At 38.8% G+C, this 144,179-nt stretch overlaps 4 protein-coding genes across 11 annotated transcripts; all 4 read right to left on the bottom strand.

Annotated features, from left to right (window-relative positions):
• Positions 1–57,050: 57,050 nt before the first annotated feature.
• Positions 57,051–61,658, bottom strand: isl2b (ISL LIM homeobox 2b). 5 transcript variants are annotated; one of them, XM_063463890.1, is made up of 6 exons: positions 61,507–61,658; positions 60,965–61,154; positions 60,308–60,570; positions 58,961–59,259; positions 58,115–58,282; positions 57,056–57,821 (listed from the first exon to the last, which is right to left on the bottom strand). In XM_063463890.1, exons 1-6 carry the CDS (start codon positions 61,562–61,564, stop codon positions 57,705–57,707), a joined length of 1,095 nt encoding a protein of 364 aa, XP_063319960.1. In that variant the 5' UTR covers positions 61,565–61,658; the 3' UTR covers positions 57,056–57,704. The 5 variants fall into 5 exon arrangements, with proteins under 5 accessions (XP_063320283.1, XP_063319960.1, XP_063320124.1 ...); XM_063464054.1 differs by having other exon boundaries at positions 57,058–57,821; positions 58,973–59,259; XM_063463970.1 differs by having other exon boundaries at positions 57,058–57,821; positions 58,961–59,256.
• An 11,983-nt stretch (positions 61,659–73,641) lies between these two features.
• Positions 73,642–124,350, bottom strand: LOC134630572 (transmembrane protein 266-like). Its single transcript, XM_063477973.1, has 11 exons — positions 123,550–124,350; positions 122,656–122,793; positions 111,412–111,603; positions 89,821–89,975; positions 88,351–88,424; positions 87,152–87,208; positions 84,018–84,156; positions 80,857–80,972; positions 79,807–80,002; positions 75,366–75,428; positions 73,642–75,279 (listed from the first exon to the last, which is right to left on the bottom strand). The coding sequence occupies exons 2-11, from the start codon at positions 122,667–122,669 to the stop codon at positions 74,639–74,641; spliced, it is 1,647 nt and encodes a 548-aa protein (XP_063334043.1). The 5' UTR covers positions 122,670–122,793; positions 123,550–124,350; the 3' UTR covers positions 73,642–74,638.
• Positions 124,351–126,384: 2,034 nt separating this feature from the next.
• fbxo22 (F-box protein 22) lies at positions 126,385–133,551 on the bottom strand. Its single transcript, XM_063477959.1, has 7 exons — positions 133,371–133,551; positions 132,979–133,111; positions 131,876–131,963; positions 129,827–129,919; positions 127,711–127,863; positions 127,465–127,630; positions 126,385–127,080 (listed from the first exon to the last, which is right to left on the bottom strand). Exons 1-7 carry the CDS (start codon positions 133,499–133,501, stop codon positions 126,687–126,689), a joined length of 1,158 nt encoding a protein of 385 aa, XP_063334029.1. The 5' UTR covers positions 133,502–133,551; the 3' UTR covers positions 126,385–126,686.
• A 610-nt stretch (positions 133,552–134,161) lies between these two features.
• Positions 134,162–142,939, bottom strand: LOC134630552 (tropomyosin alpha-1 chain-like). 4 transcript variants are annotated; one of them, XM_063477918.1, is made up of 9 exons: positions 142,678–142,935; positions 141,793–141,926; positions 140,623–140,740; positions 140,404–140,474; positions 140,248–140,323; positions 140,064–140,126; positions 139,754–139,823; positions 139,059–139,137; positions 138,567–138,684 (listed from the first exon to the last, which is right to left on the bottom strand). In XM_063477918.1, exons 1-9 carry the CDS (start codon positions 142,807–142,809, stop codon positions 138,681–138,683), a joined length of 747 nt encoding a protein of 248 aa, XP_063333988.1. In that variant the 5' UTR covers positions 142,810–142,935; the 3' UTR covers positions 138,567–138,680. The 4 variants fall into 4 exon arrangements, with proteins under 4 accessions (XP_063333996.1, XP_063334006.1, XP_063334017.1 ...); XM_063477926.1 differs by lacking the exons at positions 138,567–138,684; positions 139,059–139,137 and adding an exon at positions 134,162–136,961 and having other exon boundaries at positions 142,678–142,937; XM_063477936.1 differs by lacking the exons at positions 138,567–138,684; positions 139,059–139,137 and adding an exon at positions 134,162–134,832 and having other exon boundaries at positions 142,678–142,937.
• Positions 142,940–144,179: the final 1,240 nt, after the last annotated feature.

The raw sequence follows: 144,179 nt of genomic DNA, 5'->3' as shown, positions 1-144,179 counted from the left end.
CAGCATCTTGTTGATTAAAATGATCGTGTAGACAGAGGAGCAAGAGGGGAGACAAAGACTGGACTGGACTGGAGACATAAACTGGACAGAAAAGAGTCCAAGTGTGTGTATAGTAAAAACCAAGAGCAACAAAAGCTGACAGTGACATATTGTTACTGGAGACAGGACAAGTAGAAAGGATAAAATGAACGAAGCGAGGAAAGTGCACAGAGGATCAAATCTTGTTAACGCTGTGGCGTGACCTTGGCCAGCAGCTGACACCAGCGATCATCTTTAGGTCATAGTCACTAAGCCACTCTGTTTAATTGACATTAGCCATGGTTTCACAGGGATTCAGGGAGAAACTACACAATTCATGCTTCTCTCATGGTGATGCCGACCACAAGTTTTACCAGTAAAATGACAATGAACCGATGAACAATCTCAATTATTCTAGCAGTTATTAAATGTAATAGTCAGAATTTTACAGCATTACAAGCAAAAAAGCAAAGTTAGCATGTGCAACTACTAATCACTTATTTATCATTATTTAAAGAATAGCAGGTTAGCTCAATAATTGCTTAGTGATATATGATGTTTTTGTGTCTTCGTTTTTAGTTCTATTGTCATGAGATGTTAATCGTTTACTCATTTAAAATCACTAAAGAGAAAAAAGATTCATTTAAAAAAATATTCAAAAGACAGATCAGGTTACTGTCTTCAGAGGCCCGTGTATAAGACTTTTTGAGCTCTATTGACAAAGAAGATGGGTGTGTATAAACAACATAAACAGATCAGGAATTCAGGTGTTTTTTACTGGTTTAAAACTAATTTTTGTAGCTTGGCTATTTTCGTTCTCCTTTTTTCCTCCTTCCTTTGTGTTTAAAAGACATTTTCAGGATATGGCTTGCTGCTCTTCACCAAGATTCATTTTGCTTGCAGAATGGATGCATGTGTCATTTGACATGAATCAGGCAGTGGAGATTTTTCAGGGTTCAAATTTCATAAAAATGTCCATATATGATCAAATTGAATACCATTAACTGATAGTTTTTCATATTTCATAATTATTTATGTATAGCATTTAGATGTCACAAAATGGATAGCTATAAAAAAAATACCATGCCTTACTAAATATTAAGAGAAAGTGCTTGTATCCCCACAGTCAGCTGATCCCGGCAAAGATGGCTGCACTGCCGATATGTAAACTCTTATAAGAAACAGGCCATTCCCAGTTTAGTATCTAACTTAAACATCAGTGAGGAAAACTGTATCAGCCGCAGATGTATCAAAGCAGTTTATACACTGTTGCTTTGTGTACTTACATTTTTCCTAAACAGGGTTTGCCTTTTACCACGCCACCATTGTAAATAACTGTCAGATATGTCAAATGATGAGCAGAAAACACAACATCACTTCTCGTCATTGCCGCAAGGAAAGACATCACAACAAGATCTACTGACCTTTGAAGATTACTTAGATTCCAACATCTGGGGCTTGTCGTCATTTATGACATCGTCAGTATGTCTGGCTTTTCTGTGTAATGTTTCACCGTAAGAATAACAAAATGATGTATCAGAGGAACCAAGTCCCGAAGCTGGACAGTTGAGGAGAGTTTGTTATTGACGATCTCTGTGTGAGTCAGGCTTGGTGACTGACCCCTCTGTCTCTCAGATCAGAGTCTGTGGTTACGAGTCTTGGAAGCAGAACTTCTTTGATGACCACCAGATTTATTGGGATGCTTTACTTATCGCACCTATGAGGGCAGGCAGGCAGGGAAAGAGAATTAGGTCTTTTCTCACAGAGCATTGCACAATTTATACCTCGTCAGGGTTTTCAGAGTGCTTCTTTACATTCGAAAGGGGAAGGATCAGCTGTACAAAGCAATGAATCCTGCATTAATTTACTTTCAAAGGTTGACTTAGAGTTAGATGTGCATATGAAATTTAAAAAAATGACCATTGACAGTATTGCTAAAAGTAATAGAAATAAAATAAATTTAAAAAACAACAATAAAAAAATAAATTATAAATAAAAACTCCAAAACAATTAGGATGCCTAGTCTTATGGAATATGGAAAAGAAAGGAACCACTGGCACTTTCTGGAAAAAAAGTACATTAAATTAAATTAAAAGTTACCAAGGAAATTAAAAGTTCGATTTAAAACCCGATTAAAAGTAGCCATGCTGGGGCACAATAACAAGCCGATAAACTTGTGAGATGTCAGGCAGTTTTATTGCCAAATCTTTCTTATTGGCCTCAGCAAATAATACATGACTTTCAATTTTTCAATTTTACAGGCAAATAATGTTAATTTTTCACTGTTACTGATCTTACTTTGAGACTGAGCTTCACAACTTGAAATCTTTCTTGCATTGCGGTAAAAGAGTCTGTTTACTTAATAGCACAATAACTCGACCTACGACACACGCTGGGATTGTTTGACAAATCTTGGCATATACCTAACCCTTGACCCTGCAGTTGCTCCTCACTTGAGCCCTCTCTACTACCTAATCTCTAATGCCTTCCCAGCTCCACTCTAATTCATTACTTCCTTTTCCACTGCCCTGCAAGGGTCATGACATTAAAGGGTTAATAACATGCACCACACTGGACCCTATTATGACTGGGGCCTGTTTGATCTTTAGTGCATCTCTCTGATATCTGATATTTGTTTTTATGAAGGCAGAACTGAGACAGTGTGTTCACGACTGAAGAAACGTACTGTATTAATGTAAGTAAAATTTATGCGATCAAAAATGTAAACTTACACATGAAAGACGTTTGACTCTTTATCCCTGCAGCAGAAGTCCTGCTGTAGTGATATAGCGAAGAGAACAATAGCTTCAGGAGAGATGTGTGTGTGAGTTATGGTGTCACTGAGAGGACCCGAGTCTATTAAGGAGTAGTGGCGAGTTGGATAGAGGTCTTTCGAGAGTGAACTTGAATAAATATGACAGACTTTGGAATTGTGGAGAGTGAAATTTGTTTTGCATAATAAAAATCGGATAATAACCAACTATAAAAAATGACCTTCCTTTTTACATTCTCATGCAGAACAGACACATTTTAAGGTGTAATTGTTAGAAGACTCATAAGGTCAGTGAGTTATGTCTCATTCATTGGTATTTAAAATGATTTGCAAATGTGGCCCCCACATACATAGTCATTAAACACAGGTGTCTCGGATTACTGCCACAGTCGATATATTGTAGCTATAGCATGTAGTCTTTTTTTTTATATTCATTGGTTTGCACAGACATGACATAATAACCAATGAGATCAGAACTAATTTGTTTTGTGATGAACAATGTCATGTGTCTGCTATGCCAGCAGTGTTAATTGTATTTGTTATTATTATTACTTTGGCAGCAAAGTTGTTCCTATAATCCAGTATCTGTTTGAAATATATCTTATTCATAAGCCCAGTAGAGTGTACTCTGTCTTTTTTTCAATTTAGCATAAAAAATAACTTTTTAAAACAAGCATTATGTTTGCACGTTTTCATTATGCTTATGTCCTCTCTGGTTAAAAATCACAGTTAAAAATCAAATATGAGTAAGTAAACAGTGTACAATTACCTCTAATGTTAACGAGAGATATGATGAATAAAATAATTATCTAAAATTAATTATTTTAACTGAAATTCTGACTGACATAGCCTCTCTATTCATAACATTTAAGTTCGCTACTTCAAAGTACATGAAAAAGAAAGAAAAATGAAAGGCATGGAAACACTGTGACATCAGAAACATTTATTTAATGCATCATAATAAAAATTCACAGGCTTTTAGTGCCGGCACCAAAACTTAGTTGCTCTTTAAGGTAATACTTCTAATATATATTTGACTACATGTATCAGGTTGAATAAAAGTCAAGATATGTAACAGGCATCTATTATAGTCCTGCCAAAGTCAAACAGCACTGCAGTAAAGTTATCGGTAATGCAATGTGCTCAGGTTAATGATAGCAGGTCCTATAATATCATATAAAGTTTCATAGTTTCAATAAAGTTGTCTAGCATCACTGGACACTGGCTGCCTCGGATATGGCCCCTTTTTGGGAAATCGCATCCTCCGTCTCATTCGATTGATGTAGCTGTTGCTTACTATATTCACACACACAATTTGTTATGTGGTATTTCATTCAGGCGGCTGCCAGGAGCCCTCGCTGCACCTTCCATAACTCTTATACCCGTGAAAGATTTTTAATTAAAATGAAGACAGCTGGCTGAACTGTGGAGATGTCACAAATAGTTTCTGCACCCGAGGAAGCCCATCAAGACCTTCAAGCGTCAGATTGCAGGCAATTCCAGCTTTTTTGAAGAACTTGTTAATCACGTCTCCTTCTTAATTCAATTATCAACAGCTGCAGATTGATGCATCCAGAGATAGCGAGATAGGGAGAAACAGAGAATTCAATTGCTTTCCATCGGCTTATGGGTTGTCATCTGTCCCTTTTCTGTATTATATATTGATATGCCGGTGACCCTCTTCATTTACTGTATTGGATTTTTTTATTACTCACCTTTGAGCCTGCGCTAAAGAATAAGCACTGACCCCTCAAAGTGAACGCAGGGGGCCCAGTCTTGTGCGCAAGTGTGTGGTTTTGCGCCTGCATTGAATACATACATAATGCACATGTGCTTTTGCATGTAGCAGTAGGTTTTTCCTGTCAAGATGGGCTATGTGTAGTGGGTCAGAGTGTCAGAGGTGCACTGGGGGCTGGTTTGATGTTGTTGGGGGGTTGGAGAGGTTGGCTCCCAGAGCTGAGTGTGGGAGCTGGAAAGTTGGAAGGTCATGTTCATAAATTGTTAGCAGTATGCTGGGGCTTAATTGAAAAGGCTGGAAAAGGAACAGGACCCCTGATCTGTAGCCCCCAACCCCTCCCTTGTGACCCTCAGGTCTTCACTCATTCAACTGTGCATGTGTCTCTTTATGTCTTTCAGAATAAAGACTAAGTTTAAATGAGGATTCAGACATTAAAAATACTTTGAAGTATCTGCAGTCTTCTGATGTGTGTTTATATTCCTGTTATTTGTTTGTCATTTGAAACATTATAAATGCATCTTAATGATAGCTTCTGTAGAGTGGACAGGTCTCATTAAAGTTATTTGGATTGATTTGGATCTGCTGTATTGGTGTTGCTTTTATTCAAAATTCTAACTATCAGTTGTGAAGAAAACATAAACTGGTCTATTTAGTTTATAAATAAAATTTTAATTTAAAATAACCCGAATTAACTTGTAATCAATAAAATTAACTAAAATTAAAATGCTTTATTGTTTTCCATTCTCCCTTTCCATTCATTCATATCATCAATTGATCTCTTCGTTAAGATATACAATTCAAGAAGAAATTCAGATGAATTTTTACATTTCAGTAAAATACATAATGTTAATATCTTTCTCTTCTATACAAAATGTAAAGAAAAAATAGTGACGTGAACATAGAGCAGTGTTATTTAACTCAGTGGTGTAGTTAATGGATAGTAACTGTTAAAAAAAAAAAGTAACAACGTGCTTAAACCAGGCAAAAACTAACGTCTGAACACAAAATGTTTGACAAAATTAAACAAATTCAATACAGTTTTAAAGCATACTCACAAGCAGTTTTTATCCTCTTGACCTGTTGCCTTCTCATGAATGAGTCAGTAATGGATGTCATTAGCATGAAGTAATTAGCCAACATATCCGATTCCCACATTCACAAACCACACATTATTCAGTCCGCAGCATATATGTCAAAAGAAATGAAAAGAAGCATGAACCTCTAAATTTTGCATTTTGCAAACTTTGTTTCAATTTCATTATCAGAATAGCTGCAGATTAATTTTCTGTTGAGAAACTATCAACTAGTAACTGATTGGAGCTCTGATTTCAATTTATTCCGTCCACACTGGAAAAGTGATAGAATTACTGAGTTGTAATTCTTTATTCTTTTATCTTCGATGCATACAGTAGCCTTATGGCCCAATAGCCATACCGGTGTCTCCCAGATAATCATCTCCCTCTATCACTCTTTCAGCTCCTGCTTGAGATAACCCCACTCCTGTGTTGACAAAGCAACGGCTCATTTATAAAGCAGAGGTCCCACCTTCTCATCCCCTATGGATACTGAAATCTCTCCACCAAACAAAGCAATCATAAGCATGAATAGAGGTCTGCTGTGAAATTCTATCTAACGTGTCTTTGCATTCTACACAGGTGACACATAGTCGCGGTCTTTTGAAGAGAAGCGGTGAGCCGAGTGGGCATTCGGCAAGAAAGAAGAAGAATCTGTCATTTCACACTGGGAGGAAATCCATCCTGAGCAACTATTGTCCTGCATAATAGGTAGGAGATGGTTAAACATATCATTTTGACACGCTGGGCGTTATGACACGGACAGTTTTACTGCTGCCAGAGGTGGAAGGAAGGAAACCACTTCTCATGTTACTCACATACAGATAAATATGCTGTTGCCTCGTTCTATATTTTTTATGTATCTGCTCTTTTCTTTGATCCAGTCTCTCTCTGTCTTCTCTTTGCTGTTCATGTCTCTGTCCCAGGCCGTGCATCTGCGTGACAATAATGATTAAAAGACGTATTTCAGTAAAGTTTTATTGTGTTTATCAAAGTCATTTTCACCCCCACATCTATTAAGCAGAATAATAATAAACTTTGTATATAATGACCAGACCTGAATAATGAATAAGGCAGCCCCGGGGCAAACAGTTGGTGTTTGGCCCCTGCTGACCCCACTGGTTTCAAACTGTGTCTTTTAGCCACAATTTATTGATCACAAATTACCATTAGGAAAGGATCTGATTAGTCTCGTATTTATATGGCAATACAGGATGAGAACTGATACTGTTTTGTGCGTAAGAGATAAAAAGGAATTTACAGCTTTTTAAAGCATCTGATGTCATAAATAGGTTACTGTATAATGCAGATATTGTACTTTGGCACAGAACTGGGTTTGATGGTGAAGAAAGTGTAGTAGGCCTAACTGCTAAATATGTATAAGTCCTAAATTTGACATGTGGACCTAAATTGTACAATAAACATAGGCCAGATACAGCCCAACAGAACCTAGTAAATAATACCACATAAGCTCATCTGCATAAAACCAACCTGTTCTTTTTTCCAGGGTGTTATTATGGACAAAGTGTCCTGGATTTTTGCCATGATGTGCCCGGTTTGAACATCAAAAAGACAGTCTCTTGGCATTTTAATTGAGCTCGATGAGTAAGTCCCATTTTAACAAGCAGAGTTAATCCATTAAGGGTCTTATTTAGTTGTGGGTTTTTCCTATTTACATAATAATTTCAGATTTTCTAAAACTACCCAAAAAGCAAAAGCGAAAAATGAAGAGCAAGGACCCAAACAATTAGACAGTCTCTATCAAAACTTCTTGGTGATGATGGGGAAGAAGAATTCCCTTTTAACAGGATGCAGAATTGGGCTCAGAGAGCGGAATCGCTGATCGATCACAAATAAGAAATTGAAGAACGTTGAAAAACACTGATGATATTCAATAATGGCATATATTGCTAAAGTGAGATCATAATTTTCAGCAGATGGATTTTTCTTCTTTAGAACAACTGGCGCTCAAAGCTATATTCAAAAACTCAAACTGTGCCTTCTACAAAACTCCTTGTTGAGACTCAGTGGACAAATCAGGTTGCTGCTGTGCTTTTAATAGCACAAATTAGCAAAGTAATTGGTAACAAATCACTTGCTCAATTTGCAGGAATAAAATTAATTGAACTCTGGAACCCACTGGACCCTTGAAGACAATTGCTCATTTTGCTGAACTGCTAGTCCAGCCATGATGAAGATGATATGAACAGTTCTTGAGGTGTTAATTAGATCAGGTTATTGTTGCTGCCTTCTATTATGAGCAGTTTACTTATTGATTAGCATAAAAAGACACCTGTTTGACATAGCCTCAAAACATATTTAACTGAGGTAATCAGGCCTCCATATGTTCGAGGGTTTTCACACTTGCAACCATATCATCTCTCTCCGCCTTGTCAATATGTCAGCCATCTGTTTTAAGACAATGCACTCTGCAGGGAAGAGGAGCTCAGTTCTGTTTTATGATTCCGAGGTGTGAAGCTCCCCCTCCTTTCTCCCCAGCACTCTTGTGGTGTATCTTCACCCACTGTGTCCACCTGAGGTCCCAGGACAGCAGTTATGGAGGATGACTGCTCAGCTCTGGTCTGCTGTTCGCCTCTTCTTTAAGGTGCAACAGAAACAATCCCATTAAGTGGTGGATCGCCTTTCACACAGATTACTGAGCATCTGGCACTCCTGCTGGAGGGGGCAGGGACAAGGTCGCTACTGCTGGCACACAGTTGCACAGTCACACCGTATACAGGCCAACAGGCCATCATGCACACAGATTTTTTAGAATTATTATGGCAGTGTGATAAAAATGTATAGTGTGTGTTGTATGACGCTTTAGCACAGTTTGCTTGAGTGTTAGCAGTAAGTGTAATTAGCTAAAATCTTGTGTTGGTTCAATGTGAAACCAGCATCCTATTGAGCCCAACACTCACACACAATCAATCACTTTATATAGCAAACAGGCATTCATAGATTCACAGTTCTGATATGCCATTAACTGTCTTTGTGACAACTTATTTTTTCACTCTATTCTTGGACAGCAGGTGAACAGGACAACTACATAGTGCGTATTCATACCACTCTGCAATGTTGTCTCCAGACTGAAGATCTCAACATCTCACAAGAACTAGGACTTTAACAGAAAACTTTTGCATTAAAACCAGCTTTTGATGTCTGTATATCACCTACACTCTTCTATAATCTCGGTCACTTGTTAGCTCTACTTCATTTCTCCCTACAAGCCTGTGTCTTTCACCGTACTGCCGATTCTTCATACAGCCCAGCTAGTCAGGTAGGTGTTGTGTTCTAGTCTCCGCGGGGCTTGGGGGCCTGAGTGTCGCCTCACGTTCACCCAGGGTGAAAGGTGAGAACTCTGAGAACAGAGTGTTCTGGTCCACTGGAGAAGACCTGCGTGCTCCGTTCTGCTTGCTTGAGTTTGGGAAAGGGGTGACACAAGGGTAGAGAGAGAAGAATAGGTGAGAGAAAGGGATTCGAGGAGAAATGACAGACATCAAATGCCATGGGCAGGGAGAAACAAAGAGAGAGATAAAGTGGGAGTTACACATGTGAAAAAAATAGCACCAACAGTGATAAGATGTGAACCTCTTTATTAGTCAGTTGAACTGTTGAACAACTGAAGATGCTATAAACACTGCAAACATAGTTTAATTCAATTAAAGGCATCTCCAACACATTTGTAATATTTGTATAGTAGCAGTGGATCATTGACTGTGCATCAAAGTAGTGAATCTGCAGACAATTTCCAGTTCCCCTTGGCTCTAGGCAGATTTCTTCAAAACTGTTATGTTTTCTGTCCTCAAGAGCATAATTTCCAGCAACATATATAATCAACACAAGTGCACAAATTTTACTTAGCTTATCACTATAATGGTTTCTAAAATAAACTAAAAAATTGACTTGCAAGTATGCTTTGGCCCATACTAGATACAAAAGACACCTAGATCTTAGATTTTTCTGTTAAAATTCACATTAGACCAGAATCACCTCTATTGTATTTCAGTAAAGTACCTTAATAATTAACATTAATTGTTCAGCATTGGTCAACTTAGCAGCTCTAGTTAAAAGCCATTAAGAGTGCATCTGTATGTGTGTGCGTATGAGCATGTGTTTGTATGTTACTGAAGAAGTTAGAAGTTAAGTGAGCTTTAACTGCATCCAACAACTGAGTGCATTTCAGTTTTGTTGCATGCCATCTGTCAGTCGATTTCATCTTTACTGCCCTCAAATGAAACATCTCATGCTATGTCAACCACTACTATTTCTGTTATTGCTAACAAAAACAGTAACTGTTGAATATATCCATGAATTTTAGTGAAGAGTTACAAACCAGAGCTTTATGGAAAACACACAGAAACCTCATACTTACTGACTCTGAAGTAATACAGCTAGAGTGGCTGATCTCAAGAGTGGAATAGCATAACTTACTGTAAATTACTTTATGCTGCCATTGTAAATTCAAATGTGGTGGGACAGGTCAAATTTCACTGATATATCAAGCTGTAGGCACACTGTTTACCTGTTATTTGACACTTGTCCTTTCTGTCTGTCATGTAATGATGGAGGATAGAGCCACTATTTCAGTGGCGGTTGTATAAAGACCCAGGGATATCAAGAAATAAAAAATAAATAAATAAAAAGTTCCTGCCATGCTTCATGGCTGTCTTCAGAACAAAACAGATGCGCTTTAATTTATGGCCACTTTCTGTGATTGGAGAAGAAAGCTTAGAATCGATCTGGGGCCCTCTCTCTTTCACCTGTTAAGAGCTTTCCTCGTAATTGGCTGCTGCCATCACAGCGACTGCCAAAACTGCGGCCTTCTCTGCTGCACAATAGTATGTTAAAGTATGTGTAAACTGTGCCTATTTTTCTTCTGCTCTGACCATTGATTTTTAAATGCAGTATCAAAGAAAATCAATAGTAATCAACAAATAGAAGGCAACACGCTGTAGTGTCAGATCCTGGGGCACAGCTTAATCAATTTAGATGCCTGTCACAACATGGGGACGAAGGGGAGACATAAAAAAAGTTGAGAACCTGTTTGAATAGAAAGTAAATTGCAGGATGAGCCATTTGTCATGAGAGAGGAAGAGAGATAAAGAGACAGGGATGTAGGGCTTACGCTACACAAACCTATCCACCTCCTTCCTTTTCCGCTTCGCTTCACTATTCCTCTGCTCCTCTGGCCTGCAACAGAGCCTTCACCCATAGTATGGGGCAATTCATGTAAAAACATTACAGTATCCCTTAGGCCGGAGATCAGATTTCACCAAAGAGACCCTTTCCAAAGAATCCTGTCCAAAATGCTTAATGAATCTCCAAGTGAACTGTGAAACAGGTAGTCTACCTGCCACTCACTGTCAACACCTAGTCATATGTCAATGTCACATGTCCCGTTTCTCGCTGCATACCTGACTGTTGAGCCAATCTTGGACCCATAGTAAAAGAAAATTGTAACCAAACCCTGAATAACTGATTTATATCATTTTAATAGATCAAGGCAGACACACATGGGTGCCAAACAATTGACCAGCATCTTTTTGAAATGTTTCATCCAGGTTTTGTTTTCATTGATCCTCACAGTTTCCAGGGAGGGATATACTTTTTAAGAAAACTTTTCTTTTTCACAATAAAATTCAGTTTGGGGATTTCAGGAAGCTGGTCATCATGAAGCTTAACAGCACTGTAGTACTGTAGAGTTGTGCATATGTTTTTCTACATTTCTTATCTGGATGTGTGGTGAGTGTTAAATAATGGCAAAAGTAAAAAAAAAAAAGAAAAAAGAAAACTCAGATTCAAAAAAATGAAAGGCATACTTCACAGAAAGTGTCTGGTTTGAAGGAACAAAGAACAAATGTAAAATTATCCAAAAGTTGTCAGGCTGACAGACATTTCAGCATATTATGTTCCTCTGAATGAAAATGTGTTCCACTTCTAACTCATATAACACTGTGCTTGGCATTCAAAGCAACTTCAGGACATGGTTTGAGCTCAAAAGTGAGAATATGTCCTGGTCAAACTCTCCAGCAGCAGGGAAACATTCTAAAAGCTTTTACTCTACAGCATGTTTCCTGACTGGGGTTGCTCTGAACTCAAGAATCAATCAAATATTGTTTGGACAATAATTCTCTGCAGGTGCTACCAATGGTTTCCCATTACAATCACTTAATTCTGGTCAAATGTCAATCAATGGCACCTTCATTCCTTTCATATATATAAAAAAAAAAACGACAGAAAGCCATACCATGCCTCCCTTCAGGCTACACTTTCTACATAAATTTGAAACTAGCAAAGTTTTTGTTTGTGCCCTTGCAGGTCTGTGTAGCATTGCCCTCCTCCACTCCCTCACAGTCTTTCTCACCCACCACCCACTTTGCCACCAGGAGCAGACCGCTGTGCCAGGCCTCCCTGCAGGCCACAGCGCTGCGAAAGTGACAACATAAGGTCCATTCTGTTCCCTGTCACTCACAGCCCCAGGCCCACTGTTAAATGGAAAAGGCTTTTAGAGGCTGTAAATGGGGAGCGGAAGGAGCGAGGGAGGTGGGTCACAGCGGACAATTCAGTGTGTGTGTGTGTGTGTGAGACCGAGAGAGAGAGAGACAGAGAGTCCGTTTTCATGTTTGTGCACATTGTGTGTCTCATTCATTTTTGTGCATGTTCCATGCTTAGACATAGTGTACAGTATGCACATGTTCTAAGTTATAATGTTTCCATTTTGGCATACAGTACAGTAAGAGTTTGCATTTCACAGGTATTAATGATAGCTGTGGTTAGAACAATGATTGTGAGTCAGTGTAGTGTTGGTCTGAAATCATAGACACAACTTTATGTGTACATTGCACACCTAGGAAGTATGTACAGCAGGGATTTGGCAAGACGGGTTAACTCAAATGTCAGAAAAGGTGATTCTGTGACTATTTTTCATTTTTTCGGTAGTACATGAAACACTGCTGTGCCTTTGTGACATTACTGTCTTTAACACTAACGACCAGTTTTAAGCTAAAAATAGAAATAAGTGCAGATTCTTCAATCTGTACTTATGTCTACAACAATTTATTATCAGCAAAAGAAATTAAAAAAATATTTGGGTTTTTATTTTCATCATCTATGGTCAGTGTTGGGAAGGTTACTTTTAAAATGTATTCCATTACAGAATACCGAATACATGCCCCAAAATGTATTCTGTAACGTATTCCGTTACGTTACTCAATGAGGGTAACGTATTCTGAATACTTTGGATTACTTAATATATTATCATGCTGTTTACAACTACGTGAATGTACTATTGCTGTGATTTATTACTGTTACTGAAGGTCCGCGGCTCCGAACCGTAGTAAAGGGACATCTGGCTAATACGTCGGGTTCGTGTCGGGCTCGTAGCTGAAAACTAGCTTTACTTTGTTGTCTGGGTCAACTTTGCGAGAGACAGAGAGAAGCGTTGAAAGGCTGCTCCAACGGAACTTATTTTTTCCGGAGGAAAACACGAACACAGTGTACAGTTGAGTCTTAATAGCTTACTTACAACTGGGCTCGTCAGGCACTCTTCTTGGCTGCAGTGGTTATTATTATATTTACATGCTTCCAGCTCCCGTTTTTGCTCCGTGACAGCTCGGACTTTTCCTTTCTCTCCCTCCCTCGCTCACAGACACATAACGTGTATGGTAGTCCATTCTCGCTGCAGCACGGACTACACTGCCCATGAGGCAACATTCTTTAGGGCCATGCCTGTAGCATTCTGCCTTTTAGCTTAGCACAACAACAACAACAAAAAAGCGCTCTCTCACCCAGGAAACACGCAGAGAGAGAGAGAGCGTCACCCTGTAACCATGGCAACCGTAACGCTGCCGCCTGGAACAACAGAACGTAGCTGTCAAACAAACCCAAACAGTCCTGACCCGCGACAATATGAAACAGGAAAGTACCGCCGTGTAATCCATTTATTTCAACAAAGTAACTGTATTCTGAATACCACCTTTTTAAACGGTAACTGTAACGGAATACAGTTACTCATATTTTGTATTCTAAATACGTAACGGCGGTACATGTATTCCGTTACTCCCCAACACTGTCTATGGTAATAAATGTCTGTGTTTGTCATCTGGAATCACTATGATAGCTGTGTGACATTTCACATGTAGACTGATTTAAATCCCCACACATGTTACCAAGCGAAAATATTAATTTTCACATTACAAAATAAAACTTACACAGTTTCTCACACATGACTGGGTGACTACACATTATGAAAATGTAACACGATGGATGCATGCACTGACAAAGCCTTGGAAACAGATGTCTACTGACTTGCTTGATAAGCAGCCTTTAAACCCAAATTCCTCACTGATCTCTTTTTATGACGAGGATTGTCTGCATCAGTCCCACAAAGGGGTGAATGCAGGGACACTTTGATTAATTGATTATTAGTTCAGCTTTGAAGTTGCATATTTCCCCCTCTTTGCCCCAGCTGATTGCTAATATTTATAACCACCAGCCATTTAACTGAGTCCAGACTAGCTACAATATATTACTTCACACTTGGTCTTCATTTTCACCTAGAAGACTGTAAAGCTGTCATGAAGGAATAGTGTAATATTCACCTTTATAAAGGTCACAGTGGGTGACTAAAACTTTGGTTTACACTTTCAGGCTGTATTGACAAGGTGGATTATATAACTCTAGACTTTTTTCAGTTGTCTGGTCTTAAGAAAATAACATAAAAACATTACTAAGAAAACTATGCAGCTACAACACAGAATGCTGCTCAGTAATTCCTATATTATCCAACTCTTGGGTTTAGTTTTCTATTGTCAAATTGAAATTGATCTGATTTTATGGCAGTGAGGTTTCTTGATATATTTTGAATCCACTTATTAATCGGTCACTTCCTCCTCAAAAGGTTAGTCATATGGAAATAGAACACAGTTGATCCAGGGCCAGAAATAAATGCATTTCTAATCTTTGTTCTGTTTCAGCGTGCTTGTCTGTACTTATGTGTCACATTTATTCTTTTTACACACAATACTGCATCACCATAGATCTGGAAAATCTAAACCATCTATGCATGTGAAATCACATGACTATTAATAACTTACCCAAAACAATTCTCCAAGCTATGCACACAGGTCTCTAATGAACTTCATCTATCAATACAGATGCTATTTTTAAGCCTGCCATGTTTAAAGCTTGTGTTTGAACTAGCTGCAGCTGCTCATCTTTTTGACATACTGTACCTCACCTTTCATTTGGTTCTCATGACCACTGTGTGGTCTGACTTTTAAACTGCCTTGCATACTACAATATACTGACACATTTTTTTTAAACGCTGAAAGAGACGAGAGTGCCTGTCTTGCAGAGTTTTACACAGGTTTATGTGCTAATTATTTTTCTTAAAATCAAAAAATTATTTCTTGTGTTTTCATCTCATGACTGCAATCACACATATTTCTCAATAAAATAAAATGTAAAAAATTAACCATAAGAATTCCTACATGTTTGTCCTTTATTGTGTATTTGGGGGGGGGGGGGGTGTTCTCAATTTTTCCAATTTCTCCTTTGCTACATCCACTGTTTTCCAAATAAAGACCCTTTAGAGTGGAAGAAACTATTCCTGGAGACTATTCCTGCTTAATTCCTTAACACCAGTAGAAGTACAAGTTTGTTGTATGACAAGAATGATGGATTGACTGTGATGTGCAATGGTGTTGTCAGTGGTGAGTGTGATGATAGTCAGCCGAAGGCTCTCACCTGTCGCTGTTGAGGCGAAGTGCGGGGATGGCTGGCGCCGGACCAGTCTAAACAGGAGTCATTGCTGGCTGTCTGAGCAGGTCTGATTCACAGTGAGCATATACTAAGGAGTGAGAGAGAAATCAAGATTCAGATCTTCCCCATGTTTTACACACATATCTCCTGCTGCATGCACATGCTATTTGTTTGTTAGTAAGTGGAGACTATTAACGCAATGTTCTTACTGTCACTATGAGTATGATGACCTTGAGGACACTTGTACCGAATAAAGTAAGTAACTCTATGTTTCTGCAGTCATATGTGTTTATTTCACATGTGCAGTGCAGATATCATTTGGTGTTTGTTCACCTTCTATTGCACAACATGGTGAGTGTAATTTTGTAAACTGAACAACTCGACTGATAAATGTAAACCAACTGGTGTTTTGTGCAGTACATTCCCACCTCTTGCTGAATGGTGGGTTGGACTGCAGCATAACACTCCCAGGCTCCGCTTCTCACTCCTGCCCTGCCCTAATGTGTGTGTGTCTGTGTGTGTGTGTGAGAGAGAGAGAGAGTAGGCTATGTGAGTAAAAGTGATGGTGGAGCAAAACCATCTGTTTGGCTAAATCATGTGCTTGCTGTCCCCTCTGCCTCCGTGTGGCTGCCCTGCAGATGTTTTGGTTGTTTTTAGCTCTACATTGTTTTTGATTTTCCTTCGTCTGTTTAGAACTGGAGGGATTACATCCCATTCCCATCTACTGAGGGACGTTTGAAGGTGCTAGTTAAACCCTGTCTGTGCCATTTGGTTATCTTGGCATCATTCAAACATGGATTTACAAGGTTAAGCCAGATGAAAAGAAGAGCTTTCTCAGTCGTTATCCTTCTTTGGAATACATTAAGCATGGCATTGCATGTTAAACACATCTTAAACACTTCATTTGACCTTTTATTTTTATTCTAGAAAAGTTGTACCAGCTTTTCAGCAGAGCTCAAGTTTGACTAGAAAATGATTTCCCGGTGTTTATACAGCACTTGATGTCGCCTACATATAACGTACATACACAAAACACTGTCTTTGTTTTAATCCTTATACACTCCATGGTAACACACTGAGATTACTCAATTTTGGGATTTTCAGCTTACATCACAGTAAAATTCCAGTTGCTGAGTGTTAGTCATTCCTGCGCTACTCTGTGACGACTGATGATTCTTTTCTTAAATACACAACCAGGACTACAGACGACTGGAGAATAAATGTAAGGAGGGGGATTTCACTGAATGAGTCTGGAATGGATCTGATTGTAACTAAGATGAGACTATACTTATAATAAACCTTTAGTGGAAAATAGTGTGTATTAAGATAAGACTCAAAAGTTTCCCTAGAAATTTTATACATTTTTTTCGACTTCAGCCATCTGTTTAGTGCCATCTGTCATTAATGGAAATGAGTCATGTCAACTCTAGAAGTCTTCGGGAATTTGGATCCAGTTTATCTTCCTTTTGCCTACAGAGCCTCTTAGGCTTGGTGTTAGTGGGATCTTGGTAAATGGTCTTATCTTGGTGCCCAGGCAGGGTTATCACTTCTGGCCTACCTCATGAATAAGGACCTCAGACCTCACACAGACACTGGATATTGGAATTTAGCCAGTTATTCCTTGCAGAAAGTTCTTAAGTAACATATATCCATGTAATAGTAACAGTACGTTGCAAAATGTCAAGAGACTTTTTTCAACCAGTTTCCATCATTTAACTTGATATGTGTATTTGCTGTTAGAGTCAGCCATATTTATTTTGGCTAAAATCCCCCCTACAGTTTTTACACTCAGCTCAGCTATGCAACTACAAATTAGTCAATTGTTATTCTTGTCAGAGAAGGGGTAATAGGCCCACACTTGCCCCATGTGTTTTGAGTTGGCTTGAGTGGTGAGTGGGGCAGTTAGTGTTGACTTTCTTGGTGAAAAGTGGCCTTGATCCATCTCTGCGTGGTCACTTCCAGGTCAGACTGTAGGCAGAGTCAGCTCAGGGTGTGGAGGGGGAAAGCAGGATATCAGAGACAGGCCAAATAAACAAACCTGTCAGCCGTAGCATAGCCCTCTGACCTCCCTTGTCCCATCTGTTTTCTTATCTACTCTACTGCTAATACTGAGAACAAGTGACACCTCTCTCTGGCAAGCACTGACTGTTTTCTTTCCACTTAGCCACAGCAGAGTAGCACAAGATATGCACATGGAGACTATAGTGCAATATTGTACGGGTGATTATACAAAAGCTTGTTACAGTATCTAGAATGATAAAAGATGGTATTTAAAATGAAAAATGTAAAGAAAAAACACAACTATTATATGTGCAAACTGTATTTCTTATTTTTTATGAGAAGCACAGTGTCATGAGAAACAAATATATAAGATGTCATAGGCATTCATGTGAAAAGACAGCTAATTAAATTAGAGAACAAAGCACCAGCCAGGCTAGCAAACAATATCATGATGTAAAACCTTATTATTTTTATTCCCACCCCTTTGTGCTCAGTCAAAAAAGGCTAGACAAGGTAGATAACTATTGTATTTATTACTACATAACCATTCTTATTTGAATACCTGTTATCAAGCTCGGTCATAGAGCCGAGGACTGATCCTGTATGTGGAGACTAGTGCATAGGTGGTAGACAGTAACCATCACTGCTAAGAGCAGAGGAGCTGGACCTTCTAGTTAATCTCCTGGGGTGGGATGGAGGTTGGGGCGGGGGGTGCAGAAATTGTGTGGGTTCAGTGTAAGAAGAAGACCTGCAATAAGAGCACAGGCATGGTTTTATGCTTAAAACTGTGAGTGCAGAATGGGGTGGGGAGAGGAGTAGGGGGCTAACAAGCTGTCACACAGCAGAAAAGTCTGCTGCAGTCACATCTGCCATTGAGCACAAGGGCAATGCCGGAGGGCTACAAAGTCAAAGGTCACGGTGTCCCCCTGCAGAACACTCAGATCATATATCAACTTCAGTCAATAAACTGGCTGCTGTCACTGTTACAGACACCAACAATACTGTTCCTTTTTCTAAAGACTCACTGTCTTTGGATATCTGTTGCCGTGATTTACTGTACATTTATTAATTCTTACTTACTTTACTACAGCATTTTTCTATATAAATGTCATAGTTTGCATTTTAAGTTTCAAATATGTATAAGAATATTGTTTGATATTTGAGCTGATGCCATGACGTGGTGTTAAAATGTGCCTGCCTTAGTTACTTCTGTTCATTTTGGCTGACTGAAACTTTATTAGTTTACTTCTGAGCTACTGCCGACTCATGTCTTTGGCCATCCTGGGACCCAGTGAACAGCACTTCAAGTTCTAATCCTAACAGAGCAAAAAAAGGATGTGTACATGTGTGTGCTGATGCTAATCTGGCATCACAGTTTTCATTCTTCTTGTGGTAGTTCAAGTTGTGCGCAGGAAAGAAAGTTGAATCAACCATCTATGCTCCAGGAAACACTGACCATTTCTGTGCACATTTCTCATGACAACTCATGTAAGTCTTTTTTTTTTTTTTAACTTAACTACCGTCTCTTATATCCTGGAGCCACCTTTACATCAAGTTTATTTTTTTCTGGATTATCTGATCTTGTGCTCCAGTTCTGCTTAAAAGCAATGGGAGAAGAAAATGCAGACACCACCCCTACAGTCTGCCCCTCTCTCCTTCCACCCATATGCTTGTTTGGCAAAGCTTGTGCCCTCCAAGTGCAGCTCCCTCAGTGGCCGATAATGGTTTATTTTGTGTCAAAGTGCATTTTGGTTCCACTCTGCTCAAATTTGCAGCACAAATTCAGCAGTTGTGCAATTCAAACCAGTCATGAGCTCACATGTTTACAATGCAGGGCTGCCATTGTTTGTCACACCTTTCAAATAAAAGGTAGCCAAGATAGACAGTGTTTACAGGATACCAGGAGCTGCTGGGGGCTGCTGGGCACAACAGCTGGCAGCTTTGTCCACTGGGAAGGTGTTTAGAGGCTAATTTGATGATTGTTGAGCTTTCTCGTACCTCCCTTGTGCAGCAAAGAGATGCCTGTCTTGACACTTCATGGTCACTTTCATGGCGTGTAAGTTATAGTGGTGTAAACAGTGGTTTAATAGATTATGGCCATTTGCTTTGTACTCCTCAGTACCATGACTTCATGAAAAACAGGAAGTGTTAATTTATTGCTTCTGGCATGTTTGCATTGACCCTTGTCCCTTATTCTATTTTATAAATACTATTATTAAACAGATGATTATAGGCTTCCCTTGTCAAATCAACTCAGGACCCCATTCAGGTAGTCACAGTTCAGACTCTCAACATGTTTTAAGTAGCACAAAGTAAAAAAAAAAAAACTTCCCTGTGCATTATGCAGTGGGGCTCTTACTGCCTGAACCTATAATCATTAGAGCGAAGGAATATAAACCCAATGATAATCTTTTTGGATGTTGAATGTCAGCCAAGTCTCTCATCTGTTCTCATTAAGTTTGTTGACTTTCAACACAGCCGTGCAGATTTCCCTGGCTCCTCAGCTACCTGACTATTATTGAACAATATGATAAGAAAAATGGCCTCACTCTGACAAAACACAAGTCTAGTAGAGGGTCTCCAGAAGCCAAAAGAATATTACATCTGCAAAAAGGTAGAAAAATGTTTTTCATGTTTCATTTACTTTATACTTGAAAGACATTGGAGATTGGTTTGGTATGGTACAGACAGTGCAAGGAAATGTATGTCAAAGTCACATGACAGATAGGTTATCAGTTAGTGATATTTGTGCATATTAAATGGTAGGAGTTTCCTAAATTCTCCAGCAGAGACAAGTTACATACACAACACTGACCAACAATATCATCGTTTAATAAAGAAGTTGGTTACTTGCAGTCAACCAAAAGCAGTCCCCCTTTTTTGTTTGTTTTTTCTGTTGTTTGCTTGGTTTTTAGTCTTTTACAACTCTGCAGTTACACATGTACAACTTTGCATGTTCCTGAATGCTCATTTATGTTCAGTATCTGGTTCCAAATAATGTCTTTGTACTGACATTTGGGAACTTTCTCACTGAAAACAGACGTAAACAATATGCCCTGAGAGTACTGAAAGGTAACCAAGAGCATTAAGCCAGTGGCTGCTGCATATGCATATTTAGGAATAGCTTCCTTAGGTGCACATTTTTTTTATATTCACTGCTATGGCAATATTGATTATAGTCATGATAAGGTTTTATTTTAAAAAAAGAATGGATAATAAAAGTGAAATGTCTATGTCCTGTTATATACAATGACAACAACTTTAAAATTAGTACCCCCCACCTCGTACATTGAATTCATTCTTCATGAATCCATAAACCTTTCAGAGCATTTAGCTTTTGTAAACATTTTGATGTAGTCGCTGCAGTACATTTATAATTGATGTTACTGTAAATTAAACAGCAGGACTCTGGCACAGCTGAATGGAATACCTAAGGGCATTCATTGCTACTTGACTAAGGATTTGTTTAGCTATGTTAAAATGTGTGTGATGGCGTGTCAACTTCCATCACACTGTGTGTTTCTGTGTCTTGTACTGTAACAGTAGCAGGCCTGGCCCCTTTCACCACTCCCACTGCTGTCTGATCGACTTCATTCCTAGCTGTTCTCCATCTGCTGCCCAAGATCTTACTGAATAGTCATCTTTTCCACTTCTTTCTCCAGCCGTCCTTTTGAGTTCTCCCACTTCTTCCCATCCCCTGTATTTCTCTTTCTCCACCCTCCTCTACCCTCCAACTAATTAGTGGGGGTGAGGAATGGGCAGTACAAAGACCTTGTCTGGACCATCCGCTGACCCTGTTCCACCTTTTCCGAGGCATAAGTTCCCTAATTATTAGCCCTGCCTTAGTGTTTTTATTACAGCCAAAAATGACTGGACACAAAGGGCTAATCATAGGGTACAACAGGCTGAGTTGTGTCACTTACCTTTGGGACAGTGTTCTTCCCATCCCACCCCGTCCACCTCTCTTGCTTATCTTTGGTCTGCTGCTCAAGAACTGAGCCTCTAATCTAATCGCTGGTCAGTGAAGCAAACATTTTGTCTCTGTCTCTGTGCTTTGTCTGTCATTGAAAGAGATATTGTTTTTCTTGCCAGCCCTATGGTTATATGTCCTCTGATTACATGCTCTTTCTTAATGCACATAAACTACCAAGACAACTGTACAACAAAGACAACTGACATTGCAAAGACAGAGACATGACAAGCGTTTAAATAAGAGGATAACAGCATCTTTTAGATGATTCCTCCTGGAAAACACCAGATGTATATGGACAATGCTTTGATGACCTTAAAAACTACAGTATGTCTCTTAAAATCTACAACTGATCAGATGGCCACACAATGGCCACTCTAGCTACACAGACCAGTATAACTGGGAACAGCTTTTTAAACATAAAAACATCTTTATACCATTGATTTCCCTACATGTGTATTTAAATGTCTTTTATATGGTAAACTTTTTTGGACAATCAAAACCTTTATACTAGTGCAGCATTGTAATTCAATTCAATTCAATTCAATTTATTGACAACGGCAATAGTGGGAACAAAAAACTATTTTTTAACAGCAAGAAACCTCCAGCAGAACCAGGCTCGGGCAGGGGTGGCCTTTGCCACAAGCGGTTGGGGTTAGGGGAAGAAGACAGGACAAAGATATGCGTAAGGCAGTGATATACCATGTTACCTCATAACACAACCATTCTGGGGTCAAGTCTTTTTGAGAAGTCTAAAAAGGGGAAAAGAACACTTTATTTCTCCACCATATTAAGGGACATCTTTTCCTAGATGTGTTTTCAAAAACCTGAAAAGAGCTAGGCAATTACAGTGAAAAGCTAACGCATGCTTCTAAAGAAAGTCACAGAAATTGTCAAACCTCAGGAATTCTAACAACAGACAGGTGTGTAGCAAGGGGATTTCCAAAGCATTTCTAAGGCAATGTAGTGGCACCTTAGTTAGGACTATATTTATTCATAAGCCCTTATCTGTGGCAGCCTTTGAATGCAAAACCTTTATTTTTCTAACAATCTTCTTTAATTGTAAGGTTTATTACACTAGTGATATTAAAAAATAAAGCTGATAGTGTTATAATGTGACACCAGTACCTAAAGTGAATTGACTGTGAAGAGTAGGCTGGCTTCATTTGCTATGGTGTACGGCATTGTGATGGTTGCTTTTACAGCAAACTTTGTGATGAGTATTGATTGATGAGCGTGATGGAAGAACTCTGAATCCTATCTTTCTCCTGCCCTCGCCTGTGCTGGGATGAGTCTGCCATTGTGGTAATCACCCACAGAAACACACGTCCACAGGGTTTTGTTAAGTAAACACTTTCATGATTGTTCTCAAAGATACATGTCCCGTCAGGAAATCACCATTCAGACGGTAGTCGACAGAATGAGTGGAATCCAGCCAGCTGAAACCTTAGCGTTTTGCTGCATGCCAACATGTCATTTTGCTGGTGACTTCAGAATGATGAAACCCCTGGCTTGCTGAAGTTACAGACAGGAAGCTGCACAGATGCAATTGAGGGGAACGTTTGCCATGTTTCCATCTGTAATGCGTTGGGACTTGCAATATGTCGGAAACAAAGCACCCACACTGTGAGACTGTCATAGTGTCTGTTTGAAGTTGGCAGGGCAGGTTAAAATTATATTGTACATCTTTGAACTTTCAGATCCGTTTAAGACAAAGCTTGCTTATCATTGCCAACCTTGCCAAAGTCCAGGTGTTGCGAAACAAACTCTGGCACAGAAAGTCATGGAGATATATGAGATTTTGGCTTTAGATGTGAAGCACTTTAAGCGTTTTTATTTGTTGTGTCATGTATACTTTTTTTAATCTGATTTTTATTAAAGGAAGAAGGATGAAATATACTCATTTGGATACATACAGTGTTTTCAATACCTTCATTTATATCTAAACATTTAATTGAATAATTTATCAGTTTGGGTTTTTTAAGCCTTGAGCATATATTTCTTTTTTTTCTACCTCTTAGCCCTTTAAAGTGGGAGGTGTTTATAACTCACGCATTATACATTTTTCCAGCAGTTTTAGCAGGTTCACCATTTCCAGATAGGTCTTCCACAAAGGCTATAGGAAACCCTGAAAATCTGTCAGGTTGGCATTGTGTTATAAGCTGCATATCATATCTGAAGAAAGTTTCATCTGCAGCATTACATTCACATATTTGATGAATTTCGTATCAATCTGATGATCTAACTTCTAGGGTTAGCTAAAGAGTTTGTTTTAACTTTAAACTCCTTCTCAAACAAAAACCTTGGAGCTGAATGATTTCTCATGGAACATATTGATTTTTTTTATTATTAAACTCATTACTACAGACTTCTTATCAGCAAGGAGCATTTAACGCTCAAAAACAACAGCTGTGTTTAAATGAAGCAGCTCCAAAGAATAAGAGCCTGGTAATCAAATACGAAGGCTCACTGTGGACACTTTCCTGATTCCCTCCTTCATTTATTAAAGTCTACAAAAATAATTCTATGTATGTATTCTTTTCTCCCAGGTGGCTGACTAACGCCTTCCTTCTGACAGTTTGCTTGCATGTTCTCCTCCTCCTCCTTCTGCTCCTTCTCTTTCTGGACTCCCAGGATTAGAAGAGACCTCCCTGCTGCTGGTCTCACACAGACCTGCTTCTTCTCAACTTCTCATTCTCCATTCTAACCCCTTTGTGTGTCTGTGAGTCTGCATTCACACATGCATTGTAGTGCGTGAGCATGTTTCAGCGTGTGTGTAATTGTGTGCTGGTATGTTATGTGTTTCTGTTGCGTTTGTCCATGCACATTTGTGTGTGTAGGTGGAGGTTAAGCGCATGCGTTGCCTTTTGAGATTAAGCAGGAATGGCTAGGGATCAAAAAGGGGGAGACTGAGAGAGAGAGAGAAGGGGGAGAGAGAAAGAGAGAGGGAGAAATAGGAAGGAAGGAGAATGTGGGTAGATGAGGGTGGGCTGGCTGGGGCGGGGGTGCAGGGTAAATCTTTCCTCCCTGAGAATAATTTGATACCCCAGCTTGGCTAGCCGTTCTTGACTGTGTCTTGTTCTGTCCGTCACTGAACAATGCAGATGGAGTAGCGTTACAGGTCGGAAGGGAACACTGATTCTCCAGACAGGTAGTCACTGCCCCTCCCTCCTCCTCCACCATTTATTCCTGTGTCTCTCAAACTCAGCTACACACTACCTCCAACTCTTTTTCTCACATGCTTGCTCTCACCCCTGGATGATCTTTCTTCCCATTTTCCCCCCCCTGATTCTTATTTTCTCATTGTATTTCTCTCCCTTTCTCACCCCCTCAGTCTCCTGTTGTTTCAATAGACAGACCGTTTAGGCAGACCCCAACTGCACCTCCACCACCAATCCTTAACACAGTCCCATGTGCATTCCTCTGCTGGGTTTCAGAATAAAGCACAGGCACACACTGTTTGCCCTTTGTTTAATGTCCTGACCTTTACCAGACCTTTTCACAATAAGGGTCCTTATTGCCATGTTTGTTTAAACTCCCCAAAATCCACACTTTGTATTTAATATGTCCTTTTCACTACAAGAATCAAGATGTGATCTAGAAGAAATGCACTTTTAAGTGCCTCTATAAAACCATCCGTTTTAGATGTTTGCAGGTCTGGAGCATTCCAGAGGTGTAAACATAATGCCAATCAGGAAAGACATCAGAAATGGTCACAGTCTAAAGGCCTCAGAGTCAGTTAACTCAGTTAACGTTTTACATTTTTAAGTTCATTACAATACAGTTGTAAAAATGCATAGACCTTGTTTAGAAGGATTGTCAGGAGAAAAAGTTGTATCTGAACAAACCACAAGACTTCTGGAACAATGACCCTTAGGGGAGATGCTTAGCCATAATGCACAGTACCACATTATGGCCAGTCTGCAAACACAGTTTACCACCACAAAAACTTCATGCAAACTTTGAGGCACTGTGATGTAGGGGTAATGATTTTGCTTGTTTTGCACAGGACCTGGACACCTTGCTTTTAATAGGTCAACCATAAAACCTGTATACCAAAGTATTCTAGAGTCATATGTGAAAACATCTATCTAACAGCTAAAGCTTGGCAGATATTTGCTCATACAACAGGACAATGATCCAAAGCACAGCAGCAAATCTCCAACAGAATGGAAAGAATGAAGATGTTTCACTGTCCCAGTCAAAGTCCAGACCTCTACCTGTTCGAAATGCTGTGGTGAAACCTAAAGAGAGCCATGCAAAAACAAATGCCCACAAACCTCAATGAAATGAAGCAATGTGGCAAAGGACAATGGGCCAAAATTCCTTCACAACAATGTGAGAGACTGATGAAGTAATAGAGAAAATGTTTTTTTTTTAAGTTATTGCTGCTAAAGCTGGTTCAAGCTAATGATTCAAGCTTAATTTATAGGGTGTACTTGTACACTCCAAGATTCATTAGCTTGCTTAGAGTCCTGTGGAAATTTTCTTTATGACATGACTGTATGCATCATTATTCAAGGTGTTCTTACCCTTGTATCCTAGTATATAACTTTGCATTATTATTACATCAGTAACTACTGAAGCACCCTTGCCATACAAAGTTAATCTTATAACAACTTTTTAAAATCCATGACGTAACATCAGCAGTGCAACTTTCCTGAGCTTCATAAAACTCCTTCACTTCCATGTCAGGCATTAGAAATCAAATTAGATCCTCAAATGAATTGAGTCTTTCAAGTTTACAGCAACAAATACATTTTCTCATTTTCCAATCTCCTATTTTTTCTCCCCTTAAATGTACAGAAAGTCCATTAGTACCATTTATCATTAACCTCCCTGTGTGTAAGTTGTGAGTCCGCGTGACTGTGTTAGTTTTTCTCCCTCCAAAAACACAATCATTTCCCAGCGCTAAGAGCCCTTAATGGACTGGAATGGCCACTCTGAGGCTCATTAGCATTAGCCAGCTTCCTACTCTCCGTTAATGGAGAAATGCTCTTTATATTTATAATGCTTTTACAGAGAAGGGCGATCAATATCATAATCTACACGATTGTGGAATATGAAGTAAGGTTTTTGTGTGCATTAGGGAGAAAGTATTGGTTTGAGCTGCAAAACAAGAAAACACTTTGATATGGGTGTGGTTGTTGTTTAAAGGGGATATATGAATCCTAATGCAATAGGTAGAACAATAAAGAGATTCTGTTTATGCTACTGAAAAACTTATTAATGGCTCGAAAGTTTGCTCTATCGAATCTTGGAACTTTTGAGCTCTCCAAGCAATTACTAATTCATTTTTTAAAACCAAAACAGAAAATGCAGACTACCCGAAATGGATGAATACCACTTGAAATTTGATCAGTGTGTCAGGAAGGCTGACACACTGCACATTTTGCAAACATTAGCCAAAGTTATAGGCTGTCAAGTGTTACAAAAGTTAGTTGACTTTATTGTGTTTTTTTGGCTCTTGAAGACAGTCTCCTGTAAATCTTCTTGTGTGAAGAGTGTGTGTAAGATAAGCAAGTGGGTACGGTTCTCATCTAAAGTGGGCTTCCCCTGAACCTTTCTTTCCCATGTGTGAAGTGTTTGTGTGTGCTTATGTGGTGTGAGAGAGATTAGTCTTCTTGCATTATCGCTAATGTTGAGTAGTGTGAGCCAGAGAGGACTGTGACGCTAGTGAGGGATCCCATCTTTAGTTGCTAGCTATTCCTCATAAAGATATGGTGCTAACGCTCTGGGGTAAACAATAACACACATACTTGTATCTTTGGTATTTGCCATCGACTACAAGTAATTTTCTAAGACCTCAAAAAATACTTTTATGCATTTTGACGGGTTTATAAGTGCATATAAAATAGCAGGGGCACCCACACACACTTACACATAATAACTTATTTGCAATTACATTAATTTACCCAACAGACACCCAAACTTTAACCAAACCCTCACCTAAAAACTTTAAACTTTACATATTTATATCATAGGAATTTGCTTGGGGTTTTTCGGTTTTTTGGTTGTTGTTTTTTTTCTTTGTACATCCCCATATTGCCACTGTAAGTCACTGTAGAAACTCACACACACATTCACACTGAGACAAACCAGGAAGCTGTAAAAACCCACAACAGCCATGGTGGTCCACTGGGATCTGTTTCGTTCGGGGTTTGTCTTTACAGTAATGGACCACAGGAAGGACACAAAAGCCACATCATTCTCACACATATTGTTTTAACATCGTCCATTCTTTCTTTCTATTTGCATGCACACAACAACTATCCTTAGTCATTTATTCTCTTGTTTTGTGCACTCTTTTATTTTATTTACTGTTGGTTAATGTTTTTGTAAAACTTGTTTTTCTGTTCCCTTCATATTTTGTTAATGTGTCAGTCCGCCTCCCTGTCTCTCTTATACCCTTACACTCAGTTCAAACTTCATTTTTTGCTAAATGCACCACCAAAGACTGCTGTCTTTATTACGTGTTCTCCGTCACCAAGGTCAGACTCATATGTAGTGTGAATGATACATTTCGATCAACACACTCTCCCCTCCTAATCCTGTGTTTTTACTTCCTACTGGTGTGAAGTGTGCTGATGGCAGCCCAGACAGTAACTTCAGCAAGTTTACCTCCGGTGCATATTGATCAGCACCACTTAAGTAAGTCAAGTCATTAACTAAAAAGACTACAGGGGCAAAAAAGATACCTAGATCACAACAACTGCCTTTCAAAGAACCTCTGGGATTTGTTAATCTGCTTATTCTCTAAAGATGCAACCTGGAGAATTTTGTCTTCAGTGCCAGGACTGAGAGTAGTCCGACATAACTAAGAGTTCATTAAGCTGCACCTATCATGCTTATAGTTGTTGCTTTCTTTTCACTTAGAAAGCAAAACGTAATATTCAGAGTAACTTTTGAAGCAACTGTTCTGTTCCAGATTTTAGACAAAGGTAAAGAAAGCCAGACTTGTAATTTCTGATTTCTAATTTCCAGTCATGCACCTCATAGGTAGATATCATTGCCAAACAACATAGAATACATGCAATAGGTCACAAAAAGTCATCATCCTCACAATATGTCCAAAATAGAGGCTAAAAAAGGAAAAAAAATAGCATAGTTCTCATGTTTTTTATTTCTGTTGGATTCTTGAACATTGTTCAGTAAGCTGATTCCAAATCTTTACTGAAGCTTGGCGTGTTTTGTGATCGACTTATACTGATCCATCAAATAACATGAGTCTAGCAGAAAATACAGACCAACTGAGGGAAAACATGTTATAAATACATATCGGTTTATATTAAACCTGTGGCCTGTACAACATTTTATGTATATTTTCTATATTATTATTGCTCACCATGATTTTTTTTTATTGTTGCATTAGCCTTATTCTGCAGCTATAAAGACAATGAGACGCAGTTCCTTAGATTTTGTATCAGTAGCTATTGCGCATCTGTATGAGAGCCTTCAGTTTTTTGAGTAACTGCAAATAAAATACACCTCTCTCTCCCTGCAAAGAGTGATGACTGTAGTTCTCAAAGGGAGAAGCAGCTGCTCTCGTCCACATAAATAACCAGCTCCTGAACTTGCAGCCAGAATATGCATGTAATGTACATGGACAGTCTCCAAGACATTGACCCTAAACGTCCCTAATAAATAAAGACAAGCTCACACACAACACATTAGTAGCGTTTGCCATTTCTAGGGATGTGCCCATCCATCCTCTCGCTTGCTTTTCTGTCTGTCTGTCTTTCCCTCTTAGATACACACATACACACACACACACACACACACACACACACACACACACACACACACACACACACACACACACACACACACACACACACACAAATATTCTCTTCCTGATTCTTCGTAAGCCTGAAATGGACAATGACTGATTTTTATTTTGGTAATGTTGCTCCCCCACAGGTTTCCTTGAACTGACCCAGCAGACTGGCCTTCCCATTATTGCTGTAAATCATTTGGGAGCGAGATAATAACTTCTTGCCATATTTCCACACTGATGAGCAAAGAGTGGACTTTAGGAAAACTATGATATTAATTGTGTAAATTTGGACTTTTTATTACCCCCATGCATTTAGTATGATAAAAAGATGTGCATGACTCATATATAATCATTGTACTTTTGTGTATGTTTTTTATCATTTTTATTTCCAGTTTCGAATTGAATTTGCTCTTATATCTATATCGGTAAATTCTCACTTCTGCTATGTTCTGTTGTGTATCAAAGCTTTATTGTGTGTTCCGTAGTGATTATTCATGTGAATGGTAAGACATGATGAAGCACAGTTTATACAGCTCAAGTATCCACTCTTTACAATAATCCTCTTCCTTCCAACCTGGAACAGCAGCTTCTCCCTATTGTACTGTCTCTCAACAGGGTTTCACAGTCACACACACACACAGTGTCCACCAGCTCTTTCCTTTATAATTGTGATAATGTTCAGTCTTTATTTAACTAATAATGCCAAACGATTTTGCAACAGGTCACTTCACGATTCTGACATGAAAACACATTTAGGTATAGATAGTTTTGCTGTCAGTACACATTAGTTGATTGCCTTAAGGTAGTCTAATATTCTAAATAACAAGATGAAAAAACAGTGCAATAGGTGGCATGGGCTGTGTTTCTACATAGACTCTGTATTTAGTCTGTAGGTTCATGCATACTCCAGTAGGTGCTGCTGGAGAGCAGCTTGAGTTGACAGTGGTGTTTCTGTCTCTGCTGTCTGGGCTCGCCACCAACCTCCTGTCAGCAGAAAAGACCACGAATCACATCGTCTCCAGGGAGACACTGATAGAAAACACTGCAGCAACACTGAGTGCCACTTCACACCTGAGACAGTAATTGCAAATTACACTTTATCATGCTTTTATTACAATATATAGTGTGTGCAATTTTGTTGCATCAGATAGAAATAAAAGCAAAGATTCTCATTTTTGCATGTATGTCATAAACATAAAACTCTTTCATATGTTCATAACAGACCAATAAAGGCAGTTTATTTCATGGCGAGGAAAGTTGTGAAATTATAGTCAAGCCAGTCAGTGTAACTGGTTAGTCTGGTATTCCTTACAGGTTAAGTAAGTCCTGCAAATTTCCCTCTACACTATGCCACACAGGAAGTTCACAGTACAGTCTTATACCTGGAAATTGCATGCAAATAATGACAAGTCATTTTGCTTGTTATTATTAAGCTTTCTGTTGTTTTACTGATGTGTTTGTTTCATAATGTGCCTTCTCACAAATAGCAATAGTTGCTTCACAGAGGGCTTTGAAAAGGGTTTTTTGACCATAATCAGGTACCAGGTACTCAGTGCAGCATTCTCCCGGATGATAGGCTTCAATACCGCCTCATCAGCAATGGTATAAGAGGAGAACAAGTCAAAAATGGGGTTTTGTGACAGCAGATGTGTCAATTTAATGTCAGCTTTTTTTTTTATTGTCTCAAAAAAACAAAAAATCAACTTTGTCATTGCTGTTTGCCAGACACCTGACAGCAGGAACAACTAACGCCATTATTACTTGACATAGTTGCTGATTTGTGATGTTACTTATTTTATTTACTTAATGAAACGAATAGCGAATTTATCACTCTGCAACACTGCTGTAATGTCATTTGTAGTTTCTCTTCTGCAGCTTGGAAAATCTTTGCTGTACAACATCTGTTTTGCTTGTTAAAGTAGCATAATCATGGTTTTCATCTCACTCAACAATGCGCTGTGGTCCTGGATGTAAAAAGGATGGCAATGTGTGCATGTGTTCCACACTTTTCTGATCTCCTGATCCACCTTCTTATTTCCTGTAATCACAGGGGGTCCACTTTGAACTCTGGGATCCGGACTTTGGGTGCACACCCCCGAGTAAGCTCATCTTCAATGATCCCTCACCACAGGTGGGATCTTTAGTCTTTTTAGTTTAAAAATGTTTAAACCACTGTAAGCATCTCAAACTAAATATTTACGTCTTCCTTATGACATTGTGTGAGTGAACAAATGACAAGTAAAGATTTTTCAGGGAAGAAAGGGTACTGTCCCCAAACTAAAAATTGTAATTTGTAGCTACTCTAATCCTCTTTCCCTCACCCAGATAAAGCATCTGTTCTGGAATTTGGATTGGATCTTATGCAGAGCTAAGAAAGATGAGCTAAAAAGACAATATCCTACAATTTTAAGATCATTCCAGCACAATGAAAATATCAATATTTATTGTTTGCTTATTATTCTAGATTATTTTTATGGATTTTGATTCTGAAATGATATCATGATAGTTACCCAAAGGATCAAAATTACAGTATTGTAATATACAAGCAAACAAACAGTTTTACAATCTGCCTGACAAAATCAAAAACAAAAGCATTTGAATTATTGGATAACATCTACATTCACTCATTAAACTGTAACCAGTGTTGTCATACATGCTTGGGTTGCATACAGTAAATATTAACCTGGGTCCAGGGTACCACTGGACCAGCAACTACTGACAGGGTTAAGCTGTTTGGAGTAGGTGAAGAGATTACACAGCTTATTATTCACATCGTTCTCTCTCTCCCCCCGTCTCTCTCTCTCTCCCCCCTCACACGTCCCTCCCCCAGCCTGGCCGCATGGGGCCACTCCGAAATTTAATACCATGTCTACAACAAGATAAGGCTTTCTTACGGACAGATTAACAATATGCCCATTGTTTGTTGCCCCCTTGCAGTCCTGCAAGCAGGCAGGCACAGGCAGCCCAGGCACTAAAGCCACGGAGTCGGGTTGTCCGATGTGAACTCTAGCAGAAAGACAGACAAATATAAAAAAGAAAGAGGGAAAGAGAGATCGAAGGAGCGTTGAAGCAAAAGTGGAAGAAAAAGAATAAGGTTAGAGCAAGGATAAGAGACGTAGTGACACAAAAGAGACGAACAAACTGAGAGCAAAAAGGAGAAATGCAGAGAAGAGAAAGAAGGAGGGGAAGAAATTCAGCAGATAGTCTCGCAGTGCTGGGTCAAGCACAGCATAGTTCCCCAGTAACAAGAGACCGGGGAAGGCATGTCAGCAGCCAAATTGCCCCTCAAACCCACTGACAAGAACTGTCAGCAGAGAAGGGAGAGGAACTCTTTCTGGCCGACTCTCATGCCAGGGTTAATCACCAGCAATTACAGAGAGGTGGAGCAATCAAAAGGCCGTGATGGTGCGGCGCTGAAGTGTGTGGGCTGCGGTACTTGGGTGTCATAAGCCACTGCTAGTCAAACGAACCTTTTTTTTCAAATGATGAAAAGAATATAATAATGGTCCTATGCAAAATGTTGAAAGAAATGTAGTGTTAAAGAGGGATCCTGTCGGTTTGTGTGTATCTGAGTGGTGGGATTATATGGGTGGGGATTCAGAGGTGATGAGGCTTTAAACTGGGGGGGTCTTCAAAATACCCTGGGGTACTGAGCACCTGGTGTCAGATCATGTCAGAGGGCACAGGGCCAAAATTCCAACTACAGTGAATGTGAGCGAGTGAGGACCATGAAAAGATGCTGATCTTGTAAAAAGTTTCATTCTTTCCAGTGGAAATATTGCTTTAATTACTTGCAGTGTAGTAAAATCACAGTTTAAATATACCTTAGCTTCACAATGAGTTAGTGCTTTACAAAGAGCCAGTTTTAATCCTTGAGTATATTTACAGATTTAAAAAAAGGCTGTATGTATTGCTTGATGTAGTTTAGCGTAGCCTAGATACTATGATTAGCGGCGAATATAATGGAAGACAAAGAGGTTGCAACATTGTGTTTCAGCTTTTAGGTTTTGAATAAATAATATGTGTTATATTAAAATTTGCAGGCAACAAATATGCATGAAATAGTGTTTGCACGTGCATCCCACCAACATGGCGCAGACACACTTCTGAGCGTGTTGCAGACCGTTTGTATTCACATGGTGACAGTTGACAGCTGTTTTTCCTTTAATAAGATTAGCCTAAAGAAATTAGTTGTGCACTCTTTAATCTGCCATTTAACAGAGGGGGCCACCTGGGGCCCGCCTTATCCCATCCACTCTAAATGTCTAATCGGGGAAGGTTTGATTCACACAGGAACAGGAAAAGCACATCTCTGCACACAGATCTCAATGTAAAAACTCATGGATAATTATTCAGCCAAAAGAAGACATTGTTAATATTGTGTATAAACTGACATTAGACATATTTTAACCATGTTTATGTTTTTGTATCAGTGGCAAAGGAGGGAACAACAAGGAACAATAATGGATACCAGATCAATTTTGGTTGAAGTTATGATTTACCAGTACATCTAGAGAGATGTACATCTAGGGAATACGTTGCCCACCTGTCAGAAACTCAGAAGAAACTTCCTGTAGCATCCTCCTATACTCAGCTGTTTTCCACTGTGCTTTAAACTATACCTGTTACTACAACAATAAAAACAATGGTAAATAAATATTTCTGCATTTTATCCTTGTCTCATTAAGTAACATTATACATTTAATAATAAAATAGGTCCAACATATTACATACCTAGAAGCAGGTCAAACATGTCTTATTTATTCTGCTTACATTGTATTTTATGTAGTAAAAACTGTTTCTAAATCTTTATGCATACACTGGCTGTCAAGAAAAGTGCTGTCACCTTCATTTGCTCTCAGCAGCCTTTTCTACATGTTGGTTAATGTGGTTTCTCCGCAGTGGGAGCTGCATAAGGCTGGTTGGGAGAAATCAGCTATGGCACAGCTGCACAAGTGGGCTTTTTACTGGGCAAATCAATCAGGCAGCCCCAGGTTTGGGCCACTGCCCAGAAAGCACAGTTTGGAGGGAGTCTCACCTTACCCCTGTGCATGGGCTGAAAGGAGCCAGTATTATCACTATCCAGCACTCACCCTGTCACCTCCCCTTTCTTTTTTCCTCTGCTTCCTCCTCATGCTCTTTCTCGTCTCGTCATCTTGGTCCTGTTCTACGCTTCTACCATCATCATTTCTCTTTTTTGCCCTTGCCTGCATTCTCCACTTCTCCCTCCCCTCGCATGCTCTGCTACTCTTTACACACTCTCCAGCTAAACAGATTGCCATCAGAAAGCTGTGATCTGAGGAGACATGTCATATCGTCCCCCCTCATTGGCTGCATGCCCCTCAAATCAGTTGTGACAGTTTCCTATTACATTGTTTACCTGCCTGGAGGAGGAAGCAGTCGTACTGTAACCATATTCAAATCTGCTCGATCTGAAATGGCCACAGCTCCGTGCCTAGCTTCTTTAGGCTGATATATTTTGTGGTTTATAATGTCTGCTGTTATTCCAGTGAGTATTGGTTTGAGAATGAGGACCAGATGGAGAAAGTTATCGTGGACACTGAGATGTTTATGACAAGGAATAAACAGGAGCTTGCTTTAAAATATCACAAATCTCAGCCTCTCCCCTTGACTTCTATTTCTGGTTGAAATGTTGGACACATTTTTTTGTTCTGAGTGAGGTCTCGCTCATGTTGAAATCTTAAATGGTTGCAGAAAAACAGATGAAAAAAGTTTCTGCTTTTCACAACTTCCAGCCTTTATATACTGCAAAACACAGTCATCTAGAATTAGGATTTGCAAAAGTTAGGCATAGCCACTGTTTTTTTCCCCAACTTCTTATTTTGTGTGACCATTTTTCTACCAAGCTGATTTTTTTTTAATTTTTCTGAGCCAGAAGTTGCCTTGTATGAACGAAAGGGTAATGTGCTACATTTTTAGTGATCTTTAAATAGCTGGGTTAGCAAGCTATATTCAAACACTCTATGGGAAATGAGCAGACACACATATCAGCTAATTAGTATCAGCAACTTAACAAATTAATGAACACTAGAATTTCACTGATAAATACTGAAGCACAAACTTTTGGAATGGCCTGTACCGCAAAGTAATTCATGATATTAGCCATAGAACCCTATAAAATCCATAAAGTACAAACAGCATATCAACAAGGTAAAGAGGTACTATTTAAAGACTCAGAGCAATGAATGAGGCCTAGCACACACACTGCAGCCTATATCTGGACACCTGTCTGTCAGCAAGGCCACATCCCTAACTCACTTATCCAATAATAATAATAATAAAATACCATGAAGAGCAGTTATGGCGAGGTAAGCTATCCATATGGCCAAAACTATATTCTGTACCAGGCTCTATACATGCTTTTTTACTGCTGTAAAATTTGAAATGTTACAAGTCTTGGGAGTTACTGCAGTTTTTGCCACTTCCACCCTGGCTCCTTTTTTTTGGCCCTTGGATTTTAGATATTATGTGTGTCTTGTTTTGATATATTAGTAGTGTTTCATAAACACAAAGATTAAAAAAAGGTTTTTATTTGATGTGCTGGTGTTGCAAGTCTTTGAAGATGAGAAACTACAGAATCCATGCAAATCCATCATAGCTGTCAATGTAGAACCGCAGGCTCGCTTGGTCATGGGAACCCCCTTTTGTTCTTGCTTCTTATCTCTGTGGACAGGTCAGCAGGTCAGAGAGATTAGATTGTGAGGAACATGGCAGAATTTGGGAAGTGAGTCAAACAGTTTCCTTACAGCTGTCTGCTACTTCCTCACCCATCACTGCTCCAACCCATTTCGTTGGTGCTTAGTGAAATCTTTGAATGCTACTATAATGAAAATATGATACATAGCATATTAAAAAAAAAACATTAAATATTTCCAGTGTTGGGAAGGTTACTTTTAAAATGTATTCCACTACAGATTACAGAATACATGCCCCAAAATGTATTTTGTAACGTATTCCGTTACGTTACTCAATAAGAGTAACGTATTCTGAATACTTTGGATTACTTAATATATTATCATGCTTTTTACAACTACATGAATGTACTATTGCTGTGTGACTTATTACTATTACTGAAGGTCCGCGGCTCCGAACCGTAGTAAAGGGACCTCTGGCTAATACGGCGGGTTCCGTGTCGGGCTCGTAGCCGAAAACTAGCTTTACTTTGTTGTGTGGGTCAACTTTGCTATCGAGACACAGAGAGGCGTTGAAAGGCTGCTGCAACGGAACTTATTGTTTCAGAGGAAAACACAAACACAGTGTACAGTTGAGTCTTAATAGCTTACTTACAACTGGGCTCGTCAGGCACTCTTCTTGGCTGCAGTGGTTATTATTATATTTACATGCTTCCAGCTCCCGTTTCTGCTCTATGATAACTCGTACTTTTCCACTCTCCCCTTTCTCCCTCCTCGCGCTCACAGACACATAACGGGTATGGCAGTCCATTCTCCCTGCAGCACGGACTACACTGCCCATGAGGCTACATTCTTTAGGGCTATGCCTGTAGCATTCTGCCTATTAGCTTAGCACAACAACAACAACAACAAAAAGGCGCTCTCTCACCCAGGAAACACACAGTCGCAGAGAGCGCGCCAACCGTAACGCTGCTGCCTGGAACAACAGAACATAGCTGTCAAACAAAACCCAAACAGTCCTGACCCGCCACAATATAAAACAGGAAAATACCGCCGTGTAATCCATTTATTTCAACAAAGTAACTGTATTCTAAATACCACCTTTTTAAATGGTAAATGTAACGGAATACAGTTCATATTTTGTATTTTAAATACGTAACGGCGGTACATGTATTCCGTTACTCCCCAACACTGAATATTTCTGGCTATGTTTTTTTTTTTTCAGCTAAAGATAACATAGGTGATGTGCAGGCGGTTGAATGGCATGTCTGCAAAATTATAAAATCTTTGACTGATGAAGGTTTTACTTCATTCTGTGGGTATATAATTTTAAAAGCTCACTTTGTTCTCTTAAATATTTATGAAATTATTTTCTCTTAAAGTCAGTGTGTATTAAGGATGCACGTGAAGAATTTGCCTTCATGGCTGCTGATGACCTGCCCGGGGCACCATGTACACAGAGCTCTCCAGAGCCTGGCAATTAGTTAATTGAAAAGTTATGTACTTGGCATGAATAATTGAATACAGGGTCTGAGGAATTAGCACTGCATTCAGAGTCACAAATGAATCCGGCAACAGTATAAATGCAAGATAGAGTCACCTCTGTTTGTGTGGATTTCTTAAAACTAAATCTCAACGGCTCAAAGCTTGTCTATAGCTTTTCAAGCTAAAAAATTTGAGCCACACATTAGTAGCGTTCACATAAATACCTCCCTGAAAGAATCCTTATTGATTATATAAGAAATTCTCTGTTTTCTCTGGTAATTTAATTTGTTTCACGGTGCAATAATGTGTTATTTTTAAAGCCTATCTTTTAATCAAAAGACGGCAGCGATGTTGAATTTGTCACATTTTCATGTAAACGGAACCAGGCAGACTAAACAATGTAGACTTGTCAGAATCATTCACAAGAATGAAACACACATGGCTCATATTAGAAAACACCCAAATCAAATGGCTTTGACTGTTGCATTTGTGGTCTGTGAGGCCACTGAATTGAGAGTCTAACAGCAAGTTGATTCTAAGAAGTGTTTCCAAATACCATAAAACTATAAAACACAAATTACACATTGTATAAAGATAGCATTAGAGATTATGTGATTTATTATGCAAAATAATTATTATTGTAATTATTGTAATTATAATAATAATAATAATAATAATAACTTTATTTATAAAGCGCTTTCAAACAAAGTGCTGTACAACTAAAGAGATAAATAAAATAAAAGCGATACATAGCAATACAGGTAAAAGACACAATACAAGTTAAAAACAATAAAAATTTAAAAACTAAAAGCCATAGAATTAAGACATGTAGGATAGGGTGAACAAATGTGTCTTCAACTTAGTTTTAAAAACCTCCACAGAGCATGCCTGCCGAATATCTTGAGGGAGGTTGTTCCACAGAAATGGGGCACGAAAAGAAAAAGCACGCTCTCCAATTGTCTTTTTTCTGACTCTAGGAACTTTTAGAAGGACTTTTAGACTTTTATAATGCATCATCAGGTATTAAAAATATCTAAGCTAGAATCTAGGGAACATGATAGGATGTCATATTATTAAAAGTTTGTTTTGTTCTTTTTTTTTAATCCTATTTCCTAATTATCACAAAGTGTGGGGCACAGTTCTTCATTTGACATTACTCGCTATTTTTGTTAACCAAACTCCTATACATTTACAGTAACTGTGTCACAGTCCCAAAAACTCCAGCTGATATCAACTTTAAAAGATGACTTCCCTATTTTCCACTGTTACTTGTACTGTCTGGTTTTCTTCCTCTTTATTCCTCCGTGCTTCTGTCCTTTTCTGTCTGTGCTTTACATTCTTTCTATCTAACAAGCTTCCTTTGAGCTCGGACTATAATGTCCTTCTGAAGTGTTAATTCTGGGATTGGAAGGTTGGCTCTGTAAAGCTTCCCTAGTTTGGCTCAGTGTTTAGCCGTGGTTTTCTGAACAGGGCTAACATGACCTGCAGGGCTCCGTTATACCCTGCTGCAAACACTTCCGAGACTTCTCACTTGCCTTTCTTTTGGCACCCAACCAGAAAGCATCTGTCACCGTGACTTCTACTAACCAGCTTCAGCCCTGAGCTTATTAATAATATAGAGACATGTGCTATTATTCATGCTACAATGCTGTGGGATTCTCACCGAGACTAATCATCTATGAGAAGATACAATGCGCTTTGAAATTTTATGCAATGAAAATGTCAGTAATTTAAATTTACAATGGTGCCATTTTTTTAATTTATCAAAGTATCATCTGACGCTTTTTAGTAGAATTTTTTTTTTCATATTTAGTAATCTGACATTTGCACATCGACTGTCTTGTGGGGAAACAACTCCAGCAAATTGTTATTAAAATATTTGCAGGTAGACTGTTAGATAGCCTGCATTATTATGAGTTTCAGCTGTGAAATATCACATGCTTTATTGTATTCTATGAATAAATTCACCAGTCTTATTTTTCCCTCCAAGCTTTCTCTGTCTTTCAGCTGGCCTCCTTCATCGTGGTGACAGACGAATCAGCCCTGTGCAGGGTTTCCCTGCTTTGACGAAGCCGATCACTTACCGTATGAACATGAGCCAAACATTAGTACTACCACCTCTCTGTTAGCTAGCATGGCGAAGTGCTGGCCTGGCACGGTGCCTGTTTAAAACTGGCCAGCTCTGGAATTAGAACAGAGCAAGGATTCCATGACTGAGCTGTATTTACAGAGGACATTCAGATGTTGATCGTCTGTGCTTACAAGTGGATACATCATTTATATGAATAACTTGCTGATAGATAGTGTTTAATATTTATGAAGAGTTTTTAATTGAGCCCACTTTTCACTGGGTGCTGGCAGAGTCTTCTAGTGATGCCTTGTGGCGTAAATGATCATGGCCAGTCACTGAGATACAATTAGGTAACGCACAGATACTGTCGCTCTTAAAATGCTACAATTAACTAACTGTCTGCTCGCAGTGAAATTTGTGTTCATTAAAATTTATTCAGAGATCAAATTATGCTTGAGTTAATGGAATGAGGAAAGGCCAGCCATCCATTATTGGAGCGGCCGAGGAAAAGGGGTTTTAATCCACAATAAACAAAATGCGGCTGAATTGAGAGCAAGTGTGAAGTACTGGTCAGTCAGTAAATGACTCAAATCCTTCAAGCACTGTCTTACATGACAGTGCTTGAAGGATTATTCTTCTCAGCTTGCTGCCTGTAAACATTTCGGCTTGTTTATATTTCAGCATCAGTTATTGCAAATACTTTTGTGCTATTCACATTTCATGTAGTTTTTTCATTGTTTATGATGATATAATTGCAAGAGCCATATTCCTTCTGCTTAAAAGCAAGAGAAATATAAACATGTTATTTTAAGATGCTTAAGACTTTCAAATCTTCATGATTATTGTAAATGTCACTCCGCAATAGTAATTTGTAAATATATACAAATAATATACAAATTACTATTGTGATTATATGCAAAAGATATCTTCTAGGTTCGGAAATTTGAAATTAGAGCCACATGACATAAAATGAGTGACATAGCATCATAAAGGTGTGCATTTTAACATAACCTACCTCTTAAAAGATCACAGAGAAGTCTGTAATTTGAGGTAAAGCACAATAAACTTTCATGTCCAAAGACTGACAAACTGACAATAGATGCTTTAGCAAACCCTTTTAGGTAAAAATTGTCATAACAACAAGCTTAAGTCCTATCGTGACATGTGACACACAGAGTAGGGAGACTGTGAGTAGTTTGAAATTGTAATTACTGCTGCATGTAAAGTCTGCAGTGACTGACAGCTCTAACAACGATGTGAATGAGTGGAATTGTCTTGGAGAAGGGGAAAGCTGAAAAGGGGCTCTTAGCAGCAATGATCGAATGCGGCGCAGCCTGCAGAGCTGACTTGATGTATTCTGACACACTGGGAGGTCTGGTGATGGACAGCTCTCTCTGCAGGGTATACCTTTAAGAGAAGTGGACTGCAGTCCCTTGGGGGCAGACATACCTGAGCCACTCAGACAAGGTGAGACAGATCCCTCCACTGGCTCGTCACAGGGCTCATAGAGCCTGACTACAGAAGCAGACCTGGCGACAGAGTAATAGGCCAATTACCAGTGATTTGTCCTGCAGTGGGCGGAGAGAGAAAGTTCTCTGGAACTGTCACTGCCAGACAAATTTGTGATATCCCAATAGTGCTTTGTCATGGTGGACTCTTTCTAAAGGTTAGAGTATTGAGTTTCAGCTTCCCTTTGTTGGTGGATTTTCCCATTGTTGGAGAATGTTTTGTCATTCCCTGCTCCTCTGTACTTTGCTGCTAGATGCCAGGTGGACGATTCATATGAACAAAAAATAAATACTTTTTTAAAAAGGTAAAATAAATAAATAAACAGAGAAGAAATGTGATATAAAGTTTATTTTTATTTAATGTATGTCTAATTGTTTTTCCCCAAGAATATCCACTTTTCCAGGATCTGTCTTGTCTCTTTCCACTACAGCTTGCTGGCATTGCTTCAGAAGCAGTCGTTTTGGCACAGAACTTCCTCTGTTTGCTCTTCGACTTTCAAATTTTCCTTTGTCACTTTCCTCTGCCATCCAGCAAAAGGTGCCTTTCATTTACTGTCTGCATTATTCATTATTTTCATCTGGGGGTTTTTTGTTTTTTCATTGTAGCAGTTAAAGGTTGACTGAAAAAGTTGCCAATTTTTCATTCAGGTACAAATGTAAGTGTGAGGAAGGGTTTTTTAAGTTTATTTAGGAGAAATAGAAGTACATCCCCTTATTTCCTCGGATTTTGATGGACATGGTTCGTATTTTAGTCATAGTCCATTGAGATATTATGCTAAGTCTGTTGTTTGGCAAAGCAGTGGACTGGCAGCCTGTTCAGGATGTACTCTGCCTCTCACTCACTGCACAGTACATTACTAATAAACATGATTAATGTCACTTTTCTTTTTTGCCTGATGTTTATTCCAGCTCTTCAAAAGAAATTGTACCAGCAGTATGACATATCTTACATCTACGTTACTGATTCCTGTCTGTGTCAGCGTCGGCCCTCACTGTCTGCTCCTGCCAGCTACCATGTCAGCCCCAGCTGCCATGCTCTAATGACAGCCAGCTGTTTGATCGGCTGCGCTCCTGTCACTGAATATGTGTGAGAAACCTGCCCCTTGTTCCCTTGTTCGTTCCACAGTCACATCATAACAGCAGTTTTCACAGTAGCCAGTAAATGTAACTTATAGTCATGGATATGAGAGAGTTATTGTCTGGGAATTCTCGAGCTGTGTTACTTAGAGCAGCATGGCCGGGTGAGAAGGAGAAAAGAGGCTTCACTTCACTATACATTTATCCAAGATTTAGTCCTCATGCCCTGGTGTGTATCTATCCTTAAAACGTTACCTTTTGCACAGAGGCTCACTTGTCTTTGATAGTGTCTCAGAAGAGTCCATCAAGAAGTACCCCGTGGCATCTAGGAGACCTAATGATGTCTCTTTAGTGCCATTTGACAGCCCTGACCCTGTGGTGTCCAAGAGATGCATTGATTTTAGGCAGAGGAGGTGGAAATGAGCGCTTCTTCTCTTTTCCTCTTTCCTGCCTTGGTTTTCAGAGGACAAGAGTGCCACAGAGCACCGTTGGCTGAGGTACAATAGATGTGCTCCATACTCAAATGTCTTAGTGCAGCATTAAGTGTGACCAGGCAACCCCACACACAATCAGTCCCTTACACTGTAGAGGTATTGGCATACAGGTCTCCATCCTGTGCTAAGCATGCCACTGAGTAAGAGATACCTGTCCATGGTATTTATAGGAGGAAGTCCGTCTCTCTGATTTAGGGTGGAAAGTGGTGCAAATGTGCAATGAAAATGTTTGCTGACTCATTATAAATCCTGAAAGGGGTTTAAGTCACAGCACTCTGAGAGATCAGACATGTTGGTGTTTGTTTGTGTACTTGCTGTGAACAAGTTTAACATTTATTGGGTTGGACCTGGACACTAATTACATAATTAGTTTAGATAACTTGGATAATTAGGTGAAATCAAGTAATCGCTTGTCCAGCCTGTTGCTTTCCATCCTTTCATCTCAGCACAGTGATTTCTTTTTAGGATGTGGACTTTGACAGCTAAACCTCAACATTTAACGTCTCCTTCTTTGCCAACAGACTGCAAACGTGGTTTTTTTTATGCTGAATGTAAGTCAGTTACATCCCTGATGATTTGCACAAGTAATTTTCTCACAAAGGGAAAAAATGTTTAGAACAATAAGCAGATTTTCTGCTGTCAAAATAATAAATACCTTATATTTATTTGAAAGCACAGTTCAATACGTCACTGAGATGTTACTCTACTTGAGTCACTCAATTCTACTTACTTTACATATTTATCCTTTACTCAATGTGTAAACTACGTTTTATTCTCATTACTTAACAGACTTTAGGACAAAAAACACAGTGTATGACTTCTTCAGTATATCGCTTTAAATCACTACCAAATGATCACTTTTTTGTTGCCTTAATATTAATACATATGTGAGGGACTAAGTCTTGTTTGCCATAAGTCCATCCTGATGTGCCAGTACTCAGGGAAAAATATTCTCATTTTACCTCTAAACTGTCATTAGGATAAGATGTTTCCTCTGCAAGAATGAACAAGTGTGACCTTTGGCCCCCGCCCATCCATCTTCAGGGTGGATAAGACAGAGCTATGAGATAGTGTTGTTTATTGCGTCAGCCAAACTCAGCAAACCTGCTGTTTTTCAAGCTTGCAACCTGAGTAATATGAGAAGGCAGAGAACACATTTTTTCTGTTATTTGCTTTGGGTGTTTTAGGAGAAGCGTCTATAAATAAGTTTGCTTTTTAAGATCATCTGCAAACTGTTCTGATGAGAAAGATAGGCACTAAGCCATAAACAAACAAACAGGAGGAACAAGAGCTGAGAAGGAGTCCATATATCAGAGTTTCAGTGTGATTACTTTGAATTATTCTAATGTGATTTCCTCCCTTGCCCCTGCTGTAACTCAGAGCTTACTTGTGAAATATTTCCTCCTAAAAAAAATCTGTTAGACAGCACAGACTCAGAGCCAGTCAAAGACGTGACGCAAAGGTTGAACGTGTGGTCAGTGATTCAGGTTTAAAGCAATCCAAAAGTCAGACTGCAGTTGTCTATAATATATACAGTTTCTTTAACTTGATTACTACAGAACCAGTGATGATGAGAAGAGTAAATATTTCCAAGTTTGTACAGCTGGCTGGACAATAAGCTGTGTGACAGACACGAGTGGAATGACTCATGCGAGATTACTATATGCAGTGCCATCTGAATGAAAATATTTATTCAGATGGTAGTGATGGCTTTTTGGAGTAGTTTTACAAAAATATGCAGGCTAAACTAACTCAATTTAAGAACTTAAAGGTACTACACTTTATTTCAATATGTAGTGACACTGAGGCACACCTAATCCCCACAAGGTTTGGGGAAAAAATGTTAAAAGGAGGAGCACAGCATTCACTCAGTCAGCGACAATGGTGACAAAATGAAATCGGCGAACTTTAAAAATTAGATGCTAAATATGTGCTTGCAGGCAATATACTTTAAATTTCTTCCAAACGTAGAAAAAAAAGATGAAGTTTTTTTGAAGTTTACTGGGACGCAAAACTGTGATTTCTTATTGTCACGTCACTTCCTCTCAAATGACTGTTAGCTGGTTATCCTAGAATATATGCAACATAGTCACTAAACACTGAAACAAAGTTTAAGGGCAGCATTTATGATCCAAAATGAAAAAAATATTCAGAAAATGTCTGTCTTTAAGCTATTTGCACACCTAACACCGTCAATGTTGCAAATTTCCAAAACAAGGAAAAAAGTTCACTGATTGAAAAAGAGAATCTACTAGTATTTTATGTTAGTTTAACATATAGATTATGCACTACAAAGAGGATGTGCAGTGTAAACAATCGTATTTCTCTATGTGCACATCTACTGTGGATATATTGGCCGAGCGGGAGATAGTGGACAAGCTATCACTGCAGTGTATTTTGTCATGTGTCAGTTTACATGTCTCTACATCCTCACTCAAACTCACTCCCACTTTAATCTACTGAGCTCCTGACCTGCTGCTGTTCTGTCACCCTGACATGTTTAACAAATACTGTCTGGTTCAGGCGGGATACACCACGGTGTTACCGAGGTGTTGTTGTCTGTCGCCACAGAGGGTGATGGATTATGCAGGATTCTAACTTCTTCAAACTTCAAACGCCCCTGCTCTTTTCTTCAAGGCAGAAAAACAGATAAATCTTTGAAATACAAATATTTTTAATTTTAAAAGACAAAAAGTGATCTATGTATTGCCCTTTCCTGTATTTAATCCAGTGACTTCCTTTTCAACAGCAGCAGCACCACACAGACTGCCTGAACAGCTCCCTTCAATCACTCAGCACAAAAGCAACAAAACACTCCTCTGTAAATATTTCAGTGGCTTCAGCACCTCGTCCAGAGCCCTGCTGCTCGCTGTCTGCTGGTCCTCGGACTGAGCCATTGTGTGTCCCATGGCAGACTGTTTTGTGTTGTGCTGCTGGACATGGCTGCGCTGTTGTAGGAAGGCAGCAGTGCCTGCATGCATGCAGTAGCAGAGGAGAGGATTAGGGGTGGTGTTTCTCTGTCTAACTGGCTGCCAGGCATGCTCTGCTGACTTGGCACAGAATGCACAATTTACATCATTTAGTTCTGCTTATTGCTGAGTGAAAATCCAGTTTAAATAGAGTTCTGATTGTTCATTAAGGTGGGGCAACAACCAAGTAGAAAAGAGAACATTTTGTTCACTAAGTTGTATTGACATTTTATTTGCTTTATTTTGTCACAGTGCCAACAATAGTCATCGCTTCTCTTTGTAAAAAATTTTTTAGTATGATAACAGTTTTATGGTTTGCAGTCTTTTGAGGGAAGTTGTTTATGCTCACATTCCAGGATCACTGCTATAATAAATAGGAATCCTGTTTTAGAATGGATTTGCCCTTGATATGAGCCACTGTGCTTCCGTGAACCAGTCTTCAGGGAGCGCTTTCCAATAAGAGTAATGTCCCCCTTGTGCATGGCCACCATTCAACAATTTACGGGCAGATTACAGATTCTAATAAAATTTTTGCAGCCTTAATTAAAGAATCTGCTCCCCATTTTATGATTGTCCAGTTCCCTTCCACCACTTCTATCCAATTTAATTATTCTGATGTACATAATTAGCATGAGCTGGCCATTGTTCACCTCATTTGCATATTATATTGGATAATTGAATGAGAGTGGCTGATGATTAAATTAGGGTGAATGACAGATGATTCAGCTCGCAGTGTGGAAAAGTTAACAGAATGAGCAGACTGGGAATACGACATGTACCTTTTGAATATTTATACGCTCCACCAAGGTCCTCCCCCAGCAGACGCACTCTGCTAATTTAAAAAATGTGCAGCAGTGCAGCAGCAAAAATTGGGTGCTTCCAAGTAACAGGATGTTGTTTTTTCACTTCTAGCTGCTCCTTGGTGCTTATTGCTTTGTATAAAGAGAAATGAAGCCAGTTTCGAGCATATGAGAAACACCTTTTTGAATGTTTTAAATGTGCCTCTCCATCATCAAGGCAGCACATTTACAGATTGATAAGACAAATGAGACTAGTGTGGGGAAATTCATTTCCAGGCACTTCCAGTGTAAACACAGACTCCCGGTGCCTGCCTGCCTGCCATACTATAGACAGGCTGGACTTTTCTGATGAAGGAAGAGACATGTGGAACATGTTTTAAACCCATGTGAAAATGGAAATAAAATGCAAATGTATAAACTCCTAAATCCCAACTACGCAAACTTATTTCCTAATCAAACCCAAGAGTAAGTAACTTTTTTTTCAGTCAGTTAGAATCCTTTTTTCTCTGTTTATTGGTTGAACATGCATTTTGTCACCTTGTTAATTGATTTGTCATGACAACAGCTAATTAGTAGTTGCATCCTACAGCCATCCCTCTCCCTGGAATTTTTCCATGCGGGGTTCAGGCAGGATAAATGTTTAGAGGGAATATTTGGAACAGCTTTAGCCTTTCACATGCTAATGTAAGCACTGGCGGCACAAGAAAGCTGGCCTGACCCAGAGGCCACTCGGTGACACAGTCTGCTGATTCAGTGCCGGCAGCCCTGGCTTTGTTTATGTGTGTGCACGAGAAATAATGCACGTCATAAAAAGGAAAACTTTGAAGGGGAGCCACTATCCCCGGATGATAAATGCCCCCAGCTCTTCGGATGTAAATAACTCTTTCCAATAGTACAAAAGCCATCTCAGGAGTGACTTATACACCGTCATTTCTACAATAACACTGAGCCATGTTTCCAACCCTGGAGTTCTTCACACATTGAATCATCCTCTTGTCATCTACAAATTTGAACAAAACTGTATGACTATTTAGATGAGATTTTTTAAGTAAAATCTACTCATGCTACTGAGCCATCAAAGCAAAGCTTCTGATAAATACAGTAAATTAATATACTTACTTAATATACTGATGTATCCTGCAGGAGTTTTGTGCTAAATCACAGAGTGAGTATATGCAGACAGGGTATAAAGCACGCTCCATTAGTTTACTTCAAGGATTGTCCATTTTCAAACACAATTTGCAACACATGTAACTTGTGTTTGTCTTTGTGTCCCACATACCTTGTAAAATCTCTTCTGTTCTCTGTGTTATAGTAAACATCAGTACACAAAGTGTCGTCTCATTGTCTGGTCTGAGTCATTTCAAGGGGCAGAGGAATTTACACAGTCTTGGGATCTGTCAGCAGGTGGTATAGGAAACTGTAAAGATAAGTCTCTTCAGCAGCTTAAGTCTAGCTTCCTTTTCACAAGAGCCTTCGGCATTTCTCAGATCTCCCAGATACAGCCGTGCCCTCACTCTTATCAGAAACCTGACCATGCCCACTTCCAGCTCCTATTAGACCAACGCATATCTCAGATCTCCCAGTAAAGGATGTCCAGGATGTCTACACTAGGAACTGTTGTATAATCCAAACATGTATCTCTTTTGTTCTTTAATGTGTTGAGTTATTGTTTGTGCTTCGTGTCATTGTTGCAAAAAACAGCACATTACCAAATAAAGAAAGGGGATGACCATTTCCTTTATGGGTTATGGTTGAAATAAAAAACAACATGAATAAAGTAAAAACCAGAAGAATCAAATGTTGTACAGCTATTGATGCTTAACGTTAAATGTGAATAAAGTATACTAGCTAACAACAACCAGCTTGAATATGTGTAGATCTATCTTAGATAAATTGTTCATAGTTCTTTACTTAATACAGGTAACAATTTCACATAACACCCAACTCCCAGAAATACTTTTTTAATAAAGAAAAACATTGTGTTGGTGCTAGTTGAATAGTCAGAAGTTACAATCATCCTTTGGAGTCACCATCTGGGCACCATGGTTATCTGTATAAAAATTCATAATAATCCACTAGTGGATCTCCATCTCCAGAGCCACAGAACAAGAGCAGATAAAAATCTATAAATCTACTTGAAAGCAGGTATTCAAAGGATTTGCTCGCTTATACATGCATGTTTTATTTTTAATCTAGTCTAAAAAGGAGTTATTTGTGAAACTGTAGTCTTGTGACTCTAAAGAACTGAAGGAGTTTACTTTATTTGACTCTGATAAACCATTGCAGGAATAAGATGAGAGAAGAGCACATGTGCCCATTTGTCTTATCGAGTGGTCCTTCAGTGCCTCTGTTATCCTTGAAATCTCTTTCACAAAAAGTTGCAAAGAGGAGTTTAATGTAGGCTGACAGGCTGAGAGTCGCAAAGACTTTATCGTTCTGTTTCCTAAAGCTACGAAGAGACTGCCACTGCTCTAGATCCAAGCCCATAGTCCTGCCCAGCTATCTGGTTTTGCTTTATGTCTTCCCCTGCAGCGAGCACTTGACGAAGGACAATTTGTTTGGATGTTTAATGCTGTGGCACTGCCTGGCGTAGGATTATATGAGATGGCCCAGTGATTTGTGGTGGCTGGTAGTGGGTTGGGTAATGTGTGTTAGTGCAAGGGGAGAGCGTAGGTCCATAAAGCATACATGCGCATCAGTCTTTGTGAGTGTGTCAGTGTGGGTGTGCGTTCAGTTCCAGTTCCTCGCTCTAGCACAGACTAGGTCTTGCACTGCTTACGCTTACATTTATGACAATAGCGTCTCAGTTCCCATAGGAAGACATTTGTTCTATGTTTATCCTTTTTTCACACTATAACATTCTTTGCTTGCTGAAAGATGACTAATCTTTGAATTTCATTGTTTCAAGATTTATGAAAGCCTTGCTGAGTCCTCTTTATATGTCTTGGCAGTCAGGAGAATCATTAACTTATCCTGTGAGGCTTTGCACACTGAAAAGTCCAGCCAAACGCTACCGTGAGCTTTCCCAGATCTCACTTACTTACTGACACACACACACACACACTTAAATGAGTGTATAGCACAACGGAGCCATGTTGACTTAACATGAGTCTAAAAAATGCAGTTTTTTACAGGGGGAGCAGGATGTAAATCTATAGTTCTCTAGTTCTTTGCTGCCTTTTTTTTACCACTTAAACAGACGCACAGTGATAGGTTCTTTTCTTACATTAAAAACTTGCCTCGCCTTTTAATGTTGAATATGCAGAGGACCATGCACATGACCGAAGAGTCTTCCTGCCCCACCTCATGACACAAGCCAGTAACTTCTGTTACAAATACTTTTGTTTATTCGTTTCAGTATCGGTGTCCCTTTTAAATGTTGCCCAGTTCTTGGGAAAATGAACCCTAGTGTACTTTAATCCTCAAGAAAGAAAAGTGATCACCAGTTACGTCTCAACTGTTGCCCAAAACATCTTGCGACAGCCCTTCATTTCATCTGTTTGTGGACCCTTTGAACACTGCTGTAGAAGGCAGTCCTGAAGGGCTTCACCCTCAGATGATAAAAAAGTGAATTATTGGTTTGTTTATCATGCTCTTAAAACCTAAAGTGCATTATTAAACAGAGAGCACATTAAAAGGGGAGTATTGTTAAAAGTGTTTTAAAAATCTTGTAAATCCCAGTAATTTATGTCACTGTGGTCGAAGAGGCTCACCCTGGCCTTCTGGTTTTAATTTGTCTAGGGTCTTTACCTGTGATGCTGCCTTTTTTCCCAGACACAATCTGACCGATGGAATGGCCCCCAAGCAGAGCAGCAGTGGCCTTGTATATAAATAAATAAACAAACAAAAATAGCAATTTACTGGCTAAAAAACTAATTAATCACTTTTCCATAACAAATAACAACACAAGGAAAAAAGGTCAAAAAGTTTCGTGGAAGGGCATCTGTATTTTTATTCACAGTTTTTTCTTCTCTATTTTGGGAGTCTGCATCTACAATTGGTGATGATGATTTATTATGAAGATGCTTTCAGTATTAAATTTTTTAAATGTCACAGTTCTCACCAGTACTGGAATACTGAGACACTTGAACACAAAATGAGAAAAAACAGGGATGTTGAATATAATGAGGCAGACAGGGAATCCAGAAACTTCTAATGAAAACAAAAACAGTAACAAATAAGTCCACAGTACTAGCACCTGTATGAGAATGAAGTGTTTAAGAATACAGAGGTGGTTTGAGAATTAATTTAAATTAGAAGTGTTGTGCGTACATCATGGTGATGTTGTTTGAGTAAAAATCCCATCATCACCTAAGTTAATGGGACTCATCCTTTAAATATTTGTAAAAGACTTTGTGTCAGTCCATTAAATCTAAAAGCTACGATGCTATCATTGACAGAATAAATGAAAACTTGACTTATGTAGTGTGCTGATAGTGTAGTAATATAACAGTATCACCAAAGTCAAAGCCACTACATCCTCTGAGCACTAGAAAATGTTTCCCAGTTATTTATTCAACCACTGTTGTGAAATATCATCGTCACTGGTGGAGGAATGAGGAAACCTGAAAGTTGTTGGATTTATCCTCTGGGAATCATGAACGTCTGCTTATCAAATAGACATGAAGATATATCAGTCTGGATCAAAGTTGCAAATGAGCATATTCTTACAGTTGAAAGACCCGCTGTGTTGATGTAAAAATAAATAAATAAATAAAAATAAAAACAGCATATGCATTTTTAAGTAGCTGTCTTTATGTATTATTTGATATCCTAAGTGTGTGTGGCGCTGTATTTTTTTTTTTTTAAATATAACTCTTGGGTGTTGGCCTCACATAACCCACAGTGAATTTGAAAAATTCAGTTTCCTTTTCCTAAATAAACATGCTTCATCCAGCATGAGTCATTTCTGCAGGCTATGTCTGACCATTGTTTGACATGAGCCTCTGCCCATGCTGACAAGTATAAGAGAAAACAAAACAAAAAATTTCAACATTTTGGACTGACTCTGCACCAGTCTAAAGGGTTGCGACTGGGCCTTGTCTGTGGCCAAAACCTGTTCCAGCCTCTGGGGACTCCCTGGCAAAGGCAACAATGGGTCAGAGCCCCTCCTTTGTGCAGTTGCCCTCCTTAATCAAACTAGCCAGAGGAGTGATTGGATTTTAATACTGCTGGGCCTACCGTAATAGTGTGATGGACGGGGGACTGGTGAATTGGAGCAAGATGTCAGCCCTCAGAGGCCTCCATTAATGATATTGCTTCATTTCTTAAAGTGGCAGGACCGTCTTGGGACGAGGGGATCACAGCAGTTGACATACAGAGCCCTCCCCTCCCTTTTTGTACCCTCTCCCCCTTTTTTTCATTTTGTTCTCTTTATCTCTCACTGACTCAGGACCATTTGTGCTGCTCCCTGTGTGTCCTCAGTGCCGAGGACCATTTCTTAAGCTGGTCACAGTATGTGGGCGTTTCCAGGCTGCTGCTGCTGCTGCTGCTGCTGCTGCTGCTGCTGTGGCACTGATGAAAAGGTGGACCTAACTCCTGTTTTTAAGGAAAGATTTTGCATTGATATTTTAAAATATTTCCACATCCAACAGATGCAAATAAATGTATAGCACCCATATAGAAAATTACGTATACTTGAGTGAGTGCATATATAGCCGTCCCTTATGTGTTTTTGACAAACTATGGCCTCCCTTTGATGAAAACATCAATATAAATTTGAACTTAATTTCCCTCTTTCATGAAAAGATGAGTCACTGCATTTGAAGCTGACAGGAACAGTATTTCAATGGCATTTACATTTCATTTTCTGCTCTGAATGCTATAATTAAAGGTTATTTCTTTCCAAATTTTAACTCGTGAGTCAGGAGGTTAATTGAGCTTTAGTCCTAAATCTAAAACACAAAGACTTCCTGAAAACATTCTTGAACTCCTGAACTGACACTGATATGACCCTCACGAACGCCAGTGTGTCTCCCTGAAACCTTTTGATGCCGTTTCTCATCTTAAGTGACTCACGCTCACTGCCTCATTGTTTGCTTCCAGTGACACTTGTTTGTCCTTTTTGTTCAGCTAATGACAGTTTTCCTTCTCAAAGGGAGGTGGCAAGTACAGGTGAACCCTCATTGTGTTTTATAGCAAGTCATTGTAAAGCGGGGCGGCTCCAGCCTTTCTCTCTCCTCCTAATGGGTGTTGGTGTGTTGTTTTTGCAGTAGATTTATGTGTGGGTGGGGCGCTGTGATTTACAGAGATCTGACACTGTCTCAGCAGCGATACCAGAGAGGCTGATTGTGGCTCTCTGTGTGTGTTCCAGGTAAGCCTGAGGTCTGCTCACTATCCCTGCTCACGCACACAACATGCCCAGAAACTCTTGCATGCACGGATGAGAGCATGCATGCTTCAGTGCACACACATATGGCTTTTGTGGTGTAATGCAAGTTGCTACTGTTGCAATGTCTTTTCCAACAGATTCACCTAAAGTACCACAGAATATAAGAAAGAAACTTTGCTTGCATACAAAGTTCCCTCCTTTTGCAGTTTTAACTCATTTAAATCGAGATAGAAAATTGGCCTTAAAAATAATACATGTTGGTCAAAATAGGTCACAGGACATAAAGGGATATTTTTTAAATTCAGCATTCTAAAATACCTTATCACCCACCTCAGGGATTTTAAATGTTTACAGGATAATATGTGGATATTTACTCATTGTGTCATTTTCCCATAAAAGCAGCATTTATTCTCCAGGATCAATAGTGCACAAGATGCAAGGTAATACACACAATGTTGACACTATCCTTTCATCATCACTGTAACCTAAGAGTACAGATGATTAAATTCTTGTCACCAGATGTTAAATTGGCTATTACCCATCTAAGATAAATTGGTCCTTAAATTTCCCATTTAACACCTTGCCAGAGGTGGAGAAAACGTGTAAATACAGAATAAGATGCATTGAATTTCATACTGAGGGTAATGCTTGTTTTTTGGCTGTTTCACATTAGAACAAATAAGACAAATAAAGATTTTTTATTTCATAGGAATCAATAATTTTTTAAAGGAGTAATTCATTTCTTTGCTTCCTAGTTAGTTAGCCAGAATGCCAAAATAAGTAGACTTTGCTTCACATCTTTGTCATATTAAATTATTTAATTTTAATAAATTTACTGAGACCCTCAGTCAACTCATTGTTTCTAAACGTGTTCTCTTACCCCACCACACTGAGCCCCCTTTTGTCTTGTTTCTCTCTCTCTCTCTCTCTCTCTTTCTCTCTCTCTCTCTCTCTCTCTCTCTCTCTCTCTCTTTTAAAATAGAACAAAACGCCCAGATCTGTCTCTGCATTAAGTCAGTTTGTCAGAAAGCTTCCCTTGAGACTTTTGGACTTGAAGTTCGTCCCGGCTGTTCCTCTGCTGGTGGCCCCCAAAGCTACACCAAGGTCACAGTGGAACTCGAGAGTCGAAACTTTCGCAGAGACTTCACAGAAATCACAGAAATCATGCACATGCCACTTTTACAAAATTTCGACAATTTAGTAATGCTAATTGAACCGTCTGAGCTCACTTTTTTTCTAAAAGCAGTTTTCTGTCGTTCACTTTTTTTTCTTTCTTTTTTCTTTTTTTGCCTATCCGTACGAAATTCAACCTTTCTAAAAGCAGAATATAAACTGTCTTGATGAGAAAATCAGAGAAGGTCAAGATGAGGATGTTAGTTTAATAATAATAATAATAATAATAATAATAATAATAATAATAATAATTTGTGGTCTACCAACGGCACGGCTGTTAGATTAAGTGGGTGGTTAACATATGGTTCACATAATATGACAGTTCTACATTTTTTTTAAAAATTACTTATACAAGTCAGATCGACACAAAGTACTTTAATCTTTTTACTCTGTGTCCCATTTTTTGTCTATGTGCCTAAATAGTTGAATAGCTTCACTTTAACCACTGATTACCCAAAATTCATGAAAAGAAAAAAAAAAGAAAAGGAAAAACGAGTTCGGAGAGTCTTTATTTCTCTATGTTATTATTTTAACTTTATCAGATGTAATATCAAATTTAGTAAACGGCAAACTGCTACGTTTGATGAACGTGAATGTGTATTATGAATGTGTTCGTGTTCAGTGCAGGATTATTGTAGATTATTACTAAAAATTACAAAGCAAGAAAAAAGTAAGAAAGAAAGCAGCAATTTCATGAGGAAATGACTTCATGAGGCCTAAAGAGCTCAAGATAAAATAGTCCCGTAGCAATACCTAGAAAACGTTAAAATTTAACTGCAATTAAGGCTCATTAATAAGAATAAATAATAATCATAAAGTGATAAAGGTCCATAAATATCTGACCCGTTCTATGAAATCATATAAAGTGCCATTTTGAATATTAGCTACATTTGTTGTTTGGGGGGGGGGGGACGAATGCAAAAACGGATGTGGAAATCCAAAATGAGGCATTGTTATTTCCTTGTGCATTTCTTGTTTTTCTCTAGAAAACAGAACAAAAACTTGTCGAAAAAAAATCAAATAAATAAATAAGTGATCCACTCGTGAAAGATGCGTCTTGAGGAGGGCGGCACTGCTTCTTCTCTCCTGATCTAATTACGCCCACCCCTCCACCAATTAGAGAATTACATCACACCTTTAAATGGACTCCTCCTCTTAATCATTAATGACATCGTGTCACTCCCTCCAACAGCATCTAGTTGCACTGTGGCAACATGACACGCGCAGACTCGTTATCAGCTCTGCTAGAAGTTAATCGGGTGTCGGGGGTTCTGGGTCAAAGTTGGGAGGTATACATTTAACAAGGTATCTGTCATAGCTTTAATGCAACGAACCGGGTTACAGCAAAGCCTATACAATGTCTCCATTAAAATTAAGTCTGTACGGAAAAGAGTGAGAGCTGCAGATAAAGTAGCCTTAGGTGCGTGTGTGTTAGTGCGTCTACTGAGCAGGGATCAGCGGTGTTTATTTTGGTTCTTATTTAACACACTGGGAGGAAACGCCCACTGATAGACGTGATAGAAGATCGTACTCCCAGCAGCTGGGCTACTTAAGCTCATTGTATAGACGCAGAGGGTCTGATCTCTGATCTGTATTGGCAGCGCGGGATCGCATAAGAACTGAAAACCTAAGATGGAAAATAAACTTCACACCTGAACACCTGAGTCAAATGATTTTTGTCGAGTGTAATTGTGCGTTTAAAGGTTACTGAAGAGTTCGCCCTTTTCTAATTCAGTGAAAGTTCTCTCTTTTTCTGTTACATTTGAAGCATGTCCGGATTTTAAAACAGACTTGAAGAGCATCTAAGCACCAAAAGGAATTATTTTTCACCTTAAGCAGAATCGATTATGTAACTCCACAAATAAAGCCTGAGCTTGTGTTATTTTAACAAATGTGGCTCGATTTTATTTTATATATTTTTTTTAATTATTGTTCCAAAATAATAATAGAAATGGCATATTTTAGTCTTTTTCATGAGTGAGTTATTAACAGTGTCCATACATTATAGGGAAACGTCCCTTAATGATTTTCTGGGAGGGAGAGTTAATAGGCCTCGCATTCTTGCCTGTAAACGCCATTGTTATTCCTCGCTTATCTTAATCAGCTCGCATTGTTTGCCTATCTTATTTGAAATAGCTCGATTACAAATCTATTATCTGCCCTTTGTCATTCAGCTTCACAATTAAGACACTGACAGAGAACGAAAAACAAAAACTGCAAACATTTGTTTTGGTGAAAAGGCGCCCGGTGTAAATACAGACTACAAAAAATAAATCAGTATATTGAGTCTAAAAGAAAGGAAACGATACTCAAATATGTTTCTATTTATTTCCGATAGAAATCGATTAAGAGAATTATCCGAAACCATTAAGTCTGTTGTTGGCACTGAAGACGCTTTTCACTCTTTTATCTTCCCTTTTGTTTCAGATTCCACAGAACCAAAAGTGCATTGAGTGAGAAATTCTTTAGAGCAAATGTATTATTAATAGACTAAATACCTAAAAAAAAAAAATTAAAGTGAGTAAATTCCTACGTACATCTTAAAATGCTTTGTCCACAGATTTCACATAAACGATGACTTTGGTTTGTGTGTGGTTTGTTACACAGTGCAAGATATGCCAGTCCATTTAGTCTGAGCTGTCATCTCGGCTGACCCGAGTGCAATAACGCAATTTAGTAAAGGAAAATAAACCGAAGAGGAGAAGTGACCCTTTACGAGCTGCTCTCAGTTCCCCTCAGTTACGAGGGGCTTTGCTGAGGGTTTGAGTGTGTCAAAGGTGGGGGGTGTTTAGTTTGTTGTGGCTTCAGTCAGTGTATCGTTTGCAGGTGATGCCAGGACTAGATAAGAGGTCGCCGATCCCTGCGCGCTGTCTAGACCGGCTTGTGACTCAACTAGAGTAACTGGACTGAGCAGAATTTACAGCAGATTTTTGCCCCCGAGATAGTAAATGACCACTGGCCGATTCCTGCCATATAACCGAAGGGGAATACACCGCAAGATGGAGGGGGGTGATAAGACCACAGAGCCAGCTTCACTTAGGTTGAACAGGACAAACAACATATTCAGCGCAGCAGAAATGAATGCTTTTAAAATACGAAACACGCCCTAGAATGAAATTTGTAGGTAATTTGTTGCTGTTTTTTTTTTAATCAGAAATTACACGCTGTCAGGAAGAGTGAAAATATGTTCCCTGTATTTGGGACTGGACAGTGAATTTATTTTTATCACAATAAAAGCGCCTGAAAATCTTAATTAGGTCCATAAAGTGGCAGATGGGCAGTAGCTACTCATTTTAAAGCGTTTTTTTTTTAAATATATTAAATTGCATTGCTTTATAAATGCACATGTGAAATAATAATGCGCCTGTACAATGACTGGTCACGAAGACACTTTATGTATTCAGTGTTTTTATTTTTTTCTCAGTTAATAATCCCTTAGCGAATCGCTTTCCTAACAATAAATAATATAACAATAATTTACTTTTTGTTCGAGAAGCTCAAACAACCTGTATCTTGCCCTTAAGATAAAATATTTTACAACACGAATACTTTGCAGATTATCATGCTCTGACCTTAAGACAAAAAGTCAACTGGACTCGACAACGAAATGAATGTATCAAAAATTCTCATGTTGAAAAAAAAACAAGACACATTATGATCACATTAAATTGCAAGATGTCCATCTGGATCACCGTGGAAATGTTTCCAATTTGTTTCTGAGGGTTGGTTTGTTGTAATATATCCATCGGGAGGTATTCTGTACATCTTCGTTCTCCGTATCAAGTCATGCAACAATTGTTCTGCTTAGTTTTTTGTCAATGAAAACTCCGAAAAAAAAGAAAGAAAAAAGAAAAGTCGGAGTCAATTGGTGCTCTCTTGGTTCCAACTTCTGCGTGTCAGGAAAAAAAAATGCTCTCTCCACTGAAAATTCGGGCGATGTGATGAGTTGGTCACATGCAAGGGACCGGGATCATGCTGCAACTGTCCTTGCAGGAGGATGACCATTAGGTCTGGAGGGCCCCGTTTCACGTCTCCACCGGACTGGGTACCATACTGTTCGGGGTGTCCGGTAACTGAGAAGACAAAGAAGTCACGTCGCTGCCCGAGGAGTTCCCGAGAGATCCCGATTCAGAGAAAGACACCTGAGAGCAGAAAACAACGTACCAGAATACTGGCTTTAGTACTTTTTTTTTTTAGTTTTTGTTTTGTTTTGTTTTTTGCCAGTGTGAAAGTTCAGCTTTACTGTTGCAAAGGACACGACGCACACGTGGCCAAATGTAATTACTTTGCATGTGAGTGCGGGCATGTGTTGCATATCTGTATTTGACCGCATGCTACAGAATTTACTGGCTATTGTTTTCGTGCACATGCAGTGCACAAGCAGCCTATGTATGTATAAATCATGTCACATTCAGTCTGTCCTGAACACACACACCAGTTGTTGAAAAGCTGGCTGATCCAGGTCGCTCTGCAGGGCGAATTCACTCAAAGCTTTCCATGGAGGCTGGTAGGTCTGAACCTCCACTGGGTTTCCCTGCACGTTCCCCTCGTGTCGAATAGGACTCCCAGCCACAAGTGGCGTCCCCGTGAGGCCCTGCAGGCTCTGAGAATATTTTACAAAAACACACAGAATAAGAACGATGTGTCTCTTTTCTGCAAGGAAGAATTTGTCAACAACCGTGGTGTCCAGAGAACTTCTGTTTATCCTTCTGACCCCTATAAACCCTGCACATGCTCATCTTCATGGACCACTTGAGATGAGTGCAATATTTGTGGGAGGAAAATAAATAATAATAAATAATAAATAAAGGACGGGGTTTTTATTAAAGTTTTTTAGGGGCGAAAAAAAGACTGAAAAACTGATCTAATAGAGAAAGCTTGTATACATAGAGCCCTTTTTATCTTTTATGGCAGGCAGCTGAAGTCAAAGTAGCTGATTTATTATTCATTGACATTAAGTTTGAATACAGCATCGCACTGCAAGGTTGCACTGGGCCTCACTCTAAGTAAAGGTAAGTCGAATCACAAGTTTAAAAAAGGTTAAACGCAAAGGATTAGCTTCTACTAATGGAAAAATAAAAATTCACAAAGCAAACAAAAAGAAAAAAATCACAAGCTATCAGGTTATTTTCGTGGGAGTTGCATCTGTTTGCAACTTTGCAGGAGAACTTGCATGTCACAAAGATGTATGGCAGCATCAAACACATAACCGAGTTCACATTCAGGTCATGGCTTTAAATGAAAGAACAATTGAAGATAGTAATTAAGCGGTCAAACTTACGAAGATGCTTACAGTCTTATCGCTCTGCTGCTGCTGCTGGAGCTGCTTCATGAGGATAGATTTCTTTTTGTCTTTGCAGCGCTTGTTCTGGAACCAGACCCGGATCACCCTTGGGCTCAGGCCAGTCATCTCCACCAGCTGCTCCTTCATCAGCGCGTCTGGCCTCGGGTTGGCGTTGTAGCAGGTCCGCAACGTGTGGAGCTGTTTCTCGTTCAGCACCGTCCTGACCCGCGTTGTCTTCTCCGACTGCTTGTGGACGTGGTTCCGATGCGGAGCCTGCCGCACCGTTACAGGATCTGCTGAGGACAGAGAAAGGGATACGTCTGTCAGTGACTGTGACACACTAAGAAGGTCTTGTACAGGAAACATTAATGTTTTGATACAATTACTCTGCAGCCCATTCATCTCAATCTGTGCACTTTTGCCTTCTAAATCACTTTAGATGGATTTGCATTATGCAGAAAAAACCAGCCATATTCATCAGTCTGACGTGAATTAAACTAAGAGAAGAAAAAAAACCTCTGCAGCGTTTTTAAACCACGTTCCAGTAAACTGCTGTTTAAATCAATATTGCCAGAAATGCCCGCTGCTTTAATTTTTATCTGAAGATAAGAAAAACAATTATGATTTCTACATTCTCTCGCAGTGTAATAAAATAAGGCACAATAAGCGTAAAAATCGATTTGTTACAATTAATAACTGTTTTTCAAGGCTGCACTTTCCGGCTGAACTCACGTCGTGAATCGCTGTCGCCATAAAAGGGAACATTTTTATTAAATGTGAAAAAGGAGCAGCGATGTCACAGCTAGAGACCTGTGTTTTACTGACGTGTACAAACCTGTTCTGTTTTACTAATCAGGAAGTTGTGAGCATAATTCTCACGTTTACTTTATTTTCTTTCTGTGGTCAAACGCCCTCAGGATCTCTGCGAACACACGTACACACACGCACACACTGTCACAGCCGACTCAAATACCAGATTATTCAGATAATGGCAACAGAGCAGGTTACTCCTAACGAGATCAATTATGAAATTAGCCCTAAGAAAGGTCGCAGCACACAGCTGACACACACACGCACACAAACATACACACACACACAGTCCAATCACAACAAATTACCTGCATGCTGAGGGGCGGAAGAAGTTTTAAAAAATAATAACAATAAGAATAAACCTTGACCATTTTACAAGGATTTTATTCATAATTTGTACATAAACTCATATAATTTACAAGTTTTTATAAAAGAGCGTTTTTAGGACATAGTTTCAATAAATGAACAGGGCTAACAATAATAATAATAATAATAATAATAATAATAATAATAATAATAATAATAATAACTGACCTGCCAGGTGCAGCGGTCTGTTGGAATGGATGTGTCCGGGACTGACGGGGCTTCCTGCGGAGCTTCTCTCCAGCAGCAGGCTGTGGTCCGCCCGGCACAGCAGCTCCTCTTCCCGGAGAGAAAACTCGTCTCCCGGCAGCAGTTGCCTGCTGCACACGGAGCACCGAAAACACTCGATGTGGTACACGTTATCCCGAGCTCTCATCACCAAATCGCTGCTGCTGAACCCCAGGTTGCATTTTGCGCATTTAATTCCAAACAGCCTAGCAAGAATAGATTCATTGAATAGCATTAAAAATCTGCGGGAAATGTAAATAACAACACACACACACACAAACTTTGGGGTGTTCAGTCAAAGATGTAAGTTTTAGCTCTTTTAAGTGTTTAAGGCATCATAACATATATTTTCATTGATAACATGTTAAAGCAGTGTGTAGGCCTAGATATGTTTTTCGTTAATGCAAAATTTTATAATAAATTGCGCAATTAGGGTGTATGTTACAGAGGTTTTCTTGTGATTTATATTTTATTTTGTGTCCACAGTTCACTCACTTTTTTTCATAATAGAAATTGTAATCAATAGCCTAAATACATCCAACATTAAATTTATACCGACTAATATCACTCAGTAATTAGGGGATTTTTTTTTAATCCTACCTTACATAATCTCTTTTGCAGTAGGTTTTGCCGTCCCGGACGAAACAAGTACAGGTCTCATCCAAGTACTGGCTGCACTCCGCACACTTTAGACAGGCTGCGTGCCACTCAAGATCGGGAGAAACTCTCAGTATGTACTGGTCATGGATCTGACTTCCACATCCTACACACATCGCGAATCCTGGCTTCTCTGCAAAGAGTCCACAGACTGAAAATGCATCCGAAAGAACACGAACAGCTGCACCATTTATTCCTATAATGTTTCACTGTGGGGGTTTTTAAAGTAACTTCTCTGTTTTGCAGACTTGACAACACTTGCTGTTATGTAACAGCTGGGGACTTTAGCCAGTACTCAAAAAGCAAAATACGGAATTGTTTCGTTTATCACAATCTCACCTGAAACACACAGCCACACAAATGACTATAGTATTACTGAGAAAATAAGTGAAATAATCGGCGCACTGCCCAATATATCATGTAGCCACACCGACGAAAACAAAATCTGCCACTTAAAACTTGACCGAACAGCTTGGCTTACTTACTTTTGGAATGATCCCCCATATCACCCAAGAAAGAAGAGCTGAAAATAATATCCACCATACAGGACGGGTAGAGGGGATTGTAGACGAGGAAAAGATGTAAGAAGATGAACTGCCCCTTCGGCTGCCTCCCTGATAACTTGTGTCTCTCCGGACTGGAGGGGGGCCGAAGAGGCTGCAGGGTCCCACGCGCTGTTCTTCTGACGTCATTACGTCAACATCGGACTCTCCAATCGCTCCACCGCACCTCTCCTCCATTCTGGAAAAAAAAATAAATCTCGTTGATGTGTATGACTGACAAAAGCTTCGGAGTACAGATGTTCATATTTTGCTTTTTTTTTTTTAACAAAGATAAAATAAAACCGTATAAAGGCAACGAATCAGTTTGACTCGTGTTGGCAAGATAAAAATATGTTCATTATCAAAATCCTGTTGAATCATTTACCAATAAAATAAAAAAAAAACATCTAAATGATCCTTATGTTTTTACTAAAACTACTCTTAAGATTAAAATCCTTCTTTACTCAATGAAATGAGCCTGATTATTAAAGATGATATTATTTAGAGCTGAAAAGCTCGTCAGTTTTCAGCTCGGCTCAGCTGTACTGCATAGATTCAAGAGGTGCAGCATTTCCATACTGCTTCCAATGAATTATTGATTAATCAAATAAACTATCTTAATATCAGATAGAGCAAACTAAATCTGCCATGGCAAAATATGTTGCTGCTTTCTTCCATATCACATTTGCAAGCCTGGAAGAAAAGTTCGTGCATATTACTGCCCATATCTTGTTTTAAGTGTGTTTGAACCCAAAATAAGACATTAGTTCAGTTATAAGTACTTTTATAAATAAATTCAGTGTTTCTGAGCACAGTCAAAGTCTTCTGCTCTGTCCGGTCTGCTCATCTATGAGAACAAGGCCACCTACTGGAGGAAAACCAGAACTGCGTATGTTAAAGGGCAGAGATGAGCGTGGGGCTAAGCATAGCAATTAGGACTGGCATCAGATAAATCAGTTAGTCAATCTATAAGAAAACTAAAGCTAACTAAAGAGAACTACAGATCTATGAATTTCCACAGGTCTACTTTAATTAATCCTATAATTAAAGTTAACTGGTCTTTGTGAGTAGATGGAAACAACTAATGAAAGCATTCTCAACAGTCTGAGATGTTGCTTTTTACATGTAAGTTCACTTTTCCCAGTTTAACTATATTAAAAGGATCTCTGCATGGGAAAATGAAAATTGTAGGCTCAGCAATTCCATTCGCAACCACTGTGACAGTCATTTCCACACTCTGTCGGGGTCAAGTCCATATGCAAAAATTTGATAAGAAATAAATATTGAAATAATTGCAAAACACTCAATTTTTTCTCTCTCCCTCTCTCGCTGTCTTTTTCTATATGCTCCATAGAATTAGTTAAACCAAACAAATAGAAGCGTTTTTTTCTCGATTTGGACGTCTGAGTTTCTCCTTAGGCAAAAAATAACTGTTGAATGTTATCTTGTGATGTTTCTGTTGATATTTTTGTTTCTCTTTGTCAGTTTATTTTCAACTCTAGATATTTTTCTGCATCTTCCTCCTCTATATTCTCTCTTGTTTGCACGGGTTTAACAAGCACAACAACTGACAGAAGGGCTTCCAAATAAGTGTTGTTATTATCCTTCAACTCTGGTTCATGCTAAGCTTAGGTAAAAAAAAATGTGTCTAAAGTTCTGTAAAGAGTTACAGCAGATTCTTTGAGATTTTAACTCATAAAAAGCAAATCGAAGTGCACTGCTGCCAGTGGTGCCATCAGCGAGGTGGGAAGAGGGCTGTCATGCCTAATCACTGGTACCAGCAGAGCACAGGTAATCCAGTTTTTACCACTCAAAATTACCAAAATTACCAGAAGTAGCTGATTTATAAAGTGTAGCTTTGAGAAATACATGTAGGCTTTGATGGTGTTTAGTTTTCTAGAGAGAATTGAATTTTATAAAATGAAATCTACATTTATAAGTTAAAATGCTAATGGTAAAAAATTATGATTTTTTACCATTAGCATACATATAATTATGTACTTGATATATGTGGCTCAATATCTCTCTGGTGTTCTGCTTTAGAAAAATGAAATCCACTTTCTTGAGTACGTTAAGTCACATGTAAGCATCTTCCTATTATACAGTCTATGTGCAATGCCTAATATTAAACATTGTATCTTTTACTTAATATCAACAAGAAACATGGTTAGTTGTTTAGCTCCAAACAGAATTATTTTTCAAAGACAAGCACTTTTTTCTTGTTTACTTTACTTTCACTTTTATTTTGCCTTAATATTGCAAGTAATAAGAATGCACACAACGAATCATATAATAACGTCATATCTGGTAAACCCAGGCTCACTCTATAGCGTATTCTCTATTATAATATTATAATATTGATACATTTATATAGTGAGTTGCTTGGATAGACATGAAAGAGCCAGATGTCCAGATATATATTTTATTATGCATATTGGATTTTTCATCGCAATGTTCTCGTGCATATAAAATGTCTTTCTTTTAGATCAGTGACCTAATTTTGTAACCTGTGATTGTTCAATAGAACTGTCAGCTTGCAGATCTAATGGTATTTCAATTGAATTAGGTTGCATTAGACTACATCATAGGTATTCCAATTCAACTCATATTGATCTTTATTTCTAGACTAGGCTTTAGTCTGTTTAGTATTAAAAGAATATGTTGTGTGTGATTGATTCATTATGTCTGATTCACCAGCGTCGGTCACTTTAGGTTGCAATAAATATAAAATATATTTCAGAAAGCAGTATGATATTCAAGCCACTGTTTTTACCATTTCAGAAGGGGTTTAAATAATAAAGCAAGTTGTTGCTGATATTTTTTAAACCAGACAGAGTGGTGTATGCTTTCACATGACCTTTTCGCCCAACCTTAAGTGGGCTCATTATAACCATTACTTTAACTTTCATGGGCTCAGTCATGGTCACTGAAGGTCTTTGATGGCTTTGTAAGCCTAAAATGTTGTGGTTCTCTTTACAGCCGAGAACTTCCTTTTTAATCCTCCCCCGAGTGTCTACTCACCTGGCTGTTGAACTATTTCAGATCTCCTTGAGTTCAAATCTCAAGAAACGTTTGTCAGGGCCATGTATCCTGATCAGGTTTGTGCTAGGCTAAAAGTTAAGTACTATAAATAAAATGAAGGAAATTTATGTCTCTGTCGTTGCTACCTTTCCTCCTGAGGAAGAATTAGAAAGCGATATCATGGAAATATATCATAATATTAATAAAGAATTGACAAGGCCTGGTCGATTCTGTAGAAACATCCATTACGTTTGGTGCTCTTAATCATTCAACAATTTTTTTTTGGCAGTGTTTTAGCCAGAATGTGTAGTCTAAAGAATAAAACTCTGAATAAAAGTGTCAGGTACCGTCACTGTTTGGCTAATACTGTGGGGTCAAGGGTTACATGTGTTTTATTTATATATTCAGTCTGCAGTGTCAGGAAAAATCACACACAGCAACATTGTTTGTGACCTGTTACTGACTAGATCTGGCCCAGCCAACCTAGTTGTCACTCTGGAATAAAAGCCTCCCAGAAGAATCTCTAATCACTGTTTGATGGGGCCCATTAACCTCATGAAATATATATGTGTGACTGAACTCATCCACTTAAACTTTGGCAAGAGCCAAATGTTCTTGTTTGGAATTCAGTTGGGCATTCCCGCTCCGCATTACTGAACTTTTCACAGTGACTCGTTTGCTCTTGAATGTTTTGGGTTCGATGGCACTTTGCCTCCATTGTCAGACCTATAAGTTATTTACAACACCCATCCGTTCAAACCCCCCACAAGCTGGATTCAGTTGACATTGTGCCAGTTTGTATATCTCTGCTGGAGCATCTTTTTTTTTTCTTTCGTATCGAAACACATTGTTATAATTAAAAAGATATGTCATTTTTCCAAAAGTATTTTTCATTTTGGACATGTTGGACTTGTTCATGAAAAGTTAGAACAACTGAGAACAATGTTTTTTTGTTTATTCATCATGTCTGTCGTATTTGCCAGGCCACAGTGTGTACATGTGTGATTTGCTCATGAATTGCCTGTCATTGCTGGTTTAAATGAAGCATACGGTTGGTATGTAGCTTGGTATGTATTCAAAAAGTAAATGCAGTTTTAATATACACAGTCTCAGAGGGGAAAAAAATCTCACACCTCAAGTCAGTTTACATTTATATTTTCATATTAATTAAGGGGCTGAACAGCAGAGATAACATCATACTATTGTGTGACCTGGTTGATGAACTGAATTTTGGATGTTATGCTAATTTTTTGTATATGCAAATGTCAGGTTTTGTGATGTGTGTGCATTCCTTTGTGTATGGCTGTGTGTGTCTTTTTCGCTGCATGTGTGTTGTGACATAACTGCTGTCTTTCTCCCCAGTGATGTGCAGATTTGCCATATGGCGAAAATTGTAATGTACACACTGTTTATCTGTCTCAAACCAATGACTCAATGCATTTTTTATGCAGTGTCATTTTAATTTCTTTTATAAAAACCAAACACAGAAATCCTGAACTGGAATATTTTTAATAATCATTTAAAATTCACTTTTAATTGAAGATTACTTTTATCTAATTTAAATATACCAGTTAATTCAAATAAAGATATACATAACTGATACATAATAACCAAGACTTCTACTATTAGTGTAACACATTTTACCCCTGCATAAGATTTTTTTGACATGCTCATTTAAATATTTCCGCTACAAAAAAAATTCATTCAAACATCCAGATTCTAAGATCTGATCAAAGTCACTGTAATTATTTTAATACATAACATTGTTTTATTGTTGTGTGTTTTTCAGTGTTATAGGTCCTCAAAAATGCCTGTGCAAGAAAAAAAAAGCACAAAAACACTTCCTTTATGCAAGTGAGGTCGTTCTGAGGGGGTAACCATGTTGCAGATTTATAATTCATCATTCTTCAGAGTTAATGCAGTATTCACGTGATAATTAGTATTAATTTTTGATTGGTGCCTCAGGGCAGCTCTGCATTGTTGGACTGAAAAACCTGCACCATTATTACCTTATTAGTGTAACTGTCAGCCGCCTGTTTTATTTTACAAATGCACATCTTGTATTTTTCTTATCAGCTGCTCTCATAAGCACAGAGCAGGCATCTTGTTATCGCTTATCAGTGACTTTACCAACAGGATGTCACTTAAATGAGCAAAGAAATATCTTTGTTCGGACCAGTCAAAACAAGACCATCAGTAAGTGTGAGGGCCTCACCACAATGAATCATATCATGTATGTACTTCTAATGTCCAGTTTTATGTTTATGTTTTACCATTAACAAATTCATTTTACTGATTGTTTATTGATTAAGTAGTTTTGTTAAGTTTACTGTAGCATTACATCTGCATTTTGTCTAGTTTTAGTACAGATGGATTCATAAGGTTTTTGGACAATAAAATGTTTTTTATTTTTTGCCTCTGTACACCATCACAATAGATTTTAGATCAATGTGCAACTGATATGCAGTCTTTCAGCTTTAATTCAAGGTTTTTCGGCTCTTAATTTGGTCTTCAGTAACTGAAAAGGATGAAACACATTCTTTCTTGGGGCTGAAATCAGGTGGCCAATTTAGACTGTGAACTTTTGCAGCATCTAATCGAATCTGAGCGCTGTACTCTTCAGAATAAATGGTACTTCTATCATTATCACTTCTATCAGTAGTCACATCATCTGTTTAACAATATTGGCGCGGTTCCACTACATGCTGATGCCTCCACCATGTTCTGATCACAAGCTGTTTCTCTCTTTCTCCATACTTTTCTCTTGTTGTAAACACTTTGTATGTTTTAATTTGTAAAGTGCTGTCTTGATTGTAGACTTTGACCATGATATACCTACTGCCTGTGTGTTTGACTTGGTTAGATGTTGTGAACTTGTTGTTCTTCACTATGTTTAGTTGTTGGGCTTTTTGGTGTAACTGAGCTGGCCGGCACATTCGTTCTTTTTAAGAATGTTGGTTCATTTTCTTTTTTTATTTCTCTGATGGGTTTATTTTGGTCTTTGGCTCTCATATTAAGAGTTCCAGTGAAAAGCGACCACACCTGGAATCAACATCACATCTTCTATCTGCTTCTATTGTTATGAAATAACAAGTTAACAGCTGGCTATAAAGCTGAAATTCTGCACTCTTAAATTTACAAAAATTGGGAAATTGTCCAAAAATTTATGGACCTAACTGAAATGAGTTTTGGAGTGGTGGTAGAAATAAGTAAGTAGTTTTTATTGCAATCTCCATGTGTTTATTTTTTACCACACTCACACTGTGATGGGGGCTTTCAAATAGACATTTTTCTATTTTTTTTTTCCTAACAAGAAATGAATCATGATTTTTCACCCATTTAAGACAACTCATTATGTCTGAATGTTGAGTGTGTCCAAGCTTTAGTCAGTTGCTCTAGTCTGCTTACAGACCAGCTGATAATCTTAGCTGTGTCAGGATTTCCCGGTTTTGTAAAGCACTCATGTCCTTACACCTGAGGGGAGCTTTTCTGTGTGAAGGAAGAGGTTTCAGCATCACTTTGGGGTATTTTATTAACAGGACAGCAGGTGCAAGATTCCCTGACCTGCTGCCTCCACCAGCTGTGTGAGTGCATGTGTGAGTGCGTGTGTGTGCACGTGGTGTGTGTGGGAGAGTGTGTGTATGTTTATGAGCATGGTGAAACTAAATGGCAGACAGCCAGAGCTCTGGGAAAACTGACCGACCCCAGCAAAACTACTGGTGACTCTGGTGAACCAAAAACCTGCCGACTGCTGCCTCAGTCATTTTTTCTCCTGAAAAAGCTGTTTGTTTCCAGTTGGATACTGAAGGCAAAGGGTCTGCTTTTCTGGGGGCTTTTTTTGTTGTTTTTTTCTCAAGTGAAAAAAGGCCCTCTAGATTGACAGCGCCTTTCATACTGTATTATCCGGCCTGGCTTTTAACTCCAGGAGAACTGTGTTCACAAATTGATGCTCTGCTCCTCTGGGGCTGTAGCTGAAACATTAAATTGTACTAAAATATTCATATGTGAGTGCATTTAGCTGAGAGCAATTGATGTGCGACTCCCCAGAGGCCAGATGGAAATGCTGCAGGGCCCCAGCACGCGCTGGCAGACACCCTGAGCTCTAGTCGGGACAGTGATTGTGATTTAGCTGAGGCTACAAAGTAAGGCCAAATTAAAGGCTACTGAAGTCAGGATGTCAGTGACTGCACTAGTGTCCAGAGATACAGCAAAATATCGAGTCACTCGTGTGCAGCTGAAAAATTAAAGACAATCTAGACTTTTGAGGCAAGCAAAATCATTAAGAAAACAACTGAATGATTTATTGGTGAATTACTTTTCTACTCATTCTGAACAAATAAGTAATTAGTACAAAAATGAAAGATCGGGTCAATCTGATAGAAACCCTGCTACTTGTTCTGAAACATTTTAAGGAGAGAATAGAATTTATTTTTACTTTTTGAATTTTTAGTTGACCTTCTGTACACTGAGTGTAATTTGCATGTTATTTTAACCCATATTTGTACCTACAGTATTATTATTACATATTCATATTGTAGGAAACACAGTATAGGCTTTGCAGTTGACAGTTGCAGTTTTTTATTCATTTTATAAAGTTTGCAGTTTGCAGTTAACATTTTCACTGAGTGTGCTCACATCTCCTAAAACCATGTGTGTAAATGTGTGTTTAGACTGATTGTGCATTTGTTGCAAAAGTAGAATGCTGAATATGTAAATGTACTTCAACAGGATTTTTAAAAATATGTTAACTGCAGAAAAACCATTTCCCAAAAGTTTTCCTTCAAAAAATGTTTGTTAATTTATTCTTTATGTATCCAGTCAAGCATAGCTGTCTTCTTACATGCTGGATTGCTGAATACATTTAGATGTTCAGTAGATTATTTTATTGAGGTTCTTGGAGTACAAGCTGATGTGTTCCATATCCCAAAGGGCTAAGTGAGTAGCGCCCTCGTGTTTTTCACATGATAGTGTACAACTTCTTTTGATTACGTTAACATATGAAGGAGCAATGCACAATATTTTGTTGTTTTGTTGGGTTTTTTTTTTTTCGAAAATAAGTGGGAAAAAAAGCCAAAGAATTTAACTAATTGTACAAAATTTGTAAAGTTTACAAAAAAATTACAAAAACTTTACAAAATCAGACCGTAGTTTCTGACTTTATTTATCTTCATACTTTACTACAAACAGGTTTAATAATTGATATTATTCCTCCAGAGAACTGAAGTGATTGAGCTTAGTCACTCACAGGGTCTTGTTTCGAGTTCCGTCTTTTTTTCTGCTGTTGACCCACTTTTACCCAAAGAAGCAAAGGAAGAATCTGAGGGGAGGGTACCACAAGAAACTGTTTTATGTAAATGCAGAGAAAAAAAAATCTTCTGTAGCCATGACAACAGTCTCCTGAGTGGATTTTTTCCACCAGGCAAAACCTCTGGATCCTGTGCACTTAAGAAGTATGTTTCAAAAAGAAAACCTGAGAAGCTTTTTAAAGAATGATTTATAATTTATTTGTATTTTTCTCCTGCATCAGAGCCTCTTGAAGGAGTGTCCTGTGTGAGATGTGTTCTCAATCTGTCAGGCCACAGCAGCTGTGTTCCCCACATCTATTTGTTCTCAATGAGCTTTACTCTATTTAATATATACCCAGCTGTTCTGTGTCACAGGGCAGTATTCAAAATCTCTTACATGCACTTTATAAAAAGTCACATTGACAAGCAAGAGCTCTTTGGAGTTGCATCAGTAAGGTCCCTCGAAAGAACACTTTTTTTTCCTGTATACCTGTTGGTTTTAATGGTGTAAACATTCTCCAGTTCATTTTACATCACAGTCAGTGCTCCAGAGGTGCACATCTTCTAAATGGCAGACTAACGCTTTTTAAACATAACTGCAATTAATTTGAGCCTTTATAAGAAGTCATGAAATGTAACCTATTTTTCACTTTTTTGTTATAAAACAGGCAACACACGGCAGGATTCCCTGCTCTTGCATCACCACCAACAAACCCCGTTTTAGTCAAGTGCACTGTTAGATGCTGGTAACTAGGGTGTCAAAAAAAAGTAAGAAGGCAGAAGAAGTAAAGAAAGAAAAAAGAAATGTGTCTGGTAACACTGTAGAGAAATACTGTACAGATTATAAATAAAGATCCATGACAAGATTCTCCAGAAGTTAAGCCAAAAATTTCAGACATCCCTGTGGCTCAGTGTAGGTTATAAAAACTATGTCCTTATTTAATACTATGAAGTTTGATTTGCTTTTAAGTAAGCTAAGCTTGAATGATAACTTCATTAGTACGCTAAAGTTTAGCCATAGATAAGAACACAACCAGTCCAGATTATTTTAGATTTCATGTGAACTACCAGTTATTAGTTATTATTATTTATCTCAAAAGATTTATTTTAACCCACATTTTACAGTGAACATACCTCAAGAATCCGCAACAGTCCAGAATAAGATTTCCGTCATATTTTGGATTTACTTTGGTTCGCTGTCCTTCTGAAGTCATAAACACTGACATTATTGACCTTTAAAATAAATGCAAATACCTTGATAACTAACAGTTGCTTTAAAACTTTAAGCAACTGTGTTGCCTAGCAAATATCTAATACAGAGTCAGTTTTTGTCTAAAGACTCTAGGAACTCTTTAAGGTCTTTACCTGTTAAAAGTTCAGCAGGCTGTTCACAATGTCTACAATACATGCCTAAATGAACTGAGCTGCTCCCATGTGATTGGCTGATGTGATCATGCACTTCATACTCTGATCATGGTAGAACCAAGATAACAAAGACACCTTAAGTTAGACATTATTTAAAAAGATATATTGTGCTACAAAGTATGCTCTTTTTTGTTGTATAGCAGCTTTCTTTTAGCTAAAGATACATTAGCTAATAAAATAGTAATAAAGCTGTTTTTTGATTTTCTAAAACAAATAGCTTATCTTTTTCACAGTGACTTTCAAACTTTCAGGGGTGGGGTCCTCTTGATCTCAAGGGTCCACAGATAATTCCATTAATACACATGAAAATCTACAGTGACTGTTCAAAGTTCTTGGTCTATCATTTGTAGAATTTGTTTAGTTATTAGTTTAGTTTATATTTTAGTAATAGGAGCCTTAATGTTACTATAGATTAGGAACTTGCATATTAAAGAAAAGAAGAAACACACATATATGCTCCTTAGTCTTACAGTACCAAAGGGCTCGTTAATGCAAATCTAATCCATTGGTTTTCCTTTGTTAACGAGAATGAAAACAATGATCATGTAATGTTAATGCAGCTAAAGGGACTCCCTCTGTGCCATTATTAAAACATTTCAATTATTAAGTGTGTAATGGTCACTGTAAATTTACCTCCTGTGAGTGTGACAAGACCTACCCAGTGGTTTCATTGGAGAGATCCCAAAAGCAATTTACTTCTTAGGATGTCTTCTGAAAGTCTGCCTTTCAAAGTTCAACGCTTAACCTAGACTGATGTGATGGGACACTTACAGACAATCTAGTTAACTAGGTAAATGTACTTTCTCACGGATGCCTATACTAATACTTTAGTTTCATTACTGGACAGCGCTGTTCAGGGTTTAGTTGGAAATTGAACTATATGAGTTATCGCTTCTTTTACATGGCTGGTTGAGCTGGAAGGAGTTTAGGTTAGAGGCAGAGTACCTCCACTTGAGACATTAACACAAAGGCAGCTGTATCAGATAGAGGCCAAACCAGGGTTTGGCACCCATATTCAACTGGATTCCTTTGTGTGTGTCAGGAGCCAAGCGGATCATTATTTATTTACTTGTTCCATGGCATGCGATAGGCATTGTTGTTTTTGTGAAGTAGACTGATGTGATGAGTCTGGTAATGTCTAATAAGTTGCAGATTCAGGTTATCACATTACATGTCAGCTGTTTAAAAAAAAAAAAAAACACAGTTGGCTGCTGAAGCTTTTTTTTTCCAGACATTTTTTTCTTAGTAAGCGCAATTCATGCAATTTTTTTCTCAAGTGACAATGCTTGCATTGTGCAGCTCTGTATTGTTTATTGTTTAGATACAATGTATCCATGATTATTTAATGTGTGAGTCTTATTTAAGAACTTGAAACGGTTAAGGCTACATGGAGCAACTATTACAAAATAGCTTTTTTTTAAATATATATATATATATGAACTTAAGAAATGTATAAAGTAACTTCTTTGTTACTTATAGTTACAGTTATAGTTACTTAAAGCTACATATAGTTTTCAAACAAGCTTTAAGACAATAAAGTTATTTTATTTATTTCTAAATTTCACATTTTGAATGCGCCCTACTCAATACATCGACACTTATTTGGTCTAAGATGAACACTTTTCTACCATCTATGTCCATAAGACTGGTCTGTGGTTTGTTACTGTGTATTCTTTGCTCTTCAAAAAGAGAGAAAGAGGGAGATTTCTTAGAAATTAAAACGGATATTAACCTTATTATCTTATTATTGTAATAATATATTGTAATGTGTAACAGATAGATACGGTCTCATTTACGAATTAATTAAAAAAGAATAGTAATACCAATCCTCAAAGTCAGTTTTGCAAGTTAAATACTGAACTCTGAAAACTTGTGTCGATAGCGTAACTACAACCATAATCGTTATTAACAATTAAAACATTCTCTGGATACTTGTAAACATTTGACAAGCAACAAAATGTAACAGCAGTTTATCTTCTGAATTAATGATACGGGAGGGTAATTAGGGGGGCTGTCTCCTCTCACGACACACTTACAGTGACTTCACCAATTAGTGGTTGTTGTGACAGGTCCAATGTTAATAACCTTAAATAATTTAGATTTTTTCAAAATCATATGCAAATAAGAAGATGACGCTAATGAAACAACGCGATGCGGTGTACAATGGCGTGTGCAGCAAGAAGGGTGTGAGAAGAACATCTTTGATAAGAGTAATCACACGGTTCAATTATGTTTTATCCTGGTGAAGTATCTTTGGTACACCTTTAAATCATTTAACATCATAAATTCACAAGAGTCAGTGATCTAAGAGCAGTTAAAGAAATACTATCTTTTATTTTTTGCTATTTTCATTCAATTGAAAACACCTTCATTTGGCAATGACTTCCTCCATATGAAGTTTACAAAAGTGTCTGTAAACATTAAAGTGCAAAGAATTTGCTCACCGTTTATGGCACATTTCTTTTAAAGGTTCATGCTACAAGCACTCCAGTCTAGTTCCATGTGAAGAGCCCAGTCAGTTACCGTTTCATTTCAACCACACAAATATACCCTACTAACAACTTCTGAAAACAAAACTGCTATTTAATAAATTTTGATGATGGTCCATGGTCTTTAAATCAAACAGGTGACAAAAAGGCAAAGGTAGAAAATTGACTTTTCAATAGTTTAGCCAGTCTTACAGTATTTACCCTGTGGCTGTTTAAACAAAGAACAGCATAATTAATGTTTAAACTTGAAAATAAAAATGAAAAGAAACAGAACAACAACAAAAAGCAATAGAAAACACTCCTTTTACTGCTTGAAATTCTCAAGAGCAGTGTCTAAGATGGCAACACTGCTCAGCATTTATGTTTTTGTTCAGTATAGGCTTGAATGGCCCTTTGCTGGTTTTAATTCACGTAAAGTTCAGTGCATTTAGGACCTATTCAAAGTGAGAATTCCTGATGAAGAATGTGTCCAAAAACACATTAGATGCCCCTTTGATAGGGTGGTATTGTCTTTGTTGTGCTATATCTGGGCTTTTTTGGATTTCAAAAATCTATTAAGGAGAAACAGGGGAGGTTAGACAGGATGCCAAAGGGCCTAAAAATGATCATTTTTAATTTCTACTAATGACAGCTGAAAACAACAACTCAAGGAGTTAGCTAGAAGCTAAGGCTTGAGCTTGTTCTGAATTGGCTAAGTCTCGATTTACTCAGTAACAGATGAATCCAATTTTCAAATCTTGCGTGGTCCCTCTCATGAGGTTTGATCTGTCACAAAAGTTCAGATATATGCCAAATGGGATGGCAGTAAAAAATAAAAAGAGTAAAAGCTTCTGTTCCTGTGTAAATAACCCTTGCTTATGTATCAGACATATGCCCTAGAGGTGAGTCAGCCGGTCCCAGTAGCCGGTACTTCTCCTCCAGTGACGGCTCAGTGCTGCTGCCCTGCAGGTGGATCAGTGGCTTGGTCTGCAACAGCACACAGCCCCTTCCCCGGCCCCGTCTCTCCTCTTGGTTCCTGCGATTGAAAATGTTTATTCTGTTGTCCAGTTCAGGGCTGGCATTTTCTGAGCCAGTCGGACTGGGAAGCTTGAGGTTGACAGGGTCTACTGCTAGGCCCTTTTGAGCAAGGCAGGAGTCCTCAGAGAGGGAGGAGAGTAGCTCCTGCACCACCATGCTGGGGTCCTTGCAGGGGTCCTGGCCTGAGAAGGAAGGGGGGCAGCAGCGATGGGAGCTGTAGCTCAGACTGAACTCCTGAGCTGCGTTGCTGCTGCAGTCTGTCATTGATGAACCCGGAGTATGGCTACTCAGGCTGTGGGGGCGGGCTGTGAGGCTGCCACTGGACCGTGATATGCTGGTGGAGGCATCACTTACAGCGCTGCCCACCCGCTCCATAGCAAGCATAGGATTTGACTGGATGAGGTTTGTACTGGTGGGTAGGTGAACGTCAATGGCTGCTGTCGTGATGACCCGCGCACCTAAGCCAGAAGCCCCAGCATCTTGACAGACACGTGTTTAGAAAAAGTATATGCAGATAAAGACATCCATACAAATATGGCTTTTTTTATTTGCTACTGTCACTTACCGCTGCTTGCTTCACTGTAATATTGGCTGATGTAGTTGTTCATGTCATCACGTACAACTGGATCTGAGTTAAAAATAAAGAATAAAACAATCACAGTTATTTTTGTTTCAGCTGATTTCTAAATTAAAATACTGAAACATGCATGAATATTTTTTTCAGAATCAATTTTTCTGGTTGCGTTCTTACTTCCACTCATCCATACTTTTTAACCATCCTCTTTAGTTGTTTCTTTGGCTTGCTGCGCAACAGGAGATTCACATCGTGGATGGTTAACTATGTGATGCTGTCATATCCATATGGACAAACATTTCCAAGAAATCTTTCCAACACCTTATTAACTCTATGTCACAAACAGGTGAACGAAGTGCCAGTGAATGTATATCACAACTACAGCATGTGCATGTGTGTCTGCAAACCTCTGCATAGCACTAAACCAACCAATTGCATGCTGGGGCATGGACACATCCAGTATATGTTAGGGCAAGTATATATAATCTATTTGCTAAAAGATGCCAGGCCCAGTTTTTTCTTGCCTGTCATACAGTGTTTTGTATCTTCTCCTTATAGTTGACATGATAACTAAACAAACTAAACAAATCTAATTACTGTTGTTACTAACAGTACTGTAAACACTTTTTAACTATTATGAATATAAAATGGAATCAAAAGTATAATTATCTTACAGTAGTGTGAGATTAGGATTAAATATACTTTAACAGACACATCCTAATAATCATGTGTAAGTCACTGGGTTTGGATTACACACCTATTTGTCCAAACCTTGGTCCATGTCAATGTTCATAGTGCAAACTAGTCCAAATGGAAAATATCTTGTATGTTTACAACAGAATATTGACAGAGATGACTTCTGCCCCAGGCCACAGGTGCTTTATAGACAAGTGGCCTGGATCACGCACTGCTACATTTGTGCATTAGCCAAACCTTAGTGTACTAGGAATAAACTGGGACAGAGACAGGGTGGGGTTGGTTTCAGGGATTAGAGAAATGGGGGAGAGTGAGAGAGTCTAGGAGCTCTTTGTTCAGGCTCTGAGCCCTCCAGTCTAGCCTGCCTCAGTGTGCATGGTGAATAACTGTGATCTGCTGTGCTCTTCTGTTCGCTTGATTGGTCTTAAGCTCACTGTCCGCTGGCTGAGTGCGAACCCAGAGTACCCTGAGTGCTAGCCCCTGTCCCGCGGGACATGCTGCAGACTCTGATGGGTAATTTCATTTATTTTTCAGTCTAAAATATTAATCCCTGAGCCACCCCTGGAGAGGAAGCATTGCACTCACTAAAACAAGGCTGAGACAATCACTCCACAATTAATAACACATGAGTCTTAAGAAAAAAGAATAGGCAGTCCAGCATACATAAAGACTCTCCTCTTTTTTCTGTGACAGTCAAGTTACCAAGTCGTCATCTCTGTGGAAAAGGAGAGGTGACATGCCGAGGTTCTTTTAGTTCAAACTACAACTATAGAATTATTTTAACACACCAAGCAATAAACCACAGGTGAAATAGTTGGGACAGATCCTGGGAAACAGAACAATTATGGAAACTAATGGTGACATATAAAAATTAAAGATAACTTTAGATTTGGAACATATGACGTTTGATTTTATAACATAATGTTTCTGAAGAGTTAATGTCTGTCTATAGAGACCTTTTAGCCACTAAAAGTGTCATTAGTGGGACAGCTTAGGTTGAGTGCATTAAAGACAAAGTCAGAGAGGTAAGGCTAAATATAGCGTATATAACAGACAAAGGATGGCGAAGATCAGTCAAAGACCACTGAGAAGATTCAAGGATGCAGTGATGGAGAACATCCAGAGGGTTGGTGTGACAGAAGAGGATGCTAGGGAAAGACTGAGATGGAAGCAGATGAGCTGCTCCGGTGACCCCTAAGCAGAACACCCGAAAGAAGTACAAGAAGAATTTAAAAGTGTCAGTCTGTCATCTGGACTCAACAACAGAATATCTGATTTTTTGTGCCCAAAATTCTCTAGAGACATTAGTGGTCTCTATACAATGGATACCAGTACATTAGGTGATCCCATGAGTTTTTATCTAATGTCATCACTGATATCAGTTTGTTTGTAATGCTCGCCAGCCTCTTATTGTAACCTTATGGTAACCCTGAGAGGCAAAAACTGAATTGGTGATACATTGTAATGTTATAAGTTCTTGACTTAAGAAGAGTTGAGTAAAGGTTTTTTCAGCATGTGTGTCATTTTGTTCCCATTTCCACCCATTTTCAGTTTTTTTTTTTGCAATACTCAATTCAACCACAAGATGCCCACCTATCCTGTGATAGGAAAAATATGCCTTCATGCATTTCATCCTGAAATTAAGGCAAGTCTTTATAAGGAAGGACATGTAGTGAATGAAACTGCATTAGACTTATTCTTTGAATGTTTGTCTTTCAGTCTCGGTTTGGTTAAGATTAGGTAACAAAATTGGGTTTGAAATAGAAAGACCTGTGCTCTTTTAGTGTAATATCTAACTTGAGCATTTCTTTTAATAGTCACAGTAGGGTTTTTTAAAAATGCTCACTACAATCAAGAATGTTGATCCACCTTTTGTTTTACTGTTTCTGTGCTATTGCAGCATTGAGAGTACATGTAGGTGTCAAAAAAATCACACTCCTGATATATAGCTTATTCTTGCCTTTTATGAGCGCTTGGAGGTTTAATGGCCCTCCATGAGGAGGGTGAGAAGCCAGCTGAAACATTGTGTGTAAAACAAATAAGCTTGAATTGAGTTCACCTGACTTGACTTGAGCTTTGTGGTCTAAGTGCTCATCCCAGTGACCATGTTTCTGTAAAAAGCCCCACTTGTTTCTGTGAGCCAGATTTCCCACTATGCCCTCGGGGTAATATTGTGGCCACCATGGAGCCTCTTGGTGCCCTATTGTGGTTTGCAGGTGAAGGGGAACAGATGTTGACAGGAGCCGACTCCCTACTAACAAGGCCCAATGCACAGAGCACTCTGTACCTGAAATAGCCCAGTCAGTTTGGGCTTGCTCCGCTGGCCTTGCCATGAGGGGGGCAGTAAGAGAGATAGTTGGGGCATGACAGAAGCCCATGCAACCTGACGTAGTGTCAGTGAACATACTTGTTTTCTCCAGGATTCACCAGATGCTAAAAGCTTTTTTGCCCCCGCATTGATCCCAGAGCGCCTGCGGTCAGATGGGTATTGCATGTGAGCATGGAAGGGCTAAGAGCTTGGCCTCAAAGATGCTCCAGGGGTACTGCTCCAGATTAAGTGTACACTGCTCTGGCATTCAGTTCACCTGATGCTACCGTGTAACAGACTTTTTGTTCCACATAATTATGTACATACTTTATGTTGCACCTCTCTTCTGGTTTGTTACACTGTTTCCTCAAACAAAATTTGCACCTGGTATGGTATATAACCAATCAATCAATCCATCCATCCATGCATGTCCAGTTCAGAGTCTAAGTATGGATGAGAATCAAGAACCGGTTTTTGTAGAGAACTGGTTCCCAGCAGTCCAATTCCTTGGAATCGTTAGTCTGCCTGCCTATTGATCCCACTTATCGGTTCTTGCACTCTCGCAACGATCAGTTGGTTTCAGTTCGTAGTCGGAGATGGAAAATATTGGAGCAGTCTACAGCATGGATATGGACATTACTTTTAATTTTATTGCACAAAAGTATGAGAGAATGATGGTAAAGTGGAGACTGCTCCAGGACAAAAACAACTGCATCATACTGTTAACACAACTTCAGTTCTTCACAAGCACAGCATGCTAACACTAAGCTAGCCAAGAACCCAGAGTGATTTTAAAGCTTGGTGAGTGCTGAAGGTTTATATTGTTAATTGATAATTATAAGACAATGAGTTTCAGGTCATTTTACAGAATAAGATGAAAGTAATGTTAACGTAAGTCTTTCTCTTGGGTGTAATTAAGTAACATACTGCACAACTTTAAGAAGAGTGTTCTTTGTAATATGCGTAATAACTTTTTTACTTTATTTTACTTTTTTTGAGTAATGAGCCCCAAAACTGATCAACACAAAGAGGGAAAATACCTCCAGCACGCACAAACATTTGACTACACAGCATGGATTGTTCACCAGTCTGTTGCAGGGCAGATGGAGATACAACCATTGACACTAGCATTCATACCGAAAGCCAATTTAGAATTGCCAATTATCCTAACATATATATCTTTGGACTGTGGGAAGAAGCCAGAGCCATGGTGGCACGGGAGAACAAGGTCCACAGAAAAATTCACCAGCCAGCCTGTGATTTCAGATCTTTTTGCTATGAAGCACCAGTGCTAACCACTGTGCTATTTTTTTAAGTTACAGACTTTTGTCTTTGATTCAGTCATTTTCAGTTTTTTAATTTATCTTTTATAACCAATTCAAGCACCCTTCAGTTGATACAAGCTCAGTTTTAAAAGCTATACTATACCTGAAGTGACATGTGGCTCCCTGGGGTTTCTCTGACCGCCCTCATCGTCAGACTCCCCAGGAGTCAAACCTTCTACAACCTGAAAATTCCTGCCCTGTTTGTCCCAAACATGGTGGATCTGCATGGCTGCTTCACGCTCTGCTGCAAGGTCCAGGTCCTGCTGGGCCAGATGTGCCCTCAGTTGCCTGATCTCAAACTTAAGAATAAATATGAAGAGAAAAACACAAACAAATAAATATGGAAAGTCACAGTGGGTTGTAGAAAAGGATGAGCAAGTAGTTTGAGAAAGTGCAGGAACGTGAAAATTGAAGACCGATAAAAAGTTTGGAGAAAAGCAAAACAAGACAAAAACAAAATAGAAGAAAGGGAAGAGAGAGGACAGGGAAGGATGAGGTGGTGCAGGAATAAGAGGAGAAAACAGAAAAAGAAAGCATGTTTCTGGAATACATTTCAATTCGGTACACAAAAGTAGAAACAAGTAAACGTTTTTTATACAGATACTGTGATACCTGGTTATAAATAGTGAAATACTGTCTCCTGTTTTTTTTTTTAAGAACAGGAATTTGGTAACTGTCTTTATCATAATTGTGGGAGTGTCAGAGTGTGTTTCCATATTCTTCCGCTGATCCGATTCAGGTAAGCAGGAAACATGTTTGTGATGTTTTGCTGCCCTCTTCTGGTAAAAGATCAACTTACAGTCGCTTATGTGACCAAGAACAACGTGTATCCTTAATCAGTCCTTTAGTGCAGTAAAGAGCTTAAAAAGGACAGCTAGATCCATAGCGTCTAAAGTTAAAATAAATGTTCTTCATTGCAATACAATGCAGTATGACTACATGCGCTATTAGCCAACATAAACTATTGTGCCTGCATCCAAGGTGCTTTTAAAGCTCTATTCTTGTCAGTTAATGTACTTCGAGTTTTACACAGGCACTACTACAGAAAATGAGACTATCAAAGTTTTGTACTGTAAAGTCGCCATTAGAAAACCTTTCCACATCAATTCAAAGTAAGTAATGCAAAGTAAATCTCAGATGTGTTGGTACTCACAGCCTGCTCCTGACAAATCTGAGTGAGACGCTCCAGCTGCTCCTCTCTCACAGCCTTGGTCTTCTCACACTGCTGGATCTCCAGTTCCATTTCAACTTTGACTTGTAACACATACGCTAAAATTGGAGAGAAGGGTGAGAACGAGAATGGGCTGAAAATATTTGTTATGCATAAAGAGGCATTAAGACTTACTAACAAAAGTGTCATAGGTAAGAGAGCTGGTTCAGATAGTTAAGGCAATTTACATCGAGCACATCAAGGTCAGAGTGCAGAGGTATTTGTTGACCCTGTGTCATTTGTTCCTAAGAACTCTGTCATCACACACACAACCTTTATTAGTGCAATTAGTAACACTATACTCAGTACCAAAGAATGAAACTAGATGCAAAAGATTTTGATCTGACTTAATGAATCACAAAGTGTAAGTACACTCTCAGTCCATATTTAGTGCAAATATATCACTGAACCTTTACAAAAACAGCACCTTGAAGTAAAGACACAGTTCCATTGTGGTCCTGGAAACCACTTTAGATTCGAGGGTCTTCAAAGAACACCAAAAAACACAGGTATTTTGACCTGACATTCAGACACTTGTTGTTAATGTCTTGCATCAATCTACCCTTCTCCAACTTATCCTGAGCAGAACACTGAGCAGTAATTAGAAAATTAATCAAGCACAGATATATTGTAAAAATGTCACAGACATGAATACTCAGTCTGTTTGCATGCTGATATCACTTAATGTGATAAAAAACAGAAATGTGAAGCTTTAAGATTCTTTAAATATATGCCGCTATTGTGGCATGTGTGGTATGTTTCAGTATTTTTCTGATAGAATTTTCTGAATGTTTACTTTTGCATGGCCAGCAGACGATCATCTTCTACTTCATCTTCATCTAATAAGAGTTTATTGCTGGAGTGTTGCTAGAATACTTTATTTGACCTTTAATAACTCTTGCTTTTCTGTCAGTCAGTAACAGCTCTTCCTATAATTTTTATTTTATTTATACATGACACACTTTCTGGAGTAGGACATAAAGGAACCTAAAAAAAGAATGGTGAGAATAATTGTGGACTGCTGCTGTCAACACAGTTGGAAGACAATCAGTCTTTTACACCTTTTTTTGTCACATTTGTAAGTCTGCCACATGATATCACACGTGTTAATGCTGCCTATCCTGCAATGAGTGGCATAAACTTGTCAAATATAATCATTAATTCTACGGGTCCTAGTCACAAGACTGGGATTTTTCTGAACATGCTGAGATGACAATGAAACTAGGCCTTCTGCTACAGAGAGTAGCTGAGCAAAGCACACAGCCATCGCCACATGCTCCTTGTATCTATTTATAGTAATGTTGCGCACGCGCACACACATCAAACAGGAGAAGACATTAGATGGGGTCAGTTCAGTCAGAAATCAAACCAGCATGAAAAGCTCAATCAGAGCTTCAATTATTTAGCTACACAATGCAATACATTTGTGTGGCACTGTGCATTTACAAGCTTAGCAGGGTTGGTTATGTGATTATAGTGTCTGTGCGTGCATGTGTGTGCCACAGCTGTGGTGACAGTTTCTGCCAGCACTTGCACAACAGTGTAATTCACACCACAATTAATCCAACAACTTCTCAGAGTCCAGTGTTGGTGGTGGTTTGATTGCCCTGGCCTCTGTCCCAGTGTCCCAGGCACTGAACCTAAAGGCAGGCCAGAGCCTTGCATGGAATTGGTGAATGCATGAAAAATAAACACATTTTCTAGAATTTTCTAGACTGTATGTTAGGTTACATGATGTACAATAAGTGCATTTTAACACAATCAGTGCGTGAAAACATCCACAATCCTCACAGATTCCTTGCTGCATTTTCTCCACTCACATGTTTCACAGATCCCTTGTGTATTGAAGCCATAAAATCAACTCTCTCTCCAATCTGCTACACCCAAAAGTTACATTTCTTTTTTTTAATTACATTTCATTATATATTATGTACACACTATATACATATGCTTTGCTCAAGGTGTTGCATAATAGCTCGTTGGATTTGTATTTTACAGACGTTTATCTGTACTAAAAATTTTGGTATCAGAGGTCAATGCAGAAAATCAAAAACATCTTATTAGGCATTTATAATAAAGTATAGATAATTCATATTCAGTGATTTAGGACCGACCTCTAGCTTACTTTCAGCATGAAAAAATAGCAACTTAACCTTCCTGGTTCATTGTTAAGCAGTGTTCAAGCGCTGGTGAGTCAAACTGATAATGATAGAGATTTGTTTGTGTTTTTTGGTTGTTTTGTTTCTAGACAACTAATTTCAAAGTTTGAGAGATTAACATTACCTGGTGATCATGACAAATTGTGGTGAAATTCACTCTTGCACAAACTTTGCCACTTTATATCTCAAACTCTTTTTTCCAAAGATTTGATGACTGTCATGTGATAACTGAGCCAGTCCTTTAACTTTATATTTTTTGGTTTGAGTTCGCTTTTTTCCCTCTGCTAGTGCTTGCTTAACAACAAAACTCAATGACTCACAAATACAAAACCCAGTAGTTTGAGGTGCGGCAGGAAAATCACATGTTCCCTCCCTAGAAATCACGTCTGCAGCTGCACGTTAATGTTAACCAACAAAAAGAAATAGAGTGTGTGTTTCCATAAACTCTGTATTAAAGCTTTGTAGAAAACAACAGACACATATTTACATTAAAATACTTTACGTGGACAAACTGTACACTGAATTCCTACATGCTCTGCATGCACCTCATCCTGTATGCATTCGGAGATCCGTCATGAGGGTGACATCTGAGCGGATATCGAACCAGTCTATATTAGCATAGGAGAGAACAACCACTATATTCATTATGGCTTCTGTGAATCTACTTAGCTAGCCGCTTGCAATCAATACAAGTTAGAGTAGCAGAGTGGCAGCAATTTACTCTGAGGAATGATCAATAGCTGTTTTGTTCTGAATAGCAAATAATTTGTATAATCATGGAAAGAATGGGGTCACTTAGCTGCATCTGTGTGATCCTTTTGAAAAAAAAAAAAAGAAGAAGAAGAAGAAGACCACTGGCATGCTGTGTGAATTTTATGTGTCACTTTCAAATTTCTGGAAATTGAGTCTGGATTTTGATGGAAAAAGAGTTTTTGTCTGCCTTACCATCAATGATCCTCTTGACCCTCCAAATGCGTAGTGTGATGATGAGACTGATGGCGTCCCAGGGGCTGCTGGGCCCATTGGCCACTGTGGATGCCACCATTGGGGCCAGGGACAGCACAATAACTGCACCATCAAACACCTTTTTGGGACAAAAGCAAATACAGAATTAAAACAAGTTCAGCGTACGAGCCATAACTCCATTCCGTTAACCCTCAACCCCTGACCCCAGTTCTACGGTCTTGATTTAGCGAGACTCAAATATAATACCTATATGTGGATTTTATTCATGGATGTATGCAGTTTTTTGCTTCAGTGGAATATTTTAACAAGTCTTTATTTACCTAATTGAATTCTAGCTGAGGTTTAGTTAACATGAACAGATGCGATCACAAACAAAAATAAAAATACCATGCCTTAAAGCGACCTCTTACGACTCTCGGCTACTTTTAGATCGCTCCCCGTAAGTCACTTCTAACTACTTTCAGTGCACTTGCATTTTCACCATGGACCTCAACAAACAAACAGAAAGGAAACTGTGGTTCCAACAAACTACCTTCAGTGTAATGTGGAAGCTGCAGATTTCAATGAAAAAGTCCCAGCCCAGCCAGAAATGTGCACTTCATTTTCTTCAATATTAATGGAATCGTGCCCCATGAAATCCTCCTCCAGTGTCTTACTGCCAACATTAAGTTCAGTAAGATCGCAATAAAGGGCACCCAATTTTTTGGGACACACCAACACAATCATTGTGCAGGGTGGGCCATTTATATGGATACACCGTAATAACATGGGAATGGTTGGTGATATTAAAGTCCTGTTTGTGGCACATTAATATATGTGAGGGGGCAAACTCCTCAAGATGGGTGGTGACCACGGTGGCCATTTAGATACAACCTTTGTTTTTTCAATAGGAAGAGGGCCATGTGACACATCAAACTTATTGGTAATGTCACAAGAAAAACAATGGTGTGCTTGGTTTCAACATAACTTTATTCTTTCATGAGTTATTTACAAGTTTCTCTTTGTTCACAGCCATTGACATTTCGAAGAGGTTAACACATGAGGAGCGGATCGAAATTGTGTTGATATCTGGTGAACGCAGTAACCGGGTCATTGCAGCAGATTTCAATGCAAGACACCCTACGAGACCACCCATCTCCCATGCTACAGTTAGCAAACTGCTTGCTAAGTTTCGTGAAACTGGTTCAGTGTTGGATTTGCCAAAATGTGGACGCAAGAAAACTGTCACTACTGAAGAAACATTAGTGGCTGTCCTAGCTTCATTCAGCAAGAGCCCACAGCGTGGCACTCGCCGCATGTCACTGGAGAGTGGCATTAGTCGAACATTCCTTCGGCGGATATTAGCTACTCACAAATGGCACCCTTACAAACTCCAGCTACTGCAGCATCTCAATGAGGATGACCCAGATCAGCGCACAGAATTTGCAGAATGGGCAAAACAAAAATTGGAACAGGACCCTCAGTTCACGCAGAAGATTTTGTTCAGTGATGAGGCAAACTTTTATGTGAATGGTGAAATTAACAAACAAAACCACCGCTATTGGTCTGACACTAACCCACATTGGATGGATCCCTCCAAGACTGTTGGAACAACAAAAGTGATGGTTTGGTGTGGTATATGGGGTACAACGATAGTGGGTCCATTCTTCATCAATGGAAACCTCAAGGCCACTGAATATTTGAAATTGCTACATGATGATGTGTTTCCCTCTTTATGCACTGAAGCTGGCACGTTCCCTGAGTTTTTCCAGCAAGATGGTGCACCACCAAATTATGGGTGCCAGGTCCGAGCATTCCTAGATGAACAGTTTCCTGGAAAGTGGATTGGTCGTCGTGGGCCAGTTGAATGGGCCCCAAGGTCTCCCTATCTGACCCCCTTAGACTTTTATCTTTGGGGTCATCTGAAGGCAATTGTCTATGGTGTGAAGATACGAGATGTGCAGCACCTGAAACTACGGATACTGGATGTCTGTGCTGGCATTTCTCCTGCGGTGTTGCTATCAGTGTGTGAAGAGTGGGAGAAGAGGGTTGCATTAACAATCCAACACAATCGGCAGCACATTTTATGAGTGGTCAGAAACTTGTAAATAACTCATGAAAGAATAAAGTTATGTTGAAACCAAGCACACCATTGTTTTTCTTGTGACATTACCAATAAGTTTGATGTGTCACATGGCCCTCTTCCTATTGAAAAAACAAAAGTTGTATCCAAGATGGCCGACTTCTAAATGGCCACCATGGTCACCAACCATCTTGAGGAGTTTGCCCCCTCACATATACTAATGTGCCACAAACAGGACTTTAATATCACCAACCATTCCCATGTTATTACGGTGTATCCATATAAATGGCCCACCCTGTATATCACTCACTTTATTCACTAAAACCAACTCCCTGTGACTCCTTTTTTGTCCCAAAAATTTAAATTGAGTTAAAGGTTATCGATTTTAATGCAGGAATACCAGCAGCTGCAAACACACAACAGCAAATAACTGGAATAGGGCATCCAGTGAGAGATTAGTAATAGCAAAGGGTGCTATATTTTGATCTGTCGCAAATGACACATTGCTCCACAAGAAGATTGCATTAAAGAGAATAACCACCCGCTATCTTTTTTCCTTTTTTAATGTATTTAATTTAACATTCTGATCGTACTTCTCATCTGGCTACCAGAAACTGGCTGACACAGCTTAGCACTACTGGTGAAAACAGATAGCAGGCTGTGGCTCAAAAGGTTCAAAAGTTGTCACATAAGCATGAGTCAGGGCTACTAACAACCTTTTTATATCTCATTTATTTTTGTATGGCTGGTATAGTTTTCTTACCTTGGGCACAACCAGCTATTTTCAAATGTTTCCAGTGTTTCTGTTAACCTCCAGCTAGTGAGTTTTTAGCATGTAGAAATGTCATGTTTACCTCGATGTTATTATTTATACAATCTTTCCATCAACCTTCAGCAAGAAAGTCAATAAGTGTGTTTAAGTGGGAAAGGTCAGTGTTGGCATACCATGCAAGAACAGGAGGTTAAATTAAAAATAAATATTCAGATTAAACTGAATTAAACATAATATACTAAATCTGACATGAAGATTTGCCGGTATAGCAGTACTAACCTCAACTTTGTTTTCTATGTAGTCCCAGATCCCAAGAACAACAATTCTGAAGACAGTCTGAGGCACACAGAGAGATAAAGGGATACTTTAAAATGAATAATTGAGGCAGCATGCTGATACATGTGAAAGACTCCTTTAAGTCATGTTTACATCCAAAAATTGCTAATTTGCTAATATATGGGAAAGAAAGTATTTTCTTCTTAATAGAAAAGTATCCAAAAATAAAAATATAAATTACATCTACATTAAACATCTCAGTGGAGGTATTTAGTTACTGCACATCTACATGATACCTGATATTACTCTATCTGTGGTAAATCTGTTATTGCATAATTATTTCTGTTGATGGAAATATGGCATGAAATTTGTGAAAACACATACACACATATCAAATTCTACTTATGCTCTGGAAAATGTGGCTGGCTGCAGTACACTGTTAAGCAGGGACATTGATTTACACTCTAATTAGCTAGAGGTGGTCCTGATAATTCATCATCTGGAGCACATGTTAGACAATAATGCTGGTATCAAGTGAGACGAGCAGCTGCTCCGCCCACATGTAAGAATTATGTTTTCTGATTGGTGCAGGGGGACTGGCTGGTGCACCTCTTCTTCTGTGATGCCAGTGGGTGCCCTGTGTGCATGGATCACATCACTGTAACCCCATCCCCACTGCTCTGTAAGCTCAGCTTTAATTATTGCTCATGCTGGCTCACCGGTAATTAAAGTTTGGGTTAGGGCATTGGGGCTGAGGCTGTCAGGGTAATTGGTTTGCACTGGAGTGGAGGCCTCTAGGCCATATTCTCCTCTTTATGTTATTTTCATAATCACAAAGTAATGAAAAGACATTACTTTATCAAACAATGGCTTAAATTTAATTCTGATTCTGCTTCCAGGTAGCATTTTTAAGCTATAGCTTAATCAAGACTAAACAATATTGGAATATAAATGGTAGCAACTACCTACTCTAGTTCCCTTAGGTTTGAACCTGGTTTGCAGATATGGAGGTGTTACATAGTTTAGCTGGTTTAATTTAATTGAAAATCAACAAGAAAAGTGAGATTTTAGTGAATCTTTGCAATTGAAACGTTCTGTGATTATTACATTGGCCCAAGAGCAAAGATTTTGGAAAGTAAAAGAGATTATGTTAATGATGGAACCAAAATGTGACTTAATTGAGAATAATACACAGATCTTACCTCTGAGAAGAAGAGTGACAGAATGATAAGGCTGATCCAGTGGATAATGCTGGCAAATTGGAACGCATTGGAAACTATTTAGAGAGGAAACAGAATAAATGTTTATTTGCACTGTCCTTAAGGTGCACAGTGTAAGAAAACTAATTGGTATAATCGTGTCCATCCGTTAACTCACTGTGCTACCAGCATACCCACTTCCTATACTACTAATATGTTTCTGCACTCTCTTGCCCAATCCCATCTTATTGCCCATCTGCTATTTCTCTTGTGGGGCAGGTAGTGGACTTGAGAACTAGATTACAATAGATCTAAAGTGACTAGAGTCCTGCAGTCCCCACAGCGAGACTCGAGTATCAACAGAGCTGGACGCTGGCCAGTAATCGATGAGGATGGCTGCCTGCTGCCACTGACAAGAATCTTGGTTCATTATCACCTCTATCCATCACTCTCCATCATAACCATTTATCGTCCAGCTCCACAAGCTGTTTGTGTAGTAGGACTACACAAACAGTGAAAATGCACACAAAATACAGTTAAATATGGACATTATCACAACAAGTTCAACAGAAAATTACTAATGGTTTCAATGGCACCTACAATAAATGTAATGGATCTTTACAGGGGTTATTTTTGTTGTTTTTGTTTTGTTTTTTTAAATAAATTACTATACATACTGAGGTGAAATAGTATAAGAGACAGATTTCAGAGTTGCACATATCGATTGTGTAACCGTAAACTCTACAATATGTGACCATGACTGTAAACACAATCTAAGTCATATGCATTTGTTTTAATGGAAAATTAGGTCTTTGTAAACAGCAGCTTGTATTTTCATAATGGCATTATTGGAAGATATATTGAGATGCTTTATTTGATCAAAAGTACAGATACAACAAGCGAAAATTCAATATAAGTAAAAATGTCAAGTATCTGGTACAGGTACTTATTCTGTAGAAAAATAACTCCTATTATAATATCATAGCTGTTTATAGTAATATGGAAGAAGCCCTTTTCTTTTGAAGCTCAGTAAAGTGAAGATAGTTTCAGCTTCTTTAAATACATTATTTACATTACTTATACTTCTGCTTGCTGACCTTAACAGGGTACACTTTAAAAAAAATCAGGCTGCAAAGCAGCGATGACTGCCCAGGTTGATGTATAGAGAAAGTCCAGTGTAAGCAATAATAAAAAAAAATAATGGCACACCTTATATATTTCTGAAACTATATTTCCTTAATGTGATCCTAGCAGAAGGTAGGGCACAGTGCAGACACAGCATCAGTGTTTAATTCTCAAGGACACTAAACTGTTTAACTCCCCACTGCTCCAGTGGAGCTGCTACTATATGCCTCCCAAGTGTTTTATGAACGTCACACTGTGTATTAATGGATAAGAATATGCATGCTCAGCAGATTTTTCCTTACATAATAGTACCGGCTAAAACAGGAGAAATAAAAGCACACTGTTTACATTGTAAGAGTTTGGTGTCTATGAGCAGCTCCAAAGACAGGAAAAGCACCACCAGGATAACGCAGGCCACCAGGATACAATTGAAGCCAGCACTGAGCAGACAGACCTGCCACAGGGCCACTCGACGCCCACAGCACGGCTTCAGCCAGTTGGACCTAAAGGGACAAGGAAGGGGGGGATGTTTCAACGCAACATAAAATTCAACCAGCATTTACGATTTTAATTTAAATATCAAAACAGAATCAGAAGCTTGTAAAACCACATCCCAACCCTTAATAAAAACCACTGACTTAGTTTTTTGGGCCTTTTTCAGCTTTATTGTTAGGTTCAGTGAAGAAACGACAGGAAAGCGGGCTCAGAGAGAAAAGGGAGAAGACAAGAGGCAAAGGGCCACAGGTCGGTCTCAAACCCAGGCCGGCCGCTCTCAGCCATATGGCACATGGGCACCCGCTCAATGCGCTGAGCTAAACCAGCGTCCAAAACCACTGACTTTTTGACTGTGTAGATTTATCCTTTTATCTACTTTAACTGTTTAATGTATAAGGTAGAAATGAAAATTTAGGTTAAAAAAAATAGCACAAAATAAAGCACTGATATGTGTACATATCATGTTTCACAACATAAGTATATCATTTAGAATTGCATTTCTGACTGCAGAACTCTCTGTGACTGATTCCATGACCCCAGTAATAATATTTCAGTAGATATATGAATATGAACAGCTGAACTCCCCGACATGGCCAACAGAGGGTGGTAGTTTACACTTATGAAAGGTGATGTCTGTTTAAATCTGGCCAAAGTTTGGTAGTGATGGCCAAAGAAAAGTGTACTCAGAGGGAGCATTGACAGAGAAAAAGACAGTGAAGCTCTGTGAACTAGTGTTCTGACCATCAGCAGTGTGAGTGGAATACTGATGGCCTCCTTTTTATATGGGAATGAAGGGAGTCACTGTAGAGGATGCTGCTAAGAAGGAATGATTTCACATGTTTAGCTTGGGACATAAGTTAAATGTGGTGTGGAATGAAGGAAAAAAATTTAATTAATTTTAATAACCCAGTGTCTGTGGCCTATTTCTTTGGCTACGGCATACAGGTTTAAATAAAACATCAATGTTACTATATAGAAAATGATAGTCATATAATTTAAAATCAGACAGACTGGTTTATGTTTAAGATAAAATGACAGATTAACATTTCAATACATTTCAGACTAAGCTTTATTTTCACTGTAAGAAATCAGCATTTAGGCCACTAGTGTGTCTGGCGAGATAGCCTAATTCTATTTTGAAATAGTGGGATGGTCATACAGATCAGCTACTACAAGGGCTGACAGTAGGAGCTGAGAGAAACAATGCCTTTCACCGGCTCTCCAGCTGGTATGGAAAGTTGGCTCTGCCCACCACCTTTCCCTTCTCCCCATGCTCTGGCATAGAAGAGACAGACATTGGCAGAGCATTTCCCTCCTCTGATCATGTCTTCATTCCTTGGCATGCCACTAATATGAGCTGCAACGGTGGCAAAATGGCTCCATTTTCACCACAGCTTCAAAATGAATTTGCTATATTCATCACAGAAGTCATCTAAACTCTCCACTTTCCCTGTTTTAAAATGTTGGAGGAATTTCTGTGTATCCTTGAAATTATTTCTTTTAAATGTTGTGTTAGAAGGGATGATATTAATGAACTCTAGGAGTACTTGAAGCATAAAAGTCCATTTTTATCATCTACTACCAGAAATCTTTGAGGCAAGTATATAGTGTATACTATATATTCACTTCACACGTCTTTTTGGCTATCCGATCAAGTGCAAGTGTTGAAACAGAACCTGCAAAATTATTATTCACAGTTGAATCAAGAATATCCCTTAAGAAGGAAACTAACAAAAACATTTTCAGAGGGCCCCTCTTTATAATTTCCTCCCGCAGTGGCACGTTTACGTAGCAATGAGGAAAATGTTTTTAGCAGCTGTCGAGCTGATCACTCCACCCTCCCACTGCTTTCTCACATAAAAGTATTCCTTACAGCCTGGCATGGGTAGAGCCACAAGTCTGTAAACAATGCACGGCTAATGTAATAAAGGCATAATCATGCTGATAGCAATCATCTTCTTGGCACTGGGTGGGGTGGCACAAGTGTGCGAGCTCCAGATGGTGTAAAATCTGCACCACCAGTCTTGCAGAGACTCTGTGGATGCCAGGTATGATGCCATTATGTGTATCAGCCTATATGCCAGAACACCTGGGCATCCTGCGATAAGAAAATATTGATGTATTTGTGATGCATATTTTCAATACATGTGCTTTCAGTTGTTTTGGAGTTAGTGTTAACATCTTCAAGGCCATAAAAGTTTCTCAGAGTTAGAGAGCTCAAATATATGAGCTCAAATCACAATGTAGGTACAAAATAGGAAATTGACAAACTGATTAAGCTTTTGCAGATTTTGCATAAATATACATCATAATCTGACACGCTGAGCAAATTATCTAAAGAAAATTTTTGTGCAGTCTTGACCAAACTCAATCAGGGACCCACAGTTGATTTCACTTATCCTGTGTAACTGATTTGATCCTTGTTACTTACCATGGCTAAACATGCAGTTACATGAGAAAGAAAGTTTTAACAAAATTCTGTGCAGACATGTGAACAGCCAAGTACATTTCATTATTCAATATCCTGTAGCACCACCGTTACTTAGCAATCATTTTCTACATGAATTTATACATTTCTTACATTGTTATGGAGGAATTTCTGCTCACTCTTCTTTACAATGTTGCTTCAGTTCATTGAGGCTGGTGGACATTCATTTATGTACAGTTCTCTTAAGGCCCTATTACAGCATTTCGATCATGCTGAGTTCTGGATTTTGACTGGGCCATTGCAACACTTTGATTCTTTTTTTTTTCAGCCATTCTCTTGTAGCTTTGCTGCTGTGTTTGGGATTATTGTCCTGTTACATGACCTAACTTTGGCCAACCTTCAACTGGTGGACAAATGGCCTCAAATTTCACATTACCACTCCTCCACCACCGTGCTTGACAGCTAGTATAAGGTGTATGAGCTGATATGCTGTGTTTGGTTTTTGCCAAACATGGCACTGTGCCTTATATATATCAAATATTTTCACTTTGGTCTCATCTGTCCTAAGAAAGTTGTTCCAGAAGTCTTATTATTATATTATTATTATTATTGTAGGGTCTACCTTACAGTATAAAGCGCCTTGACGGTTGTTGTAATTTGGCACTGTATAAATAGGAATTGAACTGAACAGAATACAAGAGAAGTGAATGTAATAGCAATTAAGTACACTACAATAAGAACAAAAAAGGCTTCCCAAAAAGTGTTAAACCTAAAGTAACATAATGAAACTGAGCTAAAGAAGCTGACAGAGAAAGCTCAGTTGACAGAACTGTTTTTTACTTGGTCTGTTTGCAGTTAAGACCAAAACAGACAAACAGAACTTGCTCTTGTAGCAAACAATTATTATCTCCAAAGCACCGATCCTTGTGTGTTAGTTTCTTCCATGCAATGCAAGTTTTTCTTCTAGCAACCTGTGCACTGCTGCTCATGTTAGGTGTATACAATGCAAAGCAACTATTCTTTTAAAGTTTGAAGGTAGATCTTACTTTTCACCACTATATTTGTTAAAAAATGAAGAATATATATATATATATATATATATATATATATATATATATATATATATATATATATATATATATATATATATAAGCAATGAAACAAAATAAACAATGACAATAAATCTGCAGCAGATTTTGCAATTAAAATTTTTTTAAAGGCCCCTCTTCTTTTATGAGTCAGAGATGTATCTCTTGTTTGTATGGGGTTTTGTGCAGTTCCTCTGGGCATTCTGGCCTTGAGGTGAATTTGCTGGGATATTTACTGAAAATTGTGGCATTGTGTAACACACACCTGGTCCAACAGCAGCAGCAAGGGTATATATAGTTTACACGAAACTTTCCTTTCACATGACTGTATCGTTCTGCAACTTCTTTACCATGATTTGCTGAAGCTGAATTTATCCAAACTTGTTTCATTTAAAGTAATTATTAAATAATTATAAGTACAATAGATTCTTGTCAATTCAAGTAATGCAAGGTATAGTTTTGAAAGGATAAACAAGGCCTTGTCAAATCTAAAAACAGAAATAAATAAAAATATACCAAAGTAAAGCAGTCTCTCTCCTTTCATCTCAGACAGTGCTGTCATAAAGCTCTTCACCTGTCAATATGTGCATCCAGCCATTACATTACTGCCGTCTTGTGGCTGAAGTCAGTTATTGGCTGAAAGCTGTGCTTATTTTAATCTCGTAAGAGACTGCAGCTCTCTCTGTTTTGAGTGAGTGTCCGTCTTCCTTTGACAATGACAATGATATAATGTTGTTATATTATTAACAACATTAACGTAAGAGGCTTTTTTTCTGCACATGCAAGGCAAGCTGTCGCTGGGTCTGCTCTCAGTGCTGTGAGATCAGTTACGATCTGCACTTTTTGTAGAAACACAGCTAGCATAGCATAGCTAGTAAACCAGTTTCAGTGGTTTATCTTTGTAACAGATGATTGTAACAGCTTCGCCTTGTTAACCACCTTGGCCAACATGTATGATGTATACAAGATTAAATTTAACTCATTTAGTACATTACTAAGGACAGCTTTGACAATGATGGCGAGGGGATGGTACCTATGATCATGTCCAGTCTAATAAGCAGGCAAGGTGACCAAGTGTAGGGTCAGATTAGCATCTATGAGAATCTCTAAATGTAATAAGTTTAGCAAGCTGCTTTGCCAACATTCCACGTTTGTTTTTCATTCATATTTTAATCCACCCAATTCAATGTTCCCTCTAAGCTGCGCGCCTGCGCAATTGCGCACTGCTGGCACGGTCTCTGCGCACAGAAAATCTGCTTTGCGCACAAAAAAAAATCTAACCTGAATTGAAATTAAAATCAATACTTTAACAATTCTGTTTTGCAGTGTTAGTCAGTAAGTGACTGGCTGCTCCCGTATGGGATTAGAACGATTCCACCTTATCCCATAGTCCAGCCAATAATGCGATTCACATTCGTATATACGCAGCTGATCAACGTCGTTGACAGGCTATGACAGCGTCCTTATGTGCCGACACCGGTGTTTTAGCTAGAAAAGCGGCGTGGCTGATGTGGAGTGAAGCCACGTTAATGACATCGTGTACAACCATTGGAGATGTGAGCAGGACAGACGGAACAATTGACGGAAACAGTGTGGACTTAATACCAGTTTTTAAATTGTGTTGATAGGCCACGTAAAACCAGAGTTATGATAAAAATATATGAAATGTTTGGTTTTCTTCCTGAATACTATCGTTGTTTATATTTACTGCGGGAAGAAACGGTTTTATAAGGAAAACACCCGAAAGCGCTTTCCGCCTGTGAGCAAAAACAACACCAAAAAAACCTCCACCCTTTTCTATTGGTCGAAAAATGTACCATGTCGACCAATCAAAAAATGATATGGTAACATGGCATTTAGTTGTTTAGGAAGGGGGGAAGTTTTAGGAGTGACAGCGGTGTTTTGAGATGTGAGAGATTTGCGACGTTTAGCGCAAATCTTGTGTAGTTAGTGTGTAGTGTAGTCAATAGTTTTGTTGTGTGTGTCAGAACAATGAGGCGACTGCTGAATGTTACAGGTGTTACAGGAGTGATACATCTCCTGTTGTCAGGCCTGCAGGTATCAGGCTGTTGTTCTCCTTTATCTCATAGTGGACAGAAATTATTTTTTGGAGTGGCACAAATAATTTGTGTGGCATCAGATTTGATGCAGAACAGCTGATTGTTCTGTAAATAGTTTGAAATGTTTGTTTAAAAAAACCCACCTTGGCTGCATTTTTAGGTAAACAGCTGCAAAAAACTTTATTGTTTGCAAAACTCAGTTACTTTTTTGAAGAAATAGCTATATGATTAATTGCCCAACATTGGTCATTATATACTGTATTTTGCAGACAGAGAGTTACAGACTCTCTCCCAGACCACAGACTCATACTCATAATACAAGTCAGAGCTTTATGAAAAAAAAAAAGAAAAGAAAAGAAAAGAAAAGAAAGTTTTTTTTTCAAAATTGGAGTTCAAGTTATTTTTACTTCCAATAGTGTTAACATCCTACACAGGTCATGAACAAGATTTTTTTTTTTTTAATTTTCATTGTAAGTGGGCTAAAGCAGTTAATTAAAAGTAGTCTAACATAAATGTAAATGCTGTAATTTGATTATTTTAATAAACCATGTAACTTGGATGGATTTGATGCTGGCGTGACCACAGTGCACACGTCTGCTGTTGCTCACAGTGGTCCAAGGGACCGCTCAGGGACTTTGTGTGTTCGCTCAGACACATGAAAAATTAGAGGGAACATTGCTGACAATTAACCATGTCACACACTACAGCAGGTTTTTTGTTGTCAATATTTCAATATACTTTTTTAAAAATCGAGATGAACAACTGATCTTTTTCAGTGATCCAATTTATCTTATTAAATAGGTAAATAGTAGATGTTTGTGTGTATTGAGGGAGGGGGTTCTGGTTTCCTGTCTGTGAAAGTCACCGTCGTAAGCCACAGTTTGAAAAACTACTCCATGCCTTCAAGTAAATCCAGACATGTCTCTGGTGGAAACAAACTCGATTTCCGAACGTGAAACTTTTACCATATGATCTGATGGTCCATAAAAGTGCATCAAATGATTTCATGCTTCATTCAACCTCTGCAAGGGGGTAAAAATAAGAAGAAAAAAAACATTACGAGAACTATAAAACTCTTTGAGGGGGAGTAGTAAAATGAAGTGCGGAAAAATGAAATATTATCCTCACAACAGTTTTAAAGGGTACAGTCTTCTCAAGCTTTAATGGATCACAGCAATTATGCCAAAATCAAGCCAATTACAAAGAAGAGTATTAAAAGCAATTTTTAAAGGCAAGGTCCACATCTTGGTAAATTTTACTGTATATCCCTCCATGGCAATGGTGATCACTTTTAGATACCATAGAAAGCATGCTTTCCTCATAAATTGGCATATTTTCTCATAAAAAAATTTTTATTTCCAATCTTGCCATGTATATTATACAATTTTATACAATTTTTCATAGAGACCCTGTCCTCTATTCCAGAGGTGCCACCCGCCACCGCGCATAGCCAATAACTGCTTGGGGCCCCAGGCCAGTGGAGGTGCACCGAGGACTGATAAACTTTAAACTACAGCAGGGTAAGGTGCAAAGTTTGCAATGACAGTGGAGGATACCTAACATTATTAACATTATTAAATTTACAGTAACATAATGGAGATGACCCCCTGGTTGGAGGGAGGCACATGCTCCCAACAGACCCTAGTAACACCACCGTCAAATGCTCAGTGAAACAGACAAATTAGATAAGCTAAAACAAATTTGAGCAACTTTAGCCATTTTAAACAGTTACATCTATTAATGCTCATCAAGGGATCAGTGCTGAAAGATAACTTTTGGTATATACACATACAGTGTTTCAATGTTTTTCTGCACAAATAAGTTACTAAATATATTTTTTTTACAGTATGATTATTATATTTTAAAAATTGATGCTCATAATAAATGACCAACTCACCTTTACAAATACTGCCTTCTAATGAAGTCATTATCATCGTTTAAGAAAACTGCTTGTACTGATCTCCAGTAAGCTGGCAAACAACACATTGTGTAGTGGGAGGGGTACCAAGCTAGCAAAATTGACGGATTTGAGTTTCTTCAAATAAGAAATCAAAGCTTGAAATATAAATGAACATCAAAAAGAACTAGGCATACATTGAGGCTCATGGAAGAGTTAAATGAGAGGCTAGTTCCTTTTCTGATAGATAGCGGGCTAAAACTGAATCATTAAGCACAAATCTAAACTTGCTTTTTGTGCCCTTGCTTGGCTACTCAAGCAGCCAGTGGAACAACTCATGGAGCAAGATAAAATGTATTACTCCCATGGGCCATTAAGAGGCACTGGACAGTCATATTACATCTCAAACTCGAAGACAAGGAGGGATAAACCATGCACATATGTGCAATAAACATGAGAAGGTTTACCCAACCAGGTGAAATTAATAGGTCATTTATTATAGTTTAGTATATATGCACAATTCCCCACACACACACACAAGCCCTAAATAGTCCCTGTAAACTCACGTGTTTATAGTGCCCCAAAAGATATTCAAGATCGAATCTATTATCTGAGGATATTAAAATGAGTCAACAAAGCAATAAATCTGAGGAACAATCTGCCCAAAATCAATAACATCCACCTGCTTTATGCAGGATAAAGGACCACGCAAGTCGATACAACACAACACAGATAAATAAGAGGTGAGAGTTCACAGGCGGTTTGAAGACTCATCCTTGATATGTATGACAAATAGGCTGAATTCAGCGACTGTGTGTGTCCTTAACTTCATGTCATGCCAAAACTAGCCCAGCCCAGAGGGGACGCAGTCAGACGCTGCTGGTGACACATGCAGTATATTAATGAGTCTTATTAAAGCAACAGAACAGTGGCAAATGTTGTTTCTCTGACCCCGTCGGCCCTGACAGTCTGACAGAACCACCTGGCCCAAATCAGTAGCAGACAAGCACATTTAGTGGACAAGGTCACCCCTCAAACCGGTTGTTTTCAGACTGGCTTTGGCTTTTTCACAACCTAATATTGATTTGCCAAATAACAGTTATAGTGCCTTTGTAATTTTTTGTCAACTTGCACGACAGACTATTTGAACACAAACACAAAGGTCTTTCTGCATTTCTGTCTCTCCACACTTCTGCTTTTATGTCTGCTATTATCTCACTATTCTCTGCGCTCCTTCCCTTGGCTCTGCATCCTTTCTGATGCCAGTGCACGTTTAGCAGGTTGATATAGCTGTCAGTGTTCCCCTCTACTGGTGAGACTGAGAGGAGCTCGACAGGGAAATAGAGGAGGGAGATTAAATCAGGCAAAGTGATCAATACGAGCATGTCGAGTGAGCCACCAAACACTGGGACTGTCAGACTAACAGCACCTGATGGTCTCATCAGATAAAGTACTCCACTGCAGAGATGCTGCTTAAACGTTTACTCTTTGTACATATTAGAGTTCAAGTGCTATACTTCTGTGTCTCCTTATTTTATCCTTCCTTTTATTCTGCCATATTGGCAGATTATCAGCAATGGCAACACAATAAACTCAAGACTTTTTATTGTGCTTAAGGAAAGACGACGCTTGATTGATGAACCTTTGTTGTTAATTTCTTTAAGGATGTATAAATATCTAAAATTATTATTTAGGAGATGTGAAGACTTAAATTCATAATTAATAATAATAGAACAAATTCTCCTTTTTTTATTGGTTTGATCCATAATCATTGGATTTAAACATGGGATGAGAGCCAAGTTAATGTCAATTGTTCAAACTAGTTTACAGCTAATGGTGGTGTCACATTATAGTGACCTGATGGACTGGACTGCATTTCCACAATATAATAAATTCAGCTGAGTCTTGGCAATGCATTAGCAATATCTGGTGTAATGAATTGGGGCAAAACCTGCTGTAATTTTTATTTTTAGCCAAAACTACTAAAAAGAAATTTTTCTTTGACTTGAGTTCTATTATTGGCTAGGTGCCCGAGGAGCTTTGAAAATAGCGATGACAGCTAATCCTGGGAAGAGAAGTGTGAGTGTGAATTTAGAAGTTAAGTGAGATCATCTCAACACTTATTTATATTGCAGTGCTATGCTAGAAATGTGACCCCGGTGGAACAAACACATTTAAACCCATACAGAGACAGAGAACAAAAACTGTTGCACTGTGTTCATTTAATTTAGCATTTATTGTCTTGTTTGTTTCTTTGCTTAATGTTTATCATCCTGAGCCATTTTCATGCACATGTGCTGCTGCCCTGAGGTCTACATAGGTGCATGTGACAATACAAATGTCTGATGCAGGTGGTTTAATTTAGCATTTGAAAAATACTATATTTATTTTACTAAATTTGCCAGTTCATACAAGAAGACTGTAGTTCATTTCTGTAGTTTTTTTTATCATTATGTCAAGTAACAGCTACTGCAACAATGCGGAATCCTGGTTAGAATTAATTCTTTTAAAGAAGCATTGCATAAAATTTGCCACCAAAGACTGGAAAGCAAGTCAAAGGCACATTTACATTACTATGCAGAAGTCTTGAGCCACTCATTCTTTTATATTTTTATTCAGAAGAGCCAGATCTTCTTGCAATTTTTTTAATGGTAGTTTTCATGTTTTTCCAGCTCTTTAAACATTTTTCTTTGGACTTCAACTGCTTTTTTTACTCATTTTTATTTCAGTCCTCGTACCTGGCCTTTTCCAATAAATATTTGGAACACCTGACACAAGGGATGAGCCATTGTTGTGTCTACATATAACAGACAACTTGCAAATTGCATCTTTTGGCACTTTGTCACAACAGCCTGTCATAAAACAAATAACTTGTTCCTATTTCTTTAGTTAATTCTTTTTAAATGCTAATACAACAGAGTTTCATAGACATATAAATATAATTTTCACAACAAAAAGGTGATTTACAAAGAGTTATTAGCCAAAAACTTGATATATCTTAGCATGGTGTACAGTATATCATTAAAACAATTGGAGGAAACTCTACAAGTGTAAGACAAAAGCACAGTTCGTTAGTACCAAACCAGAAACTGCTACAGAGTGTGCTAAAGCATACTGTGAAAAGGCACTGCTAGAATTACATAATTTGATTTTAACAAAAAAGAAGACAAGGGATAAAAGCCTTATTCTGAAGTAATGATTATGTGCATCCCACCAATGACAAATTTAGTCCCAGCTAATAAAAATGGTGAACCAGATAGGAAGCATACAAACAGACAGAGCTTGACAGCAGGCAAGCCTGGAAAAGAAGGAGTACCAGCTAAGCATAAAATACATGCTGAGTTTTCCCGATGCTGTCAGATTGCAGGTAATTAATTTTACATTTGAAAGTTTCCCCATTACCAATGCCTATGCGCCATTCATCACAACACATCAGCAATGAGAAGGTAAGCCCCAAAACACCTGAAAAGCACTGACTCCTTTTTTTTCTTTGACTTTTGCAATCTAAAAGTAAATATAGCGACTGCATTTTTAGTACCGCTTTTACCTTCTTACATAAACAACATCGCCAGACAAGCAAATTATTTATACTAATCGTTCACTTATTTACACAGCACCAGTAGAGGAAAAAGGATTCAAGTTTGAATGACTACTGTCTAAATGGTGATCAAATTACAGCCAGTGTACACAAAAGCAAACCTGAAAATTTACAAATTTACAGACTAAAAGAAATATTGTGTGTGTGTTCTTATTAGGATAAGGATTCATAATATTTTATACCAGTACAGGTGTTAATTTTCTTACAGTGAATCAGAGATCAGAGGCCATCTTTTAGTGTTGTGGAGCAATGCAAAGCTAATGTAATGTGTAGTGAAGCACAGGGTTCTCAAGTAACATAAAGTATTACATGTTTTTAAAAGTAACAAATAATATGCAATACTTTACAGACTTTTAGTAATGACTGTGCAACTCTAATAGAAGCCAGGGACACAACCTCTGCATCAAAGCTGTGATATCATTCATTGTTACAAAGTGAAGCCAACCAACAAAGAAAAACCTAAAAGAGGCACAAAGCAACTACAAAGCCGGAGACTGTAGTTTTTTTTTAGAACTGCCAGTAGCAGCTGTTTCTTAATTTAACTTTACATTCAAAAGTCTTAACTAGTGTCGTTTATATTAAATTATATTAAATTATTATTGCTAGGAACCAGGGCTTTACATTTCATTTCATATTTTCACTCACTACACATACAGTCATACTGAGAATGCCAACATACTACTTTTATATGGTTATAGGTTCATTTTATGCCATACTTCCCAGAGCTGCATAATTACAGCTCAAAAAAGCCTTTAAGCTTGATGCTAAAAGACATCACATTGATGTTATGCGTAGGCTACAAGAAAGATTTTAGATTACGCTGAACCTGCAGCAGCTAGAGGCTTAAGTTTACCGTGAGTAGGGCAAAACACAACGAACAAGGGCAACTGGTGTTCAGCTTCCCCCCTGAGTCCCGTGGGAGCGCTGAGGAAAGACTCATTTGTATGTTACAAGGGGACTGGAAGGTCAGTATGTGTGCGTGTGTGTCTCTCTGTGTGTATGCCTGCATTTGATGTATTCTGTATTCCGTGTGTATATCGCATACTGTATATGTGCACTGATAAGGGTGCATGCACCCAATCACAGCAAGCTTTAATCAGTATAGTGTCATGACTGCAGATCGTTATGGATGTCAGTTCAGAATTGAGTAAATCTCAAACCATTTTGCTGCTTATTTAAGATGCAGGAAACAAAACCTGACAGGTTTTGACTTCATGGACAAGAAAGACTAATGAGACTGTGCATGGTGCTTTCAAAACAACACTTTCACATATCCCCCAATAACAGAGCTAAATGACCATGCACCTTAGGATGCAGCTGAGCAAAACACTCTAATAAATTGGCTTTTAAGGATCAATATTATTACACTTTACATCAGAAACTGAAATCTCCATGTGTTTCTTTAGATCTTAACATGTGCCGTGTCACTACTGCTTTAGTACAGAGTAAAAAAAATACACAATACAATACTAATTCTCACTGACCAAAAGAAAAGTAAATTCATAATAAAAGATGTCAATTGTGTCTTAATTATTATGAGATAGATTAAAATAAGCACACTACTGTAGCTGGTTCAGCAGGCAACCCATATGCCAAAGGTTAGTAGGAGCACACCTTATCTTTGATTTACTGTAAGCTTTCCTTACTATTCCCTCTTAAAAAAAAGGTTAAAATATATTTAAAAAAATGTTTTTTAAAAAGCCAGGTGTCAACATTTAAGAGATTTCTTTAGATGACTTGAGCCCCACACATTGATTAGTGTGTATGTATGTATAGAAATATACTCTTAGACTGGACAAAGCCACTATAATATCAACACTTGGATAGAGAAGCCCTGTCAAGATGTGTCGAACTTAGCATTTTGGTTATTATGATGTTTTGAACCCAAAACTGGTGAGAAAGGGGGTAGATCTGACTGAGATCTTTTTTAAATCTAATGGGGACCATGACTTAAAAAATGAACATCATGCTGTAGTCAGTGCAACTAAAAACTAACAAATTAGACCATAAACTAATCAGGAAAGCATTTAAGATCAAAATTTAAGTAAACTACCATTTCCCTAGCGACCACTTTTGCTATAGTAAATGAGTAAAACTCTTCAGCCAGCAAAATTTTCTGAGTATCAGTGTGTTTCATGGACAGTTATTAGCCAACCTTTGTTTTTAATGAACACAGATCACATATAATTATTTTGTTTTGGGGAGTAAGACATCGGTTTGTTAGATAAATTATTAAATACAGATGTAAACACACAGAAATCTGCAACAAAACTTTCAAATTGGTCTCGACTTTTGCTCAGACACTTCAACTCTTTTCCCTTGTGCCATGTGCAATGTGAACATGGTTATATGTGGTATATATGGCATGGCTTTCTACTAGAAACTGGTCATTTTGTGCATCAAAATTACCAATTTGTATTGACAAAAATATTGCATCTTATGGTAAATGAGCAGGCCAATTATTGTATGAAAACCAGTTTCAATAAAACAATGTACACATAGTGATTTAGTGTTAAATTAACTGCTTTGCAGGAAGAACAGTAATGGCAGGGTGGCAAACTACAGAATCTATCATCTATACAGTTATCGTTTCAAAATCTAAAAATTTTGGTTTATATTTCGGACCATCCCTGGCAGTAAAGGTTCATCATATTTATTTTTCCTCAAAAGTTATGGATAATTGTGAACTCCTACACTATACAGGCCTACAGCTGTCCCATTGGCAGAGGAATTAAGAAGTCTGGGAGATAACGAGAAGGACGGTCACTCCCTGGTCGCCGTCTCAGACAACTTCCCGTTCTCTCTAATTAAATCAGGCCAAATTGGCTCGACCGGGTGAAAGCCTTCAGAGAATGCATTATTCCAAAAAGTAAGACTTCAATATTTAATCTTTGCTTTCTAACAAAGTTAAAGCAGGTTGAGTAAAAATAGTGTGCTCTCAACAAAAATACTAACTAGCAGCACAGATGATCTCACACCTCCAAATTCAGGTTAACGAACATCTTTCTTTTTTGACATTTTCATGAAATCAAGATTGCTCTGAGATGTTTTAACAAGAAAGCTTTAAAAGTCCTACTATTCAAAACAGTAACAGTTTAGTTCATGCCCACATTTTAAAAAAGTCTAATCTCAGAACCAATTTGATGACAAAATCACTCCAGAGTTGGTTGTGATTGTATAAAGAGGGAAGTGTTTATTTTCCTTCATCAACCACTTTCTAAGACTTGCAAATGGGCCAGTAGTTATTTCCAAAATAGAACATTTGGAACCCTGGCCTAAAGCTGTTGGGTGGTAAAGGGTAGGAGTCCTTGTTTTTTTCCTCCCCCCCACCCTTGCTCACTACAGATTTAGATGAACCATCTGGTGTTGGTACCTAACCCTGGACTCCTTGCACATTTGGACCAGCCGTATCAGCAACATATGCTTCTGTCTCCGTGTCTGGCAACCATGCGCCCATCACAACGATGGGAGGTGACATCATGCCACTGCTCAGGTGTGCACTTGTAATTGCAGTCCAGGAGCAGGGGCTGGATTGGTCTGGCAACTTGAATTTTAATATAATTTTACACTGCACTTTTTATCTAGATCCCTTGAGCTCAGACAATAATAAGATCAGCTAGTTCCCCTTATCCCTTAGCACAATGTCAGCATCATACCCCATACCATGACCAGCTTTTCATACCTTTTTATGTGCACATCAGACCCTGGAGGCTGGGAGTGATATAAGTTCAGGAGCAGAGCAGGCTGAACAGCTGCTGCAATTTTTTTATTTTAGTTGAAGGTTAAATTTTATTCTATATAATGTTTGCACTGTACGCAGAGTTCTAATCATCACGATAGGCTTTATCAAGCAGTTGGCTTACAAAAAGCTGGTCTACTTTCTGTCTGGCTGATTATAGGGATAGTCCATTTGGCTCAAAATGTGTTTTTCAAGTTTAAAATAAGAGACTTTTTAAGGAAATACAGTAAAGCTGGAAAAAAATTTTAAAAAAATATGTCATTTTGTTAAGAAGTCATCATCATCATATTGTCATCCTCAGTCTTATGTTCAGTTTAAACCAAAAACGGAGCCTTTGATTAATACCATACCTGCAGATCTTCTTCTCTGTCGTTCTTTGTTACGCCCAATAATCTTTTTCCGATAAAGTCGCACACTAGCAGCAGCCAACACAAATACAAGCTGAAATGCACCAAAAGAACCCTTCAACATAAAAAAAAGTGAGCAAACAAACAAAAGCAGCTTGATGACTATGGGGAGAGTGGGCGGCCATGAAAGTGCTGAACACAAGCCCACGCCACCTTGGTCCTCCCAGCATTTTTCCTAGACAGGAAGATGGATGGGCCCAACTCTAATAATAACTACACTCCACTTACCATGGCGCCAAAACTGCTAACACTGCAACTGCCCCCTGATGCTAGCTAGAACAACCACCTCCCACAATGTCGCCCACTTCTCTCCTGATAGGAACATTCTGTTAGGCAACAGTACAGAAAGCTGGTGGTGGAAATCTCCAACCTGTCCACCTTTCTTCAACATCACCACCGAATGACAATCCTGGATGTTCCTGCAGGATTGTGAAGGGGCTTCTGTACTGGTGGTACAGCAATGCAAAAAAAGGGAGCTTTTTTGGCATTTAGTCTAGTTACAGTCGAGATTGGTATTCAGTATGGGAAGGTGTACTTTGTGTGAAATTCGGCAGAAAAAGATGAGACGGTGAATGTGAAAAGAAGCAAGAAGCTAAGGGAATAAGAGAAGAAGCAAGAATACAGAGAAACAATGGAAATATGCAAAAAGGTGGTGAAAGAGAGAGAAAGAAGAGCCTATCTAAATGTGCAGAAGCATCAATGAAGGAGCACTATTGTTCCTAATGAGGTGTGACAGCCCAGTATAAACTGGAATATGAAGTGAACCATGATTACAGAGGGTTAGATAACAACCACTACGCAATGCAGTGAGAAAGCTTTTCAGGCCTGGCCTTGTTTCCTTTCTGTTCTCAGTCTATATATCCTCTACGTACTCTCCTTCTGTTCATGCATGCATATACATATGTATGTGTGTGTGTGTGTGTGTGTGTGTGTGTGTATGTGTGTACGGGTTCGTACTATCCTGGTGGGGACCAAAATCTGACTTTTACTATCCTGGTGGGGACTTTCTGCACCGTGGGGACCAAAATCCAGGTCCCCTCGGGGTTGAAAGCAATTTTCACACTCAAAATGCGGTTTTACTGTCAGGGTTACAATTAGGTTATGGTTAGGTTTAGGGTAAGGGTTAGGGTTAGGCATTTATTTTTAATGGTTAGGGTTAGGGTAAGGGGCTAGGGAAAGCATTATGTCAATGGGATGTCCCCACGAGGATAGCAAACCAGACATGTGTGTGTGTGTGTGTGTGTGTGTGTGTGTGTGTGTGTGTGTGTGTGTGTGTGTGTGTGTGTGTGTGTGTGTGTGTGTGCGTGTGTGTGTGTGTGTGTGTGTGTAAGGAAGAGAGAGGAAAAGTAAATAAATGAGCGGCGATCTGTGAGTGACTACTTTCCCACTGTGTGAAGTGAGGGCAGCACACTATACGAGAGAGATAGCAGTAAGGTCAGCTCCACCTTCACAATGCTAAAGGCTATGATATGCGAACATGCCTGACAGTAGGTGCTTCATCACACAGTGGCAGCTTGACACAGGAGCCTTTTCTCTTGATTAATCCCCTCTGCTTGCATCCTGCTATGAAACACGCTGCATCTTTATAGTATTGGCAAACCATAATAACACAAACTGCTTTTCATTTTGCAATTAATCTGTAAATCTGTGAGAGGAGGAAAAAGGAAAAACAGCTTGTGCCTTGTCTTCCACTCCCAACATATAAATGTGTGATTTATTTTTCATGCAGATTTTCATTTCAGGATCTCATCAGCAAAAGTGATTAGTTCAATAACTTTAAAATATGCTGCAAGCTGGTACATTAAATTTACTGTAAACCGTGTCTTTAAAGAGAAAACATATCTGTTTTGAATTTGCATATTTTTCATTTACACCCACTTTCTTTCTGGAATGAGTACATGAGAAAAGTTTAGCTGACAGCGACACATTCCCAAACTGCCACTGAAAATAACTTCAGCCCCTCATCCAATGAACCATCACCTTGTTGATGAAACACCTCTACCATGCTTGTGACATTCTCACTTTCATGGGCGTGCACTCTCGTTTTGCCAAACATCGCTACAGAGCATGCCTAAACATTTCCCATGCACGGTTTTCTTCATGACGCTCTTTCACTCTCAGAAAGCCAATGAGCCATCTAATGCAGACTGAAAGTGGCGGGGTCTGCGGGGGTGTGGTGTCGGTGGCAATCGACTTTCCCAGGTAAAGTCAGCGGAGCAGCCAACAGATTTCTCTCCGACATACATTTTCATTTTGATGACTGTGGATTGCCATCGCACTGCCGCTGTCTTGCCTCCTCTCAACTTCACTTCATCATTCCTCACGCCCATAAGAAAGGTTCATTTCCCCTGCCCCATTTCCCTAAAGGTGAGTTTACCCATCAGTCACTCTGGTAGATGCACTCCAGTGTTTCCCATTTGCATTCTGAAGGCGAAGACAGATACGGGCAGGATGGTGCGTACACACTGTTACGACCCAACAAAGTCAACTCACTGGGAGGTGATGTGAAAGCGCTGATTTAAGAAAGCTGCCCACTGCCGCAGGAGAACATAGTAAAACATGATGATGGGGCATGGGGCGTGATGTTTGTGAATGTCATTTAAGGAGGGCTAATGGCTGCTGTCTCTTTGAAAGGTAGATCGATACGGTAATGAGGAGACGGAGGCACAGGCGTAATCACCGAAAGCCCAGCGGTGCTGAAACCCACAGAATAAAATAGATTCGGGTCTTGGAGGGCGTCAGGCTGAGTGACGCGTTCATTTGGACACACCTGCAACATCTTGCATTTTCTAATGGCCTTAATGTCAGTAGGCACTTTGTGTTTTAAATATTTTACGATTTTCACGTCCAGTGCTTGCTTATGACTACTTCAGAGGGCTTTTGTTAAATCTCAAAATATCATAGTTTAGAAAAAAACTGTGATCTGACAGGAGACCTATAAACAGCAAAGGTTTTTTTAAATTTCTACACATTAGCCACAAAGGAGGAGATATTGGAACATCCTAACAAACCCGACAAACCAAAGGCCAGAGACAAGGACCGGTAACAGTGATTAATTTGAAAGATTAGTACATCGTTTAAGGTTTAGAGAAGATGCAAAGTACACGTTACTGAAGCTCATGCCTGGTGGATTTAAATGGAATTTCATTAAAGCTAAAAGAAAGAATGATGACTTTTACAACTCCCACTGGCAGCGTTTTTACAGGCAGACGTTTTACACTAATGGCTTGAATATGAAATAGTGACCCCATCACGCTAAGCGCGTTTTGAGTAAATTGAGCCCACTGGTAAAATAACCTTTAGAACGCTGTCTGCTAAATCTGTTGTTCTAGCCTCTTACAGCAGGGCTTCTTAAAGTTTTTCAGCATCTGGACCAGAAGGAGAAATTTAGTCTCATGCCCTCAAACCCAAGCTCATTTGGAGAGATTGCTGTTCTCATTTTTGTGATTACAACGGCAGGGACGTGACCCAGTTACCGGATAACTCTTGGTTTAAGAAATACCTTCCAGGTATATGTCACAGGTTGAGCTACAATAGGAAATGCTGCATTCATAATTCATCTCTGTACACTAAAGTGTTTCCTAACAACACCAAATCCAGACACTGAGCTGGTGGTGTCACAGCACATTCACAACAAACACTGAAACATCTATCCATTATGTATAGGGAAGGAAATGCATGGTACCAGTGACCCTGATCTGGAATAGGACACACAAGGACTGTACTGGTTGTAATACTGGCGCAGTGTGAGTGTCAGCACGGTGCGTCTGTGAAATCCATCTGTTTCTGGCCATGAGAGGCTAACTGAAGCGAACCAATGGAGTGAGACCTGATTTGGTGTCAAACGGAGTACTTGGATGAGGCAGCATGTATGGATATGTTGTGTGTGTTTGTGTATGTGTGCATGTTTTGGATCCTGTAGTACAGCTTATGGTGTTTATGTGCATCCTAGTGAGATCTCACACTAAGAGCCAGGTTTGAGTCACAGTTGCTGGACAGAATGCAAAGACTGGACAGTGGGCAGATTTTGCATGGTGAAAAAAAAGGTTGTTAATGTTGTGACTAATTTCAAAGACAGCTGTGATCTGACCTCATATCCATATGTCAAACCTAAAATTTGCACAATCATGTGAAAGGATAAAATAACAAGGACTGTGATCAGCAGTTCATAAGTATCACACAATTACTGAGACAGAAATATTGTTTCGCTCACAGTAACTGAGATATGTTTAACATTTTACACTCTAGTACTTTATAATAAAGTAGTACTAGTACTACTACTACTACAAAGTGCTACCTCTAGTACTTTGTCTTGGAGCAACTGTAGCCACATGATTTCCTTAAAGTATTCTGATTCTAACTAAACTTGAGTCCCATTTTCGTAAAGTTTACCTGAGAATCATGGAAAAGTCCAGGATTCCCAGTCATAGGGAAAAGTATGAATAAAAGAAAAAAAACAAAAGATAATAATGACTAGTTACTGTATAATATGGATACAAAGCACAAATCATTATGGAACAGCTTTTGATCATTTTCAGGATTTAAATTACTTAAACATCAAAGACTAAGGAAAACTTGGAAGCGTGGAGGCGTACAACCTTTAACTGCCAACTTTTGATCAACTGTGGACTCAATAAAGTAATTAAACGTGACAGCATGTATAGTTAGACAGTAAAAGAAATTAAGTGTGTGATACTATCGGCTTCTGGCTCATGCACTGTAAAATGTCACTTACAATAAAGGCTCCTATTGTCAGCAGGCAGGCGAGGAGGGCAGATATTTAGCCTGAAATGATGAATTGATCTCAGTTAACTTATGGACGCAGGACAACCCAGAGGTTGTCACTTAATGATAAATGGACGTAATACTGAGCAACGGGGACAGCAAGTCAAGGACTTGGGGCGGGAGACTTAACACATGATGGATGATAATCTTGCATACCATGTGGCATTTATGCAAGTGTGATGGGGCGTGTGCATGTGTGTGTGTGTTGGTGTGTAAGTCTACAAACAGTGGCTGCTGTTTTATGTAAACTTAACCGCAGACAGTTCCACAATGCCTGTGTTAATGGTCTTAACACTGGAAGGTTGCATGCCTCTAAATATAAAATGTAGACACGTGTATACATGTACAGTACACATGAAATAAAAATATATAACAGCATAAGTGCATATAAATATAGGACTGCAAAATGTGCTAATACATACCTACGTTCTGTACCTAAACAGTATAGAAGAACTGGGACTGAGGTATGAGGTATGCAGTGCTGTGAAAAAGTATACCACATGATTCAGTAGCTTTTAGAACCACATTTAGCAGCAATAACGTGAAGTAATGGTTTTCTGTATGACTCTTCTTTAGAACATTGCTTCAGTTCATACAGGTTTGTGGACATTAGTTTGTGCTCAGATCCCTTAAGGTCCCACCACAGCAGTCTAGACCTCAAATAAGTGGAGGTCTGGACTTTCAGTGGGCCATTGCAATGCCTTGATTTTGTTCTGTTTCAGCCATTATCATTGCATGACCCAATTTAGGCCAGGCTTTAGCTGTCAGACAGATGGCCTCACATTTGACTCAAGAATACTTTGGTAAACAGAGGAGTTCATGGCTGACTCAGTGACTGCAAGGTGCCCAGGTCCTGCGGCTGCAAAGAAAGCCCAAATCATCTCCCCAGTACCACTGTGCTTGAGGTATGACGTATTTGTGTTGATATGCTGTGTTTAATTTTCACCAAAACTGATTCATGTTTATGCATTATGGCCAAATATTTTCACTTTGGTCATGTCTGTCCAAAGGACGTTGTTCCAGAAGTCTTGTGGTTTGTTCAGATGCATCTTTACAGACCCGAGATGTGGTGCCATGTTCTTTTTAGAGAGAAGAGGCTTCCTCCTAGGAACCCATCCAAACAAGCTACACTTGTTCAGTCTTTTTTCTTAATTTACTATCATGCTTCTTAAAGTTTACTGGCGATTTTTTTTATTTGCATTGGATTAACACACACCTGCTGCTCTCAACTAGCAAACTGCCCAAACATCTGCTTTCACAGAGGTGGACACAATTGCTGATAATCAGTTAATCAAGCACATTTGATTAGCAGTACCTCGTTGATACTTACCCTCTTAATTCCAATAGAAGTAATAATGTTTTATGCAGTTTTTTATAGGACAGCACAGAGTTCAGAGAAACAAATCTTACATATATACATATAAAACACAAGTTTCACTCACCCTTCCCTGTTTTCATCTTCATCTGCATTGGAGAGCAGCTGTGAGCCAGCCAGGGAGAGGTCCAGAGCTGCAAGGGGCAGATCTCTGTAGCCAAAACTCACCAGCTGGACTGGAGGAGCCAAGCACTGGTTCTCATCCTCCACCGGCTGGGAGATGATCTCCAAATCTGACAGACCTGCCTGCTCCACTTCGCTAGTTACATGCCAGAAACAACAAACAGACAAATGACATGCACACAGACAAGCACGCAGTGGAGAAAAACAGAAAAATACAAGTATTATTTGAGAAATGATCACATTTTTCAGATACCTTTATCAAACTCATAATTTTATCATTGATGGCAAAGAAAAATTTACAGAGAAAATAGGCAAGGTTTGTTGAAGACACGTATGTATCAAAAAAGTGGTGCAATTAAAATAATAATAATTATTATTATTATTATTATGCTGCCCAGCAGCTTCACAAGGAAAACATTCTTATTTACTGTAATGGCATTAGGGAATAAGCATAGGGTTGGGGAGGTTTAACACCCACTCAGCACCAAAGAACGACTACAGTATGTACTCCACTGTTAAGGAGCAGCAGAGATACAGGTGCCCCTTGCTCCAAAAGATCACTGAAAGTTTGAGTGGCTGTCCTCAAACTGGCTTACTATATAATCTAAACAGCTGAACACCATTTAAGTAATGAGCAGCTGGGCACTTTTGTACTTGTATTTGCTTTGTTTCGTTTTTTATAGTGGTACATGACTGAAACCATACAACTGCAAATGCTTGTCCCAACTTTCAATCGCTCCCAGGTTTACTTTGCACTTTAGTTTATTTTTAAATTTCAATAAGCACAACTGTTTTGAACAGTTCTCCTTCTATCAGTAAAACTGTATCACCCGGATTACAGACATGTATAAATATTTTTATCACAAAATTGCTGAACAGACAACAATAACAGACAATTGGTGTGACAAATGAATAAACAATTACTATAAATGAAACTCCCCCCAAAAATAATCTTGAACATTTTCTAAGATATCTAAGTGCCACAGATTTTATCAGTCAGCAATAAGGGCTTTGAACAGTTTGACATTCCTTGCAGCCTCCACAGGGTTCATTTCAGCACCCGCATCAACCTGGAGTCTTAATATCTGAACACATCTTGGGTGTTCGGTTTAAGGCCAGCAGCATGTAGCCCAGCGTGCCCACAAGCCCCAGTTGTGTAAAAGCTGGGCCATCTCAGCAGAGCGTGTAGGTGAAAACAAACGCTGAGTGCAGCTGCAGACTGACTGTGTGTGCCCTGTGGTGTGTATTTTTAGACCAGAGCAGATGCTGGTGTATCATGTCTGCTGTGACGTCACTGCCTCTCTCTTTGTCAGCTGAGTGGATCCCCACTCTCCTTCAAACGTCAAAGGAAGTCAGAAAAAAAGGTGAAAGGCAAGGGGGAAATAGAGGAGTGGTGTGAGTGTAAAGAAACCAGGGGTTATTTAAAAAAAAAAAAAAAAAAAAAGCTCAATTACGGCTAGAACCAGACAGGCGCAAGAAAAAGTGACAAATGAGGAGAGAAGACTAAAAAGGCTCAGGAGGAGGACTAAAAGTGAGAAGCAGATGCAACAAAAAAGTAAAAGTGATAAAAAGGAAGAGAGGTAGAGAGAAAGGGGTCAGGAAGGAGACACGGGGAAGGAACCCTGACAACAGAAAGGGCAAAGTGAAAAAGGAAATGGTAATGTAGAGCTGATAAGTTGATGAGGAAAAGAAACAATGTGGTAAAAGTAAAGGCCCCTGTGCTCTATTTCACCAAGGAAGAGAAATGAGGACAGAGCAGGAACAAACTGAGGGAAAATGACATCCATCTTTTTAGGCTCTCAAGCTGGTAGCGACATGAGAAATTTGGCCACTAAGCACAGGACCGACACTGAATTCTCAAAATTTTGCTGCAAAAGCATGTGATACTAACAAACATAAACCATCGTATGTCATGGTCACACAATATTTCCGCCTACTCTCTATTTACATCACGGCTGAGGCACTCAAAAAAATTAATTGTTGATAATGGTTGTGTGGCAAAAGAATACAAAGGGTATTCCCAGCAGCCATTTGTTATATAGGATACACTCTTTCCTGTTACAGTCATATTCAAACTGCTGTGACAGACAGCACAGAGTGACCTAAAACGAAAATGAGGAGAGACATGCAATCTGACAAACAGGTAATACCCTTTGGAAAGGACGACCAGGTAAACAGGAGATGGATAGGACAGACAGATATGCATGCAGACAAATGGAGCCCCCCCCCCCCCCCCCCCCCCCCCCCCCAACACACACACACTATAACCACACACAGCACCCCCTTACTGTAATGTACAATGATAATGTCGATGCTAAAAGAACTTTGATGCAATCAGGAGTGACCTGGGCAGTTAGAGGACGTGTGTGTGTGCGTGTCAGGGTAGCAGCCAGTTGTGGGAATCAAGATGAAGTCAACAAACCCACCAAGGCTGATCTGATCTGCACTCTGACTCACGGTGACCTTAACAATGGGAAGTATGTTACTAGTCAAAAACAAACTCCCTTTGGAAAGTGAATAATAGCAAATATAAAGCATGTCATTTTCTCTACTGTCAATCAAAGCACCAACACTGCCTGATTAAAATAGAAAATAAGTACTTTAAGTTGTGATAGGTGACATGTTTTAAAAATTACTGGATAAATAAAATCATAATAACCTTAAGAATGGCCACAATAATCTTCAAGTGGTCTGTGAGGGAACTTGACCTCTGCTCGTCCTCTGGACTCGGATTTCATACTTTAGAGACTCACAGTTCCTTTTAAAACACTTTACAAAGTTGTACAAGAGACTTAAAAAGTCCACAAAGTAGATAATAAGTGGTGTTGTAAAGTGGTTAAGCAGAGAACAGTGCATGAACACAAATCTTTATTTTATTCTTTTATTTATTGGTGGGAGGGGTTTAAAACAGAGAGGGGAGAGCTGCAGGAGGATGGTTTTATATTTTTAAATTGTGTTTTTTTCTACCTAGATTTTTTTATTACTGCAGCATATTGACAGCACTGTTAATAGTTAATCAGGCAAGTTATGACATCATTGACCTCTGTTTTTGTCAATTGCAAATTTCAAAATAAGAAGTTCAAGATTTGCGGCGTGAACTGGGTCAATTTAGTTAACAACTTAAATCAAATGTCCTGCTCCTTTTTTTAACATAAGCTGTGGCTTTTGTTAAGTGTATTTTTAGTCAGATAATACATGAAAGTTTTTCAGAAGAAAACTTGAAACTTTCTTGCATCTTTCTAAGCCTGGGTTCTCAGTGGCAGTCTCTGGTAACATGTTGTGTGGCCTGCAAGCACGGCAAGGAAAGACTCCACCACTGTGTATTTAATCCATTCAACAGTCATGTCATATTATAACAGCACAGAATGAAACCAACGGATCATGTCTCTTCAGTATTAACACTTCTGTTCACGCCATCATTGCAGACTCAACAGTGCCAACATACACAAATACAGCTGGAGTCAGAAGAAAAACAGCCACCCAACTAAAGGCTGAAAAACCACAATGTAGCACAACAATTACACCTGCCAACATAAACCACCATTGTATAAAATGGAACATTACAAACACTAACTAAAAGTGACTGATGCATTTTTTTTCTGCCTCTCTGTGTTATGTGACTCAGTGGCTCCGTAGTGTAGTGGTTTACATATTTGACAAACAAGTGAAAGGTCTTTGGTTTGATTCCAGGAGGATCCACAAATCACTTTAGGGTTCGATCAGAGAAAGAAATCTGGCATAAAACATTTGCCAAATCTAACATGAGGCTGTGGCTGCTGTGGCGACTGTGCTAAACTGCCATTCAGCACCCAGAACTTAGAAAACCATGCTCTAAATCAACTTTTCAATCAGTTTCCTGTATTTGAAGTTCTACTTCATGTGTAGGGGGGGAAGAAGGAACTGCAAGAAATGAACTTGATAAGTCTGCAAAAGAACAAATCTGTCCACTTGTTTCCCCGTGGATAAGCATACATGGGTAGTTGGTAATAAATCTCTGGCTGTCGAGTTAGTAGCTTATCAGCATTCTTTAGGGCCTTCCGCATATCTGCATAAGACCAACACCATCATTAATCAATGCTAGCATAATACACCAAAGCTAATTATTAGAGAACTACTTTAATTTAGTTTTAAACAATAGCTCTTTGCTATAAGGTTTGGTGAAGACATATACATTTCCTACATACTGAAAGGTATGCAGATGTAATGCCCAAACCCACTTTCTGATTTATAAAAAATAATATTAAATAGGGTTATATTTGTATCACCAGTACAAATCCAACTGGATTACAGTGCTACACCAAGCTGTTATCAATTTGTTGCTTCTTAAATTATGTAACTGTAACATGAAAAAGCAACAAACTGGAGTGTTTTTTGACACATAAAGGTAACAAGAGAGTAACGAGAACGTTTGGAAACTCAACCACTCACACAGAAGTTGAATGAGTTACATTTCTCGTCAAGAGGTGTATTCTACAAGGATTATTTATGGGGGATGTGATCAGTGACCCCAAAACGCTTTGTCTGTGTAAACTGAGGTTTTGGGAAAGACAGAAATAGACACCAGTCACTCGGAATAGATCATGATGTGTTTTTTCCACAAGGCCTGAATATAAATTACTTAAGGAATAAGTGAATCTTTGAATGTCCTTTTTTTCATTTAATCAAACCAAATTAGAGGAGAGAACAAAGAACAAAAACTTTTGCCAAATTCTTTTGATGTAGGCAGGAAGTCAGTAAACCACAACCAGATGAATTTTCCAAGCAGCTGTTCAAGCAGAAGTAGTTTGTTTGACTGATGAGAAGTTACAACCAGGAGCTAATAGCCACCAGAATAATGCACAGACATGTTTTTATGTTGATACTGATATAAATAATGGTGAAGCCTTCTTTAATAAAAAAATAAAATAAATAAAGACCAGAGTTTCTGGGAGTTTCTGAGAACAGTGTCTTTGGTTTTTCATTATTAAAAGGCTTCACTTTCTAGAAGTGTTATTGCCGTCTAGTCTCAAAGCAGCTGTCCTCATCCCAATTTGAAGGGATGATTTCCCTTGGCAAGAGGGCCTTGCATTACTTTGACGATATTTATTCTTTATAGTTATGAATATATGGACTAGAGGTTATTCTGTTATTTTGTTGACTCATGTTCAATAATGCAATATGTTTTATATGAGTGAAATATATGGATATTACATCATTAAAAATGAATAACAGACAACAGCTCTTTCTACCCTGTTCATAACATGGCATGACTTTGCTAAAGAAAAGGTACAGTACATACGTGTAGGGACATAAAATAATGAACAACTTAAAGGAATAACTGTGAAGCAGCAGATGCGTTAAGATCTGAACATTCATTAAGTTTCGAAAATGGAGAGTAGTTTTTTATGTAAACAAGTTTTCCAAAAGTTGAAAAAAAGCACAAATATCTATAATCATCCATAATCCATATCCATAATTGTAAACCTGGGAGAAGTTAGCAGATGTTTGCCTGAAGACCAGAGATTACACGTTGGGTTTTGGGTGTTTCCTTTTTTTTTTATAGGAGAACATTTGTAATGCAACATCATCGTTACTGCTCTGTGACCAGTGTTGCACTAAACCCCAATGAGATGCATTGTGGAGGGGGGGGGGGGGGGGGGGGGGGGGGGGTGTATCTTCCATTATAGCACATGAGATGGAGTATACTGTTGTACTGTAAAAATGTATCTATATGCCTCAGTGACAAAATCCTGCAGGCATATTTTACTTTGAGCCTGGATATGTTCGATATGATACCGTAGTGTGTAGGTCTGATAGTTATTTACTCCACTCTTCTCCTGCAAACAACATCTCATCCATACCACCTCTCATCCACAGTACAGCAGCAGGTTTGGCTGTTTTCCCAAACAATCAGGACCATACACATAACTACTCATGACAGACACAAGCTGTCCAGAGCCTAGCGGCCCATGTGTCTGGTGCTCTGCCTGGCTGGCAGTCAAGATATCAGGAAAAGGTGCTGACCCAGGCTATGGATTTCCACAATGTTCAGCAATTTTCATATCTAAGGGAAAGGGCTTTATCGTGAATTTTAAGATTTTTTTGAGAAATCTTTTCATCTTAGTTTTTCCTGCTTCACTCTGTGAAACTTAAAACCTTCCTGTGCATGTCATCTATTATAGTGTATGCCCATTTTATTATATTTATCTGGACTGCAAGAGTGAAAAAGTGGACCAATTAAGTTTACATCATAGACTTTAACAGCTTTAATAATTACACATATTACATAAAGAATTTATTTATCTCCTTGCGTAAAATGTCGCTTTGCTGCAGCTTTATTATAATTGTTTAATATTAAAGATGGTAATGTCTTCAGTGTATTAACATGAAATCCAATGAACCCGAAAACCTAAAAGGCAAATATACCTCTGTTTCTATCCAAGTGCAAAAAATAAAAACATTTCTGCTGTCTTTAATACAAATACTGACCTTTCCAGATAACCATGACGCTCTTATCTAACAGAAAGGGGCAATTGCAAAATTCTGAAATTATTTCATGGAAAGACTAACAAGACTGCAAACTGTAGAAGAGTACCCACAGGAAAGGAGTGATATTCAGGGGAGCAGGTCTCCCTGAGGGTGGCAGATAAAATTAAATAGTGGATTGTGGTGTTGTGGGCCAGGTATGAAAGGTCATTGTGTGACAAAAGCTGCTCAAGGGATTTCACTGAGCAAAACATAAGGTCATGTTAAGTAACTGTGGGCCGGCGGCACCGAAGAGTGTTGTTCCTCAAACATGTGAAAGCGTCTCACTCATGAGCCTCAGTTTGCTCATTAGCAAACGTTAGCATATTATTACACCAAACTAAGATGCCATGTTAGCATTGTGAGCATATAATAACATACAGAAGTCAGCATTTAGCTCAAAGCATAAACTGAAGCGCTAATGCAGCTGTAGATAAATTGCTCTTGTTGAAATATCTTTGTCCCGTTCCTCAAGAGCTTCCCTTCCATAAAAGTTTTGAAAAATAAACAGATAAATAGACTCAATTCGATTTATAGAAGATGGGACACCTCTGGGCTTGAGGGACTTTGGGGTTTCTCTGCAAAAAAAAAGCTTTAAAATGTATGGAAGCCTACACTTAGAATCAATTTGACTTTAAACTCACTTCATAATTGCATTTACTTTTTTGCAACTTCAATAAATCATAAAGTCCAACTACAAACTCTGAATTATAAGAAATACAATCTAAAAACCACCGCTACATTAGCAGTGATAAAGTGTTGTGGTGTTATTGGATTCGACATGTGCACAGGTAGTATGTAGTACGGAGAAAAATGTTGCCATAAAAATGGGAATTTGTGAAATATATGTCCAACATTGCTGTGCTTTACTGTGTTGATATACAGTGTAAACATACGCATCTATCAGTAAAATGAAACATAAAAACTGTAAGCCATCATTTCAGCGCAAACATTACATCAAGCACAGGTGCTACGCTGCCTATCACCTCCCCTCCAAAGGCCCAGTGGCAGCTTTGCAAATACACAGTCTGGGGGTGTAGAGAAAATATATAAACATCCAGGTGCATTTTATACAGAACCACACTCCACTCAGATTATGGCCTCGGTGGACTACAAGATCAACACACACATGTTAGACTGGGTTGTTTGAGGCCAACGCCTGAGGATCTAAAATACTCCCAAACTTGGCCAGAACACTGAAGAAAAAGCAGATGTTCACTGCTCTCACCAGCTGCTGTGGAGAACTTTGGAGAAGCTGGGCATCATTGTGTATTAGTGTTACAGACTCATCATCTCACATGAGTCTGGAACAACCAGCTGTAGAGTATTTCACAAGTTATATCCTGTAGTAAGACACAATATTTGAATTATATATATGTCTACATAAAATATATTCCATACTAAATACAACATAATATATGCTTTTGCTTCCAAGACAGCAAAAGTCTAATGATGATTTTTAATGTTGACTCACAGACAAAGTAATACACATAAGGAAAAAGAAAGACAGAATTTATGATTCTGGCATCCATCAAGCCTTTCCAAAACAACAATGCCAACAGCCACCAGTCTTTTCAAAGCAGCAACTTTGCTAACAAATCTTGGTGTTTAACAAAACGTCGAGCTTGTAGTACCTGTCACTTCTGCAGAATTTACAAACTGCCTTGGGTAATTTCCTAGAAAACCCGATTCAACTTCCAGAAAAACTTGCATAATTTCATGCCAGTGGATATTAATGAAGTCTGCCAGGCACATTAGCTCATTAATAATATTGCAGATTAACCTATGATGAATTGGAAGACTGCACAATGGACTGTTCTGGCCCTGCTGTGACCAGTCTCTTATCTGACCTTTACAGATACAAGCAGCAGAAGACACGGGAGACACAGAGACCCTTGTGGGGCAGGACTAAGACAGCAGATGTCTCCCTCATAATGGAGAGGTCCATGGACCTTTTTACACTGTGTCAGTATCCAATAATAGATTATTTTAATTTCTACAGACACTTGAAGGAAAATTGGTCTTGAAAGCTTTAAAGGCTGGAAACACGGAGTTCTGTAGACCTGTAAAGCTGATTTTAACAGTGGTTTCTTCTGCACTGCCAAACATAAGAGAAATCATAGGAGTGCATTTGAGGTGTCGCCTGTACATGAAGTATAGCTAAAACAGAAGAAACAGTTATGTCTTTTTATTGTGTTGTATTTAAATTGCAAGGGGTGAACCATATTTACAGGAACAATTAATGCACCATGTGAATGGAGATTCCGTGACCCAGATTTGTTATTGTGCATAGGTGCATATAACATCAGTATAGTAGAATGAAGGGATTATAAGGTCAAAGACAGCGTTTCTTCCAATAGCCCAGAAAGATATGATGAGCATATAAACTCCCACCCTCCAAACTAAAAAAGAAAAACGGTACAGCCTCTCCAACCTCCCACTAGCACTGCATTAACATCAGTGTAAACAGCAATGGGGTGAGAAAGATGAATGGTCCCGTCGAGCTTCAAGGAACCCTCAAAGTTCCAAAAGGGAAAATCTAAACTAAAATGTAGTTTACTGTATAAATTATTTCCACAAAGTGAGACTCTGTGAACATGAGCACATCTTTCTCTAAAGCTTCAGTCAAGCTACACACCTCGAGCATTGTTAGGTAAGAAAATATGGAACTGCAGCAAAAATAAAGCTGTGGTGGAAAGTAAGTAACTAGATTACACTTTTAGCTTCAATTCAAGGGGCTTAAGAAAGAAATACAGCAAGTCTTTAGAAATTATGGAACTTTTAGTATATTTATGTACATATTTTTTAGACAAACTAACATAATTTTAATATTTAGGATTGTTTCTACACTCGGATTAATAGAACGTTAATGACTGCCTGAGGAAAGAACACATGGACACCACCAGATCTCCTCCATTAGGATGACGCAGCCACCTTCAGTTGCTGCTTGTTTGTGGGTCTTTCTGCTCTCTGCTTTGTATTTAATAACGAAAAAGCTATTTTCTTGGATTGAGATCAGGTGACTGACTTTGCCATTAAAGAATAGCCCATTTCTTTGCCTTAAGAACCCCTTGAGTTGCTTTTGCAGTATCCTTTGGGTCATTATATAGCTGCACTGCAAAGTGGCATCCCATCAGTCCAATCGAGCCTAATTTGGCTGAATCTGAGCAGAGAGTATAGCCTATACACTTCAGAATTCATCCTGTTCCTTCTATCCTAAGTCATAACATCAGTAAACAATAGTGACCCTGATCCACTGGCAGCCATACAAGCCTATGCTATAACATTGCCTCCACCATATGTGACAGATGATGTGGTATGCTCTGGATCATGAGCTGTCTCTCTCCTTCTCCGTGCTTTTCTCGGTGTATGTTTTTGGTTTTATCGGGTTTAGTTTTTTATATATGAATTTGTGTATTTTATAATTATTATGACTTGCTTTAAATTTCGCTTTAACTTAAACCAAATTGTTATGAAGCTGAAAATATGTGCTAATGTAGAATCAGCCTTGCAAATTTGCCTGAAACATAAATGTAAATAAATCCGGTGACATCTCATCTTAAAAAACCAAGATGAGGTGGTGAATAGTGCACAAGTGGCTGGATGTTAATAAAAATATTACATTTTTTTCATTCTGCCTATAATATACTGCGTAATCATTAGTTTCGAGTGCAAATGTGGGCCACAGTCATCTGTTTTAGGATGCGTTTCACCTTAAACACAACATGAGACAGCACTGCTACTGAGAGCTGCTGAGCTGTGCTTCATATGGGACCATCAGCAGAACCGGTTCTCTCATAAAAGCGCAAATGTAGCAAAGCTTTAGAGCTATTCATCTAGGTCAAGAGAATAAATGCAGTTGGTTACAATGAAACAAATTACAGAGTCATACTACCAGCAGAATCATGAAGTGACACAGAATAATAATTTTCAGCGTTCTCCCATATCTCTTACTTTGCCTTCACACATTCAAAACATACACACAGGCTACAGCATGTTCCCTCAGTGGTGCATCAGCTGTTCTTAGTACACAGGTTGGAGAGGGAAGATTAAAAGGGGAAAGCTTGGAGAAAACTGGGGGTGGAGATGTATGCTGAAAGAATTGTGGTCATTTGTAATGGTCACGGGGCACAATAAAGAATATAGCGGATGTTGCTCCACAGAAGATATTAACATAGTGACCTGCGTTTACGGTTGTAGAACAGACGCTCTATAGTCAGCATTGTGCAGGTGTGTTTGCATGAATCTGCATTTCAGCATGTGTCTGTGCATTCAGAGTGAGGAGGGTCAGAGATACCTCAACGGGCGCAGTGTCTGAGTGAATAAAGATCATTATTGTAGAAATGGAGATGGAAAACCGGGAAATGGCAAAAGAGGAGAGATATAGAAAAGAGAGAAAAGATGAGAAAATCTAAAAAAAAAAAAAAAAAAAGATGGGCACACTGGGAAAATAAGAAGAAAAAGGAAGAGTGATAAAAAAAAAAAGTCTTATGTCCAGCTGACACAGTGTAGCGCTTATGTGATTATTTTCTGTCATTTAATGACACTTTGATTGAGTTTTTTTCTAAGACAGGAAATGAGTAGGAGTTCAGTTTTTTGGTATACCAGTTTGCAAATTTAACAGATAATGAGGAAAAAAGAAAAAATCAATCAGTGGTCAAAATTGTGTGTACGCTGTACTTACTCAGAATTAGCCATGATCCTAGGTGATGGAGGAGATAGAGATGTGGTGGAGGTTGTCAAAAGGTTTCCACTCACTTCTGTCTGTTTTAGTGCTGCAGGTCAGCTTCCCACCTGAGAGATGCTGCTTTCATGCTGAACCCTGAGAAGAATACATTTATTACAGTACAGTACATAAAGTATACAAGTATCCTTTTTAACAACTTATGGATATAAGTGTAAATGTAGGTAAAATCAGCCACACCTCAAATTTCAAAATTGTGCACGCACACTGTTAAACACTCTAATAATGCCAGTTTTAACACTGTCACAATTTTAGTGCACTAATTTATTTACAGTTTACTTACTCTAAATTGTCGTCTTTCTTTAACGCCTTGGAAAAATTTAAAATTTGGCAGCTTGCTTCCAACACATAACTCGTGGCCAACACATTTTATTATAGTGATCTAACATTTGATAGTGTATCAAACTGGCTTTCCAAATTAAGCTTCTTCACAACATAGTGATAAATATCTGTTGTGCAAGCCCTGCAAGTTTTCAAAAGTGGCAATCAGATTATAATATTTACAAATATTAATAATCTGAAGTCTACATTTTGTGCGGTTATTTGAAAAAAGACTAGTAGAATCTCAAAATAATACACAGTAAAACTTGTGTAAAAGTAAACTTTTGCTCAGTCATAAAGCTTTTATCTTCTCTTCTCTCTCAAATATTTAGCACTCCAACAGAGTTGGAAGCATGTCAGACTTCCCACGCTCCATCAGAGTAATAATAGCACCTGATATAAACCTGCACTGATTCACTTGCTGTCATGAGAGAAACTAAATGACAGTTGTGTGTGCAACTACTAACAGATCCACTCTGCACTTACATGAATTATGTGGCACGAAGGACCTACCTGTGTGAGATTTACATTGTTGACGGGTAATTGTGCCTCCCGCTGCCCCCTTGCTGATAGAAATGTCTCTCTCGGCGGTGATCAACGTAAGTGAAGCAGCAGCAGGCTCACACGGTGTGTAGGCTGCAGCTATCCTTAGCACTTTTGCATTGGACGAGCACCACCACCGCCGCCGTTGCTGCTGCTGCTTCCGCTGCTCGGATTTCAGTGCAAAACCAAAGAGGGGCTGAAGCTCAAATGCAAGAAGCATCGTCACTCGGCAAGATCATATTAGCTGTAATTGTTATCAGAGCGGTGAAATAACGGCCCTTTAAGTGCAGCCTCCTCCTCGCTGAGATTGATGAGGCTTGATCCAGATCCAGATCCAGGTTCCGCTCCCCAGCCGAGGGTTTCCCCGGCGAGCGCAGCGGGGAACCCTGCGAGGGGAGCTGTCCAGGTGCTGAAGCGAGCCCCGATGAAGCCTCGGGTCTCTAACGACCCCCTTCCACAGCTGCAGCCGGGCAACGCGAAGCGAATTTCATCCAAAGGCCACCAAAACATTGACGTTTTTGTTCCGTAGACTGACAGTAGCCAGCGAATCGTGTGACATTTGCATCGCTCCGGTCACGACATAGCAGTCTAAAAATGTTGGCCGTGGGGTGGATGTGTGTGTGCGCGCGCGTGCGTGTGTATGTATGTATGTGTGAGAGAAAAATAAAGCCTGAGAGTAATTTTTCTCAATTCCCGAATGAGGCCAATTTGAGAGCGGATTATCGCCACAGATGATTTTATTAGCTTTACGCCTGGTTGGTCGTCTCTCTCCGTGTCATGAGCGTTTTTTATGGTTTCCCAAAATAAAGATACTATGGGAATATAAATTGCCTTTACAGCAATTGGCTTAACCGTTTGTCATTCATCGGGATTAGCCAGTCGATGGTTAAAGCGCACATCAATCAGACTGAAGCGTCTCTTCCTTTATTTAAACACGCCTGGACGTGGGCTGCTGGAGATGTTATAGGCTGAGGCGCAATTTCAGGGTGTGCGCAAAAAACGAAAACCGGTGATCTAAATTAACTGTAGTTAGCCTGTAGTTACAACCGAAGACGGATGCTTAGCACCTAGTGGGCTCAGAGGCTGTCTTTCAAAGATGCACACTGCGTTCAACAATAGTGGGTTTAAAAAAACAAGATAACAGATATCTATTTATATTGTTTTTGGGTGTAATTTATTGAGATGAGCAAAAGAGATATGATTTGGCACATTTAGAAAAGTTCTTCAACACCAAAACAAGTTTGTTCATTAAGCCATTTAGATTCAGTTTAATTTCTTCTCCAAAAACGATTAAAGATGGGGGAAATGAACAAAGAGAGAAACACACATCAACTAAGCTGTAAATAAAGTCTTTCAAAAAGTAAAAAATAATGTACATTTCTTGAAAACATCCACTTTTTGCTACAATCATTGCAGTTTTTACAGAAAACGTAAGCCATTTTTCAACATACAACTACCTGACAAACACAGTATAACTTGGAAATTGCACCTTTATCTCAGTTTTTTTTTTTCAAAGCAACCAGAGAATGTATTAAAAGACAGGGCCATCTGAGGAAAAAGCCAAGATGTGTATAACATTACAGCGTCCTAAAGTATTGTACAATTCTGACAGCTTTTCACATTTCTTCAATTATTTCCAACCATCAACACCTGCTTTATAAAGTCAGAAAGTGCAGGAGAGCCAATACTAAAAGTAAGTAGGTGTCACTTACACACCCAACAGGGCAGCTATTTGGTCCCATTCTCTAGGAGCTAAGTTAGCTGATGTGACTTTAAGCCCAACAGTTGGGAGTAGGTAGTAGCAGATGTAACTTAGCGGGGGGGGGGGGGGGGGGGGGGGGGAGACAAACTGTGTTTTCTGGACCCCATTCAATAATTGTGAATCCTATCAGTATGAACTTGTAGGCTACAGTGGCGTGTACATTATCCATTGGTAAGACAGATGTGTAAAACCTTGGCTGGATGTTTTGAGGAATGAATTAAAAGTGCATTTGCAGAATCATGAATATTAAAGTGCCCCAATTATACCCCAAGTTTTTTTGTTTGTTTGTCTTTTTATGTATATAATGGTTTTCAAAGTTACCGGGAGTTACACGTTCCCATAGAAAACACTCCTACTGAACTTCCTGAAACTTCTCCTTTGCAGGCCAGGCTTTCTTCAGTGACTTATCTATCACTATGGAGCACAGTGACACAGTACCAGCCCGAATGGCTGGCCCAGCTAAGCTAACCATGAGCAAAGTGCACCAAATGATCCAATGATGACTACAAATCCCAATAAAATTAAATCCTTTCCATATTTTTTCTGGTTGTGCTGCCATATAACAAAGGTGAATATGAAAGTGTGATGCAAACAGAGCCCATTAAGTAAAGCAGCCACCACTTTGGAATTTTCAAAGTAATTTTCAGCTAGTCGTACTGCACTGCTTAAATACTGATGCTATAGCAGCAATTTAAAAAAAAAAAAAAAAGCATTTACATACAGCAAGTTACAGAAAACAGATGTGTTATGATTTCAGTTATTTACATATAAAATGATCATTCACAAAGAATGTCAGAACCTCTTCATAATGTGGCTAATACTTTATGTTGCTCTGTGTGTAATAAGCACGCCCTCACGTTCATAGTGCCATCTGACCAATCAGGGCCATCTGGGCTTCTCCTAACAAACTATTAAAGATATGAGGTAAGAAACAGTTCTGCAGCACTTCATAGTACATGTGAGCCAATTCCTTCAGATACAAAGTAAACATTCCAGTCCCTAAGTGAGCATAATAGGGGCACTTTTTCTTGGATTTTATTATATATGTGCTATATCACATTCTTCCGAGTTTGTATTGTTATGTCTGAACTGTATGAATGCACTGGTTTTAATATAAAGCCTGGGTTTCCACACAGTCTCCAAGGGATACTATGCCACATGCTGCCATTACACTGAGGGTTAAAAAGATTACCGTTCTTCTTTATGAGTAGAAATAGTGGCAGCGATATTCTTCTATGCTGTACCGTTACTCTGTACACAATGTTTGTTGCTCTCGACTGCTGTTACAAACAAAAGCATGACGTGTCATCTTTCATCCTGTGTGTTGACCGTTGCTGCGGGACATTCAGCCTAGATGGACCAGGGTCATGACAGTAGTGTACTCGTGCTGCAGGTTGTCCGTGTCAGTGTCACACAGTGTGTAGTCATCTTTTATGATTCGGTCGCAGCCAATCTCGCCGTTTCCAAACAGCCCAAAGAGCGGGGTGTTGGGGAACACCTTGTGGAAAGCATCTGCCTCGACATTGCTCTGGTTGTTGTAGTAGTTCTGGCCTCTCCCCACGCAGGCAAACATAAATCCCAGGGTGTTTTTCTCTGGAATTTTGGCTGCCTTTAGTCGGCGGATTGTGGCTTCAGCCGCTTTTGCGCTGATGACATCTTCCTCCAACAGCACAGACGCCCCCTGAACTTTAGGCCCACTCAGGGCCAGGCCTATCACACCATATGAACCCTGGCTACAGCTACAGAGTGAGAGATCATGGAAAGTGTGAGTATTGTAGAGTGCATACTGAAAAGGCTATTCATAATTTACCTCAGACACTACCAGTTATTTATCAAAATCAATTACATCCTATTGGTAGTGAGATAAAGGAGATAACCAATAGAGAAATATAGACGTCAAACTTCAGAATGTGTTTTGAACAGCTAATATTTACTCTGAAGCAGTAGATCGTGATTGTTGTCTCTGAGTGGTGGCAGTCAATTATACTCTTGTATTTTTCCACATACAGACTGAAATACCATTTGATAAACTACCACAGGATCAGACCAAAAATATTTGCAGAAAATCCACTACTAGATTTATCCCATAAAATATCTAGTTTACACTCGGGAAATTAACTCACCAGTATCTGGAAGGAGCGAAGGCATTCTCTACCAGGCCTCCAGCAATCAGAGCTTTGGTCTTCGAAAGCGGCTCTAGTATCTGGTTAAGGAAGCGTGCGCCTCCTGGTTTATATGCCTCATAGAAGAAAATCAGTATCACACGTAGCTCTGGGTTGTCAACTAGTCCTGGAAAGAAATAACAAAACAAAAAATTAAAGATTTTATTGAAGTTTATATTATTGAATAACTAGGTAGTCGATGCTTACCTGCTTCTTTAAGGGCTGTCGGGGAGATGGTTCTCTTACAAAAGTGAAAAGGCTGGATCTGGACACCCTCAATAGCTGGAAGCATGATTGCAAAGCCAGCTCCCCCATCTTGGTACTCCTGGGGAGGGTTGCCGCAAGAGCCGCTGGGTGTCACTGTACAGAGAGCCAATCATGAAGCACCATAAAAGTATACGTTTTTATGCATGTTTTAATGGATTATTTGTTAACTAGCATCAGCAGCATTGTTTATCCTTATACTTAGTTATAGATGTACTGAAAATTCAAATGTTTAAAAAAGAAAAAAAATATTGAGCAGAGGTATGACACAAGAGGAAACCAGTGGTGACCTACTAATGAAGGAAACAACCCTTAAAGCTTTACAGTTTTTGACAATTGATATTACCATCAATAGAATCAAAGAAGAAATTAACTAAAGCCACCTCAAGGAAATTCTCTTTCACTTTTCATTTGAAGTGAGAAGTTAACCAAATTTTAAAAAACTGTTTTTACCACCAAGCCATACGACACATCAACCACAACACTTAAACACACACAACACAGTCCACAGGACACACTCAGAAGCTACCCTGCAGCTTCACAAGTACTCTGTTTAATCTGCACTGGTCACTCCACTTTATTGTTATTGATATTTATATTTAAAAAGTGCAATACTGTAATTTTCTGCTGCTCATTCCTGTGCAATATCCCATCTGCCCCCCCCCCGGTCATATTTCTTTTCAAGATTTTCTTATTTAATCACTAGTGTACATATATTTATATTTATAGATACATATATATTTAGTCATCTTTTCTCTTTTACCACGTCTCTGTAATATTTTGCTCTTTACTATTTTTCTATTTATTTTTTATTATTTTATTATATTTTCTTCTACTGTACCATGCTGCTGAGTGACTGCTGCTCGTCAAACACATTTCATTGCAATGTTGACCCTGTGCTAACTTGCATATGACAAATAAAACTGAAACTGAAATGTATCTAAAGTTTCAAAGAGTCACCATCTAGTGGCTATGAGTGGAACTGCAGCTTAACTTATTCTGGTAGTGGATTTGGCACTGAACTGGGTGTGTGCTACAGGGGTGAGAACCAGTTTTAAACATAGAACCAAACCAACAAAAATTTATTTCAAAAACTTTGATTTAAAAAACATGAATCAAAGGGACATGTGGATGTATTTCCATGCAAATACATGACGCTGTGCTGCCATAAATACACAGGAACACCACAGAGGAATCCTCATTCACCAATCCTAAAAAAATTTTTTAGTGCTACTGAGCAAAACAAACGGTGTATGAGCTCAGTTGTACATCACAGAAACCCTTTCAGCGTTTTGAACAGAAAGCAAACAAATTTCTTTACCATGCACTTTACCCTGATCTTCTATTGCGTTACAAACAGTATTCATAAAGAATGAAAGAATACTGCATGTGTCATCTCTGTAATTCATACAATCAGCATCTTTATCAATACGGATAAATAACTAGCTGTAATCTGGGCAGTGTTACTATACAAACTCTCAGCCTTATCTGATTAAAGATCTAATTTAGTTGAATTAGCTGGGCGTGTTGACCCTGTGGTGACCTTAGGCTACTATATCACAAAATGCGAGTGTTATCACAAACGGCCGAGGCTTCCATTAAACCTGATAGACGATGGGAGCCTGATAAGCCATCATCTTGAGGAAAGAGAACATGGCTGATGGAGTGTCACTTCTGCAGAGGGTTGTGATTATATAGAGAAATGGGGAGCACAGCATCAGGCAGACTAGGCAATCTATCAGAGGGAGAGACACAGAGATGCAAGCCACCAGTGGTACTTTCTAACTAGGCAGCAGTGGTGGGGATTAATGCGAGTCCTCCCTGCTGATATATGAAGTATTCTCCTTGAATATGCTTGAAAAGTGGTTAGCTTTCATATTCAGAGCATGGTAGTATATTAACCAAAAGCCACATTTGTATCATGATAGCTTTGAAACTCATTAAAAATAATAGTGTTTTATATCAAAATAACATGATTTATTTTGGTTTGAGGGGGAAATTTTATTTTCTTCCTCATAAATGAAGAAATATGAGAGAGACAGAAATAAGGAACACTTACAGACTATTCCTGGTGTAGCAACGCCCATGACATCACAGCCTCTGGGGAAGAGCTCGTTCAGTTCTGCGTCTAGACTGTTGCGACTCTTTTTTGCTTCAGTGGGGAAAAAAAACATGTTAATGAGAAGAAAGGCCACACAAGTGTACTACTGTGGAAACATTTACGTTGTGATCAATACCATTAGGGCAGCATGTGATATATGTACATTTTGTTTTATAGCATGACGATTCCAAACATACAGTCTGAACGACAAAGGATTAGCCATAGCAACAAAGTGGACTAAGAGTCTCCATATCCACAACTGCTCTGCTGCAGGGCTCTTTGCCCACCTTGTTGTTCAAAACTTTTGGGGATCTGGGTTTTCAGGCAGTGGAAGTCTGTGGAATTTTATTTCACTATATTTACACTGTACAGACTTTACTTATTCTTTTAAAAGCCACTGAAGACATTTTTTATTTATACGGATAAGCTTTTCATTGACTCGCTGGTTTATGTTGTATTCTATTATGCTTTATATTGTTTTTGATATGGCTTTTTATTTTTTGTACTTCATCGTAAACAAGTCCTGACTTGTGTCCGGTTTGTTTGACACCGCTGAAATTGCTCCTTAATAGTACACAGATTATAAACTGACTAGTCTATTAATATTATTTAGAATATCCCATAATAAAATGAATTTTCCTTTGATTTGGCCAAATAATAAACAATACAAAAACACTACAGATGCCATATAAGTGATACATCAAATACTACCATTTACAGGAGTGTGCACGGAGCCTGAGGAAAAAAGCCTTGGTTAACAAAGATAAGTAAGCATCAAAATAGTTGTTCTCTCTAAGATCCAGTCACACAGCACACATTTTTCCCCTAGTGACCACCACCTGCTAATGAAAAATGTGTATTCCCCAACCAGTTGCAAGTAGTTGTGGGAGACTGCTAGCAGTCGCTAAAAAACAAAAAAACAAAACAAATCAAGTCTTTAAAGCCTTGTTCATGGCGGCCCAGAGACCAGTCAGTCAGTGACCCCCTCCTGATAACCAGCAGTCACCAGTGAAATAATGTATTCCACAACTAGTTGGTGAATGGTTGCTGAAAGTTCTTGACACTCGCTATCATAAAGTTGGTCACAAAGAGGTTAACAGCTCTGCTCCAAAAACCTTGTTGTAATTGTTCTGGTGACTAGCAGGTTACTGTAGTCGCAGTAGTTTGCATAGAAGACGAAGACTTGTCTGTCAGAATTTCCAAAATACTTACCAGGCAGTAGTGAAACTGTGACACAAACCATAAAAAGAAATGCTTTTCTCTGTTAAAGTCACCATTTTCATTGGTTTCAGGGGTAATGCACAACTTCCATGCAAACTAGGGCAATCACAACAAGGTTTGTGGTGCAATTTCACCCAGTGAGTGCAAGCAATCACACGCCAACCTGTTGTGGAATACACAGTTTTTCCCTATGGACGGGAAAGGTTGCCATTGGCATCAAGCGATCTCTAGGCCTGTGTGACTAATGGGGGAGGAGACACAAGATAGTGGACCTAAATCCATAAAGGAATTGTAATTAAGTTATCTAAGATGCTTTGACCAGCTTCATTTAAGAAACTGGGCAGGTTTTTCACCCTCCGAAAACTGTTCAGAGTACAACAGTTTTAAAGTTTTCTAGAATTCAAATAACAATGTGCTCTGTATCTAAGTTCAAACAAACACATCTAAAAAACATGTGCAACCTTGTCTACAAGGATAGAATAGGTGCACCTCAAATATCATTTCAAGGAAGTATGGCAGGTAATTAAAGATGCCAAACAAACACTAGCCTGCAAATGTTTAAACAAACAGACTTACTGTTACAAAATGAACACTAAAAGAAGCTTTTATTAGAAGTACTTATTTACAGAATATGTTGTAAAGACACTTCTGCTTTCCTAGAGGATTATTTTACATTCAGACCCGAAATGCATTTGCACCTTGAAGTTAAGTCAAATAATAATGTATGAGAGAGTTGTGCCTTAAGGGAAGTATACAGTTTACAAAAGAAATATATTTTATACCAACCTTTGTTCTGTTTGTAGCAAAAGGCTCCTCCATTGAGGATCTCAGAGTCTGCCATTACCAGAACTGTTTTAGGCAGCAGGTATACTTTCTGTAAAATTATTTGAATTAGAGATTTAAAAAAAAAATAATCAGTTCCTGATCATACCCTCCTGAGAACCAAACAATAAAGTCTCTTTCAGCTTAACTTTTTTTGTGATATCCTGCCTCTTTTGAGCTAAAAGAGGTTACCCAAGAACATGAGATATCATTGGAAAGGCCACGATGTCTTCTATTAAGTACATCAGGACATAGCAGGGTAGTTCAAATAAGTCAAAAGATATAGACCAAAAACAACTCTCCATTACGGAGAACATAAGTGAATAGGCTGGGTCTCAGGAGGATATGTATAACACAAAGTTCATATCATTGCAATCTTAGTAGCATAAACGCTACATATCTTTTGAGATTCTTCACTTCAACTTGAAATCTTTAATACTGCTTGCACATGCACATTTGTGATGCTCTTTGGATTTTCTCCATTGTGTCAAAAATGCAACCCTATAACTTAAATTCTATGTTGGGGTTGAGGATGAAGTTGTAAGTAGCCAAATCTATCAGGTAAGGCGACCACAGTTCAGATTGTTTGGAGCAAATGTTCTCCCTGAAACACCTCTGGACGTTACAGAGAAATTCTCTGAGGTATGCAAAACAAGGAAAGCTCCTGGCTTGATACAACACCTTTTTGCTTGAAGACAGCAGGGTGTTCCAGGGAGGACAGCAGGTTGGTGAAGGAGATCTAGCTCGCACCAATGTGACAAGAAAGGTGGGGTCAGTTTGATACAGATGTTAATGTATGGCCTTCATACAAGTGTGAGGCCCATGGTGAACTCTCAGGAAGCATTTGAAATAAAGCAATGGGCTGAGCAGCTTTGCAGTGGATAGCTGGCAGATTTTGCACTTTTTGCGCGCTGGATAGCTCACTCAAGGAGTGGGTAGCATAGAGGGTATTGGTGTGCTGTTTTAAAACCATTAACCAAGAGCTGTCTACTCACATTTATCTTTAACGTTTTCACTTAGTGTCACTAATTATTTAAATACCATTCGATGAGAGTTTTGAAGTTTACCTCCACTTCTTCGGCCAAGATGATATTGAGAGCATGGGACTCCGTGCTGGGATGTCCAGAGGCCGACACCCAGGTCAGCTCCTGCTGAGTCCTAAGCACTCTGCGGGCACAGTTTCTCCAAAGTCTGCACACACTGAAAGGGTAAAAGAAACTCAGTCTCACTTGCTGACCAGGTACAATCGCGTAGTTAAAAAAAAAAAAGGACTCAGCTCGTCTATATATCCAGGCAGAGTAGCTGAAAGCAAGCCCTTGATTAGAGTCCAACAGACAATAACAACCGCTACGCTAGCTGCTGCTTTAGCTCTTCCGCAAGTTTTTGCGTCGGAGTTTCACTTCTATCGGCGGCCATTAGCGTTAGCTCACAGTGATGCGTACAAAGATCAGCCACCTACCTCGCGAGCTGGAGAAGCGATTTGGTTGGTATGAACGTAAGAATCCTCTCAACCACTTCCGCAACATTGCTGAGTACGTACTCAGCCTTAGAATCCGGAAAAAAATCAACAAAATCTGAGTTTTCGCTCATGTTTCGCTCTGTAGTCTGTAGACTCACAACACAGACTCCCAACTACGAACTTCGACCCCTGCACTCCCACCGCTGCAGAGGAATAGCCTGTTTATTGGCGCCTCCCTGCGGCGAGGAGGAACTATAGCAGTTAAGGCACCCCCACATGCATGTGAAAATCTCTCACTTTGATCAACACATATAATAAAACTTTAAATAATTGGATGATAAAGATGATTTTCAATTTATTTTTATTAAAGGTACAATTCGGGCATTTTCATCTCTAGACCCATATGCCTTTGGATGAGAGCTGAAACATCTACAAGTTTAGGGAGGTCCAGTTGCCTTTCCCCCCCCCAAGCTAGAAAAGTTTAATCTTGTGTTTGTCTTTGCATGTTGACATGGCATCAAGCAAACTTTTTCTTTTTTTTTTAACAATACTATGCAAATTTCTTGAGTAACCCTTTATTTCTTTACATTTTGCTAGGAAAATGAGAAACAGCCTGAAGTCTTGTATGTAAACTTTCTTGAAGTAGTTTTCACGGTTATCCAGGTTTGTTGATGATCCCACACTTCTTCAATAATGTTCAAGTCCAGGTTCTGAGGATTCATCACTCCCCTCTTGGGGGAAACTCTCAAGCTTCTTTCTTCCAAGAACAATTAACAATTGCAACAACCAGGTTGATTCGCATATTTATTTATGATTTGTACATCTCCAAGATAAAAAACAAAAATCAGTGTTTCGAAAAGAAAACACCTACATAACGAACAGATAACTACGCCACAAGTATTTAGTTTGCTTAGTTGAAACAATATAATGAGTTTCGCTACTGTGCTAAGAATTCCTTCCTTGCTAAACTGGAAGAGAATATCACTGACAGTGAATACATTTTTACAATACAAAAAGAAACTAACACATAAGCAACTTTACAAAAGTACACATAATAAAAGTCCCTTTCATAACCTTGGCTTAAATTATGGCTTCATTCATGACGATCATGTGCAGTATATTCCCCAAAAAAGTGCAAATTCCCCACACGTACATGTAAACAATTAAAGATGTACAGTAAATTTTAAATGACCTTTTAATACAGTGCGTAAAGGAAACTGTAGATGAGCTGCTAACTTGCGCAGAGCTTGTGTCTTCAAGATGGCACGGTCAGAGGAGACAAACACAAGCTCCAGCTTTGTGTGTAGCAGTCATAGTCATATGGGAGCCAGCCATATTCAGAGCAGATGAGGCAATGTGAGGAGGGGAACAGAGCTAGGTCAAATGTTAACCATCTCCATTAGAGTCTGATCCAGCATCTGCTTTATGCTCAGGCCCTCTTCTTTAGCACGTGTGAGTTTATCTGTTAATATAGCATTGCATCAGTTAAAAACAAAAAAAGAAAGAAAAAAAAAAAACAGTTACAAGAGACACAGAATATAGTCAGACAAAGGTTTACCTCAGGTACAGTGACAAACATATGCTGGATATCGTTACATACCCAAGTATATATTTTTTTCCAGTAAGAGGTCAGCACTTATTAGCGGAGTCGATATCCTCAAGTTATTTTTAGATTCTCTGATATAACTAATCAAATTTGAACTTGTATTTAAAGTATACTAGAAATACTAAAAACTCACGCTATTGACAGGGCTGTGGTCAAGAATGGACGTGGTGAGTTTATGCAGGGGGAAAAAAAAAGCTTTCCTTTTTTGTAATATATGATTTGGCAGTGGAATTGACTAAAGTATAAAACCCTAGCACTTTTGAGGAAAAAAACTGAAAACTCTTCTAAGCACTAATAATTGTCTCCTTCTACTATTGGACCAGTATCACTTTACTTTTATTGTATATGCACACTCCATGTCCTTTTTTCTCCCCCATTCACTTAGACAAATTACTGACAGATCATACAGGGGTACTGTGAAATCTGTTATTCACATCTTCCTTACCGCCAACACTTCCTTGTTGCTACAGGTGAATCATATGATCAATCTCCTCCTGTGCTACGATTAACGAACAGTTCGCTGCAAAATAAAACTGCACACCTTTTCTTTGAAGTTCTCTTTATCCATCTACACTGTTTTGGTTTAAGCTGCTATGTCCTGAGGATATATAATAAAACTAAATGTTGCTTGCCTTGCTTTAAGCATCACAAGGCAAGCAACATCTTGCCTTGTGATGCTTAAAGCGCCCCAAAATAAACATTGGGGAAAATTCAGCTGGAATGTTTCTTTCCTGAAGTCACAACCCGATTATTTGGCACTTTTAGCATCGCAAGGTGAGCGCCATGTAGTTTTATTATATTCTTGGAGAAGGCAGACATCTCTACAGATAACTATGAGGTTTGTGGGAACAGTTCCCAACAAAGCACTTCGCTCTCAGACTGCAGGCTTACTTGATGTTCTTAGAATTTCTAAAAGTAGAATGGGAGACAGAGCCTTCAAATATCTGGCTCCTCTCCTATCAAATAAGCTCCCAGTTGAAGTTTGGGAAACAACCTCTTTACTTTTAAGATTACACTTGAAAAACAAAATTATTTTGAATAAAGCTTTAGTTATTTATACTGCTACAAGTTAAGGCTGCTGGAGGACGTCCAATGACGCACTCAGGATTTCTTCTCCACTTCCCTCTTCACCCCTGATGCATTTACATGCCACTATTGTATACCATTATTTCCCCATCTAGTCTCTCCCTTGGTGCGTTTAGTCCTCATCTTTCTCCTCACAGCCCAACCGATCACAGTATGCTGCCGTCCTCCACCAGATCTCCCTGTTAAAAGACAGTTCTTTTTCCCTATTGTCACAGAGTGCTTCCTCACAGGGAATTGTTTGATTGTTGGGGTTTCCCCTCTAATCGTCAGGGCCTTTACATTATAATATTTAGTGCTTTAGGTGACTGCTGCTGTAAACTAGTGCTACATAATTGAATGTGTTAAATTATTGCAATTCCTAACTAAAATGTGAATGTATCACTGAAATGCTACAAGTAAAAACTACACACCTGTCCAACCATCCATCTCACCCAAGTACAAAAAGGAAAATCTGGGTATAATCCAAATAATTTTAAAAGTGATGATATTTGTTCAGTCCATTGCAATATTCCAAGGCCTCCTTTTCATGGATAGAAGCACATATTGCAGACCAGATTTTAATTATGTAGCCCTGACAATAACTGAGAAAATATATCAACTGAATTTCGTCCGTCTCCTGAACCTGTGTAGCCTCCCACTTGAAGCAGTTATTTGAACATGCATGTGAAAATCTCTCACTTGTATTCCCACTTTTTTGAAAGCGTAACTTGTTTTGTTTTTAAGACATAATTGCTGCTGTGTATAGTTATTTAAATAAACAGTACAACAACATTCCTGGTGACTGGAATTTCAGAAACATTAAAGCATACAAGATTCCCTTCCAGTTTATGCCTCGTTTAGAGCTACTCTCAGTTCATTGGTGAGAAGACGATTTTTCTCAAGCTGCTTGTATAGGTGGTCTTGACAGTCAGAAAGCAGGTAGGAGAAAAAGGAAAGAGAAAGAAAGGAGGTTAGTACAAAGAGTGACGCTTTGAAGGTAATCACAAAATAAGTTTGTTGATTTCCTGACCTAATGAACACAGAAGGCTCAAGAAATATGTTTTTGTTTTTTTTTTTTAAAGACAGTCATAAGCCTGCCATCTTGGCTAACCACAGAAAAGTCACACACTACTGGTTTTACAAACACTGTTTCCTTTTCACTGCTTATTAATTACCTAGACTAGAATGATAAGACTGCAACCACCTTGGGATTAGTTAGGGGACAAAACAACACACACTCACAAATAGAAAAATAATGATGATGCACACGTTTGTACTGGATCTTTTTGCATCTAGCTGCAGCAGCCACTTTTAATCACCAGGTGACTGCAGAGGTCACCTGATGGGAGCTAACCTGGTCCAACTCTGACTGCAGACAGTCTGTGCAGCCTGTACCAATGAACACATCTTATCTGCGTAACAATGTCACCTCATTGAAGCAGTGGACTTGACTCAACCGGTTGGCACCTAGTTGTACTCTGTGTATATTCCTATATAAAGGGAACATTGCAGAGCATGTAATTCTACAGTTAAATTGCAATTCTGTAGCAACTACGTCACCATTTGTGGGGAATTTTCTATTTCTACTTTAAATCTATGAGGTTCGGTCTGCATGCAATTAGTTAATGTGAACTACTGTGACTATGACATAAGACATTTGGGCCACCCCAAACAGCCTTACAATTTTGTGGTCAATCCCATTTGAGTTTCAATAGATTTAATGTAGCAAGTGAAACTAAACAAATCTCATCCTACTCAATTTTTTTATAATTTACAGTCGCATTTGTCTGCAATAGCCCCTGTGACTGTATTAGCATTTTTTAAATTAAAAATAATAATTAAAAAAAAAAAATCTATAGAAGTAGTTTTAGTGACCATGTCTGCCATTACTGGCTTGGAGTCTAGTTGATTTGCTATTTATACCTACAATATGAGGAGTGTTTATTTTTTGGTTTTGGTTTTTTGGCTACGTTCACATCTGCAAACACTGAGTATTAAAAATGTTAACTTGCTATTTCTAAAGTACATCAACTGCATTTAACTACAGCTGAATCTGAAGGTGTGAGGAAGCCTTAAAACAATAAAATATAACTAAAGATATAAAAAAAAAATAATAATACACACACATACATACATATATATAATCCCCAATCAGCTGATTAAAAAATTGAATAAAAATCACTGCCACTACAAGTAACTCAGGATTACATTATTTGATTAAAACACTGTTTGTTTTTTTTAACCAAACAAGTCAAATGTAATTTCTGCCATTATATCAAATTACAGAAGCACTAAGAGAGAGGAGCTTCAGAGTTTATTCAAAAGCTACTAAACAGAATAAATTAAAACACAAAGAAGGTAAAACAATAACAAAAAAGGACAAATGGAAATGAAGAAGCATTGCGAGAGAAAAAGAAAAGGATGACATAGATGGAAAAATGTTTATTTTATATAAAGCAATGTGGCTCAAAGGTCTGAAAGACAGATGGACAAATGTACTCCAGCAGCCAAGGCCCAATGTGCAGTACTGCCAGGGCAGTAAAGAAATAAATAGACAAAGGAGACAGAAAGTAGGGCTGTGCTGCACAGGAGAGAAAGGATGATGCTCAAGCAGCTTCTGGAGTGAAGAGTGTGAGAATTTAGCTGTGAACAAAAAAAAGAAAAATGTTGGAGGGAGAAATAAAAGAATGAAAACATATGACATGCAGAATCAAAAGAGAAAAATGGATGCAGAACTAAGAGAACTGAGACAGGGAACAAGGTCTATTAAGTAAGCTCATGTTAAAAGGTCTGCAAAAAATTGTATTAAAATCTATTTTTAAAAAAGATATCAAACATGATTAGGTCACTCATAAATTAGTGTTAGACAAGCACGGAAGGATTTAAAGTTGTAGTTTAGCAAAGTTAAAAACTCACGGCAGTCAAACATGCCACAAGAGGGCGCTACTGTATGTTGTCGCTGTGGTTAAGGAGATCAAGCTCTAAGACAATATGGAAACAAGCGTGTTGTGAATTACATGGAAGTCATGTCGTTGAGGGCGTGGTCCAGCTCCTCGCTGATGGCCTTGTACTTCAGTTTCTGGGCATACAGCTCATCTATAGAGTTGTAATTATTATAGAGTGGCAGTGAGGGGGCAGTGAACAGAAAAATAACAGCGTCAAGAAATGAAAGCCAAAAGAAAATGCAAACTGAGAAACTGAAATAAAAAGGCAGGACAGAAATAGGAAGGAACATGAACAGCTGCTGACACCGTGTCAAATTCCTGAGGAGTCACCGAGAAACTGCCTCACATGTTCCGTGACCCTGTGAAGACTTCTCGGGGCTAGCTGGCCTTGAACGCTCAATACACCAGCATGCCAAACTGTACTGCAGTGAGAAACGTTGACGCCAACATGAATAATATCATGGCAGGTTCTGCTTATTAGAGTTTTGTTTTTCTTCTGGCAGACAACTGACAGTGTAGATATTTGTCCTGGGGATTATTTAACAACCTGCTGACCAGATAAATACCTCAAACAGCCCCACACGGGGGATTTGCCTTTTATTAGTTTCCCTTTCAGAAACCAGGACTGGACTTTAGACAAAGACTAGTCACTGGGTTGCTTTTTGCATCAATTAATTTTGTAATAACAGTAACAGACGTTTGCTTATACGGAAATGAACATGAAACGCTGCACCAAAGACTAAAAAACAAGTGTAAAACATTCATACCCTCAAGGTCATCAATGGTCTTCTCCAGCTTGGCGACTGATCTCTCAGCGAACTCGGCACGGGTCTCGGCCTATGTGGAGGACAGCAATAAAACATTTGTAATGTAAACCTCCTAATGGAAATTAATAACCACAGCCCCAGAGGAAAGGAAGCCCTTAAGTATGAGTAAAAAATATATACACACACACACTCAGCATATTTATTCAATTAAGTAATGCAATCGATTCAATCTTCAGTTTCAAGAGAAGCTTCTATTTAAAATTTAATTTAGGATATATAAATGTATGACTCACTGATAACTCTAACTCACCTCCTTTAGCTTGTCTGTCAGGACCTTGATCTCCTCCTCGTACTTGTCCTCCTTCTGTGAGTACTGTGGTTACATACACAGGGCAGAGTCACTCAAATATACAAAACATGAAAATGCACCCCCCAAAAAAGTTTCAAACAAACTTTAAAAGGTTTATACTATGAATATTTGTCAATAATCTTACCTTTTCTGCCTGGGCCTCCAGAGACTTCAGGTTGTTCTGCACAGTTTTCAGCTCCTCCTCAAGCTCAGAGCATTTGCTGCAGAGTTATGGTGTGATTAAACACGCAGAGAAAAACCACAGAAAGCAAGAGAGGTGTGACGAAAATGTGATCATTACCTCTCAGACAGCTCAGCACGCTCTTCTGTACGTTCCAAGTCACCCTCAATGATCACCAGCTTACGGGCAACCTGAAGTCACAACTCCTTAAGTTTAGTCCCACACTAGCTTAACATATTAGTGCATCCTATACTGGTCAGATATGTCAAGCATTGCGTCAAAGTAAATAACTGAACAATTGTCAAAGTTCAGGGTGCACTGAACAGCTGAGAAACTCGCCTCCTCATATTTGCGGTCAGCCTCCTCAGCGATGTGTTTGGCCTCCTTCAGCTGGATCTCCTGCAGCTCCATCTTCTCCTCGTCCTTCATTGCCCTGTTCTCAATGACCTTCATGCCTCTGAGGGAAGTGGTATAAAGTGAGTCTTAGTGTAAACATTACTATGCGTCATAGAGGAACAGGAAATTCCACTCTTAAAAGAAACATTTAGTACAAAGCACATGGATCATACCAATACCTTGTATTAGTGAAGTAGAGATAAAATTAGAGAGAGAGACCACTACATGACTATATGGACAAAGTGTCTAAATACCTAACACACATCCTCATCTGTCATGTTGTGCCAAGCACATGGCAACTGTCTGAGTGGATAAGGATGAATTGAATACCAAATGAAGCACAACACAAAATCATGGGCATGAACTGGAATAACGTTCTATTAAATTTCCACAGGTGTGGATTAGCCACTGATCAGGAGCTATGCATTTTCAATCATAAAGAAACAGTAACTATCTCAATATTATAATATTACACAAAGCAACAATTAAATTAAATGCAATTATTTAAATACGGGCACATTTGTGAAGAGTGATACAATACAACTTCAAGCCACCGGTGGCAGCAGTGAGCCAAATCTTAAGTGACACTCAAAGAGCATGTGTCATGTGCAAATGTTTGGTTTTATAATATAATAAAAAGTTTTGCAAAATACAGTATTAAAGCGCTTCATAGAACTTAAATTTCCGTTTATGTTTAATGCTTTTAACTCACCTGTTCTCAGCTGCATTTAAATAAAGCACCAAATCCACACTGTTTTACTTTTAAGCTTTTATTTCAAAACTTACATTTTAACTACTGATTTTATCTACTGTTCCTTCCTCTTTTTTCCATTTTAAATCATGCTTTTTATTTGTTTTTGTTTTTTAATGTCTCTGTAAAGCACTTTGAATCACCTTGCTGTTGAATTGTGCTATATAAATAAACTTGCCTTGCCTTTTAAAAGTTAGCAACAACAAGTGACTCAACGCAGGATTTTCTTTTCCGAGCTTGTCTTAACCCTTCTATGTCACCCTTTTTCCATTACAGTACTCTGCAAATGAGTATGAATAATATAAGAGGGGTGGGAGAGCGGTGCCTGTTTAGTGCCAGTTTTCCAGATGCAAGATACCCACCTCTCGCTCTCATCAGCAGCCTTCTCAGCCTCCTCCAGCTTGGTCAGAGCTGTGGCCAGACGCTCCTGAGCACGGTCCAACTCCTCCTCAACCAGCTGGATACGTCTGTTCAGGGAAGCTACATCACCCTCAGCCTAGGAGAGCACAACACCAGTCATCTACAGTCACATCAAGTTTATTCATTTAACTGAAATTCGTGTGTTACGTTTGGCTCTGCAGGCTTTCAGCTGCTGTGAGATCTTAGGCAGATAAAATAACTCATGCTCTCCCTGGAGAGATTGGGCTGGGTCAGGAGCTTGTCCAATAGAGGGATGCAGGTTGTTTATGTACATTTTCCAACACCAGTTAAAGAGTGTGCGTCATTTCTCTTTTTCTAACACATTTTACACCAAAAAAAAGGTTAGAATACAACAGGATTTCTTAAAGGAGACAAACTTATCCACCCTCTCTGGCGTTTTCCCAGCCAAACCTGCAATTTCGTGGCTCGCTGTGATTTAGTCTTAAACAAATTAGCTAAACGGCTACGTTTTGTTATGTCGCAAGGTGGATAAATGGAGGTCCCTGTGCTCAAACTAGCCAGTCACATAAGGGAGGGCTTTATCTCACAGGACCTGCGGTGTTGCGGGGCTGCTGTGCCGTTAGCTTACTTGAAAAGGGCTGTTTTGTTTATTCGGGATCTACCGGGTGGAGTCCTTTCACATCCACCCATCCCTTACTCACATCCATCGGTGGGCTAATTTCAAACTCGCCAACCTGCTACCTGTTTTCGACCATATACCGAGGCGGTCTGGGCCTACCTAGCAACCATGCTTTTTGACCAGATTTACTCGTAATGCTCTGGGCTCCCCGGGGACTAATTGCCTTATAGAGTCATTAGCCGCTTACTGCTTCCCTCGCACTCCTCTCCTGGTTCAGGTCCCGCTGTAGTAACGCCGCCCGGTCCTCCGCCGCATCGGCCTGCTCCTGCAATGACTTGATTTTCTTTTTCACCGCTTCCAGGGAGCTCCCACCGGCCATTTTTTTGCTCTGTTTGTCTCAGCTAAGCTAGTTTTCTCTCAGTTTTTTGCGTGCTTCCCCACACGCAGACACAAGCACACTTGGAGATGCGGCGCGTTTGATCCCTGCCCCCACCGCCTTTAATCAACCGCTGATGAGGATTGGGACGTGCCACCAACCCCGGAAGTAACTCATTTTACTTGAAAATAGTTGAATAAATTTAGTGAACTGAATATGTGGATCATAATTATTATTAATGGTCCTTTAAAATATTTTTCAAGCCATTTTAATGCTTTTTGGCTACGACAAAACTACATTATGAACCAGTTAGTTTAAGTGCGTCCCCTACTGCTAAATTGAGCTAAGCCTTTCAAAATCACAGTTCCAAACATCAACTTAATCTAAAGACAGCAAGAGAGTGCCTTAAATCACTTATACACACATAATACATACATTATAAATATGTTTAATTATTCAGACAGTGTTATTAATGTTCTCGGTATTCATAATTGTGCTAATTAGACCTGCAGAACTTTGTCTTCCTGCACTAAACTGGCTTAAAGAGCACAGAAGACACCCATGCTCTATTGTAGTCTATAATATTCAAATATATTGCTATGTTTATGTAGTTATTTATTTAGTGAACTATATCTTTTTGTATTTCTTTACTCTGTCATTAAATCAGTCAACATGAGTCTATCTCACGGATGTTAAAAAGTTTGTTGCTGCTGCTGACGTCGTCTCTGCTCCTGACGTCATCAATTAGGCTTTATTGGCGTAAGAATAAACGTTGCCAAGAAACTGGTAATTTCATCTGGGTTTATAACCGCGGAGTACGTTCTGTGGCCAACAGGGCCACAAATCTGTCAAAATGCACTTCATAATATGCTTGTAAAATACACGACTGAAATCAGACACTGGCCCTCAGATTCGTCCAAATGGTGGTGGAACGCAACGGTAAGCCAGTGAGCTGTGACTTTACCTTATACAGCACAAGAGCTAAATTTAACTATCCATATATTCTTATGAAGCCCACAACTCTCTTATAATTGATTAGTGCATAACTTAAGCATTAGGGTGTCTGTTTCATGGCTGGTGATCTTAGTTTCCAGACGGGACTCAAAAGGAGTGTATCAAGGTCATATCATTAGGTGGTGGGTGCGCCAAATGGGTTCCTTCGGCCCAAACTCACATCTGTGGCTTTCTTCTCTGCGAGCTCCAATTTCTCCTGGGCCTCCTTCAGGGCTTCAGAGTATTTGTCCAACTCATCCTCAGTTGCCTTCAGCTTCTTCTGCAGTGCTACCAGGTCATCCTCAAGCTGGTACGCAGAGAAACGAGAAGATTTTTATTTACGTGAGGATGATTTTCTCAGATTAATTCTCAACACAAAC

Source organism: Pelmatolapia mariae, linkage group LG1 (genome assembly GCF_036321145.2).
Source record: "Pelmatolapia mariae isolate MD_Pm_ZW linkage group LG1, Pm_UMD_F_2, whole genome shotgun sequence".
NCBI lineage: Eukaryota > Metazoa > Chordata > Actinopteri > Cichliformes > Cichlidae > Pelmatolapia > Pelmatolapia mariae.
The sequence above is the reverse complement of the archived record's forward strand: the minus strand, read 5'-3'. Positions and strand labels throughout refer to the sequence as shown.

What these genes read in the sequence shown, in the direction of transcription:
- LOC134630572 (XM_063477973.1), bottom strand. An exon ending in GAAGATGAAAACAGGGAAGG is followed by an intron (nt 89,976 to 111,411) that starts GTGAGTGAAACT and finishes TTGTCCCTTTAG; the next exon opens with GTCCAACTGGCTGAAGCCGT. An exon ending in TTACAGTGAAGCAAGCAGCG is followed by an intron (nt 75,280 to 75,365) that starts GTAAGTGACAGT and finishes GTGTCTGTCAAG; the next exon opens with ATGCTGGGGCTTCTGGCTTA.
- LOC134630552 (XM_063477947.1), bottom strand. Translation starts at nt 142,809, where the DNA reads ATGGCCGGTGGGAGCTCCCTGGAAGCGGTGAAAAAGAAAATCAAGTCA. An exon ending in GCTGCTGATGAGAGCGAGAG is followed by an intron (nt 140,741 to 141,792) that starts GTGGGTATCTTG and finishes CACTTCCCTCAG; the next exon opens with AGGCATGAAGGTCATTGAGA. An exon ending in CGTGCTGAGCTGTCTGAGAG is followed by an intron (nt 140,324 to 140,403) that starts GTAATGATCACA and finishes ATAACTCTGCAG; the next exon opens with CAAATGCTCTGAGCTTGAGG.
- isl2b (XM_063463890.1), bottom strand. Translation starts at nt 61,564, where the DNA reads ATGGTGGATATTATTTTCAGCTCTTCTTTCTTGGGTGATATGGGGGAT. An exon ending in TATGGGGGATCATTCCAAAA is followed by an intron (nt 61,155 to 61,506) that starts GTAAGTAAGCCA and finishes GACTCTTTGCAG; the next exon opens with AGAAGCCAGGATTCGCGATG. An exon ending in AGCCAGCTTTTCAACAACTG is followed by an intron (nt 57,822 to 58,114) that starts GTGTGTGTGTTC and finishes TTCTGCTCTCAG; the next exon opens with GTGTCTTTCTCTGAATCGGG.
- fbxo22 (XM_063477959.1), bottom strand. Translation starts at nt 133,501, where the DNA reads ATGAGCGAAAACTCAGATTTTGTTGATTTTTTTCCGGATTCTAAGGCT. An exon ending in TCGCTTCTCCAGCTCGCGAG is followed by an intron (nt 133,112 to 133,370) that starts GTAGGTGGCTGA and finishes TTACCCTTTCAG; the next exon opens with TGTGTGCAGACTTTGGAGAA. An exon ending in GACAGCCCTTAAAGAAGCAG is followed by an intron (nt 127,631 to 127,710) that starts GTAAGCATCGAC and finishes ATTTCTTTCCAG; the next exon opens with GACTAGTTGACAACCCAGAG.